The 112868-nt window shown below is 43.6% G+C and overlaps 1 protein-coding gene across 1 annotated transcript; it reads right to left on the bottom strand.

The window, feature by feature from the left end:
* Positions 1-10125: 10125 nt before the first annotated feature.
* Positions 10126-92293, bottom strand: LOC103188183 (zinc finger protein 592). Its single transcript, XM_042345927.1, has 9 exons — positions 92121-92293; positions 42214-44597; positions 31343-31521; positions 28148-28324; positions 23459-23621; positions 22655-22918; positions 16628-16740; positions 11476-11611; positions 10126-11041 (listed from the first exon to the last, which is right to left on the bottom strand). The coding sequence occupies exons 2-9, from the start codon at positions 44575-44577 to the stop codon at positions 10532-10534; spliced, it is 3906 nt and encodes a 1301-aa protein (XP_042201861.1). The 5' UTR covers positions 44578-44597; positions 92121-92293; the 3' UTR covers positions 10126-10531.
* Between the last annotated feature and the right edge of the window lie 20575 nt (positions 92294-112868).

The following is a 112868-nucleotide window of genomic DNA, read 5'->3' as shown; positions in this document are numbered from 1 at the left end:
CTCTCTGCTTTCTGTCTCCCGGCCCGTTCTGGATCCGCTGCCACTGTCCCTTTTATACCATGGGCTTCTATCTTTGTTACAAGTCTTTATCTTTATCCCTTTAAGATTAAGAAATGTGCTATTGAACTCATTAGCCTCCCGTGTTCACATATTTGCACACGTATCCTTTTGGGAGGACTCCTGTCGGTGTCTCTATGTCAATCGGTTAGACAGACACACAGACAGATATTTCGTCTTTATTAGTATAGATATATCTTACTAGAAGGGTCTATGACTTTGTTGCAGAATGCCATGCATACCTTTTTTTAGGGGTTAATTAAGGCATTTTAACATCAACGAAAGGAGATCCCTGAAAAAAATATGCCCATGACACTCCCCCTGCCAGAACTTTCCAATGAGGTATAAATCACGTCTCTACGTCTATTGCTTATTGAGTTCTTGGCGGACAGACACACAGACAGATATTTCATATTTTAGTATAGATTAAGTTACACAATTACACAATTAAGTTACACAGTTACACAATTTAAAACATAGAATTTCTATATTTTAAATATAGGGGGACTGAGGAGGGGCATATGTCAGGTGAAAAGCAGCTTCAGTCAGGGACTAAGTGATGCAGGAAGGAAGGAAGGAAGGAAGGCTGAGGATCAAACTAAACACCAGCACTGGCTTGGTCAGTGAGAAGCGAGAGAGGTTGAGGACGTTGACAGGAGATGAAGATGGCTTCCGTCTTGACCATGTTGAGCTGCAAGAAATTGAGGCTCATCCAGGTCTTTATGTGTGTCAGGCAGGTGGACAGAACATAAGTGGACTTGGAAGCAAGAGTAGAATTGGAGAAGTAAAATTGGGTGACGTCTACTACCCAGGGAGGTACCCTGAGTCACCAAGAGGAAGCATGTAGAGGGGGACACATATCATCACTGGTCGAGCTCCCAGTGTAAGAGACTTACACATTACTACAACAACTCCCAGAGAACACAAAGGCAGTAATCACAGGAGAGGAGTGTGCAGGGGGCAGTAATATGGGACATACACTTGCCGAGTGTGATGATGGACAACTAGCAATGAGACCACCAGGGGGCGTTACCAGCACAAGCACATTGCTGCGAGCACTACCAGTAATTGCCACCAGGAGCACAAGGGGCAGGAATGTTGCTTTAAGCACAACTCTGCTTCTTTGACAATGGGAGGCAAAGAGCCAAGAATATTTCAATAATAAAAATAATCCTTGCATTGATTGATATCTTATCATGTTGTTGAGACGTCTCAAAGCACTTCACAGACTGTTCTATTAAGTTAATTGGCTCTGTAGTTTGTGGGTGAAAAGTGGCAGCCAATTACGATCGTGGATTGAGTGACCAAATTATTATTATTTTTTTAAGGGATTATTACCCCGGAAAGCGATCTGCCAATCGATTAATAACCGGGTTCCTACTTACTGGCTAGATAAACAGAGGCGGGTGGAGTAAGGAAACTTGCCTATGGTTTTGCACTGTTCGGGAATCGAACACAGGTTCTTTCTCTTTCGAGGCGAGTGCTCTAACCACTGAGATACAGGACTCCACTGTGAATTTTGTAGGCAACCCTGTGGTAGATATCCACAGGTTTTCTGTACTCCATCCAGTAGCCCTGGATACCTAGCCTTATCCTTGTACTTGTGAGTTTGGCCATACTTTGGGATTCAAGGTTAACCAGAGAAAAGTGGCACAACAATATTGTTTAGTACATCTAAGATGACCCACGGATGAATAATCCCAATGTCACTGAGTGTTTAGAGGCTGTAGTGTTTTATTTCTATGGTGTATTCATTTCATTATTTAATCTATATAACAGAAGAACAAGCCGAAGCCTAAATTCTCAGAATCCTCAGGGGTGTGATTTACAAATCTTTGATGTATTTGCTCCACCAACAGTCCTTTCTAGAAGAAAGGGATTAATACGGTTTGCCTGATAGGCTCAGACATCCTGACTTTATTTCTGGAAAAAAAGGGTTGCAACTCTTGCTGAAATTGTTTGCCTGTGTCCATTAACAGCTTAGGGATGAGGCTTTTGGTGACTGAGGCACAATACCCTCGTAGAAACCTGTAGCTCAGTGGTTAGAGCACTCGTCTCAAAAGCGAGAGGACCTGGGTTTAATTCCTGGTCAGGGCGAAACGTTAGGCAAGTTTCCTTACTCCACACGCCTCTGTTTACCAGCAGTAAGTGGGAAGCAGGTTGTTAGTCGATTGGCGGATCGCTTTTCTGGGGTAATAATCCCTTCAACAAACATAATAATTTGTTCACTCAATTTATGACTGTTTGTGGACGCTGCTGTGCGCAATTATTATTATTCAAGTGAACAGACGAATGGCAGAGTTAGTTATTTCAGGGGTATCCCAATTGTTGGATAACTACTAAAATAACAAACTCCTCAACCCAGAGGCTAATTATTGGCCGCAGATGGGAATCCTAAACGAATTGGATGATGACATCCTATTGAGATCAGATTGCCACCTGCACAAAAGTCACCTTTCATTTCCCAAAGAGGCTTAGAGGTGGGGAAGAGTTGAACCTGTGATGGCAACTTGGCTCAGTGGGTTCAATGAACAACAAAAATTTGTTCTTAAATAATTATCCTTGTCACATCGAAAAATCACAGTGAAGTGTAAACTGTAGTGACTGAGTATTTGTAAGCAAAGATGGCAGCCACGGCACTTCAGTTTAACATTTCATTCAAAGGACAGCATCTCCGACAATGCAGTGCTTTCCCCAGCACTGCACTGGAGCATCAGCTTAAATGTGATGTGAACTTGAACACATAACTAACTTCCTGATTCCAAGGCAAGTTTGCCACCAGTTGAGCCAGGCCGACACTCCCAACAGGATTTTGCATAGATTGGTTTTTTCTAGAACCAGAATAAATTGGCTAATTTGAAAAACATAACTTGGAACTCAATTCAAATATTCAACAAGAAATCCCATTAAATAAAAGTGTAATTAAAGCAAAGGATCTTTGCTTATAATACAATAATAATCCTTGCATTTACATATAGCGCTTATCACGTCATTGAGGCGTCCCAAAGCTCTTCATAGAATATAGTCTGACTTGAAGAGCAACACTTGCAGATTGTTAACAATCTGATGAAGGTGGAACATTCCTCAGATCAGGATTCACGGACCAGGAGCACTGTATAATAGGAGTCTGTGGTCCATTACATTTACATGTTTGGATCAGAAATTCGTTGATCTGGAGTTGAGCGTATTGAAAAGGACAGGAGTGCAGTTCCACTGAGAAGCCACCGGAAAGGACGCAGAAAGAGCAACACAGTGGATGGAATCACTGGGGACAGGAGGGGTTGTTGTTGAAAGCAAACCTGCTCTGAAATCCTCTTCACTATAAAACCCCTCGGTCTTAAGCCGTTGATTGGCCGTCAACATCGGAGACCTGGACTGGATCTGGACCCAGAGTCCCAGAGCGAAAGGGAAAAACACACACAAGCCAACAGACACAAAGCTAACCTAAACAAGGTTCTTTATACACAGCTTCAGTGTAAAGCTAAACATTGCAGCTACAGATAGTGAGTGGCTGGACCCGGAACTGAACTGCTGTCATTATTACATTGAGGTGCATCTCCATGTGTGTGGGACTCTGCTGTGCGCAATTGGCTACCGAGTTTCACCTGCAAATTACTGTGCACTTTGTGGGTGAAACACAGCAACCAATTACGCACAGAGATAAGGCACGATATCAAGTGCAAGGATTATTATTATTACATGAATCCAGTCGGCTGCAGTGTTTTTTCAGGTTGTTTACCTGCAGGATGGCAAGCACCTGGATAACAACTTGCGTGAAAATTGGGGCCTTGAAGTGTATTGGAGTGCTTTATAAAGGCGGGATTGGGTGCAGAGCAAGGGGGAGGGGGCCACAGGCGTGGAAGATAAGGTAGGTTCTCAGACATAACTTCCAAGTCAGAAAGAGAGGGGGTGAGACGGAGTGGGTGGGGGAGGACGGAGGGCGCCCCAGAAGATCGGGGCAGAGCAACTGGAGATGACTCAAGACAGGTTGGAGTGCGTAGAGAAGGGATTACACACGTCATTAATTATATCATTATCAACCAACGATAATAGTACTCTCTCTCTCTTTCTCTCTGAACCCTTCAAGGCTCTTGACCATCACCCAGAACCAGTGCAGCCTCTGATTCTCCCTACAGCTGCTTCCAAGTTTATTTTTACCCAACAGCAATCGTTACAAGCAGTGAAAGAGTTAACAGATCAGAAGGCAGCAGTGGCCAACCTTTATGGTCAGCCAATAAAATAAATGTTCTTGATTTAATATTATGAGAATTTATGACTTACCAAGACTCGTGCGAATGTTCACAGCCCCATGAGCCACAGGCTGGTCACCACTACCACCACCAACAACAACAAATGACATGTACGATGCCTTTCAGATCAGGAGGAGGTCCCAAGGCACTGGACAGTCAAGGATGTGGACACGAGCTGGGGGTTGGGATCAGGAGGGTGCAGGACAGGGACGGTAGGGGTAGGAGGATGACTGAAGGCGCGGTCGAAGAGGAGGGTCTTGAGACGTGTTTTGAGGAGCCAAGGGAGGGAGCAAGAAGGAGCGACTGTGGGGATGGAGTTCCAAAGGTTGGGGGGGCAGTATTATTTGAGTTGCTGAAAAGCTGTACCTGTTGCTTCCCTGAAGCCCTGGTTTCCCGGTTGGGAAAGTGACAGCTCCTACTGCTGGAAGATGACAACTTAAATGAAGGATTAAAACTGTCAGAACATCACCGTAAGATAACCAGAACCGGGTCTGTAGTGGCCTCAGAACTACAAAATGGCTAATATTCCCATCCTCACTCAGATATACCCACATCAAATTAATTGGCAGCTCACTTCAATACAACCTCATGTCAGGATTCCCAAATCGCTTCATAGAATATGCTGTAAAGTGTAGTGACTGTGTATTTTGACTGTGGATGGCCATTGTTGATTATCTGCTGTGTTTGCCTGTGTAACAGCATCCATTATTAATTCTAATCAATTATGTTGTGTAAAGCACACTGGGACATTTATTATAATAATAATCCTTTGAGCCACAAACAGTCCTGGATTGAGTGAGCACATTTTTTTTTCAGGAATTATTATCCCCGGAAAGCGATCCGCCAATCAACTAACAACTGGGTTCCTACTTACGGCTGGGTAAACAGAAGTGTGTGCAATAAGGAATCTTGGCTGAAGTTTTGCCCCGTCTGGGTATCGAACCCGGGCCCTCTCGCTTCCAAGGTGAGTGCGCTATGGGATCTCAATTTATCTTACATGAAAGGCACAATATAAACACAACTTATTATTATTAAAATATATTTTTGTATTATTAACGAGGAGGCAGTGTAGCGGAGAATGTGACTGAGTGTAACAAACAGGTACAAGAGACTGATAAAAAATCCACTTTCTGTTGCTTTATTTGAAATATTTTAAAGTAAACATATAAGAAGGCACAAAGGCCGATGCAGATTAAATAGAGGTGATGGCTTGTGTGTGTGGGGAGGGGGAGAATCCCTGATAACATGTAGATCTACTCTGAGCAAACTACACCTGTTACCTTGCAAAACGTCTGTCTCTAACGCTACTTACTGTACACAGTTATCAAAAAGTACAAATGTCTGTATATATTGTTGTATCAAAAAAAATCGGAATAAAGAGGTGAACAGAGCTGAATTCCGTAAGATAAATAGTTTTAAATTATTTTAACGGTTTATCAGTAAATAATAAGAGCGAAATTCTGGCTCAAAAGAATCAAAACATTTAAAGGGTCAACTCCAGGCTCCAAACCAAACAACATGTACAGTATCTGATACACAGAACTCACTCCCATTCATCCAGCTCCCATCTTCCAACTCAATTTTCATAACTTCACCTTAACATTAAACGTACAAACATTTCAAAGCAGGTAATGCAGGCTGGAGAGCGATAGATACCAAGTGTCACTGAGGGAGTGTTGTGTGTGTCTGTGTGCTGCCTCAGGTTTGAAGTGAAGAGGTTCACCTTTAAGTATAATATAACACCGATCACGTGAACGCAACTGCATAAGGTAGTATAGCACTTAAATAGAGAGTTCACGGGAATATTTTAGTCAATATGACTACAATTAAATATAAATCTCCAAAGTAATTTATAAAATTGAGTAATATGGGAGATACATTTTTTTCTTAAAAGGAAATCAATCTTATAAAATTTAAGTAAGATACAGTACAGTGGTCATTTAAGTAGGGAAAATACACCAGTTCTGTCGTTTCATATCTTTTATCAAACACTTCCGTTTGGTCCTCCTGTGAATTACTTGAGTGCCATCCAACTGGCAGCAGAGTGAAGTGCGAGTTTGCCCCAGTTCATGGCCAGCGTTAGCTGCCCATAAGCCTTGGGAACAATGGCACGGGCTTGGGTTCACTTAGAGAATACATTCTACACTGTCTGCTTAATGGGAGCAAATGAAGATAAGGAAACATGACGGGTAATAATAATAAAAATCCTTGCATTTGATATAGCGCCTTATCGCATCTTCGAGATGTCTAAAAAGCGCTTCACAGGATACACTGTAAAGTGAATTGACTCTATATTTGTGGGCGAAACATGGCAGCCAATTGCAGCGTCCCACACCCACAAACAGTCGTGGCCTAGGTGACCAAATTATTATTATTATTGTTTTTTGAAGGGATTATTACCCCCGGAAAAGCGATCCGCAGGTAGAGGGAAAGCAACAGAGGTTCCTAATAAGAGACTGTGGCTTTGTTCTAAAGTAACTGACAGCAGGGTAGGGTGCCCATTGCCCTTTGTAACCAACTCTTTTTTTACACACCCGGAAATTAAAATGGAAACAAAGCGACTCCAAAGGACAAACCAATGCACATCTTTTAGCAGGTGAACAAGTGAGCTAATACCACACTGGACTTCCCCGGCTGTTTGACTGCTGGGCGATCACAACTGATCACATCCTCACTCAATGCATGGTAAGAGACCTGCCTTACATGCTCTGCTACCCACGCGCTGCATTCAGTAGCCAGCTTCACTGCTTTTCTAGCTCAGCTCCACACCTCTATCTCTAATGGACACAAAAACCTTGCACAGATCAAACAGACATCTCACAATCTTTAATTCAGCTCATACCACAAAAATGATACCATCCTAATAAAACCCTTTGCTTGAGAGGCAGGGGTAGAAATTGTGCATGACTCCTTTTTTTAAAAAAAAACGGTCATTTGGGCAACATTATTTGGCTACCACGCGTAATTTTTGGTAGCCTTGGCCATAGGTAGTACCTTGATTATGGTTTGCTAATGTTAAAAAATACTAGACAGCAGTCATTTCTAGATCTGTGCTTCTAAATATCTATCAATTTAATTCTACTCTTCCATGATTTCAGTGTTTTTCCTTGCGTTTTGGTGATTAATGCAAATGAGATATGGTGCCCCAGTCAGTAGTCTATGTAATAATTAATTTCTGTCAGTCATGACTGAACGCTTGTAGATGGTTTGTTTATAATAATCCTTGCATTTGATGTAGCACCTTATCACAACTTTGAGATATCTCAAAACGCTTCACAGAATATACTATAAAGTGAATTGACTGTATACTTTGTGGGCGAAACGCAGCAGCCAATTGGGCACAGCAGCGTCCCACAAACAGTGGTGGATTTAAGTGACTAAATTATTATTATTTTTTAAAATGTATTTATTGGTTTGAAGGGATTATTTCCCCTGGAAAAGGATCCGCCAATCAGGTTCCTACTTACTGCTGGTAATCAGAGGCGTGTGGAGTGAGGAAACTTGCCCAAGGTTTTGTCTTTCCCGGGAATCAGACCCCGATCCTCTCGCTTGCGAGGCGAGTGCTCTAACCACTGAGCTACAGGACTCCACTGTCTTGGTGTATCGTGTGGGGAGTGGAGGGGGCAGGAGCGGTAGCTGTGCTGAACTACATCATGCAGCATCAGCTCCTGACAACGGATTCCCTGGTGATAAAATCAATCACCTTTAAGATCCATGGAGTTGGCAGTGATGGAGGGGGCAGGGGGAGTGAGGAGAAACAAAGGGGGAACTCATGGGAAGGTGCCCAGGTTTGTCCTCCTCTGTGATTCCGATCGCAGCCAAATACCTCTCCAGTCACCAGCAAGGTTTGCACATGTGTAGTGACCGGTCTGGCAGGTACACATTGCAACCCACCCTGTGGAACCACATCCAGACAGAAGGAGAAAAAAGCAAATGGATTTCAGAGTGGGAGACAGTACTTACGGCCAAGGGTTAAAATAATAATAATCGTTGCAATTGATATACCGCCTTATCACGTCTTCGAGACGTCTCAAAGCGCTTCACAGAATATACTGTATAGTGAATTGACATATTTTGTGGGTGAAACATGGCAGCCAATTGCACACAGCAGTAAAGTATTAATTAGGGGTCCTGGTCTCATCGACACTCAGTTCTCTATGTAGTAGTTCACACGAGGGCATCAGGGTGTGGATGGGAAATGGTCCCATGCAGTCAAACAGTCCGCCCACGCTCACTCGGATGGTGTCTCGAAGGGCTCACACACCAGTGGAAGGTAAAAAAGGAGAGTCAATTGTTTTCAGGACATGACTTGTAAAGGAGAAGTGCATTATAGCTGCACTTCTGTGTATGACTTTATCACATACATGTAACTGATGCAATTTATAGTCAGGAATTTATAGTGCTGGAATTCCACAAATGTGACACAAAAAGGGGAATAAATTATCACCTCGGTTTGACAGTAATTGACGGGAGTTTGCTTGTCCCTAGACTAGTGATCTAGTTCTGTGTAAAATGGAGAGAGCCAAGGTCAGGAAGCAGAGATAGACCAGAGATCACGGCTGCCTTGTCACCAGGGCAGATGAGGGAGAGAAAGAGAGAGAGAGAGACAGGGAGAGGAAAGGAAAATTTACAACCAAAGGTGACAATAAGAGGAGGAAATGGTGAACCTCCAAAGGCTGTTTGAGCCAGCCATTGCGAAAGCAATGTCACGAACAGGGAAGGTGTAGATCTCACACACAGGGGGTCTTTACAGTATATTCTGTGAAGAACTTTTGAGCTGTCTTGACGACGTGATAAGGCGCTATATCAAATATCAAGCAAGCAAGGACAGCGAGGATCGTAGAGCAAGCTGCGAGCTGCTTCCCCCAACACACAGGCACACATGCATTCTCTCTCTGTCTCTCTCTTATGCTCTAAATGAACAAAATAATAATAATAATCCTTGCCTCACGATGTCTCAAAGCGCTTCACAGAATACTGGGAGGGGAAGGAATTCTTTACTGTACATTAAGCAAATAACTGATGAAAATACTGTTGATCATGAAAGGTTCATTTTCTGATCATCAAATGGATCATTCTGGTTCATTTCATTTTTTTGTGCTATTAGCATTGCCCTGAAATTAATCTGAATGGGAATTTCAGTTGCTGTTTGCTCTGTTTTACCCACTGGGGGTCTTTGTGAAACTACTCGCAATGTCGGGGCAGCATGATTTTTCAAAATTGACAACAACTTACAGACTCTTATTGTGCCAATGGCAAAACCTCACTAAATGTTCAACTTGATAAAAGCATATGGAGGCAGACAATAACTTTCAATAATTTAATGTGCTGAAAAGACATGACTCTCAAACTCCAAATCCCTAACTCTGATCTAGTGAGGCCCAGGGAGCAGGTTTCTATCTCTGAGCGAGAATAATAATCCTTGCATTTGATATAGCGCCTTATCATGTCTTTGAGACTTTTCAAAACGCTTCACAGAATATACTGTAAAGTGGATTGACTGCAATTTTGTGGGCGAAACGCGGCAGCCAATTGTGCCCAGCAGCGTCCCACAAACAGTCGTGGATTGAGTGACCACATTATTTTTTATTTATTTTGAAGGGATTATTATCCCTGGAAAAGCGATACACCAATCGACTAACAACCAGGTCACTACTTATTGATAGGTAAACAGTGGGGTGTGGAGTAAGGAAATTTGTCTTACCCAGGAATCAAACCCAGTTCCTCTCAGTTTGTGAGGCGAGTGCTCTAAACACTGAGCTACAGGACTCCACAAAAGCCCTCAAGTTAAACGTGTGGCTGAGGGGACCTGGAAGCCGGTTGGCGAGCTCACAGTGAGAGACTGTGGGTCACTGGGACCTCAGAGTAACTCATTACAAACCTTGTTCAGACGGGAAGACCCAGGAAGTGTCGCCTGGTTTGCTTTCCCTGTGCATTGGGTTGTCCCAAACCAATACTTAACAGCTTTGACACAAGGACAGTTCCTTTCGTTTAACAAAACATACAGGAGGGTTTGATCCTGCACTGGCTTTGCTCTGGTGGTGATTCGAGGGCTGGGAGAGTGAGTGCCTCGGCCACTGATTTTCAACGAGTACCACTTGTTGCTTAAAAATAAAGTTACCGTCTTATGACTCCATGAAGGCCGGCAGCCTCCCGGGGCTCCGCGCAGCCACTCGGGGATGAAGGAGGATTAAAAAGATTCTCTTCTACTCCGCGTGCTGCAGTCATTGCTCCGCTCCTCCGTTCTGCTGGGACATTATAAACCGCATCCCGTGAGTCCGCACGTGAGCGCTCAATGCTGTCTCAGTGTCAAATTCTCCTTTGCAGACTCGACACTGCAGCCCAGAGCCCACCTCCTCCTCCTCCTTGTCGTCCTCCTCTGTAGTGTTGGGCTGCCCATTGTGTTCTTCCTGCCCGTTTTCATTCACCAAATCGGGTTCCGGCTTCTCCTCCGTCTCCTTGATTTTGTGGACGATATATAGATGCCTGTTGAGGGAGAGGGCCGAGGTGTAGCACAGGCCGCACTGCGGACACTGAAAGGTGCTGCCGTCTGTCTTGTGCTGAGCTATGTGCCCCAGGAAGGTTGCGTTGTCCTCGGTTTCGTAGCCACATTTGGAGCATCTGTGCTGCTTAGACACAGCGACCTTCAGCTTCTTGGGAGTCGTGGCCTCACAGTCAGAGCTGGCTGGCTCGTCCCCCTCAGACTCGATTGGCACCCGTTTGACGGTTAAACTCTGCAGGCAAGAAAGAGAAGGCAATCAGCTGCCGGAATCACTCAAATAAGGTCATCGAGAAAATAAAGGTAAATAATTAGCAGAATTGTTTTGTTAAACACGGTGGGTGTAAAGGCATGAAACACTACACCAAACCCTGCTGGTAAAAGCAGAAGCCAAAACATTTCAAAGGCACCTGAAACACTAAAACAGGCCATTCAGCCTCTCGAGTCTATTCCGCCATTCTATAAGATCATGGCTGCTCTGTACCTCAACTCCAATTACCCACCTTTTCCCCATATAATTTGATACCCTGATCTAACAAAAAAAAGAGGATGTTCCAAGGTGCTGGGCAGTCAAAGTTTTGCAGCTGAGCTAGGAATCAAGAGGTGGGAGCTAAGGCGGATTGTTGAGGAATGATGACGGAAGACCCAGTCAAAGAGGAAGGTGCTTACCTCTGTTGAGTCTCCGCCTATGGCAACAGCTTTGGGCATCTGGCTGAAGTCTGGGTTCCTGATGCCGTGCATTAAGTTGATGTGTTTCTCCAGCAGGAAACGCTTGGCGAAAAAGTGCTTTTCATCCGTGCAGTACCTGAAAATAATCCCAGAAAAGTCAGTGCCACTAATCATAGAATATTACCGCAAAGAAGGAGGCCATTCGGCCCATCGTGCCTGTACCGGCTCTTTGGAAGAGCGACCCAATCAGTCCCACTCCTCCGCTCTTTCCCCAAATCCTTGCAATTTTTTCCTTTTCAAGTTCCTATCCAATTCCATTTTGAAAGCTGGTATTGAATCTGTCTCCACCCTTTCAGGCAGCGCATTCCAGATAGTGACCATTCTCTGAGTAAAAAATGTTTTCCTTCCCTCGCCTCTGGTTCTTTTTCCAATTATCTTGAATCTATGTCCCCGGTTACTGACCCACCGGCCAGAGGAAACAGTTTCCCCCGATCTACTCTATCAAAACGCTTGAACTGTGTAATTTCTGTAAAGAGCCCCTGTGACATAAACTCAATTATCTGCTGGAAGTTAATTCCCTCCCTCCCACACCCCCACAGGTCACTCCAACTCACACATGGCAGCTTCACTCAGATGCACAAATAATCCTGTCATTTAATACAGACTGGTCTAACCTCAGAACATCACAGGCGTTTCACAGCAAATTGTTATCAAGTGCAGTGACTGTGTATTTGTAGGCAAAAGTGGCAGCCAATTGGTGCACAGCAGTATCCCACAGACAGCCATGAAGTTATTAAGACAAATTTAGCTGGAGGGTTGCTGGTCAGGAAGCTGGGAGAAACTCCCTTCTCTTTTCACTTCGTGTCACAGGACCTTTAACGACCATCTGAACAGGCAGATGTCCCACCTGAAGATGGCGCCTCTCACCACTGTAGTGTCAGCCTGGGCTGTGAGCTCAAAGTACTAATTAATGTACGGCTTGAACCCAAACCTTCTGACCCAGAGGCAAGAGTGCTACCGACTGAGCCAGGCTAACCTACAGAAGATCAATTTCCCGCAGGAACCAACTGATACTATGGTTGCTTCTTCCAGGCAGGAGAATGTTCAAGAGATAATAATAAAATAATGATCCTTGCATTTACAGTCAATTCACTTTACAGTGTGTTCTGTGAAGCGCTTTGGGACGTCCTCCCGACCTGAAAAGCGCTATATCAAATGCAAGGATTATTATTATTATTATTATTATTAGATATAGCACCTTTTCACGCCTTCGAGGTTTCTCAAGGCGCTTCTCAAGATACATAGTGAACTGACTGCATATTTTGTGGGCGAAACACGGCAGCCATTTGCGCACTGCAGTGTCCCACAACAGTTGTAGATTGAGTGACCATTTTTTACATTTTTGTTTTAAGGGATTATTACCCCCGGAAAATTAACAACTAACAACCGCGTTCCTACTTACAGCTGGTAAACAGGGCTTCTGGAGTAAGAAAACTTGCCTAAGGTTTCGTCCTGTCCAGGAATTGAACCCGGGATGGTGTGAATGAGATGAATGAGGTGAATGAGAAAGGATTGTGTGGGCACATTATTATACAGAGGTCATATATATAGTGCTACCAACTGAGCCAGGCTGATATCAGGTTCAGCAGCTGTGGATTACCAGGAAAAGCCTCCACATCTATAAGTACGCACGTCTGAGGTCCCTCAAACCAACACAGTCTAAAACAAATAAATAATGAACACACCACCCACGCACAGACTGCCTGCAGACCAGATGGAGCTCACGCTATGTGGAGCATTACCCAATGCACTGAAAAAACATGCACTCAAACTGTGTAAAAAAAGATATGTGGCTTTCAGTTTACTTTCAATAAATGGGCAGAGCTGAGTTTTAAGGCTGATTTCTACCGCACCTGTTGCCGGAACCATTAAACTGCCCCAGTTCCCCTCTCCCCAGGGAGAAGGACTAGCGATCTACTCTCTCCCCCACCCCCTCCCCCCACCCCCAACACAGCCCAGGCATGTACAATCCAGCCAACACACTGAGTGCACATATGTGAGATGTCAACGCATGACGTACCATGTGCAAAAATGCAAACTGGTTGAACCCAGGGCTTGTACATGTGTTATTTTTGTGAATCTTTGCAAATTCTGTTTTATTTGGCACTGACTAACGGAATACCATGGAAGCACCCCTGCTGGTATCAGCGAGCACAGGCCATTTCACACCCAGCACAACCCGGCTCTGCGATTTCCTGCAGAACTCTTTTATCATATAACTTTACTTTATACATATTTATTTGTTATATAATTTTTAATATAAATTTACTTTACAGTATATTCTGTGAAGCTCTTCGTGGCGTCTAGAAGATGTGATAAAGCACTATATCAAATGAAGGATTATTATTATTATAACATTTTAGGAAACTGTCGAAAAACAAATGAACATTAAAATAAGCCATCTCACAGAGTAAAATGTTCACTTTTCGTAATGTTGACTTTCCTAACACTTTCCATAACACCCCCTCAATAGACATTTCAGGCCACTGGGTAAACAGCTGCTTGCACCTGGTTCCAATGCAGAATGTTCCAAGTTTAATAAGAATCATCTTCCTGAATTGCAAGTTGTAATGTATAGTTCGCACTCCAAAATTCTGTGGGTTGCACTAAAATGCAGGCTCCAGTGAACATTTTACCAAGGGCTCTGGTCAATATTCATCAGCGTATTTCATAGAATAGAATGATAGAACCTTACAGCACAGAAGGAGGCCATTTGGCCCATCGTGCCTTTGCCGGCTCTTTGGAAGAGCTACCAACTAGTCTCACTCCCCCCTCGCTCTTACCCCGTAGTCCTGCACACTTTTCCTTTTTAATCCAATTCCCTTTTGAAAGTGATTATCGAATCTGCTTCCAACACCATTTCAGACATGAAAAGCGCTATATCAAATGAACATAAGAACATAAGAATTAGGAGCAAGAGTAGACCATTCGGCCCCTCGAGCTGGCCCGCCATTCAATAAGATAATGGCTGATTTTCAGACCTAACTCTAATGGGGATATCCCCATATCCCCCAATATTTTAAAAAATCTATCAGTCTCAGCCTTGAAGACTGAGCATCTACAGCCTTCTGGGGGAGTGAATTCACTCACTACCCTCTGAGTGAAGAAATGTTTCCTCAACTCTGTCCTAAAAGGCTGACCCTTAATTTTAAGACTGTGACCCCTGGTTATGGATTCTCATACCGGGGGAAAAAGACCCTCAGTGACTACTTTATCAGCCCTTTAAGAATCTTATATGTTTCAATAAAATCCCCTCTAATTCTTCTGTACTCTAGAGAATACAGCCCTGGTTTATTCAGCCTATCCTCATAGGTCAGTCCCCTCATCCCAGGAACTAACCGAGTGAATCTACGCTGCACCCCCTCGAGGGCAAATATGTCCTTTTTTAAATAAGGACCAAAACTGCACACAATACTCTCGGTGCGGTCTCACCAAAGCCCTATACAGTTGCAGCAAGACTTCCCTACTCTTATATTCTAAACCTTTTGCAATGAACGCTAACATGCCGGTCGCCTTCTTAGTTGCTGCTGCACCTGCAAACTAACCTTTTGAGACTGGTGTACAAGGACACCCAAACCCTCTGAACACTAACAAATCTTTCCCCCTCTAGAAAATAATCTGTTTTTCTATTTTTTCTACCTCGGTGAATAACTTCACACATTAAATTCCATCTGCCACCTTCTCGCCCACTCCCCTCGCCATCTATATCCCGTTGCAATTTTTTTGCATCATCCTCAGAGCTTACTCTCCCACGTAGTTTAGTGTCATCCGCGAATTTAGATATGTTACATTCAATGTCCTCGGCGGGATCATTGATGTAAATAGCTGAGGCCCAGCACTGATCCTTGTGGCACTCCACTAGTCACATCTCCTGCCAATTCGAGAATGACCCATTTATCCCTATTCTCTGTTTTCTACCCGTTGGCCACTCTTCAATCCGTGCTAATATGTTCCCATTAATCCTGTGGGCCTTAACCTTGTGCAATAGCCTTTTGTGTGGCACTTTGTCAAATGCCTTCTTAAAATCTAAATATACTACATCTACTGGTTCCCCCCTCTCTAACCTGCAGATACATCTTCAAAAAACTCTAAAAGATTAGTGAAGCATGACTTCCCTTTTGTAAAGCCATGTTGACTGCCTAATCTTGTTATGGTCTTCCAGGAATCCCATAACGACATCTTTAATTAAGGACTCAATAATTTTCCCTACTACTGATGTCAGACTAACTGGTCTATAGTTCCCCATCTTTTCTCTCCCACCCTTCTTAAATGGTGGTGTTACGTTTGCGATCTTCCAATCAATGGGAACCGTTCCAGAATCCAGAGAATTTTGGAAGATCAAAGACAAGCCATCCACTATCTCAGTAGCCACCTCTTTTAAAAAATGCAAGGATTATTATTATTATTATAGCGCTTTTTACTTCTTTAATATCCACCTGAGTTGGCAGGTAGGATCTCAGTTTAATGTCTCATCTGAAGGACGGCGCCTCTGACAATGCAGCGCTATCCCCAGCACTGCACTGAAGTGTTAGCTTAAACTTTGTGACTTTGTGAGTTTCCCTTCGCCTCGCTTCCTCCCTTGCCTCCTTCAAGGCCGGTCTCAAGACCCTCCTCTTTGATCGTACCTTCAGTCGCCCACCAACCTCTCTGCCTTCCCTCACACCTACCCTCCCCCATGCTCAGGTCCTGACCCCTGACTGTCCAGCGCCTTGGGTCGTCCTCCCGATGTGAAAGGCGCTCTATAAATGTAATTTTGTTGTTGTTGTTGAGTTCAAAATCCCATTGTGAGGCTTGAACCCACAACCTTCTGTCTCAGAAATGAGAGTGCTACTAACTGAGCCAGGCTGACACACAATATAAACAATAGTTGAGTAATTCAAACTAAGCATTACACCTACGTATGACCCAAGCATCAACAGGTAACTAAGAAAATATCCACCTCCAGGTCACACAACCAGATGTTTTTTAATTCAATTGTGCAACTTGTCAAAATTACTTTGATTTAAGATGGGGGGGGGGGAGGTGGTCGAAGGGTTTCTTGTGTTTGGCTCCCAATGGCTTTCTCATCGAATGGGCCAGTCTCAATGCTTACCAGCAGGTGTAGGTTCTCTTAAAGCTGTTATGGTTGGTACGGATGTGTCGTCGAAGGCTGTGGGAGGTGTTGAACGAACGATCACACTGCCGGCAGGGATATCTCTTCATTGACTGGAGAGAGAGAGAGAATAAAATAATTATTGTCTGATCTGGTGGTGGAAACAGATTCCTCTAACCACTGCCTCCAGAAAAGGAGAGAACAAAAAAAATTTGGGAAAGATAAATACAATGTTATAATTGTTATATCTTTGCATTTGATATAGTGCCTTATCATGTCTTATCACATCTTTGAGACGTCTCAAAGTACTTCACAGAATATACTGTAAAGTGAATTGACTGTATATTTTGGGGTGAAACACAGCAGCCAATTGCACACAGCAGCGTCCCACAAACAGTTGTGGATTGAGTGACCATATTAATATTATTATTTTTTTTGGAGGGATTATTATCCCTGGTTATTATCTACTAATCAATTAACAACCGGGTTCCTATTTAACTACTAGGTAAACAGAGGCATGCAAAGAAACCTGCCAAACATTTCGCCCTGAGCTGGGAATCGAACCCAGGTCCTCTCACTTGTGATGCGAGTGCTGTAACCATTGAGCTACAGGACTCCAGCCCAGGTTCCAACTAATTGAAACATTTATGTTTCAACTGGTTGAAATTGCCATCTTATGCAACTAACTTAAACCAAATAAATAAACCTGTGCGATAAAAATTCGCTTTGATACATTCTTGTGTGGCCAAGGAAACTATTTGAATTCAGATCAAATGTTTGAGCGGCAGCGTTGAGTGGAGAGTGGCCGGAGCTGATATCTGTGCAAATCCATCACGGCTGCCAGCGATGAAGACAATGGAGTGACACCACAGGCTAGAGGTTAATTGAATATCTCTTTGAATATCTCTGGATTCCCAGAACCTCACCAATGCCAAGCTCCTGGTTGGATTTGCATTGCGTTGAGATGAGCTTTACATCTGAGCGGCTCAACACCACTCCCCAGGGATTGCTGAGGCGATCCCACCACGAGGCAGCCCCATGTTATACAGTAACTGTCACCACCGGGAGCCAAGTCACCACAACAGTGGAGTCCCGTAGCTCAGTGGTTAGAGCATTCGCTTTGCAAGTGAGAGACCTGAGTTCAATTCCAGGCAGAGGGCGAAACCTTGGGCAAGTTTCCTTACTCCACACAGAGCCTAATAATAATCCCTCCAAAACCCAAAACAATAATAAATTGGTCATTTTCAATCTCGACTGTTTGTGGGACACTGCTGTGCGCAATTGGCTGCCGCGTTCGCCCACAAATATACAGTCAATTCACTTTACAGTGTGTTCTGTGAAGCGCTTTGGGACGTCCTCCCGACGTGAAAAGCGCTATATCAAATGCAAGGATTATTATTATTATTATCCGCTAAGGCTGAGGCCACTGAGGCAGAACCGCGAGGACTGACTCACAGACCGAAGCCAGAAAGCCCAGCAGTTCTTAAAGCGAGAGAAACTGCTGCCAACTATGGAGCAATCATCAATCAAACAATTCACTGGGAGACAGCGAGGCCCTACCCTCAACCAGCAAAGCTTTCATCTTCAACTTATTCTTTACAACTTTTCAAACAGGACCTTCGGGCAGATTGTAAAGCACCGACACATTCCCTTCTGAGAAGCTACAGTTAGTTATTTTGTCCGGGGCCAGGGCAGTTGGGGGCGGTTGGGGGGGTGGATGGTGAATTGGGAGCCTGAGAAAAGCGGAAATGTTGTGCTGTGCTTCAGGCTCCAGTTCCAGCTGCTGAGAACTCACAGACACAGTGTTTCTGTTCACTCGCTCTGCAGTGCACAATTTCCTTGGGGGAGGGGGGGGGGGGGGGGGAGTGAGTGGGAGGCGAGCGAGAGAGAGGGGGAGGGGGAGAGAGAGAGAGGAACAACCAGCCTGATTGGAGACTTGGGAGAAGAAGGCAGATGTCAAAACATTAGGGACTCCCAAAGTGCTGGTAAATTTAACCGGTTAAGAGGCATCAATAAGCTGCTATTTATCCAGTGAGGACCCCTTACTCATTAGGGTTTTGTCTTGCACAGGGAACGCTCGAACAAAACGGTGAGGATTTGCAGTGTGTGGCTATAGAATAAAAAGAATTAGGATTTACCACCAAACACTATAATTGAGGTGTAAACTGGAAGAACAGGATTTCTGAGCCTTGAGAAGAAACTGTAAGGCTGAACTCACACCCTGGAACCATCCTTATCTGTGTGTGTGTGTGTGTGTGGAGGGGAGTGGGGTGTGTGTGTGTGTGGTGTGTGTGTGTATGTGGGTGTGGTGTGTGTGTGTAAAAGCACATTAGGTGGCAGTCGGTGCCTTACTATGAAAAGTTGTTGTTGACTCTTATTTGAACCACATGTTAATTAGCTTAACTTGAGTGGGAAGACTAGTCTCTTGACGACGTGTTTACTCCTCCACATCCCACTGATGAGCCAGACAAGCTGCTTAATCAGCAGTGGCCTGCAGTACAGCGGAGCTGCCTGGCTCAGGGACTGGCTCACTGAGCCCACCTCAGACAAGTGACTCAGCCCCACTTACCCCTTTGCCAGTGTTACCGAGCCAGCTCAGCTCCAGACACCTCACTCTCTCCCCTCCCCGCCCCAGCAAGGTTAGATAAGGTTAATTAACATGTGGTTCTAATAATAAAAATCAACAAAAGGCAGCCTATGAGAGAAGTAAATCAATCTGAAGTTGGCTTTCCATACATAGGAGTCCTGTATCCAATGTAACTCCATGCTCTTTTCATAGTAAGGCACTGAATCTTATCTGGAGTCGGTAACCCAAGGACACAGATTTAAAATAGTTGTTAAAAGAAACAGAAAAGAGGTGAGAAATATTTTTACACAGCGAGTTGTTGGGATTCGGAATGCACTGCCTGAAAGGGTGGGGGAGGCCGATTCGATAACAGCTTTTAAGAGAGAAATAGCTAATTATTTGGGAAGGACAAGTTTGCAGGGTTATGGGGAGAGCGCGGGGGAGTGGGATTGATTTGGAAGCTCTTTTCAAAGAGCCGGCACAGACACGATGGGCTGAATGGCCTCCTTCGATGCTGTACAATTCTATGATCTATGATCTATGTAAGGATTGAGTCAAATGAGTGAGATTAAAGCTCTAGTCTCTAGAAACCCTGTTTTTCCAGTTTCACAATCACTTGAGCTCCTCAATTGGATTGTAGTGTTCAGTTTAAATCCTAATACTCAGTATTCCACAGCCACACAATGCAAATCCTCACCATTTCATTCGAGCAAACAAGACTGCAATCAGTCACTGTGCTATTGACAGTTGTTCAGAATAATTGAAGCACACAAGGGGTTAATGCAATTTCACTAGTCGTTGAGTCCCACTGATTCCCAATTTGCTTGAGCCTTGTATCTCACTCTAGTGAATACCTCAAAGAAACAGAAGCACTGTAACCAAACCAGTCATATAAATAATAATCCTTGCATTTAACATAGCGTTTAATCACATCTTTGAGACGTCTCTTCGAGAAGTGCTTCACAGAATATGCTATAAAGCGAATTGACTGTATTTTGTGGGCGAAATGTGGCAGCCAATTGAGCACAGGAGTGTCCCACAAACAGTCGTGGATTGAGTGACCCCATTTTTTTTAAGGGATTATTATCACAGGAAAAGTGATCCACCAATTGACTAACGACTGGGTTCCTACTTACTGCTAGGTAAACAGAGGCGTGTGGAATAAAGAAACTTTCCTAATGTTCTGCCCTCCCGGGAATCAAACCCAGGTCTTTTCGCTTGCGAAGCGAGTGCTCTAACCACTGAGCTACAGGACTCCACATGTTGGTACAGCACGTGGCATTGCCCTTCAGTGTCTTTGATCGTTGTGCCTCTCCCTGTGTAACTGGCATTTTTCCCCTTTTCCACTTCCCCGCATATTCTTGGTCAGTGGCTTGCAGACTGGTTCTGGGATAGAATTCCCCTGGTTGGGAACACTTACCGAACATGCAACAAGCCTGTTGCAGCACATTAAGCGGGTGTTTCACAGATGCCTCTGTGCGCTGATATTTAGTGCCTCTGATTTGCATTTGGCCTGCATTGTACACGGCTGAAATAAGGCTAACAGAGTGAGGATACCGATCCCTATTAACCCACAAATTAAGCGAGGATAAGCAGAACTCTCAGGGATCTACAAAGCAATAATCCTATCAAGGGTTGCACAGTGCGTCTCATACCAAAAGAATGAAGAGTTAGTACTTAATAATTACCCCTTTCACCCCATATTAGACTAATATATTAAAATGGAATACATCGTGGAATAAATGTCACTTCAAGTTATGGGTTTAAGATTATTCTTTTTTTAAAAACTGTTATTATGGTTTGAATGGGGCCTGGAAGACCTTTGGTTTGAAAAAAATCCTTGCATTTGGTCTAGCAGCTTTCACGTCGGAAGGCGGTCTCAAAGAGCTTCACAGTTTTTGAATATGATCAGATATGAAGATTGACAAGTAATAATAATAATAATCCTTGCATTTGGTATAGCGCCTTATCCCCCACGTCTTTGAGACGTCTCAAAGAGCTTCACAGAAAATACTGTAAAATGAATTGACTGTATATTTTATGTAAGTAAGCATTGACAAAGGACACACGGTAGGGTATATGGTGTGTTTGTTGAACCTTTGTCTTCACCAACATGAGGGAGATCTGCGAAAGTGTTAGAGAACAGAACATTTATCACCATGTATCCATGGGCCAGACATTGTACAGGTTAGAGGCAGGGTAACTGGAATAATACAGTTCTGAGAGGCTTGAGAGTTAGAGACAGAATGTTCTAGGTTTGAATTCCAATAGATCCATCCTTTTCCTTTTGTCAAAACAAGTCCCATGCCAAAAAAATTCTCCACGGGAGATAGGAATGTGGAGGGTCCAAGGCGATTAACCAGGAATGGGGAGACACCTGGCTTGTACACAATAATTCAAGAGGAACTTGTGGTATAGACATGTACCGAGTGAGGGACAGGCCAGTGCAAGATTGATAAATGCCATTGATCCAGAATACAACGTAAGAAATCTTCAGAGCAGGAAATTTGATTCAATAAGCCAGTCCCTTTCCATTCTCAACTCCACCTACTTGTCTTCTCATCAACATCCTTCAATCCTTCCTTTGCAAAACACATTAAGTTGGCTCTCAAACTATATACTCAAAATCTAAAGTGGAGAGTTGGGTGGGGGGAGAGGGTGGAAGAGGAGAAAAGCTGTTTGCAATCAATGGATCTTCACAATTAGGTTTTTAAAAGCTATAGTGCTGCTGCGACTCCGTCTTTAACAACAAAAGCAAAATGTATAAACATTGGGATTTTAGCAAAAAAAAGATTATTATTGAGGATTATAGGATCATGTGGGTGGGGCTTGCAGGACAATGTGCCGAGAGCATATTCATTGTGTTTTTTAAAGTAATCTCTGAAATGCTCTCCCCTAAATAGGAGGTAGAGTCTGAAATGAAGCCAGTGTAGGACTGGAAGGATTAAGTCTTGTTAAACCACAGGAATCTCTTTGTAAATTCAAGGCATTTTAGACGCACTGTATGTGTGCCCAATAATTCTTGTGAAACTACCTGTGATTTGCAGGGCTGGCAGGCAAGGAGGAAGAGTGTTTTAAAACAAGAGGGGATTGTAATGGGATTGTAGGAGGCTTGGCTGCTGGCTGTGTCTAGTTATTCTAACAGGGCAGTAAAAGATCTGAAGAAGAATTGCAGGTTCTTAACCCTGCAGAGGCTGAAGGGGGTAAATTCAGAACAAATATGTGCTTGAGTGAGCGAGTAGGAAACTTATGGAACAGGCTCCCTAGGGAGATAGACGGTGGAAGCAGAAAATGTTGTTTGTTTCAAGAACAAATGAGATCGATTTCTGCTTGAAAATAATATCTGGGGATACAGTGTACAGTTTGGGACATGACATGTCAGTGACTGCCAGGATGATGGAGGGGAACTAGATGGACCTTGGTCTTCTTTCTGTTCTTAATCACAGAGAGGCAGTAATTACCTTGCCATGGGTTCTCTTCATGTGAGAGACGTAGAGTTCTCGATCCGGAAGCCACTGTAAGCACTCTCCACATGTCCAGCCGGGATTCTTGCCCCTCACTCTGGGCTCAGAGCTGCAGAGGCTGGTGCTCGGGGTGTTGGAGGCGACACCGTTGGAGGTGCTGTAGGTGGAGGATGGTTTGGGGACTCGACTGCTGGAAGCCTCCCTGGACGGAAGCCAGAAGTTTGGCAAATCTTCCATGTTCTGCCCAACACCGTGGACGTCCTGTTCACAACACAAAGGGTGACATTTGTAAGAAGCAATGACCAATAATAATAATAATCCTTGCATTTGATATAGCGCTTAATCACATCCTTGAGACGTGTCAAAGCGCTTCACAGGATTTACCGTAAAGTGAATTGACTGTATTTTGTGGGCGAAACACGGCACAGCAGCGTCCCACAAACAGTCATGTATTGAGTGACTAAATTATTTTGTAGGAATAAGTAGGAACCCATTTGTTAGTCGAAAGGCGGATCGATTTCTGGATGTAATAATCCCTTTAAAAAAATAAATATTCTTGTCACTCAATCCATGACTGTTTGTAATATCTGGGGATGCAGTATATAGTTTGGGACACTGAAACACATTGAAACACTGCTGTCATTTCTCCCACAAATACACAGTCAATCCACTTTACAGTATATCCTGTGAAGCTTTTTGAGACGTCTCACCGACGTGATAAGCTGCTATATCAAACACAATTATTATTAATAATAAATGAAAACTGTGATGGCAAGATTGCTGTCGATGCATTGAGCCTACCTTGAAGTGCTCCATCATCAGCTGTTTGTGCAAGTACAGGGATTGGCATACAGGACACTTGTACACACACACAATCAGCTTGTTTTTGTGCTGGTCGAAGTGCTTGTGTAGCATCGCTCGCTGGTTGAAGACGGTTTCACACATAGAGCACTTGAAGATGACTCTGTAATGGAAGAAGCAGCTTGTGTTGGCATTGCAGCCCACTGGCACTTAATCAGCTCATGTAACAGGGCATGTCTCGTCACTCTCACATTGTACAGGGTGTCCACAAAGTCCTGTTACCCCATGTGTTTTTTTTTCCTACAGAATTGGCCAACAATTTTCAAACATGTGTAAGAATGATGATAACTGTATTTAGAAGTTACTTCATTCTATTCAGTACAAATGTTTAACTGTATTTAGCCGTCCAGAGGATGTGTGTGTGTGCGTGAGTGTGTGAGCGCCAGCATTTTCATAGCAGATAATCATCCGTTGCCATGTTCAGTGCCACATCTTCTGCAACATGGAGTCAGTGAGGAGAAGAAATGTATCTCTGACAGCTAGCTTCAGCTCCATAGTCTTCATACCACTATTTGGTATGTAACAGGGGGTAACAGGACTTTGTGGACACCCTGTAGAGCATGTTAAATATAAATTGGCTAGCAAGAGTATTTAAAGGGCAGACAGAAAAGGAGTAAATAGGATTAAAAGATCTAACAAACTGGCGGGCTTGGTGGAACAAGTATCCTGTTCCCAATTAAAGAAACATTAAAGATAAAGCTGCTAAATGCCTGCCTGCCAGCCAGCATTTGTCAGAAGTATACAGTACATACCCCCATACCAACTAAACACACAAGCAATCAAAGGTAGGCAAGTACATGGGAAAGTGACAAGACAGTAAGCTTTCCCATCCTGACTTCAAGAAAATGTGAGTCATTTCACCTTTCGTCCAACTCTTGGTGATTTATTATTCACCTTATAACAAAATCAGGATGTGTGTGTGTATTTCTGACAAGCAACACTCCAGAATAAAAGCACTGCAGGCGTGCACTGACTGACTGACACATTCACTGACTGACTGAATCACTCACTCCCTGAGCACGCTTGCCAAAATCCATCTGACATTATCTGTGTTTTTCCAATGAAAAGCAACACTTGGAAGGGGTGAAGATCTGTTGAATGAATTGAGTGACACTTGTAGTGAGCAGCCAGCACCGCAAAAGGTGACTTATTATTATTAGTAATAATAATAATCTTTAACGTTTGATACAGCGCCTTCTGAGACGTCTCAAAATGCTTCACAGCTAACTATAAAGTGAATTGACTGTATATCCTGTGGACTAAATGTGGCAGCCAACTGCACACAGCAGTGCCCCACAAACAGTTGTGCATTGAGTGACCAAATTATTATTATTATTATTATTCTTTGGAGGGATTATTACCCCCGGAAAGCAATCTGCCAATCGACTAACAACCGGGTTCCTACTTTACTGATGGATAAACAGAGGCGTGTGGAGTAAGGAAACTTGCCTAAGGTATCGCCCTGCCCGTCCTCATCTCCCTGGAACTGATGACAGATGCCAAAGCCAAACATGAATATTCTAGCAAATAGTTTTCTGATAAATCATTGTGGAGTCAGTGCTGAGATAGAGGCACAACTGGTCGCAGAGCCCAGCTAAGCAGACAAAAANTAACTTAGCCAGGGCTCTCGATGATTATTATTCAGCGTGAGTCTTGTTGGAAAAGGCCCTTATGAGCAGTGGAGAGCAGGACATAATTGGACTTCTCTGTTGGCCAAGATTTAGGATGTGTGTCTCCCCCCCCACTCCACACGTTCACATTAAATGGCAGAGCTCACAGTCTGAGCTCATGCAAGATTAGCAGGAGGTAGTGAATGGTGCCAGATACCCCACTGAATGTAACTTTGCAATCCTGTAGCTCAGTGGTTAGAACACTCGCCTCGCAAGTGAGAGACCTGGGTTCGATTCCCAGCAGGGTGAAATGTTGGGCAAGTTTCCTTACTCCACATATCTCTGTTTACCTAGCAGTAAGTAGGAACACGGTTGTTAGTCGATTGGTGGATCACTTTTCCAGGGATAATAATTCTTTCAAACATAATAATGTTTATAAGTGATAATAATAATGGTCACTCATTCTATGGGTTTGTGGGACACTGCTGTGCGCAATTAGCTGCTGCTTTTCGCACACAATAGAATCACTACAATTTATTATGTGAAGCGCTTTGAGACGGGTCAAAGATGTGATAAGGCGCTATATCAAATGAAAGGATTATTATTTAACTAGAAAGGAAGGGGAGCAAATGGTGACAATATTGACTGCACAGGACACAGATTTTGTAGGCTTAACCTCTTTGAAGAGAACACAGGGGTAAACGGTAAATAAGAACGAAATTGGCACAAGAAGGAAGCTATTGTGTGAATGGAAAATTCAAAAGTGATTTGATTTCCTTTTAAAAATAATAGTTTAGCACTGCTGAAACCTGCAAACCAGGCTAGATGCGAGCATCAAGAGGGGCTTGCCACGCGCAGGTAATGAAACGCCATCATTTTCCATAGAAACGCCCGTTTGTGTTTAATACAAGAAGATTAAAGGCAGGGAGAGAGTTACACAGTAAGAGATCCCGTTACTGATTTCTTTTCCTGGCTGGATAGCACGTCAAATGTAATCTGAAGATTTTCCAACTCCCAAACGGCTCTTTACTTGTACACAACCTAAAGTACTGTATTAAGAGGCTGGACGGATAGACTGGCAATCATTTTAATGATCTGGATGACATTTCTATCAAACTAATCCTGCTTCTCAAGGTCCTAGTTTGCATTATTTTCCAACATGAGGTTTAACGTGAGGACAGAGCACAAAACACACACTCATTTTATTCGCATCACTCTGTGTGGATACGAACTACAAGACAAATGGACATTATTCCATCTTTGACAGGCTCCGGCCTTCTGCATGTCCCTCGTGCCCTCTGTTCTACCATTGGTGGCCACGCTTTCAGACACTACACTCCGAAACTCTAGAACGCTCTTCCTCTATCCCTCTGCCTTGCCCCTTCCTTCTCCATCTTCATGTTGTTTCTGAAGGTCAACCCTCCCCCTCCCCCCAGCTCAGCGTCGTACTCCACCACTGTCAAGCACTCTGAGATGCTACCCTCCGTGAGGGGCGCTGTGTAAATGCAAGTTGTTGTTATTGATCTCCAAAGTTTGCCCTCCCGGACCACACCAACAGCTCCTAATGGCATCACATCTTGAGGCTTCAGACCTTTGTGTGGATCTTGCTTTAACTGCAGGTTTGATGGTGGATTGAAACTGAGAATATGAACCAAGAAGCCAGAATGCCTAATTACAATGATTCCAATTAGTGTCCCTACCACACAGGCCATCAGGTTAGGTCAGTTAGTCAGCACCAGTTCCAATGAATGGTTGAGACTGTATTGAAGTGAACATTCTTTTTTTGTTGTACAAAAATCGAATGACAAAAAGCTTTGATTTTGCTGAATAAACAGCGATTAAGCAACAAGAACAACTTGGGTTTATATAGCACCCTTCACCCAGGGTAGCGTCTCAGAGCACAGTGTCCACTTTGTCTGTGCTCCTCACAACAACCCCGTGTAAATGGGAGTTCCTTCCATTCCCTCCTCCCCGATCGGCTGCTCTGTGTCAGGCAACAACCATCCAGCGATAGAATAATAACCGAACAAGCCTTGAGGGACAACCATAGAAATGGTCTCAGGCACTGTACTTTAGAAGATCGTTTTCTTTAATTGTTAAAAAACAGATTCAGATTTAAGACTGAATTTAAGAATTTTCCACAATTCTACACAATCTTTTCAATATTAAACCAAAACTTATAATAATAATCCTTGCATTTGATACAGTGCCTTATCACGTCGATGAGACGTCTCAAAGCGCTTCACAGAATATACTGTAAAGTGGTTTGAATGTGTATTTTGTGGGCGAAATGCAGCAGCCAATTGCGCACAGCAGCTTCCCACAAACAATTGGGGAATGAGGGACCAAATATTTTTTGGGGGAGGGATTATTACTCCAGGAAAGCAATCTGCCAATCCAGTAACAACTGGGTTCCCACAAAAACAAGGAGGCCATTCAGCCCCTTGAGCCTGTTCCACCATTCTATAATTCATAGCTGATCTGTACCTCAACTCTAATTACCCGCCCTTGCCCCATATCCCTTGATACCCTGACCTAACAAATATCTATCCACCTCAGTCATGACAATGTGAATGGATCCAGCCATAATCCACAGCATTTTGGGGGAGAGAGTTCAAGATTTCCATAGCCCTTTAAGACCCAGATCCCTATCGATTACCATTGGGAGCTCACAACAGACAACAGACCACAGGTAATGACAATTATACATTGTCAATTCAATACTTTTTCATGTGTGTTTCATAGTGTTTAATCAACCAGTTGTGTAAGTCAGACATGTGAAAGCAGCAGGGTAAAAGTAGCATATTACACTTCATGAAGCAAATGACTAAAGCACACTAGTGCAATCAACACCAACTGGTTCTGTTCCTTGGCCAGTTGATGGTCTGCCCAAGATGACAGATCATTTCCACAATGTCACGGCACTTGTTTCCATCCCAAAGCTGTAAAGGAGCAGCGGATGTTTAGAGATTCAGCTGTTTTTGACATAAACACACACATGAGGAGGTGATGGACTTACTGTGCTGCGCGGTTTCTAACCAAAGGATGCTGGTTGGCGTAATGTGAGTTGGCGCTTTGAGGTGTCTTGAAGGCCATAGGACACACTGTGCACTTATGGAAATATTCGCAATGGCTGACTTGGATGTGAGTCTTGAGCGTGCTCAGGTCGTTAAAGATGACCCGACAGTAGATACACCTGCGTCAGGAGAGAAACAAAAACAGCTGTGTCAAGCGTTCAAACATTTCACTGCCCTCGTTTGTGTGAGCCTATATTTTGGTTTGAAAATTGACCCAGATTTCCTTCTGTAGCTTGGGACAACAACATTCCTCAATACACTCGCCTCGTATGTAGATTTGTGCTTATAGAATAGAATCATAGAATATTACAGCACAGAAGGAGGCCATTCAGCCCATCGTGCCTTTGTCGGCTCTTTGGAAGACCTACCCAATCAGTACCACTCCCCCTCTTTCTTCATATCCTTGCAAATTTTTCCTCCAATTCCCTTTCGAAAGTTGTTATTGAATCTGTTTCCACCCTTTCAGGCAGTGCATTCCAGACCGCAACTTGTGGGACGACCTGACAAGGTGAATTGCCAATCTCAGCTATGTTGTGAGGAGGCAGTGTCAAGCACAATGAAGTGCCAGATTGGCTCAGTTAGTAGGACTCTCGCCTCCAGGTCACAAGATGTGTATCTAAGCCATTGGGACTTGAGCTAAGACTGACACTCGAGTGCAGCACTGAGTTGTCAATCTTTAGCTAGATGTTAAACCGGGTCATCTCCTCCTGATCTGGGGGGCATTGAAGATTCCATGGCATTACCAAAAAGAAAGGAAAGGCATTTCTCTAGTCCTGGCCAACAATCGTTCAAGTTAATTGGTTGTTTGTTTTGTGTCCGCTTGTGGGAGCTTACTGGCACAGATGAAAAGTTGGCTTGTTTGCTTTCAAAAACTAAACTATCAAGTCACTACACTATAGTAAGTTTTGAGAGCTTTCAATTTGATAAAAATGCAGGGACTTTCAGTTGGGGTGAGGGGAGTTTAAAATGAACTGTAGCAAAGATTGAGTTTTCACACTCAGCTCACAGCGCTCCGTATTCAAAGAAGGTCATTAGCATTATGTGACCAGACCCCAGTTCATCGTTTGACTATTTCCCCAGGTGTAAAGATACAATCACTACAATACTTTACATGCCTGATATCCACATCCTTGAAGAGACAAGAGATTTGGATCCTGCTCAACAGGTGGAAACCTTGTATGTACCATTTAAACTGTAAAAGCAGAAAAACTGCAAAAAAGACATTTCATGGGATAATATTCTCTATCTGCTTAACATTTTTTGCAACCCAGAATTAATTAATCAGCATACTCTTCAAATGCGACAACACAGCCTCGATTTATACTAAGCTTGGAATGATGCCCGTTTATCCAGTTTCTAATGACATACATGAATTTTACCAAACTTCAAGCACTGGCACTAAAAATATATTTTATATCACACATGCTTTGAACTTTCGTTCAGGTAAAATCGTTTTATCTGAGAAACAATCTGACAGGCAGCGATAGAGAGAGAGAGAGAGACAGATAGATAGACATGTTAAAGAGTGTGAGCAACGTTTAACAGAAAAAACACAAAAGCGGTTTCAAAAACACAAATAGACAGGCAGCAACTGGAGTGAGGAGAATGAGATCAAAAGGAGCAAGATCAAGATGATAGGTAAAGACAGAAAGCGCTCAAGACAAAGCGATACAGAGATTAAGTACCCGCCTGAGATTCAGAGAAAGTGCTTGTGAAAGAGTGTAAAGATGCAAAACGAGAAGGTTTTCAGAAACTCAGAATTTCTGAACAAAGGTACAGTAGTGCATTTGCAAACCAGAGCGGCAGTAAAATGTACTTCCTGGGATAGAATCTGAATCATATTGAAATAGGATAGGCGTGTGCGATTTTTAAAAACATAATAAAGGTCTGCGTTTTCTAAAAGCAAACATGCAAACTGCTGCAGCTCCCGCAGAATGTGCCATGGGCGTTCTCATTCAATTTCCCACCTTATGCAACCTGCACTTCATAAGCAGTTTGCTCACTATCGCACCTCTTTCACTGTCCGCTCCCTCCGTTCAGCAGGCTCTGGCCTGCTCCACATCCCCCATCTGACCTGCCCCACCATCGGTGCTGGGGCCTTCAGCCTTTCTGCCCCCGCCCTCTGGAGCTCCATCCCACAGTCCCTTCGCCTCGCTTCTTCCCTCGTCCCTTCAAGGTACACCTCAAGACCCTCCTCTTTGACCATCCTACCCTCCACCATCCCTTAATCCCTCCACCCCGCCCGGGTCCAAATCCTTGACTGTCCAGCAACTTGGGACGTCCTCCCAATGTGAAAAGCGCTGTGTAAATGTAATTCTGTATTCTTGTATTGCATGTGACCTGGGGGAACAGCACTGAAAGACTGCAGAAAAGCGACATCCTCTCCAAATAGAAGGAAAAGTTCAAAAAAAGAGTCATTCTGAAATAATATCCTGAGCGCCCTGAAACCATCAATTCTACCTGGTCTCAGGCACTGTACTTTAGAAGATCGTTTTCTTTAATTGTTAAAAAACAGATTCAGATTTAAGACTGAATTTAAGAATTTTCTACAATTCTACACAATCTTTTCAATATTAAACCAAAACTTATAATAATAATCCTTGCAATTGATACAGTGCCTTATCACGTCGATGAGACGTCTCAAAGCGCTTCACAGAATATACTGTAAAGTGGTTTGAATGTGTATTTTGTGGGCGAAACGCAGCAGCCAATTGCGCACAGCAGCTTCCCACAAACAATTGGGGAATGAGGGACCAAATATTTTTGGGGGGAGGGATTATTACTCCAGGAAAGCAATCTGCCAATCCAGTAACAACTGGGTTCCCACAAAATACACAGTCACTCCACTTTACAGTATATTCTATGAAACTCTTTGAGATGTCTCATCACCGTGCTAAGGCGCTATATCAAATGCAAGGATTATTATTATTATTGCTAGGTAAACAGAGGCGTGTGCGTGGAATAAGGAAACGTGCCTAAGTTTTCGCCCTGGAATTGAACCCGGGTCCTATTGCTTATAGGCTAAGAGCAGGTGGAATTTGGGTCTCTGATGGGCTAGTACGTAAAGACATAACGTTTCACAAGCTTATAAGTTACCCCATTATGGATGAGATCCAGGAGGCCCCTTTCATACCAACCTATAGGCTACTGTCCGTGCATAGTGCAAGCAGTTATTCTTCACGTGGGTTTGGAAGTAAGCTGAGCGGCACACTGACCCACACTCCGGACAGCAGTAAGGGGACTTGTGAGTATGGATTCGCAGATGAGCAGTGTAACTGCATTTATTGGGCAGCATCATCTGGCAGATCCGACAAGTCTTTGAAAGAAAAAAGAAAAAAAGTTTAATTCAAATATTTTTCCCACGAATATATGACGCTTTTACAGACTGCCTCATTCCATCCCCAAACTAAACGGCTCATTTGAAGTCTTGTTTCCTTAAACGTTCACTGCTTTAAGTTGTTAAGCTTCCAACACATATGTTCAGGAAGTACGGAAGAACCCAAGCTAAACATGGTTTACTTTAATGTGGATCTGCTTATTGGGGTTGGCTGTGTGACCCTGACATTTACTTACCCATCAGTACTTCAATACCACCACCAATAATTTGCTTTTATACAAAACAAAATTATATTTCTAAAGCGCTTTTCGCATCGGGAGGACGTCAAAGGCGTTGGACAGTCAGGGATTTGGAACTGAGTTAAGGGAAGGAATAGTCCAGAAAATTCTTTACAAGATCTTCAGGAATCCTCATCGATCACAGAAGGAAAGTGTATTTAAAAACATGTGCCTGGTCTGTATGGTTCTTTGATGAATGATTCAGCAAATTTTGGGGGATTAGGGCACTGAGCTAATTGTAATATTAAAACAAAAATTGCTGGGAAACACTCAGCAGGTCACAACTGGTTGCCGTATTTCGCCCACAAAATATACAGTCAATTCACTTTACAGTGTATTCTATGAAGCGCTTTGAGATGTCTGAAAGAATCAATAAGGCGCTATATCAAATGCAAGGATTATTATTATTATTTATATTGGGGAGCGATTGATATGTACTCTGGAGAATGTGAAATTAATGTTAAAACAATTGTGAAATACAATCAGTGTAACATTTAGTCCCCTCACCTCCCCATAAAAATAGATAATTAGAAGTTAAAATAAAAGCAACTGAATGTTGTAGACAATTTGATTGCAGGCATCACAATATAACAGAGCTGTTCCTCATGTTCTTCTCCTTTTGCGAACAAGAACATGAATAGACTGCTATTTTTAGCAACTAGTGCTGGAGATCTGAGCAAGCAGTGGAAGTAATTTAACAGACAGACACATACAGATAGTGGGCACTGGTTACAGGCTCCATATTCCATCGAATATCACCTGGGAAGTCCTCTGGTCTTCAAACTGACATTGGGGCAGAATTGGGGAGAATCCTTCAACTCAGTCTCAATTTGGAAGCTAATTTTTTTTTTGCAGTTTTTAAAAAAGGGACTATAATAATATTATTGCGTGAGGGGCACTATATAAATGCAACTTGTTGTTGTAGACAAATACCTTGAAAAAGAGGTGTGGGGAAAGGGCAGGTAAATGGGACTGAAAGCATTGTTCTTTAGGGAGCCAACACAGACACGTAAGCATTCTTCTTGCTGTACATTTCTATGGTTTACTGAACAAAAGGGAAATGGAAGTTTTATTCCAAGTGGGGGGAACGGGACAAACAGTCCTTTTTACTTCAAATCCAGCACAATTTGTTAAAGTGAACGCAACCTTGTTGACAGATGTGAGGGTTCAATCTGAAACTCTGCAGCTCGTGTACTGTCCTGCACCAGGCTTCGTGACCACATCACTCCCACCCTCGCTCGCCTCCACTGGCTCCCCATCCCTCAGAGGATTGATTTCAAGATCCTCATCCACACCTACAAGGTCATTCATGGCCTCGCTCCCCCCTACCTCTCCGACCTACTATCCCCCTACTTACCTGCCCATACCCTCCGTTCCTCTGGCTCCGGTCTGCTCCACATCCCCCGCCCTAACCGCCCTACCATCGGTGGCCTTCAGCCTCTCAGCCCCGAGGCTCTGGAACTCCATCCCCCAGTGCCTTCACCGCTTCCTCCCTTTCCTCCTTCAAGGCCGGTCTCAAGACCATTCTCTTTGACCGTGCCTTCAGCTCCCCTCTCGACTCTCTACCCCCTCCTCGCCCCCTCCCTTCCATCCCCTCACCCTGACCGTCCTGACCCAACTGTTCAGCGCCTTGGGACGTGCTCCCGACGTGAAAGGCGCTCTATAAATGGAATCTTGTTGTTGTTGTTGAAGTGAATTTGCGATGAATTAAATGGAGTACATATAGCCTGCCACTCATTGGCAGGATTACTGAGGGAGTTGCGGACTTATCCTGGAAATGAAAGTGCCATCTATATCAGTGCAATATGGACCAATTTGGGATTAAGCTTGGTGTTAATATAATAAAAACATAGAAATCTATAGTGCAGCCTGTCGGGTCTACACTGAGCCACAGAGCAAGAGATCAATTCAATCCCCCCTCTGCCTAATCCCCACACCCTTCAAGCCCCCTCTCCTTCACATGCCTATCCGCTTCCCTTTTGAAAGCTACAATGGATTCCATCTCCCCCACCCTAATCAGCAGGGTGTTCCACATCCTAACTATTCTCTGGGTGAAATCATTCTAACTTCTCCTTTCGCTGCTCTTGTGGCTATCTTTAACTAAGCCCCTAAGTCACCGACTTCCCTAGCAATGGAAATAACTTCCCTCTATTTACTCCATTAAACCCCTCATAATTGTGTCTACCTCAATCAAGTCCCCCTCAGCTTTCTCTGCTTCTTATGAAACAAGTCCAGATTCTCCAATCTCTCCTCAAAATTGTAGCCCTTCATCCTCGCAATCATTCTCGTAAACCTCCTCCTCACTCCCTCTAAAGCCTTAACATCTTTCCTGAAGAGAGCTGCTGAAAACTAGATGCAGTACACCAGTTACAGCTGAACCAATTATTTGTACAAACTTAGCACTATTGCTGTATTTTTTCTAGTCTATTCCATGTATAAAACCCAGCATTTTATTAACTTATTTTCCAGCTGTTGCGACTTGGATGCCACTTTTAATGACTAATGTTACCTGTGTTCCCAAATCCCTTTGCTCCTGGCCAGTAGGCTCCCTTCCCTCGTTTTTTTCTACCAATATGAATCACCTCAAATAAGAGAATTTTAGCCTCAATCTATCCTGACCTTAGATTGTGCTCAGTGCTGTATATGAACAAGCACATACACATGTCTGTTCTCTCTCTCTCAAGCTTGTGTGTACACGTCTGTCTTTTAGAAAAGATGTTAAACCAGGTCTCTTCAAATGGGTATTAAAGCTTTCATGACACTATTCAAAAAGAAAACGGCATTTTTCATGGTGTTCTCATCAAGTTTACACTGGACTTCTTATGAATAGCTCAAACATCGTGATACCCAATTGGTCATTCACTTCATAGTTGTTTTACGGACATTATAGTGTGCAAATCTGGGTGTTTCGTTTGCCAACAAATATACAGTCACCAAATGAGACAGCAGTCATATATGAAGCGCTTTGCATGATGTTTATATAGACATTATATCAAATGCAAGGATTATCATCTGTCACTGATGTGTGATTGTTCACTCAAAGAACCTTTGCTCATTGAATGTGTATACTGTACCAGCACACAACGCACAGTGTATGGGTTAAAGGAGCTGCTAACAACTGAATGAGCAGCTATTGATTCTAGCAGTAGGAAGAGCTACATCATCAGTAAGATGAAATCATTAACCCAGGGCTACATTGACGATGCTTGCATTTGATAAAACAACTTATCTAAAAAAAAATTTCAAAGAGCTTCACATAGTTTTCTGTAAAGTGTAATGACTTGGATTTAACAACAATAATAATCATCCTTGCATATGACATAGCGCTTTATAGAGACGTTATCGTGGGGTACTTAGAAAATCATTACAAGAGTCAACATGGCTTTACGAAAGGGACATCATGTTTAACAAATCTTATAGAGTTTTTTGAGGATGTAACTAGCAGGTTAGATAGGGGTAACCAGTAGTTGTGGTTATTTGGATTTCCAGAAGGTATTCGACAAAGTGCCACATAAAAGGCTATTGCATAAAATTAGAGCCCATGGAATTAAAGGTAATATATTAGCATGGATTGGAGAGTGGCGAACAGGAAGAAAATAGAGAGTAGGGATAAACGGGTCCTTCTCAAGATGTGATTAGTGGAGTGCCACAAGGATCAGTGCTTGGGCCTCAATTATTTACAGTCTATATCAATGATTTAGGTGAGGAAATAGAACTTAACATATCTAAATTCGCAGACGATACGAAGATAGGTGGGGGAGTAAGCTGTGAGGACGACACACAAAGAATGCAAAGGGAAATAGACAGGCTAGGTGAGTGGGCAAGAAGGTGGCAGATGGAGTATACTGTGGGGAAGTGTGAAGTTATTCACCTAGGTAGTAAAAATAGAAACGCAGATTATTTTCTAGAGGGGGAGACCAGGTTGTGTTAGTGTTCAGAGAGATTTAGGTGTCCTTGTAAACCAGTCACAAAAAGTTACTATGCAGGTACAGCAAGTAACTAGGAAAGCTAATGCCATGTTGGCGTTTGTTGCAAAAGGGCTAGAGTACAAGAGTAGGGAAGTCTTGCTGCAGTTGTATAAGGCCTTGGTGAGACCGCACCATGAATATTGTGTTTGGTCTCCTTATTTAAGAAAGGACATACTCGCCTTAGAGGGAGTGCAGCGTAGATTCACTAGGTTGGTTCCTGGGATAATGGGGTTTCGCCTTTGAGGATAGGTTGAGTATTAAGCTAGGCCTATATTCTCTAGAATATAGAAGAATTAGAGGTGATTTTATAGAAACAAATGAGATTCTTAAGGGTCTTGACATGGTACATGCCATGAGACTGTTTCCCCGTTGGAGAATCTAAAACTAGGGGTCATTGTCTCAAGATTAAGGGTCAGCCTTTTCGAACTTAAGTTGAGAAAACATTTCTTCACTCTGAGGGGAGTTTTTTTTAGAATTCTCTACCCCAGAGGCTGTGGATGTTCAGTTCTTGAACATATTCAAGACTGAGGTTGATAGATTTCTAAAGGATAGAGGGATTAAGGGATATGGGGATAGGGCGGGTAAATGGAATTGGTTAGAAGATCAGCCATGATCCTATTAAATGGTGGGGCAGGCTCGAGGGGCCAAATGGCCTACTCCTGCTCCCATATCTTATGGTCTTTATCATGTTGTTGAAACGTCTCAAAGTGTTTTACAGCATATATTGTAAAGAAAGTGGACCAACTGCCTATTTTGTAGTGAAACGCAGCAGCCAATTTGTGGAATGTTGAACAACCTGGCGGATTGCGGAACAATGGGAGAAACGCTTTGAAACAGCGTCAGGGGATCTTTAACATAATAATAATCTTTGCATTTGATATTGCGCTTCTCACGTTTTCTAGATGTCTGAAAGTGCTTCACAGAATAGACTGTAAGGTGAATTGACTGTGTATTTGTGGGCAAAACGCGGCAGCCAATTGCGCACAGCAGTGTCCCACAAACAGTTGTGGAATGAAGCGACCAATTTATTATTGTTTTTTTTTCTTGAGGGATTATTATCAGGCGGGTGGAGTAAGGAAACTTGCCCAAGGTTTCGGCCTGCTGGGAATCGAACTTAGGTCTCTCGCTTGAGAGGTGAGTTCTCTAACCACTGAGCTACAGGACTTTACTGATTTGGAGTATCTGCCAAAGTCCCTAACACGGGTTCTGAGCCCACATCCTTCTGCTCCAGAGGTCAGAGTGCTACCAACAAAGCCAGGCTGACACACCCACAAAAAAAATCTCTTGTTAATATAAACTGGTACAGCAAGCGTTTCAATCTAATATTCAATCCTACTGAAGCGAAGTCTCCTCATCAGTCTGAGCTGTGATTATAATAATGATAAAAGGCTCAATGGCTATGATTTTTATTTCTGGAGATTTACACTGAGCTGCTTATGAACAGCTCGAACACTTGACACCAGACTTAGGGTTGTTTCCTCAACAGTAGTAATAATCTGCCAGCACGCAATTAACAGTCATCTTCAATATCAGTCAAGCTTTTTTTGTGAGGGGCACCCCACAACTTCTTAGACCATCTGGGGCAGAACAGGGTTAGATTCCTGATACAGCAAGATGGACTGATTCCTGTTACTGATTAAGAGTCCCCCCAAAGAACTCCTTCAGAGACCAGTCATTCAGATCGCAACAAAACACAATTGTTTTGTGCATTTATTTAGCACCATTCACACAGGGAGAATGTCTCAAAGTACTTGACAGCACTTTAAGACATTCTCCCTACATTAAAGGCATTTAATACGGAGTGTTGGCCTAACAGTCTGGGAGGGAGATATTGGCTGGTAGTCAAAGGTGTAGTCGCAGAGAAAAGTCCTTAGCCGAGTTTGCAAAGCAGAGAGGGAGTAAGGTGGAAGGTTTCTGGAAGACAGTTCCAAGGACAGGGGGGAAGTGGCTAAAAAGCTGGCCTATTGATTGTGGGGCAAAATGGATGATGGTGGGGTTGGGGGGTGCGGTGGGGAGATGCAGCAGGCCAGAGTTTGCAACAGGGAGAGAGGAGGTCGCAGAGGTAGGCAGATTGAGCCTGTGAAGATTGAGGCTTTGGTAGTTTCAGCTCACTGTCTAGGCTGACACTCAGCTGACCACAAGTCCTGTTAACCCCATTTTTTTTACTACAGTGCACTGACCAACAACTGAAACGTGTGAAAGAATGATGATAATTATATTTAGAAGTACTTAATTGTTACAAGTGTTCAATTATATTTAGAAGTCCAGAGGATGTGTGTGTGAGAGTGTGAGTGAGTGCCACCATTTTCATGGTAGATAATAATCCGTCTCCATGTTTGGTGAAAGATCTTACCTAACATGGGATGGAGTAAGGAGGCCAACTGCTTCTCTGACAGCTTGTTTCAGCTCCTCTGTAGTCTCATATCGCTGTTTTATAACTGGGGGCGGGGAACAGGACTTTGTGGACGCCCTGTACAACGCAGTACTGGGGGAGCGGAGTTTGGCTGCTGCATTGCTATTTTCTTCCAATGTCCTGGTCAACAATTCTCCAAATAAATTAATTGTTCACCTCCTATCTGTTTGTGGGACACTGCTGTGCACAAATTGACTGCTTCATTTGTCTATAAATACAGGCACTACACTTAAAAGAAATTCCTGTGAAACCCTTTGAGACGTTTCGAAGTGATAGGCACTATATCACAGGCAAGGATTATTAGATCCGATGGCACTGTTTGAAAAGAGGAGAAGGGAGTTTCTCCCAGTTTCCTGGCCAACAATCCTCAAATTGGTCATTTGCTTTTATTGCTGTTGTTAAGACACTGCTGTGGGCCGTTTAGCTGCTGCTTTGAGATGATTCAACTTGAAGGACAGTATATAAACGCAAGCTGTTGTGTTTGCCTACAAAATATATTTGACAGAAAAAATGGAGGTCAGTGATGTTGATGGGGAGACTGTCTGGCAGCGGTGGCTGAGGAGATAAAATGACAACCTGTGGCTTTTACTGGACCCTGAAAGCTTCGAATCCCTCATCAACCACGTCCCCAGCTGCAGAACCCACTCCCCCTCCCTGCCCGAGAATTCCTCCAAATCAGGTGGTCTCTTAGTAAACAGTCAGTTGCTGTCTGACTCCAGTAGTCAGACATAAAACAGATGGGCGGGCGAGAGAGAGACAGAGGGGTGTCCTTAGAGCTAAGCTGGCTCCAAGGTAACATAATAATAATCCTTGCATTTCATAAGAAGTTATCACCTCGTTGACTCACTTCACAGGATATACTGTAAAGTGGATTGCCTGTGTATTTGTGGGCGAAATGTGGCAGCCAGTTGCACACAGCAGCGTCTTACGAACAAGCATGGATTGAGTGACCAAATTTATTATTATTTTTTTGGAAAAATTATTAACCCCAAAAAGCCATCCACCTATCGACTAGCAACCGGGTTTCTATTTACTGCTAGGTAAACAGAGGCATGTGGTAAGTAAGGAAACTTGTCTAAGGTTTCGCCTTGCCCGGAAATCAACCCGGGTCCGCTACGCCATGGGACGCCATGCTCGGCAACAGAATATTGGAATTCAGTCAATCCTCTGTGACAGTCTCGGTAGTGCAGATACAGAAAGAGGGAGGACTCTGCAGTACTACAAGGCACTGCTGAGGAGACCAGCCAGTGTAGCCGATGGGCAGGACTTTCAGGGGCAGGAATTCTTCTCTCTCAGCTACTGTTAACCCTAGGAGATGAAACCCTTAAGTTTTTGGGGTCAGCTGGGTGGCTAGGACTTTTACTTAAGTTCATTGCATCTCAGCTACACGTGGAAATTCCTGAGTACTTGGGACGTCCTCCTGTCATGGAAAGCGCTATTCAAATATAATTTGTTGCTTGTACTGGAATGGAATGCACACTCTCTCCCCGGAGGGATATATCTTCTCTTACCTAATTCCAGAGCGTTATTAGACTTAGACTAGCAAGAGCCAAAGCTTGCAGAACCCCGGGAAAAAGGAGAAATTAGGAGAATTGTTTGCGTTCTAAAGGATATACGATCCTTCAAGTCTCTAACTTTCATATACCTGTCTACGCCCGTCTTGAAACCCACAATGGATCAGCCTCTACCACCCTACTTGACAGCTCATTCCTCTGAGAGAGAAAAAAAATTCTCCTAAATTCTCCTTTTGGTCTTCTTGGGACTATCTTATATCCACATCCAACTGGTTATATAGTCACTCCACTTTACAGTATATTCTGTGAAGCGCTTTGAGAAGTTTCAAAGACGTGATAAGGCGCTATACCAAATGCAAGGATTAGTATTTTTACCCACGTGAACGTTTCATCTGGAGCAGATGGATAGCAATGAGAAGTGAGAAACATATTTGTCTGCAGTCCTTTCCTAACTCAGAGACAGTGAAATCAATTCAAGAGCTGTACTAAGGTTACAAAACAGACCAGGAATAGAACAATTCAAGGGTTGAGGGCAGGAAAGAAGAGAAATAGATTGAAGAGCCAGAGACTGACAGAAGGGGACAGGTTAGCGTTGGCTACGTTTTTTTTACTTCTATCTGTACAATGTCTAAACCCTCTAAACCCCACCCTCCCTGTCTATCCCCTGCCCCAAAGGCACCCGTGTCCAGCCTGACCCATCCTGTTAGCACATTTGCCTCACAAGCAAGGAGACCTGAGGTTGAATCCCAAACGCAACAAAACCGGAGGCAAATTTCCTTACTCCACACGCCTCTGTTTACCTAACAGTTAGTCGTAACCCGGTTGTTAATTCGATTGGTGGATCGCTTTCTGTGGGTAATAATCCCCCCAAAATAATAAGTTGATCACTCAATCCACGACTGTTTGTGGGACACTGCTGTGCGTTTCACCCATAAAATACACTCTACAGTGAATCCTGTAAAGCACTTTGAAACCTCTTGACAATGTGATAAGGCACCATATCAAATGCAAAGAATATTATAATCAATATTATTTAGTTGAACTACTATGTAATCACACTGAGGCATCCAGTTTTATACATGAATCCATTGTTAAAAAGATTCTGAAGGGATCACAAAGATGGTTGATTAGAGTGAAAGGCTGCTAGACCGGTTACAGATCTTATACAATTTGCAAGGACAGGGCATGAAAAATATTCCTTGCATTTGATACAGCGTCTTATCACTTCATTGGCGGTCGGGCCTTCAGCCTTTCTGCCTCCATCCTTTGTAACTCCATCCCAGAGCCCCTTCCCCTCGCTCCCTCTCTTGCGTCCTTCATGACATGTCACAGCGACAGAAGGTTGAAGTCTCGGTTTCCTCTTCGACCGCGACTTCAACCTTCTGCCTCAGTGCTGTGCTACCAACTGAACCAGGCTGACACCCAAGACACCCTCCCCTCACCCTGACCATTTCCCCCCTGCTCGGGTCCTGACCCAACTGTACAGCGCCTTGGGATGTCCTCCCGACGTGAAAGGCGCTCTATAAATGGAATCTTGTTGTTGTTGTTGTAAAACAAATATGGATGGCCATGAGGCATGTTCAAGTCTACGCATGGAATAATACTCCTTACGTGAGATATCACATCTTCATATTGTAAGGCCATCTCAAAGCACTTCACAGGATTCACTGTAAAGTTTAGTGACTGTATTTTGTAGGCAAACATAGCAGTCAATTTGTACACAGCAACGTCCCACACATAATCATGAAGGGAATGACCAATTTGATCTGGGGCTTGTTGGCTAGAACACCAGGAGAAACTCGCTTATCTTTTCGAAAAGTGCCTTTAATATCCACTTGAACAGGCAGACAGGAGGTCTGTTTAACATCTCATCTGATGGACGGCACCTCTAACAATGCAGCACACCCCCAGCACTACACTGGAGTGTCAGCCTACATTGTAACTTCAAAGTCCTGGCGCGGGGTTTGAACCCACAATCTTAAGTCTGTCAACTCTGACCCATGCTCACACATAATCACACTGGCTAGTTACATAAGTTTGCAATTGTAGACAGAGAATCAAGACATGGTTGCAGACCTCCTTGTGGCTAGTAAAGCACGTGTTGTGGTGAGATGAAAAACAGGAAGAACATGTCTGGCCTCCTCCTCGTCCCCCGCTCCACCCACGGCGGCCGTGCCTTCAGCCACTATGCCCCGAGGCTCTGGAAATCCCTTCCTGACTCCCTTCGCCTCGCTCCCTCCCTTCCCATTTTCAGATCTCTACTGAAGACCTTTCTTTTTGACCGCGCCTTTGGTCACCTTCCTGCCCCTCCCCCTGGATCCTCCCCTCCCCCTGGCTTGGCTCCGGGATCCGTTACTGTGAAGCGCTCTGAGACGTTGCCTGGCATGGAGGGCGCTATATAAATCCAAGTTGTTGTTGTTGTAAGCAGTGCCAGTTTGTGAGCAGATGCATGACTTTCCCCATTGTATGTGATGAGCCAATGTTACCAACGTACTTACCAGCAAATCAGTGTCCTCTGGAGCCAGCTGGTAGTGAGCAGCAAGGCCAGCACAATCCTGGAACTGCTCATAGCACTCGAGGCATTTCAGCCCGTGACGGATTAACCTAAGTGGGTCACTCCGCAGAGGCATGGCAGGTTGATTGGCTGCTGAGCTACCGGTTCCGATTACCGTCAAGCTTCCGGGGACATGGGCAGCTGGGGTGGCGGCTGGGACGGGACGGCAGGAGGTCACGGTGGGGGTGGAAGTGGAAAACATTTGGTTGGGGGGAATGGGCTTCATTAACAACTGTGAGCACTGCATGACCACGCCTTTGCTCTTGTGCTCCCGCGCGTGTGTCAGCAAACTGCACTTGTTGAAGAAAACCAGCTGCTTGGAGCAATGGCTGCACATGACCTCGATGTGGACGCTTCGCCTGTCATGGTGCAGAGCCAAGCTCTTCTCCAGAGCGAAAGCGTCTCCACATTCCAGACATCGATAGCCGCGGGCAGGCAAGGACAAACTGCTGTCCGGAGGCGGCTTAAGGTTCGGTGTGTAGGTTGGCACGGGGTTGGTGCTGTTTAACAGTTTGTTAAACGCCTCCACCACGATGCTCTGGTCTGCAGTAGGAGACTCACTGGGCAGCGAGACGGGCTTCTTCACTTGCTGAACCAGCGGGACGGTGAGCACTTGGGTGACCATCTTCGGGCGCGAGTTACTGGACCTGGCGGTGGCATTGGCGGCCACACTATGAGGGACCAGGTTGAGGCTGGCCAGGTGGACGGCCTTAGGGAGGAGGCTGCTGCTGGACACGTTCGGCATCTGCTTCACCCCCGCTTGCTTCTGAACCTCACTGGCAGCCTTCCTGATGGCACTGCTGGCCTGGTCCGCGGGAGCTTCATATACAGTCATGGCTTTTAGATTCCTACTGCCTTCCAGCTTCTCAGCAAACAGCTGGGAGCCACTCACCTTGACAGGTATGTTGGACAGGGAGCTAACGGCAGCCGCTAAGCTTTTGGCGCACAGCTGCCTCTTTCCATTTTCTGCAGAGTTGTGGGTCTGCATTGAGGCCAGGGTCCCAGGGCTCGCTTTCAAGCCCAATTCTTCGGCGAGGCTCATTTCAGCCATTGACTGCTCGGGTGAGCTTCTTGTCTCACTCTGCTCAGAATCAGGCATTATCCTGGTCACAGTCCTGGTGATTTCGCCAGACGAGGTTTTGATAGTTTTGATCCGGACCCTCGGGATGGCTGGGGGCGAACTGCCCGCCACAGACGGCGATCCTTTGCTGCTGTAGTCACTGGAGACACTCCTGGGGCTGTCGGGTGGTTTGCTCAGCAGTTTCCTCACTGCCTCCATCGGACTTCTGGGACTCTTTGGCGACTTTGGCATCTTGGGGCTGCCCTTTAACCCGTCCTTCAAAAGCAGTGAAGATTCCTTTGAGTTACAGTTCGAGGTTTGTTCCTCCTTTGAAATCTCCACCACTCTTTTGGAGTTTAAAGCAACCAGCGCAGCTAAGCAAGAGGAGAACTTGGAATGCGCTGACTTCAGTCGTTGCCGAGGTGGAACAGACGAGCACGTGCTCAGCTCCGCATCGCTGCTATTCTTTGGCTCGCCTAAGCCGCTGTTGTGTAAGTCACCCGGGGAACTCAAGCCGTCAAAGAAACGGTTGCTTTTAACAAAGCATTCGCCATCTTGCTCAGCTTTCCCAGGCATGCTTGCTGAGTTCACCCGGTGTCCCAATTGACTCTCTGTGGCCTTACAGTTCTGAGTTTCATTGGCCTTCTCCCGTTTTTTAGAGTACTCGTCAAACATGCTGAGCTCTGTCACCGCTTGCTCAGGCAGCTTCCTCGTGGTGTCCAACACAGAACTCAGGCCTGCAGATACAAGGTAAGGTCTATCATCGTGTTTCATTTTATCCACCGCCCCACCACAATGTAAGCCATCCTCCGGTTCGGGGCTAGAGATGGGGCTGAACTGGCTGAACGTTGGCAGGTTCGTTCCCCGTTGCAGGTCAAACTTATCAGAAAAGCTTCTTGCGTTGTCTCCGTTGATGAAGGCTGTGACCAGTTTGTTGTAGTTGTGTCCGAGGCTGTGAGGATCCGGGGTAACATCGGAATTCCGAAACCCATTCTGCAGCTGGCACTCCTTCTCGGTGGTGGAATCGAAGGATTCCTGACGACTGGTGTTCTTGACGATGACACTCACTACGGGTACATCAGAGGCAGGTATGGGCTGGTGCAGAGACAACTCGTCTATACCCATCCCTGCTTGCTTCAGGTGTCCTTCCGCCTCCTCATGGCTGGCTTCCTTGCCATCAAGGTCTGGATCAGGAATGTCAAAAGCAGCCAGGAGATCATCGAAATCTGGGGTCTTCATGTCACCCATGATTGGAAACTTAGAAAAACCTTCAAAGGAAGAAGAAAAAGAACACTACGTTAGTTACTCTTTTGATTCTGTCAGTTGTTCCTCAAGGTTCTCCCCTCCCCGGTGAGACAGAGTCAAAGGCCCAATAAGCAGCAGACATGCCACAGGAAGGACAAGTAGGAAACAGAGGTTTCCTTCAACACAACAGTCGCTTGTGGAAGTGTTATAAAGCATAGGGCCTGGTGTAACTGATTTGCTAGCAAGCTATACTGATGGGAGTAATGATAAATCCATGAGCACGCTCAAGCCTTGGTCTCCAGCATACCTAATCATTGCAAAACACACTTTCAACTTTAGTGATTTTTTTAAAAATCATCTTCCGGGGAAAGAAACATTGCTGAAACGTTATTCACATGGTTATGTTGGATTGTTCTGATTTGCAACGGTTACACTAAATTTCCTTCAGGGTTCATAGGTTTCCCGAATTCAACTCTGCAGGAAAGGCAAGGCCACGTGACAGACAAAAAGGCGTTTGGTGGTGTCTTTTCTTGACTCGACTAACTGCTCACACTGAAGCAATCTGTGATTACAGGAATAGACGCACGGTGTGGCTGCTTCTGCTGGTGGGAGTGACGATTTCCAGGAATCAATGCCATTGTTGCTGCCCTCTCCCCCAGAATGGTGGTGATGTGATGTGAACAGCCGGTAGACAGGTCTTTCACAACAAGCTCTGCTATTATTTACTGCTATTACTGTCGGGTTTCGCCCACAAAATACACAGTCACTATACAATATACTGTATTTACAATATACTGTATTCAGTGATAAGGCGCTTTATCAAATGCAAGGGTTATTGTTATTATATTATAATTAGTATTTCTAGTGTGTAACCTAATTAATTTGTATACAATAATAGTGTTAAATAAATTCTAATAATAATTTGTTCACTCAATCCCGACTGTTTGTGGGACTCTGCTATGCGCAATTGGCTACCTCGTTTCGCCCACAAAATACAGTCATTACACTTACAGTGTATCCTGTGTCTTGAGACATCTCAACAATGTGATAAGGCCCTATATCAAATGCAAAGGTTATTATTATTATTACTTCTGGGGCAAAGAACAGGAAGGGCAACCAACCCTGCCCTCCCCCACACAACCTTTTTTATGCATACTTGCCTGGAATTGCAGTCTACATTGAACAAACATTAACTGCTGTGAGTCATGGAGTCACGTTAACAGTGTACGATACATGATCCTCAGCCTCAACCACTGGGGAGCAGTTAACAAACTCACTCAGCAAAAGTCGAGCGAGGCCACACCACTAATAACAATAATATTCCCTGCATTTGATTTTCTTGGTTCATTCCCTCTCCCCACGTACTACCGACATTATAAATCAGACAAGAGATAAACAATCCTTTTGAAAAATATAATAATTTGGTCACTCGATCCACAACTGTTTGTGGGACGCTGCTGTGCGCAATTGGCTGTCGAATTTCGACCACACATTACAAAATCAATCCACTTTACAATATATTCTATGAATGGCTTTAAAGCGTCTCAATGGCAGTATAAGGCAAGGATTATAATAATCTTGCTCGAGATCACACAAACAATCTTCTGGAGAGAAACCCTCCCCCACACACACACACATACCCTGGGGAGATTTCCTCTGCTCCACTGGATAATTTGAACCAGCCAATGTAACAGGCCGTGTGGTCCAATTCCACAGCCTCCTCTACCAGCCCATTTCCAATGATAACACTCTTTCAAAAAATGATACCAAGTGTTAAATCCATGAACTGCTAAAACATTAGGTTTCAGGACGCTACACTGTGTATTATTTATAAATGAATGCAAATGTTGTTGTTGTATTACAGGTTAACAAACCCACCCAATAGATGAGCAAATGATTCTGCTCAGATTATCTGCTAATACTTTGTCCCTTCAAACGGCTTCTCCTCCCACCCCTACACAGTCCACGTGCCGCATTCGGCAGGGCTCCATCCTCTCCTCTTCACTAACTGCATGCTCCCATTTGGCAACGTCATCCGCAGTCGTGGATTGAGTGACCAAATTATTCTTTTTTCAAAAAACATTTTGGATTATTACAGGATTATTACCTCCAGAAAAGTGATCCGCTAATTGGCTAACAATCGGGTTCCTATTTACTGCTAGGTAAACAGAGGCGTGTGAAGTAAGGAAACTTGCCTAAGGTTTCATCCTGCCCGGGAATCGAAGCCGGGTCCTCTCTCGGGAGGCGAGTGCTCTAACCAATACGCTACAGGACTCCACATGTATGCGGATGACACCCAACTCTATCTCTCTGCCACCACCCTGGACACCAGGACCACTGCTATTCTGACTGATTACCTGTCAGACATCAAGTCCTGGATGAGCTTTAACTTTCTTCAGTTCAATGTCCGCGAGACAGAGGCTCTTCTGCTTGGCTTCTGTCAACATCTTGTCACTTCAGGCGCTGACAGCATCATGCTGGATGGATGCACACTCCACCCCACGTAGCCAATGCGGATCCCCACATCTGTGTTCTTATCCGTTTAGCTTTCCTTCTCCTCCAAAACAAAACCCATCTCTGCCACTGCCTTTCCCTCGAACTTTCACCCCTGCATGTCCAAGGCTTGACTACAACAACTCTCTGCTAGCCAACTTTCCAACGCTTCCCTGCACAAGCTACAGCCACTCTGTAGTCCATATCCTTTCTACCACAGGCTCCGCAAGCATAATCCCCATCCTGATATATCATCACTCGATGGGAAAAGAGCTCAGTGACTATATAATATCATATCTATCATATCGTGCTGGAATATGCAGGCACGAGTGCTCCAGAGCACTTTAGGATGAAAAATAACGTCACAAAATAAAAACCCTTCAATACCAGGTAAAGAAATGAATAATAATATTCATTATACTTGCATTTGATATAGCGCCTTAGCAAGTCATTGAGTTATTTATTATTATGTCTCAAAGTGCTTCACAGAATATATTGTGAAGTGGATTGATTGTGTAATTTGTGGACGAAATGCGGCAGTCAATTGTGCACAGCAGTGTCCCACAAACAATTGTGGATTGAGTGACCAATTTTTTTTAGGGGTTTATTACCACCTGTACAGAGTATATCTCCTTAAACTTACAAAGATTTACAAAGAATATAAAAATAATAATAATCCTTGCATTTGATATAGCGCCTTATCACATCTTCGAGACGTCTGAACGCTTCACGGGATATACTGTAAAGTGAATTGACTGTATATTTTGTGGGTGAAACTCGCACAATATATATATACAGCAGGGTAACAGGCTACTCAGCCCGTACTGGTGTTTATATTTCACACAAGTCTTCACACTTCTTTCCCACCCACACCCTTCTATTGCCCTCTCCCTCATATTTAAAACTTTCAGCTATAAACAGACTAGCTAATGTAATCATGGGCCGTGGTAAACGAAAGCAGCCAGACCACAGGTAAAGAAATAACACAAGGCAAAGACGATTGGGCAATCTAAACACAGCCATATCTCAAACACAAGACAGGCTAATAAACAAGATGACACATTGCAATTCTATTCAGTCAATGAGGTACTGTATAAGGAAACCAATAATAATCCTTGCATTTGATACAGCGCCTTATGTCGTTGAGATGTCTCAAAACGCTACAGTTCAAGATCCTGGACCTCACCTTCAGAGCCCCCCCATGGCCTTGCTTCCCCCTACCTCTGCAACCTCTTGAACCCCCTACCAACCTGTCCGCTCAGCGGGCTCCTGCCAGCTCCACGTCCCCCGCCTGGCCCGCCCCACAATTGACAGGCAGCCTTCTACCACTCTGCCCCATCCTCTGGAACTTCACTCCACAGTCACCCCGCCTTGCCCCCTCTCCTGCCTCCTTCAAGTCCCGTCTCAAGACCCTCCTCTTCGATCGTGCCATCAGTCACCCTCCTTCCCTCCCTGCCCAAAACCCTCCCCAATCCTGACTTCAGCTTGGGTCCAAAACACTGATTGTCCAGGGCCTTGGGACGTCCTCCCGACGAGGAAGGTGCTGTTCAAATGTAATATTGTTGTTGTTAACAGAGTATGCTTTAAAGTGAATTGACTGTATATTTTGTGGGCAAAATTCTCAATAAGTAGACTGCAGTCCTCCTCTTCAACTGTGCTTTTGGCACCCCATACCCCCACCGCGGGTCAAAATCCCTGACTAGTCCATTGCCTTGGGACATCCTCCCGCAGCGAAAGGCGTTGCGTACATGTAATTTTGCATTGTATTGTACACACTTACACAACATCCACCAATGTGAAGGAGCCCCTCATTGTCAAGGTTTGCTGGCACATCTGTGGTGAATCCTTTGGTGAATTACACAGATGAGTATGTGGAGGATAGTCAGAAGATTACATTCTTTATCTTACCAAAGGGAGCACATTATATCTGATCCTTAATGTACTACTAACTGAATCAAATGCTTTCCCTTGTGAATTAATTTAGTTGAAAGACCACGGAAACCAAAAATTTCCCTTCACCCGTTGAGTTTTTCAGTGTCACATCAACATGCAGGAGTCAGTCAGCTTTTCAGTTAATGAGGGCTGGGGCAGATAACAGCAAACCACTGATATTCAAATAGTAAAACCACAGGGAATTCACACTGAACTCATTTCAAGCGAGAGGACCTGGGTTCAATTCCCGGGCGGGACAAAACCTTAGGCAAATTTCCTCACTCCACATGCCTCTGTTTACCTACAGTAAGTAGGAACCCAGTTGTTAGTTGATTGGGGGTGCGGATCGCTTTTCCAGGAGGAATAATCCCTTCAAATAAAAATAATAATAATTTAGTGACTCAATCCATGACTGTTTGTGGGACACTGCTCTATGCAATTGGTTGCTGTGTTTTGCTCACAAAATACAGTCACTACACTTTACATTATATTCTGTGAAGCGCTTTGAGACATCTTGAAGATGTGATAAGGCGCTATATGAAATGCAAGGATTATTATTTTTATTATTTCAACCCGAGAAAACCCCTCGGCCACTTCAAGTAGGCCCCGACTTTCACACTGCTGTTTCAGGAATGATTTACAAGGCTGTTTGTTGGCTCTTTATCCAGGAAAATTTGAAGCTGCACGATTTTCGAAAGCAGACACCCGCAGCTTCACGTCAGCTGCGTTGTGTACAGCAGTGAACTTGTTCAACTTAGCAACGGTTTGGGCAAAATTGCAGAATCATGCAGCCTTTCTACAAACACTGTAAGCTTTTGCTGCTGTGTGCTTCACAAGGTCACTGGAGGCCAGGTCAGCATCTTGACTCCCGTTTTATGGACTGACCATTTTTTCTAACGTCTATAGTTGTGTTCTTCTCAGAAACTCCTCCGTGGGGTCCTATAACTCAGCGATTAGAGCACTCGCCTCGCAAGCGAGAGGATCTGGGTTTGATTCCCGGGCCGGGAGAAACCTAAGGCAAGTTTCCTTATGCCTCTGTTTGACTAGCAGTAAGTAAGAACCCAGTTGTTAGTCGATTGGAGAATTGCTTTCTGGGAGTAATAATCTCTCCAAAAATAGATTTGTTCATTCAATCCCTGACTGTTTGGGGGGTCACTGCTGTGTGGGTTTAGGCCACAAAATATAAAGTCAATTCACTTCACAGTACATTCTGTGAAGCACTTTGAGATATCCCAACAATGTGATAAGGGACATAACAAATGCAAGGATTGTGAGTATTATTATTAGACACTGGGAAAGGTTTTATAAGCACACTGTCCTTTGTAGCTATTAAATACAAAATGCAGTCCCATAGTCAATATATAATAATAATCCTTGCATTTGGTATAGTGTTTTAACACATCTTCGAGACATCCCAAAGCACTTCTCAGAATAGAACAACAAGATTGCATTTATAGAGCGCCTTTCACGTCGGGAGGACGTCCCAAGGTGCTGGACAGTTGGGTTGGGACCTGAGCAGGGGGGAAATGGTCAGAGGGAAGGGAGGGAGCGAGGAGGGGGGAAATGGTCAGGGTGAGGGGAGGGAAGGGAGGAAGCGAGGAGGGGGGAAATGGTCAGGGGGAGGGAAGGGAGGGAGCGAGGAGGGGGTAGAGAGTCGAGGGGGGAGCTGAAGGCACGGTTGAAGAGAAAGGTCTTGAGACCGACCTTGAAGGAGGAAAGGGAGGAAGCGGCGAAGGCACTGGGGGATAGAGCCTCGGGGCTGAGAGGCTGAAGGACCGGCCACCGATGGTAGGGCGGTTGGGGCGATGGATGTGGAGCAGACCAGAGCCAGAGGAACGGAGGATAAGGGCAGGTAAGTAGGAGGATAGTAGGTCGGAGAGGTAGGAGGGAGCGAGGCCGTGAATGGCCGTGTAGGTGAGGATGAGGATCTTGAATTTGATCCTCTGGGGGATGGGGAGCCAGTAGAGGCGAGCGAGGGTGGGAGTGATGTGGGCGCGGTGTCTGGTGCGGGACAGTACACGAGCTGCAGAATTCTGAATGACCTGCAGTGTGGAGGGAGGGCCGGGAAGGCCGACGAGGAGAGAGTTCCCATAGTCCAGCCTTGAGGTGATAAAGGTGTGGACCAGAGTTTCAGCCGCGTGAGGGGTGAGGTAGTGCCGTAGTCTGGCGATGTTCCGGAGGTGGTCGAAGGCAGTGCCAGTTGTGGCGCGGATGTGGGGAAGAAAGGACAGCTCAGGGTCGAACAGAACCCCGAGGTTAGGGTATAGAATATAGAATATAGGATACAGAATATACTGTAAAGTAAATTGACTTGTATATTTTGTGGGCAAAACACAGCAGCACACAGTAGCGTCCCTCAAACAGTCAGTGACCAATTTTTAAAATAATTTATAAATGGCCAATAGCGTTTCCATTTCAATAAAATGCGAAAAAGGGAACAATGCAAAATTAGGGGTCTCATTGGCAATTTAAAGGTTTACATTGGAAATGTTAGGATTTACATAAGCTTTGAGACAAAGAGCAATGCAATAATACCTCTCATTCTGTGTCTTCATTCCTTGGACTCGCACAGCACAGTTTTCAAACCATCTCATGTTTGATTTATTTCCTTTTTCTGGCTCCCGGCCAATTCCACTCCAGTATCAAGTTTCTAGAAACCTTGCAGAAGTGGCCGAGGGGCAGTAAAGGGGGCAAAAGTACCCTTTAATTCTTCCTTTCTTTCTGTAAGTTCCAAAAGCCTTTTCTTGGCAACTCCTCAAGTCCACAGATCCACAGGCCTGTATTTACTTACAACCTCTGATACTTACTATCAGTCATACCAGAGACAAAAATTTACCTACTGAAGTGTCAGCCTGGCTCAGTGGTAACTCTCTCGTATTTTGAGTCAGAAAGAAGGTTGTGGGTTCAAGCGCCATGTCGGGACTTGAACTCAAATAGTCTAAGATGACACTCAGGAGTGGGGGGAAGAGTGTTGCAATGTCGGAGGTGCTGTCCTTCGGATGAGATGTTAAACCGAGGTCCCGCCTACCTGTTAAAGATCCCGCGGCACTATTCGAAAAGAGAAGGGAGTTTCTCTCTCCTGGTGTCCTGGCCAACACTCTACCAAATAAAATTGGTCACTAACTCCACGGCTGTTTGCTGTACAAAATTGCTGTACACAATTGTGTTGCCCTGTTTGCCTACAAAAACAGTCACTTCATTTCACAGCAAATCCTGTGAACATTTTGAGATGTCCTTCCAACATGATAAGGTACTCTCCCAAATGCAAGGATTATTATTAATACCATTCTGTACAAAACATTGGGAGCACTGACAGGCCTAATAAAATAATAATAATTCTTGCATTTGATACTGCGCCTTATTACGTTTTAAGAGACGTCTCAAAGTGCTTCACAGAATATACTGTAAAGTGAATTGATTATGTATTTTGGGGGCGGAACACGGCAGCCAATTGTGCACAGCAGCGTCCCACACAGAATTGTGGTTTGAGTGACCAAATGATTAGTTTTTAATAAAGATTTACGTTGCTCTCTGAAAAAATATTTGAAGTTTTACAAGTTTATGCAAACGTAAATAATTTATCATCTATTGCCTTGATACTGTCTCGTAAATGTGTAACTTGCCAAGTTATTGTGTATCATTTGTTACATTGTGCAATATACCAGCATGCAATCCAACACACAACCTCAAGCCTAAAAAATTCAAGAGTTACAGTGGTCAAATTGCACGTAAAGCACAAGTACAGCAGATGTGATAGATGGAAGGAACGCTGTACTTTCCAGCCCAGTAAAGCACTGCCCACAAAATAAAAAAGCACAGTGTGTACTGAGTAAAAGTTGACAATTCTCCCATGTCTGGCTCTGCACAAATTATGTACGCCTCATTGCCAACTGCTGCATATTTACAGAACACATCGAGGCAAAGCAAGCCATTGACTCCCACCCAACTTGCATTGGGTTCCTGCACTGTTCACGTGTGCTTGGGCACACCGCATGCCCACCACTGTACGGAGCCCATAAAAAACAACTTGCATTGATATAGCGCCCCTCATGCCGAACTGAGCCTCAGAACACATTCATTTAAGAACAGCAGCAACTGCCTGCACTGGTGCCACAAAACCGGAGTCCTGCAGCTTAGTGGTTAGAGTACTTGCTTTGCAAGCGAGAGGACCTGGGTTGAATTACCGGGCGGGATGAAACCTTAGCCAAGTTTCCTTACTCCACATTTTACTTAGCAGTAAGTAGCAACCTGGTTGTTAGTCAATTGGTGGAGCTCTTTTCCAGGGGTAATAATTCCTCAAAAAAATAAATGAATTTTAAAAAATTTGGTCACTCAATCTATGACTGTTTGTGGGACGCTGCTGTGCACAATTGGCTGCTGTGTTTCACCCACAAAATAAACAGTCAATTCACTTTACAGTATATTCTATGAAACGTTTTGAGAAGTCTCAAATATGTGATAAGCCGCAATATCAAATGCAAGGATTATTATTATTTTTGTGTGTCTAATACCTCAGATGGGTATTCCATCTCTATTAATATCGCAAGAGGATCCTGTACAAAATGGCACATAGCTTTCGTTGTATGCATATGAGAGATATGATATTGATATTGTGTCAGAGTTGTTCAGGACAACTAAAGCTTTTATACATAGGAATCCTATAATAATAATCCTTGCATTTGATATAGCACCTTATCATCTTTGAGACGTCTCAAAGCGCTTCACAGAATATACTGTAAAGTGAAGTGACTGTGTTTTGTGGGAGAAATACAACAGCGATTTATTATAATATTCTTTGCATTTGACATCTTCAAGACGTCTCAAAGCGCTTTGCAGAATATACTGTAAAGTGATATGTCAATGTAAATATGCAGGGTATATAGTCAGAACACCAAATGATTCTGTATAAAATGACTAATAAGGCAATGCACCAGCACCCACCCACCCACCCACCCGTTTTGATATTGTGGACCAGATGTACCCATTGATGAGCCAGACAATGATCAAAAAAACAATTCCCCCCCTAGATAAAATGCTAATTATAAATAACTGGATATTCCGCGAACACAATTTCCACTCTGGTTGCCACATTCATTCTAATTATCACCCTGTCCAACTACTACCGAGCCTCACTGTGCCTCTGATCTCTGTACTCTCATTACAGAGATACACAAAGGAGGCCAGGGAGTCTGGGGATTTACTCCTTAAGGCAGAGAAGCTAAAAAGGATGAACTGATTGAGGTATTTAACATAATGGAAGGAATTGACAGGTTAGATAGTTGTCTGCTTTTCCTTCTGATAAAGAGATGCATTAGCAGAGGATATAGCCATAAAATCAGCAATAAGGTAATAAGAACCGAGTTCAGGAAACACTCCATCACACAGAGGCTTGTGAAGTCATGGACTGACCCAGAAAGCTGTGAAGGCAGAATCAACAGCGATGTTTAAAAGAGAGATGAATGGATAATAATAATAATCCTTGCATTTGATACAGTGCTTTTCACTTCTTCTAGACATCTCAAAGTGCTTCACAGAATAGACTGTAAAGTGAATTGACTTTATATTTGTGGGCGAAATGCAGCAGCCAATGTTCGCACAGCGCACAGCAGTGTTCCAATTTTTGAAGCGACCAATTTATTATTTTGTTGAGGGATTATTATCCTTGGGTAGAAGAGGTATTATCGGGTGTGGCGAAAAGCTGGGGTATTCAACAACAACAACAGATTACCTTTATATACAATACAAAATTACATTTATATTGCGCCTTTAATGTCAGAAAGACGTCTCAAGGCGCTATTCAGATGAAAAGGTTTGCAAAGATCTAATAGATTGGTGGGAAAGGCTGGATGGGTTGAACGACCTTTCCTGTTCCTATTTCTATATACTGTATAGCAATGACAAGACAATAAATCCAACTACTCCCATAGTTTGTCATTTATAATAATAATTTGGTCACTCAATCCACAACTGTTCGTGGGACTTCTGTGTGCAATTGTCTGTTGCATTTCATTCAGACAAATAGTCAATTCACTTCACAGTATATTCTGTGAAGTGCTTTGAGACGCCTTGAAGACGTGATAATAACAAGATTACATTTTCAAAGCGCACTTCACGTCGGGAGGACATTCCAAGGTGCTGGACAGTGTACAGCATTTCAGACCGGAGCTGGGGTTGGGGGGGGTAAGGGAGGGGAGGGGAAGGGGGGTGACCGATGGCATGGTCGAAAAGGAGGGTTTTGCGTCGGGACTTGAAGGAGGCTAAGGAGGGGGCGAGGCGGAGTGATTGGAGGGTGTAGTTTCAGAGTTTGGGGGCAGAGTGGCTGAAGGCTCTCCCGCCAATGGTGGGGCGGATGGGTTGGGGGACGTGGAGTAGGCCAGAACCGGCTGAGCGGAGGGAGCGGGCGGGTTGGTAGGGGGTTAGGAGGTCACAGAGGTAGGGTGGGGCGAGGCCATGGAGGGCTTTGTAGGTGAGGACCAGGATCTTGAACCGGATCCTCTGAAGGATAGGGAGCCAATGGAGTCGGGCGAGAGTGGGGGTGATGGGGTCACAGAGTTTGGTGCGGGAGAGGACACGGGCTGCAGAGTTCTGGATTATCTGCAGCTGTGGAGGAAGGAGTTGGGAAGGCCGACAAACAGGGAGTTTGCATAGTCGAGCCTGGAGGTGATGAAGGCATGAACAAGAGTTTCAGCGCCTGAGGGGTGAGGTGGTGGCAGAGTCGGGTGACTCCGACAGCGCTATATCAAATGCAAGGATTATTATTGTTATAACTGCAAGAATACATTTTTGGCTTGGCTCCTACCAACATCTCCTCTCCGAGCTAGAGTTCCAGACAGCGGGGAACTGATACCTTTGACCTCCTTAACCTCTTTCACCTCTCTCACAAACTCACTGAACCAGTGTGCAACTTTGGCGTTTGGTTCGATCCTCAGCTTATTTTCTTCTTTACCTTCAGTCCCTGACCAATGCTGCTTTTTTTCCCCATTGCCATATTGCCCTCCACTCCACTCCTATCTCAAACAAAATATCCTCATTCACCCTTTACTGTCTGAATCGACTTCTCTATTGGAGCCCTCGCCCAGAACCCCTAGTCACACCATCCCCAGTCTCCAACTCATTCAAAATTCAGCCGCCCACATCCTCACCCCAAACTCTGCATGCTCACCACCCTAATCTTCTCCAGGGTCCACTGGCTCAGTCTCGTAACAGATCGATTACCTTCACCCATAAATCCCTTCACACCCTAGCACTTCCCTAGCTGTGTACTCTCCTACCTCACTCTTGTGTCCATCTTCCAATCAGCAAACTCAAGCTTTCCGCACCACACCCCTCCACCCCCCACTTGTTTTTGCCCCCACCAACTGTGGCCGAGCCTACAATGTCTGTGCCCCAAAGGTTGGAACTCCCTCTCTACCCCATCTCACCCTCTCTCTAGCTCACAGTGACCTGTTTCATGTCCCCTGCCTGATCCATCAATCATTGGTGGGCTAATTTTCAGCTATTCTGCTCCCGCTGTCTGCAACTCTAGCCTGGAGTTCCTCTGCCTTCCTGCCTCTCCAATTTTAAAGCCTGCCTTGAGATTCAACCCGTTGACCATGTTTTCAATCAACTTTCTCTTTGTCCTTTGAAGCTCTTTGAGATGTTTGAGGACGTGATAAGGTGCTATATCAAACCCAATGATTAATATAATTCTCCTTATAATTGGTGTCTTAAATGGGTTCAAAATATGATGGAATGGTTCAATAATGCAGCAAAAACTTCCAGCAACCACATGACCCACAACTTTAGAGCAAAAGGATTTGGTCACTTACCTAGTGATAAACAAGACTCATATCAAAAGTACAAGACACAGATGGATAAGTCTGAACTGCATGGTGTCTGATGTCAACAAAGAACAACTTGAACCAATTTGAAGGAAATGTGAGATTATTTCTACAAACAGCAATCAGCTGGAAACAGAGTATGGGAATACCAGAGTCACCGTGTTGTAATAAAAATAATTATCCTTGCATTTGATACAGCGCCTTAACATGTCATCGAGATGCCTCAAAGTGTTTCACATTTTAGAAAAAAAACAGTAAAAAAATAGTTTTAATGGCAAACTATGCAGGTTTAGCTATTTAAACTCCAGCAGTACCTGGGTTTCCCAGAGTGTTGGTTCTTGCCAACCTGCACCGTATACTCTGGAATTAGGTGAGCAGGGATGTCCCACCGGAGAGAGAGTGCACATTCCACATTCAGGTGGTAGGAACTCTAGTTGGTTTGGATACTGTTAAGTGTAGCGATGGGTTTCCTCATATGTCACATACTCAGATGCCCCCAAAAATAAGTTGAGAGATGCAAAAACTAATTATAGCTTTCTCACTTCTGATCATAAGCAATTTTCATCTACATTATATTATACTCAGGGTGTATGTTTGAGGAGATAGGAAGAGAAATGGAGAATAATTTCAGGCAAAAAATCAAATATTGTATAATTAATATCTGCAAATACAAAGAAGGCTTTACAAAGTTACTAGATTTTTAAGCTCAAACACATTTCAAAAAAACATCAATAAAGATCGGTTATACAGGGTGACCAAAAAGTCATGATAACATTACAATGTCCAATAAAGTCTTAAAGAAATTATGATTTTTTTTAGATAACAGGGTAGTTACCACGAATTTTTGGTCACCCTGTATATGTGCATATATCATATAAATACTGATTGTGGGACACTGCTGAGCGCAATTGGCTGCCACGTTTCTCCCACAAATACACAGTCAATTCACTTCATAGTATATTCTGTGAGGCACTTTGAGACTTCTCGAAGATGTGTTAAGGCGCTATATCAAATGCAAGGATTGTTATTATTATTGAGCTGTGGGCAGTACAGATCTAAGAGGCAAACTGCATAACCCTAATACTATAGGGGAGGTAGATAGGGCTTTAAACTATTAAGGGGGGGGGAGTAAAATCAGTCACATGTAATCCGTCACAATTAAAATTAGGACCGATGAAAGTGGGAGAGCAGATTAACGAAGGAGATGAGCAAAGTGTGTCAAGCGGGGAAAGGAAGCCCAGGGATAGGGTACTGGTGAATAGGACTAATAGCCTAAAGTCAGAATTAAAGGTGCTATATCTGAACGTGCGAAGCATTCGAAACAAGATAGATGAACTAAATGCACAAATAGAAACAAACAGGTATGATCTGGTAGCCATCACCGAGACATGGTTACAGGGAGATCAATATAATAATAATAATAATAATCCTTGCATTTGATATAGCGCTTTTCACGTCGGGAGGACGTCCCAAAGCGCTTCACAGAACACACTGTAAAGTGAATTGACTGTATATTTGTGGGCGAACGCGGCAGCCAATTGCGCACAGCAATGTCCCACAAACAGTCGTAGATTGAAAATGACCAATTTAATTATTGTTTTTTTTAGTTTTGGAGGGATTATTATTAGGCGTGTGGAGTAAGGAAACTTGCCCAAGGTTTCGCCCTCTGCCTGGAATTGAACTCAGGTCTCTCACTTGCAAAGCGGGTGCTCTAACCACTGAGCTACAGGACTCCACAAGGGTGGGAGTTAAATATTCCAGGGTACGTGGTGTATAGAAAAGATAGGCAATTTGGTAAACGAGGTGGGGGGTTAGCCCTGCTAATAAAGGATGGGATAAAACAGGAGAGAGGAAAGATTTTAAATCAGAAAAGCAGGAAGTAGAGTCAGTATGGGTAGAAGTACGTAACAAAAAGGGGCAGAGACCCCCGAACAGCAGTCACCGTATCTCTCAAGGTATAAATCAGGAAATTAGCGGAGCATTTAGCAAAGGAAAAACATTAATTGTGGGTGATTTTAATCTGCATATAGACTGGGACAACCAAATTGGGAAAAGTAAGATAGAGGAAAAGTTTACAGAATGTACTAGGGATAATTATCTAGATCAGTGTGCCGAGGAGCCAACCAGGGAACAGGCCATATTAGACCTTGTTTTGTGTAATGAAGCAGAGCTGATCAGCTAAGTGGAACTTAAGGCTCCTCTCGGGCAAAGTGATCATAATATGATGGAAGTTAGAGAGAGAAGTAGTTAAGTCTGAAGCAAAGGTCTTAAATTTAAGTAGAGCCAACTTTGCTGGTATGAGGGAGGATTCGGCTTAAATAAACTGGGAAATTAGACTTATGGATTTGACAGTAGACCAGCAATTGCAGACGTTTAAGGAGATAGTGCAAAATTCCCAGCGAACGTATTCCTTTGAGGAATAAGAATGCCACGGGAAAGGTGGCCCAACCGCGGCTAACTAGAGCAGTTAGGGACAGTATAAAGTTAAAGGAAGAAGCCTATAAAACAGCTAAGATGAGTAGTAAACCCGAGGATTGGGAGAACTTTAGGGATCAACAAAGGAGAACCAAAAAAGTGATTAAGAGGGAAAAAATGGAATATGAGGGTAAACTAGCGAGGAACATAAAGACAGACTGCAAGAGTTTTTACAAATATATGAAGAGGAAGAGGCAAAGGTAAATGTGGGTCCGTTAATAGGCAGAGACGGAGGGAATTATAGTAGGGGACAAAGACATGGCAGAGTCATTAGACAAGTACTTTGCTACTGTCTTCACCTTAGAAGACACTGAAACCTACCAAGAATAGAGGGGAACCAAGAAGACAATGTTAGCGAGCAACTTGGGGAAATTAATATTAGTAAAGAAATGTTTTTTTTCAAACTGATAAATCCCCTGGACCTGATGGGCTACAACCTAGGGTTTTAAAAGAGGTGGCTACTGATAGTGAAGTCTTTGATCTTCCAAAATTCTGTGGATTCTGGAACGGTTCCCATTGATTGGAAGATTGCAAATGTAACACCACCATTTAAGAAGGGTGGGAGAGAAAAGATGGGGAACTATAGACCAGTTAGTCTGACATCAGTGGGAGGGAAAATTCTTGAGTCCTTAATTAAGGATGTCATTATGGGATTCCTGGAAGACCATAACAAGATTAGGCAGTCAACATGGCTTTACAAAAGGGAAGTCATGCTTCACTAATCTTTTAGAGTTTTTTGAAGATGTATCTGCAGGTTAGAGAGGGGGGAACCAGTAGATGTAGTATATTTAGATTTTAAGAAGGCATTTACAAAGTGCCAACAAAAGGCTATTGCACAAGGTTAAGGCCCACGGATTAATGGGAACATATTAGCACGGATTGAAGAGTGGCTAACGGGTAGAAAACAGAGAATAGGGATAAATGGGTCATTCTCGAATTGGCAGTATGTGACTAGTGGAGTGCCACAAGGATCAGTGTTGGGCCTCAGCTATTTACAATTTACATCAATGATCTAGACGAGGACATTGAATATAACGTATTAAATTCGTGGATGACACTAAACTCGGTGGGAGAGTAAGCTCTGAGGATGATGCAAAAAGATTGCAACGGGATATAGGCAGGCGAGGGGAGTGGGCAAGTAGGTGGCAGATGGAATTTAATGTGTGAAGTTATTCACCGAGGTAGAAAAAATAGAAAAACAGATTATTTTCTAGAGGGGGAGAGATTAGATAGTGTTAGTGTTCAGAGGGATTTGGGTGTCCTTGTACACCAGTCTCAAAAAGTTAGTTTGCAGGTGCAGCAGCAACTAAGAAGGCGAACGGCAGTTAGCGTTCATTGCGAAAGGTTTAGAGTACAGCAGTAGGGAAGTCTTGCTGCAACTGTATAGGGCTTTGGTGAGACCGCATCGAGAGTATTGTGCGCAGTTTTGGTCTCCTATTTAAAAAAGAACATACTTACCTCGAGGGGGTGCAGCGTAGATTCACTCGGTTAGTTCCTGGGATGAGGGGACTGACCTATGAGGATAGGCTGAACAAACTAGGGCTGTATTCTCCAGAGTACAGAAGAATTAGGGGAGATCTTATTGAAACATATAAGATTCTTAAAGGGCTGATAAAGTAGACACAGAGGAATCTTTTCCCCAGTGGGAGAATCTATAACCAGAGGTCACAGTCTTAAAATTAAGGGTCAGCCTTTTATAACAGAGTTGAGGAAACATTTCTTCACTCAGAGGGTAGTGAATGTATGGATTCACTCCCCAGGAAAGGCTGTAGATGTCAGTCCTTGAACATCTTCAAGGCTGAGACTGATAGATTTTTAAAAAACAGAGGGATTGGGGGATATGGGATAGGGCAGGTAATTAGAGTTAGGTCTGAAGATCAGCCATGACCTTATCGAATGGTGGGGCAGCTCGAGGGGCCGAATGGTCTACTCCTGCTCCTAATTCTTATGTTCTTATGTTTTAACCCTAATAATCCCTCCATTTTGACCTAGCTCCCCTCCTCCTCCTTGGTCCCTCCCTCCGGCCAATTTTGAATCCAGAACACTGAAAGTAAAGGGACGTTACAGGAAACTTAATTTGATATTCTAAGTTTAGTCAATATTTTATTCCAACCATTAAAGAGAAGTGGGCCACAAGTGATTTGTTTAATTTGACCCTTTGAGAGCACTTTCTTTGTGGGTCTTCTTATTTTGAAACGGAGTTACCTAAAAATTCCATCATATATTTGCACAAAAACTCTTGGTACTGAGAGCAGTTTGGGTGGAAATTTAACCATTGTACCTTGTTGGACTTTAATTCAGTGATGTAAAGTTCCCCAAGTTATTAGACTGACTTGTTATGTTGATCAGGAACTCGCAGTCTCTGACGAGTCTCCAAAGGTCAGGTCCGCAGTGCAGCAACGCTTCCCAACCACAACAGCTTGCATTTACACAGCGCTCCTCGTGCAGGGCGGCGTCTCAGGGTGGCGTGACATAACGCCGAGCCAGGGGGAGGGGGAGGTGACCGTAGGACCGTTGAAAAGGAAGGTCTTCAAGGCGTGTCCTGAATGTGGGGAGGGAGGGGGCAAGGCGGAGAGATAGAGAGAGAGTGTTCCAGAGTTTTGGTGCGTAGTGGCTGAAAGCGAGGCCGCTAATGGTGGAACGGAGGGCACAAGGGACAAGCAGGAGACTTGCCATTCGAGCGGAGGCAGTGAGTTGTGGATTGGTTGGGTGGGGGGGGGGTAAGCAGGTCAAAGAGGTAGGGAGGTGCCAGGGGATTACAGGATTTGAAAACGAGTGTGAGGATCTCAAAATCGATCCATTTGGCGATAGGGAGCCAGTGGAGCCCGGTTAGAACTGGGACTGTGTGCAGGGGAAAGAGATAAGCACGCCAATGCAGGAAGTTACATTCAGTCCCATTTGCTAATGGTTTGCTGTCCCATCAGAAAAGTAAAGCTTCCCAAACTGAGTTTATTGGAGATTTCCAGCTAAGTTTTCACCCTGATGCAGCAATGAGTTTATAAACAGTATGGAACATTACAACAGCAACTTGTCTGTACTACACAAGTCGATAGCCTCAAATTTCTCCACGGGGAACATTTCAGATTGTATTACTGAAGTTCAACGTCTGTTTGGCTGCAAAAGTGATATTTAAGTACACTGTACACAAATGACTTGAATGGAAACATAGTGCCAGCAACAACATTTCTCAGGAAGTGAGTAAAAAAATTCACATTAAATAGACACCCACACAAAATAAACCACCGTCTCCATCAACACAGTTTAGATTCTCAGAATATTGGGGTGATTTATCAGAGAGACGTCTCATCCGGCTGTTTACGACTGCCGTCACTCTGGGACCAGTGAGTGAAAGTGAGGCCCTATGCCATTCAATGTTATAACTGGTGGGTTTCATTTGCTGTTTTAAAAAAAATCCACAGGCTCCAGTTACAACCTAATTCTAATTCTCTTCTTTCTTCGTCAGATCAAAAGGAAACAAACTATGCTTTGACCTGCAATTTTAGTTCCGGTTAAAATATTTAGACCATTTAGACTGTTGCTTTTGATATGACATGCACTAAAACTTCCCCCTCCCCTCCTCCAGCAGACACACAGTGAGGCCCAACTAATTGAGCCCAGCTCTTAGCTTTCCAGAATCAAAACAGCAGTTAACATCATGGTCTGCAGTTTTAGTCAAGATTCCTTTCTCAATTCCCATTAATAATACTAATCATAATCGTTGCATTTGATATAGCACCTTATCATGACTTCGAAACGTCTCAAAGCACTGCACAGAATATCCTGTAAAGTGAACTGACTGTATATTTCATGAGTGAAACACGGCAGCCGATTGCACACAGCAGTGAGTGTCCCACAAACTTGTGCTTGTAAAACGCAAGCACAAGAGCTATTCAGGAACTTTAAACTTGGATAAAACAAGCCGTCCTTTTTTTTATAGTCATGAAACTTTGCTCCTGAGAAACTCTCGGCGGTGAATCTGTAAGAATTCAACTATTAAAACAAACTCCCTCAGCTACTGTACAGACAGACAACGAACCTTTAAAAGAGTTTCTTCCCCAGGGCACTATTATCCCGGTGATGTAGTATGTGCTTTCACAAGCAAAACAAGTTTGCACACCTCAGTAAGCCACTAACCTTGGACATGCCCTTTGAGTAAAGCTGCTTGAGGCCTTAGCTGAACAAGTACAACTGGAAGAATTCAGTGTGTAACAACCTTCACTGCCCAAACCATTGACATTTCACTGCAACCATTCATCAACGACAAGTTGCATGTACATTGTGCCCTTCACGCTGGGCAGTGTCTCGGAGCGCTTAACAGTGGCGGCGCCTAATGCTGAGCCGGGGGGAGGGAGGAGGTGACCGTAAGCATGCTCGAAAAGAGAAGGTCTTCAGTGAACTAAAAGAAGGGAAGGAAACACCTGGATAATAGTCAAACGGTAGGAGACCTTGGAAGTATGGGAGATTCACGACCATTATAACTGCACGTACAGAGACTAATTGCATAGCTACTTAGTATAAAATTTCAGGCTTCAAATTAGGGGAATAAAAGATTACATGACTTAGCATCGCCAACATTATAAAAAATACACTTGTGTGTCAACACGCCATCTAGTTATTACAGTAATAATTTCTTAATAATGTATACCAGCTGCTATATCAACTGAGGCATTCATTTTCCCACAGAAACTGTAGCAAACCTGAGTGTCACAATCAAGCTGAGTCCACATTCAAAACAAAAACAGATTCACTGGCCATTTCAACAATCTCTCAATCTCATTTCTTGCTATTTACAACAACAACAGCAAAATTACATTTGAATGGTGCCTTTCATGTTGGGAGGATGTCCCAAGGGGCTGGACAGACAGAGTTACGGACCCAAGCTGAGGGGCGGGGTGAGGGGGGGGGGGGGGCGGGGTGAGGGGGGGGCGGGGTGAGGGAGGGCGGGGTGAGGGAGGGCGGGAGGGAACAGGGAAATCGAAAGCATGGTCGAAGAGGAGCGTCTTCAGGTGGGTCTGGAAGGTGGCAAGGGAGGGGGGCGAGACGGAGGGGTGGAGTTCCAGAGGGTGGGTGCAGAGTGGCGGAAGGTCCACCCGCCAATAGTGGGGCGAACAAGGCGGGGGACGTGAAGCAGGCTGGAGCTCGCTGAGCGGAGGGAGCGAACAGGGTGGTAGGGTGTTAGGAGGTCGCAGAGGTAGGGTGGAACAAGACTATGGAGAGCTTTGAAGGTGAGGACCAGGATCTTGAACTGTATCCTCTGTGTGATGGGAAACCAGTGGAGTTGGGCGAGGATAGGGTGATGGGGGTGATAGGGTCGCAGAGCCTGGTGCGGGAGAGGACACGAGCTGCAGAGTTCTGGATGATGTGCAGCCTGTGGAGGGAGGAGTTGGGGAGACCAACAAGCAGTGAGTTTGCATAGTTAAGCCTCGATGTAATGAAGGCATGTATGAGGGTTTTGGCGGCCTGTGGTGTGAGACAATGTTGGAGCGGGCAAAGTTGCAAAGGTGGGGGAAGGCAGAGCGGGTCATGGCACAGATGTGGGTAGAAAGGATAGTTGAGGGTAAAACAAGACACCAAGGTTCCCGACTAATTTACAAGGTAAACAAATCAGACAAGTTCAACACGGGATACCTGGATGGAATACCTGATTGCGCAAGAAACGCTAAATCGGATTGGTTTGATTACAGCCATAATGGAAGTCTCACTGATAAACTGTCTTGCGTCAATGGTTCACATATTGAATCACTCAAACAGGTTTGGTGATGTACGGCCATATCTCTGAAGAGTTTGGATGCATCTTCCTGATAAAATGATGTTGAAAAAAATAATAATTATCCTTTTATTTAGCTTTTTTTTTTGCATCAAGAGGACCTCTCACCAAAGTGCTTCACAGGATGTCATGTGAAGTGTATTTGTAGGCAACCAATTTGGACATAGCATACTCCACAAGCATCCATGTAATGAATGCCGAATTTTACTTGGGGGATTGTTGGACAGGACATGAGAGAGAGAAACTCAATAGTGCTGTGGGATCTTTAACATCCACCTGAACAGGCAGATGGGACCTCGGTTTAACATCTCATCCGAAGGACAGCACCTCAAGACATCGAAGCACACCCCCAGCACTATATTGGAGTGTTAGCCTAGAATGTGTCCTGATGATGACCCATAACTTTCTGATTCAGAGGTGAGAGTGAGCCAGGCTGAGACCCATCCTATCTGTTTGAATAAAAAGGATTAACTGTTGGAGGGGGGTGAGATGGATGTGGCTGTGAAGAAAGAAAAAATTGTGGAAAATTGTGGGAAAAATGTAAATAGCCCTCCATCAATTAGGATTAACAGATAAATTCCATGAACCAAGCACACAGTAATTTAGTGGATGATAATAATATTTTGATTTTGCACCTTTCACGTTGTTGAGACATTTCAAAGCGCTTCACAGGATACACCGTAAAGTGCAGTGACTGTATATTTTGTGGGCAAAATGGGGGGAGCCAGTTATCACAGCAATGTGCCACAAACAGCCATGGAGTGAGTGACCAATTTTATTTCAGGGATTGTCGGCCAGGACACCGGGAGAGAGAAACTCCCTTCTCTTTTCGAATAGCGCCGCAGGACCTTTAACATCCATCTGAACAGGCAGACGGGACCTCAGTGTAACGTCTCATCTAAAGGATATTATGCAAAGCATAGCTTTGCAAAGCAAAGCATGGATTAGTATAAGTAGTCCCCGATAAAAAAATATATTTTTTAAGTGTTCCTGGTTATTTTGCCATTTTTGCTAAAAATGTTTAAATAATCCCATTGAATATGTGGACTTCAGCCAGATTTCCTTCAGATATTGCTTCATAGAGCTTCAATCTTGGAAGGACAAAATGTGAAAAATACTCAAGAACAGTAAAGCACTGTAAAGAGAAAAACATCCATTAAAAATTATCAGATCTACAGAATAATTTGACAGAGATGCCAGCATATTTCTGGGGTTATTTTTAGTGAAAGCCAGGGAACAGGAATATAAATAGTAACTTTGTAAAATGAAGCAATCTAAACTATAATTCCAACTACAATCTCCCACCTCCCCTCCTCTCCCAGTCAGATATACGCTGTCTTTACAGTATATTCTGTGAAGCATATTGAGACGTCTCGAAGAAATGATAAGGCGCTGTATCAAATGCAAGGATTATTCTTCTTATATTATTGTTATACCCTCCCTGATGGCTGAGTATCACATCAGGAAGAAAAGGAAGGGTGCGAGGAACAAGCAGAAGCCGGTGCCAGTAGAGTGGCGGTGGATTGGGGAGGTGGTGGGATTGGGGAGTGAGGAGGTTGGAGAGGTAGGGGGGCACCAGGGAGTGAATGCACAATCAAGCAGTGTTGATTTGGATAAGTTGCAGTTTATTCTCATGGAGCTCGGGAGACCAAAAGGAGTGCATTAGAAGAATATCTTGAGGAGAGGAACTTTGTTTTAGGCATTATGTGGACTTCAAAATGGAAGGGTTGAGTGAACTCAATAAATACACTTTAAGCCAACATAATTTTTTATGTGTAGGTGGGATGCATGGAATTCTCAGCTTGGTTTGGCTACTCTTAAGCACAGTGATGGGTTTCGGCACGTGTCAGACTCCCGGCTGAGCAAAAAACAAAAGCCAACATAAGAAAAGACTCCCACACACAATAGGAAAACAAAAGTAAAGCTATGTGTTACAATTGCTGTGCTCACTCCTAGTCACCAACAATTGGGGTTCCAGATAGTAATTCTGGGTACATTTCTCTGCACACTCAGACATAATACCCAAATAAGGTTGTGCAGTAATATGGTGAGCATTATTACAATATCACAGCACGGAAGGAGGCCATTTGGCCCATCGTGCCTGTGTCAGCTCTTTGGAAGAGCTACCCAATCAGTCCCACTCCCCTGCTCTCTCCCCAAATCCTTGCAAGTTTTTCCTTTTCAAGTACCTATCCACTTCCCTTTTGAAAGTTGTTATTGAATCTGTTTCCACCCTTTTCAGGCAACGCATTCCAGACAGTGACAACTCTGTGGTTACATCCGCAATAGAACCAAATTCTCCTTCTCAATTTGCAGTATAATCATTGTGAATGACTCCAGATCTGAGGCACCAGGAACAAAACAAACAAATGACTGTTTTCTCTTTTTGGCCCGACTCGCTTAACCTTGAACTCGGTTGCATTGTAAGTGCAAACTGTCCTGTGCTGGACAGTGCTCCATGCGACCCGACCCACTATATATCACGTGCTTCTGCTGCAATTAGAAGTATTCTGCATATTAGAAGATAATCAATGTTTTCATGACTGCATTCACACTGAGAGGTGAGAGGGAAGTGTAATAACATGCAAGGTCGGAATCAGTTTGTTTCACTAAATTTGGTAGATGATTTTCCAGGTTGGGTTTCGTCAGGGGTAGGAGAATGCCGTAGTACTGAGAGCGAACTTTGCAACCACACATGTTGTGAAAGGTCGGGAAGCAAGGTGAAGGCTTTGTACAATGATTTGATTAGTATTCCAACCTCCACACACCTCTGTTGACCTAGCAGTAAGTAGGAACCCGGTTGTTAGTCAATCGGTGGATCACTTTCTGTGGGTATTAACTCCTTCAAACAAATAAATAAAAATAATAATTTTGTCACTCAATCCACGACTGTTTGTGAGATACTGTTCACAATTGGCTGCTGCGTTTTGCCCACAAAATAAACAGTCAATTCACTTGACAGTATATTCTGTGAAGAGCTTTGAGACGTCTCAAACACGTGATAAGGCGCTATATCAAATGGGAGGATTATTATAACTTGCATTTGGAGTTGGAGCGGAGGATGGACATGGGAAGATGGCCGAAGGAGCTGGTTTGTGGTGGAGACGAGGAGCCTGGAGATGTCCTTGGCCTCCATGATGATCCTGAAGTAGAAAGACGATTTGACTGAAGCAAAGGCGGAACAGTAGGTTTTTGTGTGGTCCAGTCAAATCTGGCGGTGGACAGTTGGGTTGGATTTGAACAAGGTGCATTCTGCGCCACGCACCATGTGGATTTGTGGGAATAGGAGGCAGAGCAGGAGATGAGGGGGCAGGGGAGTCGAGGATATCAATGAAGTGGTTGTGAAGGAGGGTGACCGTGGACATAAGCTTGTTGAGTGAAGAGGGCCAGAGTTAAAGGAGTTCAGATGACTGTGGGGCATTGTTTCCAGGGCACTGAAAGAGGACTGTTTTTAGGGCAGAAGGACCTATTGCAAAGTGTAGTGACTGTGTATTTTGTAGGGGAATAATAATGATACTTTACATTTTGTTACAGAGTGTATTACGTAAGCGAAAAATGTCAAAGCATTTCACAGGATTTACTATACAGTCTAGTTAGCGTGCATTTGTAAGGAAATTTGGCACATGTCCCCTAGACAGCCATGGAGTGAATGACTAATTTTCAATGGTTCAATGTCTTGTCCAAAGGACAATAACAATGCAGTACAGCCCCGCCACTGTACTGGAGTGTCAGCCTGGATTTTGGGACAGTGGTGAGACCAATCAACTGGTATGAGTCGAGACAGGGAGGATGCTACTACCAGATGGGCGGTGACCATTCCGTAGATAGATTGAATGCATTCTTAAAAATACTGTACATAAATTGTTGAGTTTATATTGAGGGATTACCTGAGTTCCTCACCAACAAGAAGTCAATAGTCTTCTGAGAAATGCCCTGAAGCCATTTTATCAAACTGTGATGACACAGTTCATCTTAAACTCATCTCATTGCCAACTCAAAAAAATTATCATGCCAAACATTTTGACTACCAACTCCGCTACCTCCAAAAATAAAAGTATAAATAAAAAGAAAAGTGGCTTGTGCTGATTAGGCCGGATTCTCACATGCACAAAACTCTGTACACCCACCACACCAGTCCTTGCAGGCTCCACTGGCTCCCAATTACTGAACGGATCGATTTCAAGATCCTCTCACTCGTTTCCAAATCCCTTCATGCCCTCACACTTCCCAACCTTTCCAATTTGCTTAACCCCCACTCCACCACCTGCTGCTTCCGGCCTCCTTCACGCCACCATCGGTGGCCGTGGCTTCAGTTACTATGCCCCGAAAATCTGGAATTCTTTCCCTCAATCCCTTTGCCTCCTTCCCCATCTTCAAATCCCGCCTGAAGACCTTCCTTGTTGATCGTGCTTATGGTCACCTCTCCCTCCCTACCTCTCCCCGGCTCATTGTCAGACTCCGCCACTGTCAAGTGCTCCGGGACGCTACCTAGCGTGAAAAGCGCTGTGCAAATCCAAGTTGTTGTTACTCCTCCAGCACTGCACTGGAGTGTCAGCCTAGACTGTGTGCTCAAAGACCCGATGTGAGGCTCAAACCCACAACTCCTGACTCAGAGGCAAGAGTGCCATCACTAACTCAGGCTGACATCTCAGCAGCAATGTGAGTAAAAGATCGTCACATGGGCTGTTAGTTTCTACATTGCTAGAAAAGGGTCCTGATTCAACAGATGAAAGATTCAGCCGAGGTTCCATCTTCCTCTTGAGGTCGACGTTAAAAGATCCCATGGCACTATTTAATAACAACAATAATAATCTTTGCATTTGATGTAGTGCCTTATCACATCTTTGAGACGTCTCAAAGTGCTTCACAGGATATACTATAAAGTGAATTGCCCCCAAAACTAATTGAAAAGAGAAGGGATTTTCTCCCGGGGAACAATCCTCCAGATATCTTCTTCACCTCTTAGCTGTTGTGGGAGAATGCTTTGCGCAAAATTTACCGCAATGCTGGCCTTCAAAATACACAGTCACTACACATGACAGCAATCGCCCATGAAGCATGTTGAGAGTGACATGATAGATCCAATCTTCAATTGGGAAGATTATTAGTGACCAATATTATTGCACTGCCATTTTACTCTGAGATTTTACTCTAAATTAGAAATGTTGAAGCATCACACCCAGACCACTGGAGAACAAGCACCACAAACCTAATGTACATCTGCAGACACAGCACAGCATCAGAACCTAACCTTCCTCTGTGCTTTCCCTTGCTGGGATTCGCCCATTCAACATTTCACACTGGCACTCCAAGAGAATCTTCCTGTTACCAAACCGAGGTTCCTAGGTTACCCTACCTTTCTCCTATACTAGAAGCTTTCCCCCAAGTGATATTAAGCCCTCTCACCCCATTCTATGTACCTTAGTGGTAGAGCACTCGCTTCAGAAGCGAGAGGAGCTGAGATCGATTCCCAGGCAAAGCGAAACGTTGGGCAAGTTTACTCCACATGCCTCCAATTACCTAGCAGCAAGAACCTGGTTGTTAGTTGATTTCTGCTGGCAATATTCCCTTCAAAAATAAATAAATAATAATTTGGTCACTATTTCCACCACTGTTTGTGTGCAATTGTCTGCTGCGTTTCGCTCACAAAATATACAATCAATTCAATTTTACAGTATATTCTGTGAAGCCCTTTGAGATGTCTCGAAGACGTGGTACCGCTCAATATCCAATGCAAGGATAATTATTCATCACTTGCCATTAGCTACACCTACATTCTCCTCTGCTACTTTTGTGCTGGTCAGCAGTCAAAGTAGCAAAGTAGCAAGTACCCAGCTTTCGTTTCTCTCCCCTCCAGTTAATTTCTTTATGAATCATGATTGTACTATACTGAAACGACTGGAGATTTGCACACGTTGTTCTGCCTGATTTGTTCAATTGCCTGGATCATTATATAAAAAGCTATAACAAATATATTTTTATTGCTGGTGTTGTGGGATTCGAAAGAGCAGCAACAGTGCAACTTTGTGCTCATGGGTAATTGTCGCAGCCAAAATTTCCTTGGCAAATATAATTTTTTTCTTGGCAGCTTGACAGTGTATGCCTGGATCCAACATTACACACCTTTCTGCTATTTATTCTAAGCAGAGACAGGGCGGATAGAGAGAGGCAGAGAGACAAGCAGACAGAGAGTGTCTAAAGTGTGCATTCATTCCTGATACTTGCCCACGGTTCCTTGGACTACATGCAGATAACTTGCTGCAGCAGATGGATGTGAGTACCAGGTGCCTCCATGCTGCATGTTCAAGCTCGAAATTCTTGTCAGCCTGCTTTCTGTCTGTCTGTCTGTCTGTCATTAAAACTCCCAGCTTTGAGACATCCTCCTCCCCACCCCCATGTGCATCATGTCAGGTTCCTATCGAGCAGTAGGTGCCTCACTCTGAGCAAGGCACTCTCACCATGAAACTCATTTGCATGAGGATTGCCACCGAGGGACACAAACTGGTAGAGCCTGTTTTATCACCAGCATTTGAGTTTTTTTTACTTAAAACAAAATGTCCAGATTAGTCAGCCTACAGCCCTCAGCAAATACCGAAAGTATAGATGCGAATTAGAAAAAGAAAAAATGAGTCAGTGATTGAGAAAGCAGTGCGGTTTTCCCCAGGCACTAATTCTGCAACAAACGTACTTTGTTTCAGATGTTAACATCTACTCAGGCGTCCTCAGGAAAAAACTTCTACTATAAAGCGTTTGAGCGGAAAAAAGACTGCCTCGTTTGTGGTCATATATCCAGACTGTTCAGTGTAAGATAACGCAGTTATCACCAAAGGCATCTGCAAAAATATTATCACTAAACTTTTAGAGTGAACCCTGTCTGTGAAGTGCTTTAAGACATCCTCCGAATCTGGAAGCTGCTATGTACCAAATACTATAAGGATTATTTTTTCCATTTTACTGCAGCAGTTACTATTGCCACTCTGCCACACACAAAAAAACCTGACCAAAGACAAAACGCTTCTAATTTTTTTTAGAAAACAAGCATTTACTCAACTTGAAATCTTATAGTTGCACAAATATAGAAACAATAAACTCGTGTGAACTTAAAACGGCAATGAGAAATGACTAAGTCCTTTTTTTAATCACTTTTCTCTATCGGCTGTTAGTGGTTTACTTAAAATGTTGTAAATGTGGTTTGGGTTTTAGTTCCAGTGAAAGACGTTCCCCCCCACCCACCTGTGAAATGCAAGTAATTAAGACGCTGTTATAATAACAATAATAATCCTTGCATTTGATATAGCGCTTTTCACGTCTTCTCGACATCTCAAAGCGCTTCACAGAATAGATTGTAAAGTGAATTGACTGTATATTTGTGGGCGAAACGCGGCAGCCAATTGCACACAGCAACGTCCCACAAACAGTCGTGGATTGAAAATGACCAATTTATTATTGTTTTGGAGGGATTATTATTAGGCTCTGTGTGGAGTAAGGAAACTTGCCCAAGGTTTCGCCCTGTCTTGTGTGGTGCTCATCCACAGATATGAAGAGACATCAAGGGTCCATGTTGTAAGGAGGCACATGCCTGCCTTGACGTTACTTCTTGCCCAAGAAATGAAGTTAAGAACAAGCATCTTTACTATGCTCCTACCTTGCAATCCGGTTTACAACTTTAGAACTGCAGATAAGAATTTATATACAGTAGACTTGCTAAAAATAACTAAATTTGCCAAATAGGAAGTTCTGTTCACTTTCTAAATATTCAAACAACTAATAATAATAATAAACCTTGCATTTGATATAGAGCCTTACCACATCTTCGAGACGTTGCAAAGCGCTTCACAAAATATACCGTAAAGTGAATCGGCTTCATATTTTGTGGGCGAAACGTGGCAGCCAATTGTGCACACCAGGGTCCTTGGTTTAACGTCTCATCCAAAGAATGGCACCTCCAGCAACACAGCACTCCCCCCAGCACTGCACTAAAGTGTCAACCTAGACTGTATGTGGGACTCCAACCCATAACTTTTGGCTCAGATTCAAAAGTCGCAATAACTGAAACTCATGCAATAACCGATGACTCAGCAACTGCTGAAAGTGTCCACACATATATAGGGTGTCCACAAAGTCCTGTTACAATTAATTTTTGTTTTGTGTTGCAGATGTCTGATCCCAGTCATTCCCTTCTCACTGACTCCATGTTACGGAAGATGTGGCACTGAACATGGCAACGGATCATTATCTGCCATGAAAATGCTGGCGCTCACACACTCACACACACACCCATCCTCTGGACGGCTAAATACAGTTAAACACTTGTACTGAATACAATGAAGTAACTTCTAAGTACAATTATCATCATTCTTACACGTTTCAGTTGTTGGTCAGTGCTCTGTAGGAAAAAAAACACATAGGGGTAACAGGACTTTGTGGACACCCTCCCTGTAAATGACAAGCAAGGAAAGGGTCAAATTCAGCTCTCATGCTGTTGCAATGAATTTTGGTTTTGTGTTGCAGATGTCTGATCCCAGTCACTCCCTCCTCATTATTATTGAGGAGGGAGTGACTGGGATTTATTATTATTATTATTTGTTTGAATATTTGTTTGAATAGTCGACTAATACGGAATGTTCAAATTCCAACATAAAGATATACCAGAGAATGACCCGGCCACAGCTGTTGGTGAAAACAAGTCTCAACATGATTGTCTACTATTAGGTGAAGAGGTCAAAAAAATATTGACCAGAATGTTAACAGCAACAAAAACATATTTTCTTGTCTCCTAAAGGTCTCAACTCACCCTAGAGTAGGCTTTCATGGGTGCCAGGTAACCTCTGTATACCTTGTTCTTGTCTTCAGCCCCGAACCTACAGGGTGTCCACATAGTCCTGTTAACCCATGTTTTTATCTCAACAACCGCCCACCTCCATCCCACCCATTCAACATTTTTCTCTGATTTCATTTGGTAGTTGCTGGGGAATGGCTGATTTGATAAGGATTTATAATGAGATTATCAAGTGCCCTGTTGGTTGTGTGAATATGTAGATGCCAAAGATAACTGCTCATCATCTCATCCTCATCCATTGTAAACAAGAATTCAGATTTCAACAACAAGATTACATTTGTATAGTGCCTTTCATGTCGGGAGGCGTGCCAAGGTGCTGGATTTCAGGGGCTTACCTGTGATGTAAGCCAGGCACCCAAATAATTGCCCCAAAAAACTGCAACAGTAAGTACTTTACATGAATTTGACACAATTAAAATACAGATCCGATGTTCATTAATAATAATAAATGAGACACAAATGGCCTTGAACTAAATTAACTACAGAAGCAAGACATGAGATCAAATGGGTCGTAGGGTCTTCTTCACCTAAACACAATACAAAATTACATTTGTACAGCGCCTTTCGCATCAGGAGGTCATCCCAAGGCGCTGGACAGTCAGGGATTTGGACCAGATCAGGAGGGTTGGGATTGGGGAGAGTGCAGGGCAGGTGTGCAGCCGAAAGCTCGGTCGAAGAGGAGTGCCTTGAAGGAGACAAGGAGGGAGCGAGGCGAAAGATAACATGACATGCAGGAGTAGGCCATTCGGCCCTTCGGGCCTGCTCACCATTCAATCATGGCTGATCTTCTAATCTAACTCCAGCTAATACCATAACTCTGCCTTATCCCCATATCCCTTTTACAATAAGAAATCTATCTCAGTCTTGAATATGCTCAAGGACTGAGCGTCAACAGCCCTTTGGGGTAGTGAGTTCCATACATTCACTGCCCTTTGAGTGAAGAAGTTCTTCCTCAACTCAGTGCGAAAGGGCTGCCTCGGATTTTAAGGTTGTGACCCCTGGTTTTAGTTTCTCCAACCGGGGAAACAATCTCCCACTATCTACTCTATCATTGCCCTTTGATGATCTTATAGGTTTCTATAAGATCCCCTCTAATTCTTCTATATTCTAGAGAACATAGGCCCAAATTGTTCATCCTATCCTCGTAACTCATCCCCTTCATCCCGGGTACTAACCGAGTAAATCTACGCTGCACCCCCTCCGAGGCAAGTACATCCTTCCTTAAATGAGGAGACCAAAACTGCACACAGTATTCCAGGTGTGGTCTCACCAGGGCCCTATACAGTTGCAGCAAGACTTCCCTACTCTGATACTTTAATCCTTTCATAATGAATGCTAACAAACCGTTCGCCTTCCTAATTGCTGCTGCACCTGCAGACTAACTTTCTGTGATTGGTGTACAAGGACACCCAAGTCCCTCTGGACGCTAACACATTCCAATCTCTCCCCTTCTAAAAAATAACCCGCTCTACTGTTTTTGCTCCCCAGGTGGATGACTTCGCACTTCCCTACATTATACTTCATCTGCCACCTACCTGCCCAACCACCTAACCTATCTATGTCTCGTTGCATTTTTTTACTGTTGTCCTCTGTGTTGATTATTTATGATCTTATAAATCAAATCGCTAGGGACGCTTCAATGAACATAGCAGCTACGAAGTTGTGCAAGGTCTACAAGGAATTTTCATTCCACTGAGAGAATGACTGGGGATTCCTTTGGCAGCAATCTGCGAGGTGTTAACTTGATCTAATTTGAAGCTCATGCCCAAGGGCATCAAAATTCAAAATCCCTTTCTGCAATAGTTTTTTGTGTCAATAACATTTAAAAAGGATTGAATAATAGCTTCAAAAATAAAGTTGTGTCCCACAGAAAGAATTTGCGACCAGCTAATCCCAAACGCTCATAGAAATAAGGCTAATATTTGCTGTCATTTGGACTGCCTACATAATAATAATCCTTGTATTTGATATAGTGCCTTAAACGCTTCACAGAATATACTGTAAAGTGAATTGACTGAATGTCACGAAACGCAGCAGCCAATTGCGCATAGCAGTATCCCACACACAGACGTGGATTGCGTGAGCAAACTATTATGTTTTTTAATTTTTTTTGTTTTTTTGAAGGGATTATTACCCATGGAAAAGCGTTCTACCATTTTCTGCCAATTGGAGAGAAGGTCAGGAATCACAAAGAGGAGACAGAAAAAGGAATGTGCAGACAGAAGTAGATGTTGAACAGATAGGCTGCATAAGGGATTGTGGTGCTTGTGGCCACAGATCAACTGTTCATTTTACTTTTAGGAATTCAAAACAGCATTTTATTCACATATAGAATCGAAACAGACAATCAGCAACTACATAAAAGTCAGCATTGCCCAGAACCTTACAGTGGCTTTTCCTTCCATCTTCAGCGGTTTACCTCCCATCACACACACCCTGCCAAGTCATTCTGAAACTGCCTGCGGCCTTCAATGACCACATTAGACTAGCAATGAGATATTATGGAGTCCTGTAGATTAGTGGTTAGGGCATTTGCCTCGCAAAGTGAGAGGACCTGGGTTCGATTCCCGGGCAGAGCAAAACACTGGGCAAGTTTCCTTACTCCACATGCCTCTGTTTACCTTGTAGTAAATAGACACCTGCTTGGTAGTCGATTAACAGATCGCTTTTCCGGGGGTAATAAACCGTTCAAAAGAATACATACATACACAAACACACATAACTATAATATTATTGCATGCATACATGCATACTAACTAACTAACTAATTTGGTCACTCAATAATAATAAATAGGGAGCTAGAAAGGGCTTTAAACTACTAAGGGGGGGGGGGGGGAGGTAAAAACATAGTAAAATATAATCCACCACAGTTAAATTTGAGATTAACAAAAGCAAGAGAGCAGATTAACAAGGGAGAAGAGCAAAGTGTGTCAAGCCGGGAAAGGAAGTACAGTGATAGAGTGCTGGTGAATAGGGTTAATAGCCGGAAGTCAGAATTAAGGGCACTATATCTGAATGCACGAAGCATTCGTAACAAGATAGATGAATTAGTTGCACAAATAGAGACAAACCGGTATGATCTAGTAGCCATCACCGAGACATGGTTACAGGGTGATCAGGGATGGGAACTGAATATTCCCTGTCTACGTGGTATATAGGAAAGATAGGCGATGTGGTAAACGAGGAGGGGGAGTGGCCCTGCTAATAAAGGATGGGATACAAACAGTAGAGAGGAAAGATTTTAAATCTGAAAAGCAAGATGTAGAGTCAGTATGGGTAGAGATACGTAACTTCAAGGGGCAGAAAACTATAGTGGGAGTAGTTTATAGACCCCCAAACAGTGGTCAAAGTATCGCTCAAGGTATAAATCAAGAGATTAGTGGAGCATGTACAACAACAATAACAACAAGATTCCATTTATTGAGCGCCTTTCACGTCGGGAGGACGTCCCAAGGCGCTGTACAGTTGGGTCAGGACCCGAGCATAGGGGGGAAATGGTCAGGGCGAGGGGAGGGAAGGGAGGGAGCGAGGAGGGGGTAGAGAGTCGAGAGGGGAGCTGAAGGTACGGTCAAAGAGAAAGGTCTTGAGACCGGCCTTGAAGGAGGAAAGGGAGGAAGCGGCGAAGGCACTGGGGGATAGAGTTCCAGAGCCTCGGGGCTGAGAGGCTGAAGGCCCGACCACCGATGGTAGGGCGGTTGGGGCGGGGGATGTGGAGCAGACCGGAGCCAGAGGAACGGAGGGTACGGGCAGGTAGGTAGGGGGATAGTAGGTCGGAGAGGTAGGAGGGAGCGAGGCCGTGAATGGCCTTGTAGGTGAGGATGAGGATCTTGAATTCGATCCTCTGTGGAATGGGGAGCCAGTGGAGGCGGGCGAGGGCGAGGGTGAGGGCGAGGGCGAGGGTGGGAGTGATGAGGGCGCGGTGTCTGGTGCGGGACAGTACACGAGCTGCAGAGTTCTGAATGACCTGCAGTGTGGAGGGAGGGCCGGGAAGGCCGACGAGGAGAGAGTTCCCATAGTCCAGCCTTGAGGTGATAAAGGTGTGGACCAGAGTTTCAGCCGCGTGAGGGGTGAGGTAGTGCCGTAGTCTGGCGATGTTCCGGAGGTGATGGAAGGCGGTGCCAGTTGTGGCGCGGATATGAGGGAGAAAGGACAGCTCAGGGTCAAACAGAACCCCGAGGTTCCTGATGGCTTTGAGAGGTGGAGAGTGCGGAGCTGATGTTGTCAACGCCTGAGGTGCGGAGGCGCTGACGCGAGCCAATCAGGAGGGCCTCAGTTTTGCGCACGTAGCAAAGGAAAGACACTAATTGTGGGTGATTTTAATCTGCACATAGACTGGGACAACCAAATTGGGAAAGGTAACATAGAAGAGGAGTTTATAGAATGTATTAGAGATAATTTCCTAGATCAATATGCTGAGGAGCCGACCAGGGAACAAGCCATATTAGACCTTGTTTTGTGTAATGAAACAGGGCTGATCAGCAAACTGGAACTTAAAGCTCCTCTCGGGCAAAGCGATCATAATATGATGGAATTTAGCGTTAAGTTAGAGAGGGAAGTAGTTAAGTCTGAAGCAAAAGTCTTCAATTTAAATCGAGCCAACTTTGCTGATATGAGAGAGGATTTAGCAGAATAAACTGGGAGACTAAACTTAAAGATTTGACAGTAGACCAGCAATGGCAGACATTCAAGGAGTGCAAAATTCCCAACGAGCACATATTCCTTTGAGGAATAAGAATGCCGTGGGAAAGGTGGTGCAGCCATGGCTAACTAGAGCAGTTAGGGACAGTATCAAATCAAAAGAAAAAGCCTATAAAACAGCGAAGATGAGTAGTAAACCCGAGGATTGGGAGAACTTTAGGGAACAACAGAGGAGGACCAAAAAATTGATCAAGAGGGAGAAAATAGATTACGAGGGCAAACTAGCAAAGAACATAAAAACAGACTCCAAGAGTTTTTACAAATATATAAAGAGGAAAAGGCGAGCGAGGGTGAATGTGGGTCCATTACAGGATGAGACCGGAGGAATTATAATAGGGTACAAAGACATGGCAGAGTCATTAAACAAGTATTTTTCTACAGTCTTCACCGTAGAAGACACTGGAAACATACCAAAAATAGAGGACCAAGAAGACAACGTTAGCGAGCAACTTAGGGAGATTAACAGTAGTAAAGAGATGGTTCTAGATAAATTGTCGGGTCTTAAAACCGATAAATCCCCTGGACCTGATGGCCTGCATCCGAGAGTTTTAAAGGAGGTGGCTACTGAGATAGTGGATGGCATGTCTATAATCTTCCAAAAGTCTGTGGATACTGGAAAAGTTCCCATTGATTGGAAGATTGCAAACGTAACTCCACTATTTAAGAAGGGTGGGAGAGAAAATAGGGAAAACTATAGACCAGTTAGTTTGACGTTAGTTATAGGGAAAATTCTTGAGTCCTTAATAAAAGACGTAGTTATGGGACCTGGAAGACCATAAAAAGATTAGGCGGAGTCAACATGGCTTTACAAAAGGAAAGTCATGCTTGACTAACCTTTTAAAATTTTTTGAGGATGTATCCAGAAGGTTGGATAAGGGGGAACCAGTAGATGTGGTATATTTGGATTTCAGGAAGGCATTTGACAAGGTCCCACACAAAAGGCTCACACTCAAGATCAAGGCCCACGGGATTAATGGGAAAATATTAACATGGATAGAATATTAAATTAAAATATTAACATGGATAGAAGAGTGGCTATCGGGTAGAAAGCAGAGAGTAGTGATAAACGGATCATAGTCGAATTGGCAGGAGATGTGATTAGTGGAGCGCCACCAGGATCAGTGCTTGGGCCTCAGCTATTTACCATTTACATCAATGATCTGGACGAGGACATTGAATGTAATGTGTCTAAATTCGCGGATGACACTAAACTCGGTGGGAGAGTAAGCTCTCAGGATGATACAAAAAGATTGCAACGGGATATAGATAGGCTCGGGGAGTGGGCGAGTAGGTGTCAGATGGAATTCAATGTTAGCAAGTGTGAAATTATTCACCTCGGTAGCAACAATAAAAGAACAGATTATTTTCTGGAAGGGGAGAAGTTAGATAGTGTTAGTGTTCAGAGGGATTTGCGTGTCCTTGTACACCAGTCCCAAAAAGTTAGTTTGCAGGTGCAGCAGCAACTAAGAAGGCGAACGGCAGTTAGCGTTCATTGCAAAAGGTTCACAGTACAGGAGTAGGGAAGTCTTGCTGCAACTGTATAGGGCTTTGGTGAGACCGCACCGAGAGTATTGTGTGCAGTTTTGGTCCTTACTTAAAAAAGGACATACTTGCCTTAGAGGGGGTGCAGCGTAGATTCACTCGGTTAGTTCCTGGGATGAGGGGACTGACCTATGAGGAGAGGCTGAATAAACTCTATAGAGTACAGAAGAATTAGGGGAGATCTTATTGAAACATATAAGATTCTTAAAGGGCTGATAAAGTAGACACTGAGGGTCTGTTTCCCCAGTGGGAGAATCTATAACCAGGGGTCACAGTCTTAAAATTAAGGGTCAGCCTTTTACAACAGAGTTGAGGAAACATTTCTTCACTCAGAGGGAAGTGAACTTATGGAATTCTCTACCCCAGAAGGCTGTAGATGTCAGTCCTTGAACATTTTCAAGGCTGAGACTGATCGATTCTTGAAAAATAGAGGGATTAGGGGATATGGGGATAGGGCAGGTAATCAGAGTTAGGTAAGAAGATCAGCCATGATCTTATTGAATGGCGGGGCAGGCACGAAGGGCCGAATGGCCTACTCCTGCTCCTAATTCTTATGTTCTTATGTTCTAATCCACGGCTGTTTGTGGGACGCTGCTGTGGGCAATTGGCTGCCAAGTTTCACCTACAAAATGTACAATTGCCCACAGCAGCGTCCCACAAACAGCCGTGGATTAGAACTTAAGAACATTTAGGAGAGTTTTTTTTTAAAAATGTTCTATCCTCGTTCTCCCTAGGAATAACTTGGAGAAAGTTTTGTTTTGCCTTCAATCCTCCCTCCTCTCCTAAAGACATACAGACACATCCTTGGGGGAGTGCCAACCCTCCAGTATCTCCCATGTGCTCATTCTTTTCGTGTGAGCCTAGAGTTAGTGCTAGCGGGCTATTCAAACCTAATATCATTGTGACTAAAATAACAGGTAACCAATTCTTAATTTTTCGCTCATAAAATACAGTCAATCCACTTTACAATGTATCCTGTGAAGTGCTTTGAGACGTCTCAATGATGTGATAGGGTGCTATATGAAATGCAAGGATTATTACTATTATCATGAATATTTTCATCTTTTTAAAAATTGTTTGGGAAAATGTTTTCATACTTGCTTTAGATGTTCTTAGGTTTTATCAGTGAAAGGGAAAATCTTTGCGAAATAACACAGGAACATTTAGGCACAAGACAATACTAACACAAAAACACAGAGGGGAGATAAGGAGAATTTTATTTACTCAGTGAGTTGTTAGGGTCTGGAATGGCTACCTGAAAGGGTGAGAACAGATTCAATAACAACTTTCAAAAGTGATTGGATAGGTAGTTGAAAAGGAAAAACTTGCAGGGGAGTGGGACTGATTGGGTATCTCTTCCAAAGGGGCACGGTGGGCTGAATGGCCTCCTTCTGTGCGGTAATATTTTACGATTCGATAATACTAACAGAAAGACTGGGAAGCCTGATACGACAATTTGCTATGCTGACATTTGTAGCCTCCCAGTCTCGCTGGGTGCAAGCTCAGCCCTAGAGATCAGGAGCCAGTGCATTCCATGCTTTTTGGTCTCCCCACAGATGGCATACATCAGCCCTGATGTTATGTCTGCTCCTGCCTATTGCATCACATCATCCGGCCACAGTTGTCTTTGTGGCTACTGGGTCTTGTGCCTTAACTACTCCACACAGCAATAACGCCCAACAACATTCGCCGTTACTCCCAAATAACATGTAGAAACATAGAAACAGGAGGAGGCCATTCAGCCCCTCGAACCTGTTCTGCCATTCTATAAGATCACTGCTGATCTGTACCTCAACTCCAATTACCTGCCCTTGTCCCGTATCCATTAATATACCTCCTCACACTCATCTTCAAATCCCTTCATACCCTGGCACTTCCCTACTTCCTCGACCTGCTTAACCCCCAACCTACAACCCGCAGCCTCCACTTGACTTGCTCCAGCCTTCTGCATGTCCCTCGTGCCCTCCGTTGTACCATTGGTGGCCGCACTGCGCCCCAAAAGTCTGTAACACTCTTACCCCATCCCTCCGCCTCGCCCCTTCCTTTCCCATCTTCGGATTGTGCCTGAAGACCTTCCTCTTCAACCATGCCTATGGTCACCTCCCCCTCCCCCCGGCTCGGAGTCATGGTGAGGGGCGCTATATTAAAAGCAAGTTGTTATTGTCGACAATTCGAAACAATCATTTTCTCATTCCCATCACACTCACAAATTCTCTCTTCTTGTACTGTAGTAATTCAAGGTCCTTCTCACTAATCTCTCTTTTTCACCAACTTCAACATTCAAAGAATTCAACATTCAACAATATTATTCAACAATAATAATCCCTCCAAAAACAAAACAAAAACAATAATAAATTGGTCATTTTCAATCTACTAATGCTTGTGGGATATTTTAGTATCTAAAAGAAGCCGAGGGAGGTGAGAAGAAATTTTTTCACGCAGCGAGTGCCGGCACAGACTCGATGGGCCGAATGGCCTCTTTTTGTGCTGTACAATTCTATGATTCTATGATTCAAGGTCCAAGGTTTATATACAAACAATTGCTCATCACAGTACACTTTCACCAGCTTGATTTTATAGTTGGGCATAAAACATGTTATAAAATGACTCCTGCCTTATCTGAACCTCAGTTTAACTTCTTTATCACCATGATCATAATAACATAGTAATAATCCTTACATCTGCTATAGCGTCTTATCATGTCTTCGAGATGTCTCAAACTACTTCATAGAATATACTGTGAAGTGAATTGATTGTATTTTGTGGGCGAAATGCAGCAGGAAACTGTGTACAGTAGTATCCCACACACAGTCGTGGATTGAGTGACCAAATTATTATTACCATCTGACATTCCCAGACCAACTAAGCAAATGATTTTCTCTACTTTTTCCAATTCGATATTTTCCACTCGAAAAGTTTTTGAAAATAAAATATGATTACAATTAACTTTCCAACCATATTCTGAATTGTCTTTTTATCTTCTCAAATATAATAATAATTCTTGCATTTGATATAGCACCTCATCACATCATGAAGACATCTCAAAGCACTTTCACAGAATATGCTGTAAAGTGAACTGACTGTATTTTGTGCGAAAAGCGGTAGTCAATATCAATCCGTACTACATCATTGATATACCTTTTAGGATTTTTTCTTAACAAGATTACATTTGTACAGTGCCTTTCACGTAGGGAGGACGTCCCAAGGCGCTGGACAGAGTACAGCATTTCAGATCCGAGCTGGGGTTCGGGGGTAAGGGAGGGGAAGGGAAGGAGGGTGGCCGATGGCATGGTCAAAGAGGAGGGTCTTGAGTCGGGACTTGAAGGAGGTGAGGCAGAATGATTGGGGGATGGAATTACAGAGGTTGGGGCCAGAATGGCTGAAGGTTCTCCTGCCAATGGTGGGACGGATGGGTCGGGGGACGTGGAGCAGGCCAGAGCCGGCTGAGTGGAGGGAACGGGTGGGTTGGTAGGGGGTTAGGAGGCCTCAGAGGTAGGGTAGGGCGAGGCCATGGAGGGCTTTGTATGTGAGGACCAGGATCTTGAACTGGATCCTCTGAAAAATAGGGAGTGAATGGGCGAGAGTGGGGGAGATGGGGTCACGGAGTTTGGTGCGGGAGGACACGGGCTGTAGAGTTCTGGATTATCTGGAGGAGTTGGGAAGGCTGACAAGCAGGGCGTTTGCATAGTCGAGCCTAGAGGTGATGAAGGCATGAACAAGAGTTTCTCTTTGCAACTCTGAGGTAGTGGCGGAGTTGGGCGATGTTATGGAGGTAAGGGAAGACAGAGCGGGTCATGGCTTGATTGTGGGGGAGAAAAGACAGTTGAGGGTCGAACAAGACACCTCGGTTCCTGACTGGTTGGTGAGTTGTAGTGTGCAACCATAACGTGGAGTCCTGTAGCTCAGTGGTTAGAGCACTCGCTTTGCAAGTTCAATTCCAGGCAGAGGGCAAAACCTTGGGCAAGTTTCCTTATTCCACACAGAGCCTAAGAATAATCCCTCCAAAACCCAAAACAATAATAAATTGGTCATTTTCAATCTATGACTGTTTGTGGGACATTGCTGTGCGCAATTGCTGCCGCGTTCGCCCACAAATATATACAGCCAATTCACTTTACAGTGTGTTCTGTGAAGCGCTTTGGGATGTGAAAAGCGCGATATCAAATGCAAGGATTATTATTATAAGTAATTTTTAATAGACTGAGAAGGAACACAATGGAAGGGATGGGAGGAAGTTTTGGATAAATTGAATCTGTTTCACTCAGCTAGGTGTCTGATGCAGAAACCCATCACCATGCTTAAGAGTATACAAACCAGACAGAATTCCACTTACACATGCCACCTACACAGGGAAATTTCCTTGCTTCTGAAATGTGATGGATCCTCTCTCCCTGGAGTGACACTCCCTGTTTATCCAACTCTGCAATATTAGGTTTTCAAGAATCAAGACTTGCAGACCCAAAAGTGTGTGTGTGTTCGATACAACAGGAGTTTAACCAGCTAAAGCCGCACAATTTGCTATCGAGAGCACTCCCTTCCATGTGTTCCTTCTTTGTCTATTAAAATTAATTATGGTTGCATGTTTAGCAGGAGGTCCCATCTGCCTGTTCAGGTGAATGTTAAAAGATCCCATGGCACTATTCAAAACCAGAAGGGAGTTTCTCTCTCCTAGTGTCCTGGCCAACAATCCCCCAAATGAAATTGTTCACTCACTCCATGGCTGTTTGTAGGACACTGCTGTGCGTAACTGGCCGTCGTGTTTTTCCCACAACATACACAGTCACTCCACTTTACAGTTTCTTCTGTGAAGCTCTTTGAGACGTCTCAATTACATGATAAGGCGCTATATCAAATGCAAGGATTATTATTATTGAAATTATAAAGTATGATCTCTTTATGCCAGAAAATGTTCTCTTCTCAACTCTTAATGGCAATGCATTATCACACAGAGCAGAACGAAGGTTTTAATTGGAAGCTTATAGCTTTCCGTTCTTCACGCCAGTTACAATAAATGTTAACTATGTTTAATTTAGGTCGTGCAAATGTTAGCCTCCCTGGCTTGGGCTTGATGTGCGCTTGTTGTAATGCTGCAGTTGATTGGAACCACATCTTATTCCGTGCTCTGTGGCTGGGAGTCGTGTTTTCGTCAGCCGTATACACGGCTGCTGTGGACAATCTTTGCCAAAAAACACAGGGAGTGGGAGGGGAGAAAAAGCTTGCTGCCTTCGTGGCTCATTCACTCTGCTTTCCAAAAGCTTTGTTCCAAAAGGACAGACTTTTGCTTCTGTGAAGTGCTTTGAGACGTCTCAACAATGTGTTAAGGAGCTATGTCAAATGCAAGGATTATTACAATTTTGTTGTTTACTTTTAGAAGAGAAACAGATGAGGGAGACTTTCTTTTGAACTGCCTGAAGCTGTAAGATACAACACTGCAAACAGCTTCCAAATACTGTATGTTGCAGCAGTTCCGGTACTGAGGAGGTATAAGAAGTGCTACAGTTAGCCTCCACAGCCTGGGTTAAGAGGATAAAATCAGCCTGATCGCTAGCCAGTGCCCTTGTTGGAGGTACAATGCCAGGTGAGGACAGGATTAGTTTTGACCTGATGTACCATATCATATACCAATAATCTACAGTTTAGTTGTAGTGGACTGAAACTGGAAACTGCTTGGATTCACAAAATAATGGGAATCACCCAACGTAGCATAACCAAGATTAATGTTTTAAACTATCCATGCTTACAATTATAACTACAGAATCATACAATCTTACAGCACAGAAGGAAGCCATTTAGCCCATTGTGCCTGTGCCGGCTCTTTGGAAGAGAGAGCTACCTTATCAGTCCCACTCCCCACTCTCACCCCATAACCCTGCATATTTTTCCTTTTTAAGTTAATTCCCTTTTGAAAGCTATTATCGAATCTGCTTCCACCACACTTTCAGGCAATGACAGTCACAATTGTTTATGCTTTACCATTTCTTGTGAAGATGATTTGAAAAAACAGGTGAAAAAGCTGGCAATGTACAATGTGCACACACACCTGTAATCCACCCCTTCCCAATCACAGTCATGGCATGATAGCAACATAGCAAGTCTTATCAGTTTTCCCATCGTAGCACATTTCCTTCTCTGCAGCCCTCGCAACCCCCCACCACACAAATTGATGCCTATACTTGTTTAGACCCCGAACTGTCCTTTCTCCCCCACATACGCAACATTGCCAGACTCCGCCACTGCCTCACCCCTCAGGCTGCTGAAACCCTCACCCACGCATTCGGCACATCAAGGCTCGATTACATGAACTCCCTCCTCACCGGCCTTCCCATTACAAGCTGCAGATCATCCAAAACTCTGCAGCTCGTGTACACTTGTGCACCAGGCTCCGTGACCCCATCACTCCCACCCTCGCCCGACTCTACTGGCTCCCCATCTCCCAGAGAATCGAGTTCAAGATCTTCGTTCTCACCTTTAAGGCCTTGCCTCCTCCTATCTCTCTGACCTGCCGACTCCCTACCAACGTGCCCACTCCCTCCGTTCATTGGGCTCCGGGCTGCTCCATGTCTCCCGCCCGACCTGCCCTACCATAGGTGGCCAGGCTTTCAGCCTCTCTGCCCCCACACTTTGGAACTCCATCCCACGGTCCCTTCACCTCACTTCCTCCCTCGCCTCCTTCAAGGCCAATCTGAAGACTCTTTGATTGTGCCTTCAGTCGCCCTCTCATCTCTCTGCCATGGGGTTAACTCCCACATTTATGCGGATGACACCCAACTCTACCTTTCCTCCTCTACCCTCAACTCCACGACCCCCGATGTCCTGACAGCTGTCTGTCCGACATAGAGTCCTGGACGAGAGATAACTTTCTTCAGCTCAGCGTACTCAGGCGCTGACAGCATCAGCATCCAAGGCCGCACTCTCCACCTCTCAAAGCCATCAGGAACCTCGGGGTTCTGTTCGACCCTGAGTTGTCCTTTCTTCCCCACATCTGCGCCACAACTGGCGCTGCTTTCCACCACCTCCGGAACATCGCCAGACTATGGCACTACCTCACCCCTCACGCGGCTGAAACTCTGATCCACGCCTTTATCACCTCAAGGCTGGACTATGGGAACTCTCTCCTCGTCGGCCTTCCCGGCCCTCCCTCCACACTGCAGGTCATTCAGAACTCTGCAGCTCGTGTACTGTCCCCCACCAGACACCGCGACCACATCACTCCCACCCTCGCCCTCGCTCGCCTCCACTGGCTCCCCATCCCCCAGAGGATCGATTTCAAGATCCTCATCCTCACCTACACGGCCATTCACGGCCTCGCTCCCTCCTACCTCTCCGACCTACTATCCCCCTACCTACCTGCCCGTACCCTCCGTTCCTCTGGCTCCGGTCTGCTCCACATCCCCTGCCCCAACCGCCCTACCATCGGTGGTCAGGCCTTCAACCTCTCAGCCCCCAGGCTCTGGAACTCCATCCCCCAGTGCCTTTGCCGCTTCCTCCCTTTCCTCCTTCAAGGCCGGTCTCAAGACCTTTCTCTTTGACCTTCAGCCTTCAGCTCCACTCTCGACTCTCTGCTCCCTCCCTTCCCTCCCCTCACCCTGACCATTTCCCCCTTGCTTGGGTCCTGACCCAACTGTACAGCGCCTTGGGACGTCCTCCCGACGTGAAAGGCGCTCTATAAATGGAATCTTGTTGTTGTTGTTGCCTTCCCTCACCCCTCCCCCATGCTCGGGTCCTGACCCGACTGTCCAGTGCCTTGGGACGTCCTTCCTGGGTTCCAAAGGGTGTGCATTGGTTGCAATTACATTTAAAGCCCTGAACTTTCTGGCATGTAACAAATCTACAAAACTGGGGCCATAATGCTGGTTGAAATCCAACAACCACCTTGGGAGAACTGGTCAAAAATGTGAACACTTATAGACTACACCCAATCATCAACATAGGAACAATAGGAGTGGGTAGTTCTATTTTAAATAAATCAGAAATGGTATTAAAAAAGGTCCTAATGGTTGGGAGGTGAATAAATGTAATTTTGTTTTTGTTGTATTAATATAATACAGTATTATTTTAATCTTTAGAAAAAATGAACTCAAAATCAGTTGGTTGCAAGTATTTATACTACATGCAAAGGCAACTGCTCTTTTGTGGTGAAACTGGCACATATATTCCCTGCAAAATAAAATCCCTTAAGACATTCAGCGGTTACCCGAAAAATAAGCCACTGAGTCAGTCACTCAACCTAAGTAACAAAAACCACCACAACTTACATTTACACAGCGCCCCTCACACAGGGTAGTGTCCCAGAGCGCTTAATAATAATCCCTCCAAAAACAAAAAACAATAATAAATTGGTCATTTTCAATCCACGACTGTTTGTGGGACGCTGCTGTGCGCAATTGCCCGCCGCGTTTCGCCCACAAATATACAGTCAATTCACTTTACAGTCTATTCTGTGAAGCGCTTTGAGACGTCGAGAAGACGTGAAAAACGCTATATCAAATGCAAGGATTATTATTATTAACAATAGAGGAGCTCGACGCCGAGCCGGGGGGAGATGACCGTAGGCATGGTCGAAGAGGAAGATCTTCATATGCGACCTGAAGATGGGGAAGGAGGGGACAGGGCAGAGGGATAGAGCACCTCTCATCCTGGGGACAATCAGGGGTAAAACTGCTGTCAGTCAGCAATATTTGTTTCAGTTAGCCACTCTGGCTGCTTCATTCACCCACAAAACACTCATGCAGTACATTTTGTATTTCACCAAGAAAATATACAAATCTCTTCTCGACGTCTCAAAGCGCTTCACAGAATAGACTGTAAAGTGAATTGACTGTATATTTGTGGGCAAAACGCAGCAGCCAATTACACACAGAGGTATCCAACAAACAGTGGTGGATTGAGTGTCTGCATGTTTTGGGGAAGGATTATAAACCCCAGAAAGTGATCTGCAAATCGACAAAATACGGGTTCCTTCTTACTGCTAGGTAAACAGAGACATATGGAGAAAGAAAACTTGTCTCCAGTTTAGCCCTGCACGGGAATTAAACTCAGGTCCTCTCGCTTGTGAGGTGAATGCTCTAACCACTACACTACCACTCCACTATTCCAGATATTTAGGCGGACTGACAGTAGTACACTTACAAATCGCTGTTGCTTAGAAATACTTGCGATCACAGGAGTTATTACACACACTACAGCCTCTTCTCCAGAGAAGTTTCCTGGTGTGCTTGGAGTAGATAACTAATGCTTTAGTGCTGGTAACACTTTGATCTTTGTTCCTGTACCTAAACACATATGGAACCTCCCCGCAAATAATCGTAAAGGACATGAATGTGAAAGAACCTTTCAATGTGATGTGCTCTGCAGTGCAAAAAGCCTAATTGTACCTAATTGTGGTTCAGGGCAGGTCACTCCCTCAATTTAGTTTTCAAATTGCAGAGCATCATAAACCTATAACCTTTTAAAAATCGTGTACTACTTTGATAAGATGGTACAAGTTGGACATAACAATTATTTCCTTCGACAAAATAGCTCGGATGAAAATCTACTTGCACAAATAACCATTTTTAAACTTTTAGAACCTTTCTGCTTCTCCTAAGAATTTTTGGCATTGATTTTTTCCTCCACCATCAGTACAAGGTTAATTTGACCTCCTATTGAAAGAGGATTCAAGTGCCATTTGTAAAAGTCGTGTCACAGTGTCTAGCAATAATCTTATTACTTAAAAATGGCAAGATCTGTACCAATTATTGAAAACTGAGTCAATGCACATCTGTTCAAAATAATAATTTATGTTCCCACAAATTACCTTTGAACCATTAACCTTTAGCTTGTTAAATACATGAAAACCCATTTGAACACAGTAGACATATTTATGTAACAGACAGGAGGTTAATAAGGAATCTGATACCTCAGAGATGATGTAAGTAAATCAGCTTTGTAACCGGGCTATCACGGAAACTCCAAAGGTCAAGCCTCACTGAAATTCGATGGTAAAGGTTTAGCTTCCAAGCTCTTAATCTAGCCTATTGACTCAGCCCACTCCCCTGAGGCAGCTCCTCAGCTTCAACCCCGGCCCCCCCCATCCATCCCCATCACTCAAATTGTGCTCCAATATCCCTAATTAAGAAAATTAGCCATCAGCAAAAATTAAATGGCAAACCTCAGGGCCAAAGCTCTATGTAGATAGGTATACATAGAGGTATGTACACACTGTTTTCGCAACTGGTGAAAAAAAATTTGCTTCATGTTAACAACAACTTGCTTCTTTGCATTTGTATAGCAACTGCGTTCACAGTGAAAATGTCTCTGAGTGCTTAACAGTGGCGGAGCTCGACAACCACCCAGGGAGAGGGGGGAAGTGACCGTAGGCACGGTTAAAGAAAAAGGTCTTCAGCTGTGATATGAAGACGGAAAATGAGGGGGCAAGGAAGACGGATTGAGACTGGGGTCTAGAATCTTGGGGTGTAGTAGCCATTGATGCTGGAGCCGAGGGGATGAGGGACAGTACAGGAGGCCGGAGCGAAGGGGGCGGGTACAGGACTGGGGTGTAAGCAGGTCGGAGAGATAACGGAGATACCACGACTGTCACACAAAAACAACAGGGCAGATCGTTTTTGCAGTATGGGGTTTTGGCACGATGTGAGTCTGATGTTCCCCTAGAAATATTAAAATCATGGAATGGGAAAAGATCATTCAACCCAACAAGTCTAGCTCTTCTACAGCCCACTAACAGCTACTGTACCTCATTATCAACTCCTCACATTTGATGTAAAAGTGGCAGGTTCCATATGTTCCTTACTCAAACTCTCCCAAGTGGAAGTTAAATCAAGTGGAGTTTTAGAATATCCTTTCAACTTCCACACCTCAACTATTACCCTGCAACTACCTTCCATTAATTATCAGCAGCATGGACCACCATGTCTATTGTGTCCATTAGAAACAGGATTAGGCCATTCAGCCCCTCAAGCCCGTTCGGCCATTCTATAAGATCATGGCTGATCTGATCAAGTCCAATTACCTGCCCTTGCCCCGGATCCCTTATTACCCTGACCTAACAAATACCTATCCACCTCAGTCTTGAAGTGTATAGGTATTTATTAGGTCATTGTCCATGGCTATCTGTGTCCATTGCCCATTTCTTTTTGTAAAGATGCTGGCACAACTCAGCATTGATTCAGAACTTAACCAGGAAACTACAGCTCATGCTCACTGCCCTGTGGGAAAAATCCTTCCAGTCTCCCTGGAGGCTTAACATTTTGTATTTGATCAAATAAATTTGGAAGATATTAGCTCAGTAATTTCACCCGAGATTGATGTTTACCCAACCTTCGGGGAAATGCTGGCCAATCTTTCCATGCTGCATCTGAAACTCCTTGTTCGCAAAAGGAACAACGCTGATTGTTTTGCAATGTAGAAATTCATACAAAGTTTAAAACAGTATTACAGCCAGCGACAAGGTACCTGCATTTGTGTGTGTGTGTCTCTTTCTGTCTGCGTGTGTCTCGATATCTCTCTCTGTCTGTCTATGTATGTCTCTGTATGTCTGTCTGCGTGATTATCGCTATCTGTGTCTGTGTCTCTGTATTTGTCTGTCTGAGTGTGTGTATCTCTATCTGTGTCTGTCTCTCTCTCTCTCTATCTCTCTCCAAATACCGGTTTGAAAGTGATTGACAGGTCCCGCTACTGTCCGGCGGTGCCTTGCACCTGTTTCCTGGCCGGTTCGGACTAATCCTGGGCTCCTAACACATATGATCACTGGGGACGTAAAGCAGGCTGGAGCCTGCTGAGCGGAGGAAGCCAGGTTAGTAGGGATTCAGGAGGACGAAGAGGTAGGGGGGTACTTGCAACATGCCCACTTCCGGTTCATGGGCCGATGAAATCATTCGCTAGGCTGGATGTGGCCAGACAGTTGGAGCACGTGGATTTAGGCCATCAATATCCAGTAACAGAACAATTTACTGCACATCGGAAGCAGAAATGAGATACTTACCTTCAGATATTCATGCCAGGGATGGGATTCAACTTTGAGTTTCTTTAGTAACCTTCATCTGTAGAATCGTGTAACCATCCATTCCACTGGGAGGAGGCGGACATGCTGAAATACCATCAGGCAGGAAGGGACCTTTTACTATATCCACTCCACAGAATGAGAATCTCTCTTTGCTGGTCTGGAGGAAAAGCACAGGGACATGTTATTTTAGGGTATCCTTCCCTCAAATGTTAATAATAATCCTTGCATTTCATACAGCGCCTTATCATGTTGTTGAGATGTTTCAAAGTGCTTCACAGAATATGCTGTAAAGTGAATTGACTGTGTAATTTGTGGGAGAAACTTTATGCTATCTAATAAATATTAACTAATAATCACAGCAATACTTTGAAGACCTTAACACAATTTAATGGCTTGTTGTCTCCTTTCTTCCCAGTATCAATCCAACAACAACAACAACAAAATCAATTTGTATAGCGTCTTTCATGTCGGGAGAATGTCCCAAGGCGCCGGACTACCAGCGTTTTTGACCTGAGCTGGGGGTTGGGATTGGGGAGGTCAGGGGGAAACACAGTTGATGAGGAGGGTCATGAGAAGAGTCTTGAAGGAGGCAAGGGAGAGGGCGAGGCAGAGAGACTGCGGGATGGAGTTCCAGAAGATGCAGGCAGAGTGGTTGAAGGCCCGCCCGCCAATGGTGGGGCAGGTGAGGCAGGGGACGTGAAGCAGCCTGGAGCCTGCTGAGCTGAGGGAGTGGGCAGGTTCGTAGGGGTTTAGGAGGTCATAGAGGTACGGGGGTGCTTGCAACATACCCACTGCCGGCTTGATGTGCATTCTCAAGAGTTAAACGCGACTTCTCAAAACATTTACAGGAAGAAAACGTTGTTCCATTTTAGCGTGTGAGATATAAACTTGTGCCAGGCAGTTCAGGGGACAAGATATCCTACAGCCTGCTGCATGGAACAAACTGAGACCGAACAACAGAAATCTAAGTTGAATTGAAAAATATAAAAGAGACATCACGAACAAAGGCTTGAAACACAGGACAGGTCCAAACCAGTCACTCTGTTCCACTTCCAACCTTCTTGAACAGAATGCTGACTCACCAACTGCAAGTGTTGTTTTTAATTGTACCACATAATGAAGGAACAGAAACCTCAACACAGAACAGAGCCATCATGTCCACTAACAGGGTAGAGGCTGCCTAGTGCTACATTCACTCTTAGTCCACAGACTCTTATGAGATATTGGCACGTTAAAAACTCCAGCCGGACTCTAATGCACATTCTGAGGTCCCGAAGCCTTGGCTCTCCCCAAACTACACCTAATATTACCCCAAATAAGGTGAGCAGGGTGACCCCCCCCCCCCACCGGAGGGAGAGAGTGGGTATTCCATTACTACACAGAGACATTTCCAGGTGTAAGTGACATACATTTGTGTCATTCTCAGCTTAGTTTGGATACTCTTAATGATAGGTTTCCGCGTGTGTCAGACACCCTGTTGGGCAAAACACAATGTGCATTGGCGGTGGTGGGGGCAGCCCTGACTTCTCCAGAAATCACGGTTCATCTCAAAAGCATCCTTTCACAGTAAAATAGCGGTCAGATTGTGCAAGCCTGGCTGACTAGTTGTCAGAGAGACAGACAGGCAGTAACTTTTTGTAACTTTCTCACCCACTGTTTGCCAACAAATGTGAAAGCAGCAAATGTCGATTTCTGAGGTTTAAAAAACAGTTTAAAAGAAAACTTTTCACGGATTGTTACATTTCATGGTGGTTTAACTCGATTATGATGTCACCAGTGTAACGGTCAAAACAAATTGAAAAATAATAATAATCCTGGCCTTTGATATAGCGCCTTATTACGTCTGCAAGATGTCTCACTGCGCTTCACGGAACACACTGTAAAGTGAATTGACTGTATATTTGTGGGCGAACGCGGCAGCCAATTGCGCACAGCAATGTCCCACAAACAGTCGTGGATTGAAGTGACCAATTTATTATTTTTTTCTTGAGGGATTATTATCAGGCGTGTGGAGTAAGGAAACATGCCCAAGGTTTCACCCTCTGCAGGGAATCGAACCCAGGTCTCTTCGCTTGCAAAGTGAGTACTCTAACCACTGAGCTGCAGGACTCCACTTTGTACACAGCAACGTCTGACAAACAGTTATGGATTGAGTGACCAAATTATTATTTGGTCAAAACAAGTCCTGTAGCTTAGGTGTCCTGTATATTTGTCCACAAATATACAGTCGATTCACTTTACAGTCTATTCTGTGAAGCGCTTTGAGACATCTAGAAGACGTGGAAAGCACTGTATCAAATGCAAGGATTATTATTATTTTTTTGAAGGAATTATTACCTCCGGAAAAGAGATCCGCGAATCGACTAACAACTGGATTCCTACTTACTGCTAGGTAAACAGAGCGCGTGAAGTAAGGAAACTTGCCGAACATTTTACCCTGATGGTAGGATCGGGACGCAATCTGTCGAGCCACACAGAATGTCTGTCTGTGATATCATCAAACAGAAATCCTAAACTACGGACTACATAGTACTAATGGTACATCAAATAGCAAATATTCAGGCCCCAGGGAAAAATGCTGTTTGGACCAACTAGTCTGGTTTATTATAATAATCATTGTACTTGAAACAGCACAGAAGGATGTCTCAAAGCACTAATGGGATTTACTGTAAAATATGATGACTGTATATTTTGTAGGTGAACATGGCAGCTAATTTGTATACAGCAATGTCCCACAAACATCTGTGAAGTGAACTGACCATTTTGTTTTAATGGGAGATGTTAGATCCCTTGTCTTTTTAAATAATGTCATTCTCTGAATTCAGCATTAACTGTGCAATTTTGAAAGAGTCATTTAATTTTGTCAAATCTGGATTCCCTTCATAATAATAATCCTTGTATTTGATATAGTAACTTTCACTTCTTCTAGACGTCTCAAAGGGCTTCACAGAATAAACTGTAAAGTGAATTGACTGTATATATTTGTGGGCGAAACGCGGCAGCCAATTGCCCACATCAGTGAGGATTGAAGTGACCAATTTATTATTGTTTTTTTTTCTTGAGGGATTATTATCAGGCATATGGAGTAAGGAAACTTGCCCAAGGTTTCACCCTTGTATCGAGTATCGAGCCCAAGTCTCTCGCTTGCGAGGCGAGCGCTCTAATCACTGAGCTACAGGATATCCTTGCGTTATGTCACGCTGCCTATGCAAATTGTAGGGATCATTCTTTTTAAATCTTTGTGGGCATCTTTCTGCTATTCAATCCAACCAGGTCAGTATCCAACATCTCTATATTTTCACTTCTACTCCAATTTAAATGTCTCCTCGTTGCTTCAGCCATTTGCAGCAGCAGAAGTTGTTCTTGGCAGTAATCGTACTCAAAACAACAGCTCACAAGAATGTCAATCTGCCTGAGGCATCAAAACAGTTTATCAACACAAGCACACATAGATGGATGATAAAATAACCGACTTTATGATTGCTCCTAAAAAAATGACTTTGATAGTGTAGCATTAGAGATGAAGATGGGTAAACAGCCATAATTACACTATGCATCTCAAATGCCCAGTCTCACACCTGAAGAAATGGACAAGGGCAAGTATCCAGAGAACTGCTAATGGAAACATACCTCAGCATTGCCTCAGGGGAGAAAGAAAGCACAGAATGATTGTTCCAGTTTACCTGCAGAGTAGTTAGAAGCAACAGATGGAGACTGAGAGTCGATTGCTACTGCTGCTATATCACAAACTGTCCCAAGTTTGCAAGAATACTACGTGGACTTATTCCCTCTTTAAATGTACAGCCTACAAAGCGAGTATTTTTTATCTCCACCTGAAATAAACTGAGAAACAGAAAGAAAAACACTGTACATATAATTAAGGGCGAAGGAATAATAATCCTTGCATTTGATATCGCGCCTTTTCATGTCATTGAGATGTCTCAAAACGCTTCTCAATATACTGTAAAGTGGAATGACTGTGTATGTTTTGGAGGCGAAACGCAGCAGCAAGTTGGTACAGCAACGACCCACAAACAGCCATGTAGTGAGCGACCAATATTATTTGGGGTATTGTCAGCCAGGACATCGGGAGAGAGAAACTCTCCTCTTTTCAAATAGTGCCATGGGATCTTTAACATCCACCTGAACAGACTTAACGGGATCTCAGTTTAATGTCTCTTCCAAAGGATGCAGTGACAGCTTAGACTCAGAGTGAAATTAAATCACTCTTTCAAGTCACACAATTGGGATACAAACGACAGTGGCGTCCCCCAGGGATCGGTATTAGGACCACTGCTCTTCTTAATATACATAAATGATCTGGACTTGGGTATAACAAGTACCATTTCCAAGTTTGCGGATGACATAAAGTTAGGTAGGGTGGTAAACAGTGAGAAGGATAGTAGCCAACTGCAGGAAGAAAGACAGAATGGTAAAATGGGCGATACATGGCAGATGCCATGAATATTCCCCATTGGAAATAACTTTGAGCTCATCGTCGAGGCTGCACTCCAATGCATTACTAGGAAGATTCTGCATTGTTGTAGGTGCCGTCCTTTGAAAGAGACCTTAAACCAAGATCCATTCTGCTTGTTCAGGTCGACATAAAGATCTCGTCACTATTTTAAAAGATCATGTCACTATTCGTTGAGACGTCTCAAAGCGCTTCACACAATATACTGTAAAGTGTAGTGATTTGTCTATTTTGTGGACGAAACCCAGCAGCCAATTGTGCACAGCAGTGAGTTCACCTCACCAGGTGGGGATGGGGGTCGAACTCACAACCTTTTGACTCAAGAGGCCAGAGTACGACTAACTGAGCCGAGCGGATACAAGAGACTTGAATAAAAGAGCAGTCGATGAAATGGGTGGAGTGAGCCTTGTGCCTACATCGTACATCTGGGTGACAAATACTAAGAATGCCTCAGAAGTTAACACTTACCGAGATTCCATTATTGCCTTATATAACACTTAAAGATAACACAAAAAACGTAAAACTTGGTTTTCTTTGGAGGTTTTTCTTGTTATGTTTTTATTTTTCACAAAAACACAAAGGTAGCAGTATGTTTTGCCCACAAACTTTAGTCAATTCACTTTCACTCCCGACGTGAAAGGCGCTATACAAATGTAATCTTGTTGTTTATAGGATATTCTGTGAATCATTTTAATTGAGACATCTCAAGACATGATAAGACGCTCTATCAAATGCAAGCATTATTATTAATATTATGAATAGGAAGAAGCAGTATTGCTAACACATATTTGAAAGCCAAACTAAAGAGTTATGCTCTTGTGATCTCAACTGGAATTTTATCTTGCTATATTTGCTGTTTGTTTTGAATTTCATAAATTTAGACTACAGCACCATAAAAGATTACACTAGCAACAAAAGTATTGTTAGAGTAATATTTGTAGTACTGTACTCTAAATTTATACTCATTCTTTTATAATCCAGCAATGTGCCAACAATTTTCTCTTCATTATTATTACTACCATTAGAAAACATCTTGCCATACTAAAGCACTTGTTTTTTAAAAAAACAGAGTTTCCCCACCCACAACTTGTACCGTTGCCAAGGAGGGATAATAATACAATGAATTTCAGATTTTTTGTAAAATGGTCTTGAACTGTGTGACTCTAACTTTAATATTTCCTCCACTTTTTCTCCCCCCACCCAAGCCAACGTGAAGCTCCCATCAATACAAATTATCTAACTAAAGCAATTTTATTTTGGGCTCAATCATCTCAGATTCTTCAAGCGCCTGAAAAAAAAGGCATACACAGTCCAAAATAGGCCCTCGCTGGCCAAAACAAGACTTTATACTAGTTATGCAACAGTAAGAGGAAGAGGTTGTCTTGATGTGGTAAGACCATACTAAGCACAACAGAATCATAAACAGTTCCAGATGAAAGAGGAAGCATTTGAAATCAGCAGCCCAATGGACGATAGGCAGGCTGCACTTTTGTTCTTACTTAAAACCCAACATCTGAAAACTCTTGTGCAGTAGAACTCAAAGAGATGCCCACTGTATTGTGTGAGGGGGTGTTTTCTCAGGACTTGTAAAATACCATTAAAACTCTGTTCAAACTTCCTAGTGGAGGGAGGGGCTGCAGATACCGAGATGCAAAGCTAAACGGAAGGAATGGTGTGAAACCACGAGGTAACACAATGTCGTTAGTTTCTTCAAATCTTTGTCAAGTTTTGCTATTTTAAACGCAGCATTGTCCCCAGTGAATTCTCTGTGCTGCTGCCGTTTTCGTTCCAGCAGCATTATTGCTGCTTGGAGTCTTGTAGCTAAGCGTGAGGACCTGGGTTCAATTCCCGGGCAGGGTGAAACGCTGGGCAAAGTTTCCTTACTCCACAGTAAGTAGTTACTAGTCGTTTGGCGAATCGTTTTTCCGGGGGTAATAATCCATTCAAAAAAAATAGAAAAAAATAATTTTGGTCACTCAATCCACAACTGTTTGTGGGACACTGCTGTGCGCAATTAGTTGCTGCATTTCGCCCATAAAATAGTCAATTCACATTACAGTATATTGTGTAAAGCATTTTGAGACATCTCAAAGATGTGATAAGGCACTATATCAAATGCAAGGAATATTATTATACAATGCATTATTTTCCAACACTGTTGAGAACAAGGGAATTAATTGGGAGATATAAAACAACTAACCATGAGCGTAAAGAACAATAATAATTCTTGCATTTGATATAATGCCTTATTATGTCAGAGACAATTAAAATTGCTTCACAGTATGAACTGTAAAGTGGTGTGTCTGTTTGTAAAGGATTAGGTTTCTCAGTTTAGTTTGGATACCCTTTTAAGCATGGTGATGAGTTTCTGCATCCGTCACACCCGGCTGACCAAAACAAAATCAGGGAAAATAACTACGGGTTCAGATTTTATTATAATAATCCTTTCATTTGATATAGAACCTTATCACGCCTCTGAGACATCTCAAAGCACTTCACAGAATATACTGTGACTCTATATTTTGTGGGTGAACCACGGCAGCCAATTGTGCACAGCAGCGCCCCACAACAGTTGTGGATTGAGTGATCAAATTATTATCTAAAATAATTTAAAAAATGTTGAAGGGATTATTACCCTGGAAAAGCAATCTGTCAATCGACCAACAACCAAATTCCTATTTACTGCTAGGTAACCAGAGGTATGTGTGTGGAGTAAGGAAACTTGCCCAATATTTCACCCTGCTTAGGAATCGAACCCAGGTCCTCTCGCTTGTGAGGCGAGTGCTCTAACCACTACGCTACAGGACACCACGGTCTCCAAGAGGCAGCAGATCACATGAAGGCAGCCAGCAAACTACAGGTTGTCCACAAAGTCCTGTTATCCCATGTTTTCCCCCGTACAGTTCACTGACTAACAACTAAAATACGTGGAAGAATGATTATAATTGTATTAAGAAGTTACTTAACCGTATTCAGTACAAATGTTTAACTGTATTTAGACGGCCAGAGAACAGATTGGTTTGTGTGTGGTGTGTGTGTGTGTGTGTGTGTGAGTGCCATCATTTTCACGCCAGATAATGATCTGTCGACATGTTTGGTGTTTCATTAAAAGCTAAGTTCTCTTCCAACCTTCAACTTTAAATTACAGAAAGGGGATTCCTTATCCAAAAATTAGTACTTGTTGGAATTTACCAACTTCAAATTGTCCAATACACAGCAGTAAAAAAATCTTTTATTAGGTCCATTAAATATAATCCTTGGTCAAATTTAAGCAAGTTTGTTCCTGCCCCTCTATCCAGCATTAGTGCCCGAGCCTCCAGCCACTAAGCCCCCAATCTCTGAAATGCTGGCCTAAAATTCCTCCTCTCCCAGACTTAAAAATCAACTTTTGACTGTCTTTGGTCAAGGCTTCAAACTCCCTCCTCCTTCCCCCACCCTCTAGATCATCTCTGTAAAAGTGCTTCAAAAACACACTTAATCCAATGTGAAAGGTACCATATAAATTCAAGCCATCATTGCTGATGAGGTAAATGGACATCAATTCTGCTCTGCTCATTTTTTTGATCAACTGGGTGTCCAAATTTGCTGTTCAATATTGAAGAATCTGGAAACAGACCCTCACCAATGTCTCCTTTGATACATTCCCACAGCATTACAACTATACCTTGTGAGGTTGAAATAGAACATTGTACTTTTTACAACTGTAGTGTTTTAATTAAATTAATCTTTACATTTGATTTAGCCCCTTTCACGTCAGGAGGATGTCCCAAAGTGGTAAATTGACTAATTCCTATGTGTTAATTTCCAAAACAGCAATTTTAATTTAGTCATTTTAATTCACACACTTTATTAGAATACTGCTGACAATTTTTTATTCTTGGTGGTTCTGCAGGATATTCTAGCTTGAAAGCTAGTTTAAAACTGGCTCCTGTTCAAGGGCATCTGACATACAGACAGAAAACACAGCAGAGCAGACCAAATACGACTGATCAATACAATGCAACAAGCGATATTAAGATATCTTGCGAGTTCTGTTTAGTGACCATCAAAATTCACTTTGTGCATTCATGCTCACACACCTCTGCACTGCGTGCTCTATGTCAAACATAATCCTGTAAACTAACCACTACGGCTGTGGTATGCAAACGTATAAAACATTCAGAGCACTTGGCTGGGCAGAGCGAAAAATTTAAAAAGATCTGCAAATTTGTACGAAATTCTAAAATCCTTGTATTTGATATAGTGCCTTATTACGCCTTCGAGACTTCTCAAAGCGCTTCACAAAATATATTGTATAGTAAATTGACTGTATATTTTGTGGGCAAAATGCGGCATGGATTGAGTGACCAAATTATTGTTATTTTTTAAATAGCCGGAAAAGTGATTCGCCAATCAACTAACAACCCGTTAGGTAAACAGAGGTAAGAAACTTGCCCGCTTCGCTCTGCTGGGAATCAAACCCAGGTCTTTCGCTTGCGAGGCGAGTACTCTAACCACTGAGCTAACGGACTCCACGTTTATCATGTATTTTATCATGCTCTAATAAATATTATGCATTAATAATTGTGTGTGAATGTACTTCAAACCCCCAGATAAAATCAGTCAGTCACTTCACTATGCTCTATTGTATGCAAATTGGCTGTGGCATTCACTTCCAAACAGTCAGTCATTCCATCCCACATTAAACCCTGTGAAGCTCGTTAGATACTGACAGTAGGTACTGCATGTAAATTGAGCTTGCTACCTGCCGGCAAGTTACTGTGAGATTATTTGGGCCTTAAAGCTCAGGGCCAGCCCGAGCAAGCAAAACAACTTTCTGCCCAGGAAAATGCAGCTTTAAATCAGCTATTCAGGCTGATCCTGAAATAAATCTGTGGTCACTCAATCCACAACTGTTTGTGGGACACTGCAGGGTGCAATTGGCTCTGCGTTTCACCCACAAAATATACAGTCAATCAATCCACTTTACAATATATTCTGTGAAGTGCTTTGAGACGTCAAATGGAAGGATTATTATTATTATCCTGTGCTTTGCTAGCTCCCCAAGGAGTTACCTTGCCTACTGAAGGTGTCTCCCTCCCACTTTTTTGCTCCAAAATTTAAAGATATAGTTGGGGGGAATCCCATTGGATGAAGACCCTGAGCACTAAATGCAAAATTGAGGTCGAGTCAAGAGGCCCGAGTTTATGATGTTTAAAACCATTTAAAATGAGTTTGGGGGAGAAATCACTGAAATCGTAAACGACAGCAATTCTGGTAACCAGTTAATTAATCATCCAGGCAGTTCCTGACCCTGGTGCCGGCTTGTAAAGAAATCTGCTGAAAGATCCTCTGCTGAAGACATTCTGGCTCCATCCTAATCACAAAACTGTAAACTTCAAAGCTCAAATGTTTCACAGTGGCTACAGCTTGTCTCTTCTGCTCCTGAATTACAGCCTAGTAAGACTGTACGCTATAGACCCTTTCCTCCCTCAACACGGATTTGAAACAGTAAGCAACATATATTGTAAGATCACTGCTATCAGCTCCATCATGAATTGAGAGCAGAGGCCACAATTATATAAGAATAATCCTTGCATTTGATATAGCAACTTATCATGCAGTTGAGGCATCTCAAAAGCTTCACAGAATATACTGTAATGTGAATTGACTGTATAATCTGTGGCAGAATAAAAATAAAAATAAACTATCACCCATTTGATTTAACTCCACTTGGAAGGTTTAATACTTATAAATATATCACTCAATTTCATTGAAAAAGATTAATAAGAGTTTTTCTTAAGATCAAGAATGACAACTTGTCCAAACACAAATCTTGCCCCTGGCCTCAGTCATAGATCCATATGATGTAACGCAGAAAAAGATAAAACTTTTTTCTGTGATTTCGGGGTGAGTGTCGAGGCTTTTTTTTCAGATATCCTGTTTTCCTACACTAGGATTTTGGTAACAGGAGAAGTTTTTCTCATTTCTATATTTTGTGGAGTTGTGGATTAAGTAGTCTCAATCCACAACTGTTTGCGGACACTGCTGTGCGCAATTGGCTGCTATGTTTCGCCCACAATATACACAGTCAATCCACTTCACAATATACTTTGTGAAGCACTTTGAGACGCCTCAACGATGCAATAAAGTGCTATATCAAATGCAAGGATTATTATTATTTTAACTCCTCACAGCTTTAATTTTGTTTGTTAATCTTAAATTATGATTTACAATAATTCTTAGAATATAAAATGTGTTTTAGCTTCTGTCTATGAATCCACTGATTCATGAGACCACAGGGTACTTTCTGTTGATTTTGAGAAGAAAATAATAATAATCATATTCCTTGGGTTTGGTGTTTTGCCTTTTACTTTGGGAGGACCTCTCAATCATATTCTGTATAATGCAGCGACTATGTATTTGTAAACAAAATGGTTACAGACTGGGGCAATAGAAAAGTGTGGGCAAAATCTTTCCGCGGAATCCGCTATAAACAGCGACCTCCGCTATAAAATTACTTTTCTGGCGCCCGTGTCCCGTGCAAGCGAGACACCTGGGTTCAATTCCAGGCAGGGTGAAACCTTGGGCAAGTTTCCTTACTCCACACGACTAATAATAATCCCTCCAAAACAAAACAATAATAAATTGGTCATTTTCAATCCACGACTGTTTGTGGGACAGACTCTGCTGTTCATTACAACTTACTTCTTATTGGGAACACTGAGACTGATTGCACTGGGGCACCAGCAGAATGCAACTCCAACCTTGATTCAGAAAATTATGCTTAACCACATTTTCACTTCTACAAAAGGTTGGAATTCTACAGGTAAAAGTAATTGATTGGCGGATCGCTTTCCGGAAGTAATAATCTCTTTAAAAAATTAATAATAATTTTGTCACTCAATCCACAACTGTTTGTGGGACATTGCAGTGCACAACTGGCTGCCGCGTTTCGCCCATATTAAATGCAAGGATTATTAGTATTATTATAAAGAGCTCAACTGGTCAAGTCACAGCAAATCCAAAGTCAAGTACTAGAAGAGGGCATATCAAAGTGCTGTAGTAACCCAATCCTCAATATAAGATCATGCAAAGGAAAGCAAGACATCACCTTCAAAAACTTAGCTCTCTCCCGAATTCTCTTCCAGCCGCCTACGTACTGTAGGTTCTGTTTTTCACCTGCTTACCGATGAAAATAACATGATCACACATTTCAACTATCCTTATCAACAGGTGGCGGCCAAACCGACCGCACCAGTTTTGGTCCTTATTTAAAAAAGGACATACTTGCCTGAGAGGGGGTGCAGCATAGATTCACTCGGTTAGTTCCTGGGATGAGGGGACTGACCTATGAGGATAGACTGAATAAACTAGGGCTGTATTCTCTAGAGTACAGAAGAATTCGGGGAGATCTTATTGAAACATATAAGACTCTTAAAGGGCTGAGGGACTGTTTCGCCTGGTGGGAGAATCTATAACCAGGGGTCACAGTCTGAAAATTAAAGGTCAGCCTTTTAGTGGAGTCCTGTAGCTCAGTGGTTAGACCACTCGCTTTGCAAGCGAGAGACCTGAGTTCAATTCCAGGCAGAGGGTGAAACCTCGGGCAAGTTTCCTTACTCCACACACCTAATAATAATCCCTCCAAAACCCAAAACAATAATAAATTGGTCATTTTCAATCTACGACTGTTTGTGGGACATTGCTGTGCGCAATTGGCTGCCGCGTTCGCCCACAAATATACAGTCAATTCACTTTACAGTGTGTTCTGTGAAGCGCTTTGGGACGTCCTCCCGACGTGAAAAGCGCTATATCAAATGCAAGGATTATTATTATTATTATAGAACAGAATTGAGGAAACATTTCTTCACTCAGAGGTTAGTGATTTTATGGAATTCACTCCCCCAGAAGGCTGTAGATGTCAGTCCTTGAACATCTTCAAGGCTGAGACTGATAGATTTTTAAAAAACAGAGGGATTAGGGGATATAGGGATAGGGCAGGTAATTAGAGTTAGGTCTGAAGATCAGCCATGATCTTATCGAATGGTGGGGCAGCTCGAGGGGCCGAATGGCCTACTCCTGCTCCTAATTCTTATGTTCTTTTAACTATAGGCCAGTATCCACTGGAAAAGACATTGAAAAGATACTAAAGCTGCCTCAAATTCTCAATAACACACTATCCTTTTGTCGAAAGTAGATTTGAAAGCAAATCAGCTGATGTGCACTCAATCTCACAGCCCATGGAGTAATTTTTTTCCATGCGCACAACTGTATCAAGTGAGAGCAATAGCCCTTGCCATCTGGGGGCTTTTAAAGAGGACTCTTTGGACTCTTGATGTCTTGGGGTACTGAACTAGAAACATAATTTCTTTGGAGGACGCCAACACTAGGTCAAAATATATGGACATCTGTCTTTGCATTGTATCATTGATGAATGACAGATTGATAAGACTATATTATTGCCCCTAATCCTGCTCTTGAGAGTTGATCCTTGGATCAACAGTCAGCTCCCTGAGTCTGATGATATACTGTTCAAAGGGAGAAAACAATAGTAGCTTAAAGCATCTTGAAGAAAACCTACAACCCTCAACAACTTCATTGTTTTGCAGACTCCCTCTGTACACACCCTCTCTTCTTTCAAAACCCTTCTTAAGAACTTACATATTTGATTATGTCTTTGGTCATTTCCCTCTTACTTACCCCCCCCTCTACAAATTGCCTATCTTGCTTGGGCTCCTATTCGAGTCTTTGTAGCCAAGATGAAAGGGGCTATACAAGTGCAAGTTGGTGAGTTAAAATTTACCCAGTCAAATTTAAGATCTTCACACTTGTTTTCAAAGCCCTTCATGCCCTGGCACCTCGCTGCCTCTCTGATGTACTTACTCCCCAACCCACTCGCACTACTCGCCACTCGACTGGTTCCAGCCTCCTGCATGTCCCTCATGCCCTCCATTCCACCATCGATTGCTGAACTTTCAGCCACTACGTCCTGAAACTCTGGAACACTCTCCCTCTATCCCTCCGCCTTGCTCCTTCCTTCCCCATCTTCAGATCGCGCCTGAATACCTTCTTCTTCAACCATGCCTACGGTCACCTCTACCCAGCTCGGCATCGTGCTCCACCACTGTCAATGGCTCTGGGACGTTACCCTGTTTGAGGGGTGCTGTGTATATGCAAGTTGTTGTTGTTGTCAGCCTAGCCTTATTCCAAAATCTATTTAAAAGTTGCATTTAACCTTTGACTTAATAAGGTTGATGTCAATATTCAATAACGTGTCACAAAAGCTCTACTGGCCAAACCTGCGTTTGTGAGAAGCAATGTCAGACTGTAAACTACTGAACTCAATGGGTTCAAGGAATAATTATAAACTGATTAAGCTTTGCTCTTGTGAGTCTATAAACTATATGAATCCCTGATAAGGTCAATCTTCAAACTTTATTCTTGCATCCAGAGTGCAGTACATGTATTGTTTTTTTTAAAAAATCCAATTCATTGCTTCGCTCTTCACTGCTTCAGTGTGGTGCAATAGGACTATCGTGGTAAGTTACTACATACTGACATCAACCATATTAATTGACATGTTACATATAAAACTATGAAACAGACTTTAAAATCACAGTCTAGAGTGACACTCCAGTGCAGTGACGGGGGAGCACTGATTGTCGGACTTGCTGCCCTTCGGATGAAACATTAAACCAAGGTCCCAGCTGCCAGTTCAAGTGAATGTTAAATGATTCCAAGGCACTGTTCGAAAAGAGAAGGGAGTTTCTCTTTCACAATGTGCTGGCCAACAATCAGATAAAATTAGTGATTAATTTTCTTGTCGTTTATGGAGCGTTGCTGTGTGCAAATTGGCTTCCAGGTTCACCTACAAAATAGGATCACTACACTGTATAGTGAAGATGTGATAAGGTCTTCACTATCATCTCCTTCAATCTCCTGATTGGCTCCCGTCGGCGCTTTCACACCTCAGGCACTGACAGCATAACCATCCATTGTAGCACTCTCCACTCTGCCCCCACCCTCTGAAACTCCATCTCGTAGTCCCTCCGCCTCGGCCCCTCCCTTGCATCCTTCAAGACCCATCTCAAGACCCTCCTCTTCGAACGTGCTTTCGATCTCCCTGCTTACCCCCCTGCCCTCCACCCTCCCCGATCCCTAGCTCTGGTCGAAACTCTGATTGTCCAGCGCCTTGGGACATCCTCTCAACGTGAAATGAGCTATACACACTTATTTTTGTTGTTGTTGATGATGATAAGTCTCTATATCAAATGAAAGGATTATTAATCCAGGTTATGGATTCAGGCCGATCACAAGACATGCATAATTTTTGTGATGTTAATTCATAGTTGAAAACACAAAACCATTCACAATCAAATGTCAATGAAAGAATGACTAATTTATACAGGCTTGTATTTTTATAAATGTGCCAATTTTTTACATTCCTCATGACAACTGATTTGTGAAACCACTTCCCAGTTGCCATCAATGCTATTGCTTTCTTGACTTTACAGGAGGACAGTACTAAAGTAACTCTCTCCTAGTCTTTCCCCTTCCCCCATCAATGACCAGTAAAACCCTCCCCCCACCCCCAACAAACCTGTTCCTACTAAGTGAAAAGGTCAGTCAAAACTTGGATTCAAAGTCAGCTCTGCGAGCCAAGAACTTAACATTTAGCTAGTTGATCTGTATCATTATGACTACTGTAACCATTGCTCCTCTTACCTTTCCTGTTTTCTCTCCCCTCACCAAATATGCCAACTGCTGCACTCTTCCTCCCTGCCTTCTTACAATGTTGTAACCAAACACATCCTTCTCCAAAACTTCAAAACTCTCCATGAGTTCCACAATTTTGAGGTTTGTCTTTGTCTTTCCTTTCCCATTCAATCCATAGACCTTTAAAGCCCAAACGTGTTGTCACTCAATCGCGGTGATGTACCACACTCAGGGCCTTTCTGTACATTCAAATTTCAAATTAACGTAACGTTATACTGTAAAGTTATGATCACAAAACACAATTCACCTTATAGTATATAAATGCCCTCTTTTGTTCAATATTTCTACAAATGATCTGGAACTAGGACTCACAAGCACAGTGGCTAAGTTTGCAGGTGACACCAAGCTAATGAAGATGGTAGATTGCAAAGCTGAACAAGATAGGTTACAGGAGGATTTGAACATACTTGGGAATTGCGCAGATCAGTGGCAGATGAAATTCAATGTGGAGAAATGTAAAGTACTTCACATGGGGATAAAAAAAAATCCTGGAAGGAACTATTATTTGAACGGAAGAAAAATAATATGTATGGAAAATGAAAAGGATCTGGAGCTTCTGATTGACAATAAATTGAAGCTCTCCCAACAATGCTCTGTGGCAGTGAGTAAAGCAAACCAGATGTTGAGATGTATCAAAAGATCAATAGCAGCCCAAATAGTGGGGTAATCCTGCCACTGTATAAATCATTGGTGAGACCATATTACGAGTACTGTGTACAGTTCTGGTCATCACAGTACAAAAAGGATTTTGAAGAAATTGAGAAGATACAGAGGAGGGCAACCAGAATGATTGAGGGAATGGAAGGACTGGACTATGAGGAGTGACTAAGTAAACTGGGCATATTCACGCTGGAAAAGAGAAGATTGAGAGGCGACATGATTGCTGTATGGAAGATTATAAAGGGGCCAAACAATATAGATCATGACAGGCTGTTTCAACTTGTCCAGAATAGTAAAACCAGAGGACACGGCCTGCAATTGAAGGGGTCAAATTCAGAACAAATCTACACAAACACTATTTCGGTGAACAAATAGTGAACCTGAGGAACAAACTCCCTAGGGTCACGGTTGAAGCAGGATGTGTTGATTCTTTCAAACACAGATTAGTTATCCTTTAGGAAATAACATTATGTGATATAATATATAGGTAGTTTGGAAAATATGTGCAGGTGACCAGGTGGAAGGCGAACCAGATGGACCTTGGTCTTATCTGTCTAGCATTTCTTATGTTCCTATATTCTGTGAAGCGCTTCGAGACGTGTCGAGACGTTTCTCTCCCTGCCCCCCCCCACCACCCCCATGTCTCTCTCGCTCTCTCTCCCCCTATCCCCCCATTTTTCTCTCTGGAATCTCTCTAACTTTAAATCAATTTCTATCTTTCTCTACACTGTATAAAAGCACCACAGGGTGTAAATATTCAAAAATTACCTCCAGTACAACAAAAATCAAGTTGCAAATACAAAGTTGCAGGTGTGAAATTAACAGAAACAATTCATATAATAATCCTTGTATTTGATATAGCGCTTTTCAAGCTTTTACAGACGTCGCATATGCACATAACTGGATTTAGTTTTCCCAGGAACTGGCTTTGGGCCACCTCCAGCTTGGGGGGGGGGGGGGGGAAGAGGGCATGTGCTTGTTCTATGTCCTGAAGCAGTGTTGTCAAACCATAGAACCACATGAAGGGTCTCGTATGACTCAGCAGAAAATATGCGTCTCAGAACATTCCTGCTGACAATTTGTCCATAGAGAAATGTGTATGGCTATTTCAAATCGTTATACAGGGTGACCAAAAAGTCGATAACTTCTTAGAGTAGCGATAACTACTCTATTATCTTAAAAAAATCATTGTTTCTTTAAGACTTATTATACATTGTAACGGTATCACAACTTTTTGGTCATCCTGTATATATTTATATATATGGTAAAAATGTCTCGAGTCAGACTTTGTAACTATTCAATTGAATTAGTCATCGAAAATAATATTGGTCTGAATAATTGAACAAAAAGAGTATTCTCAATTGATATGTTTTTTGAGTGACAATATGTGGTCGACTTGTATATTAAACACACAATTCACACAAACTATTTTCCTTGTTTTTAAGTAAATATTCAGCCACCTTCCCATCCCACCCCCCTCCGCCCTCCACCCCTCCTGATCCAACTTCCTGCTCGGGTGCCAAGCCCCAGGTTGTCCAGTGCCATGGGACGTCTTTCCGACGTGAAAGGCACTCTACTTGTTGCTGTTGTTGTATAGCTCGCACCTCATGATGTCTCTACTCTCTTTGTATGTAAATATGTCTGTTAAATACTAGCACCTGCAACTGTACCAGCGTCAATGGGTTGTTTACAAAGTTACATTTGAAAACGAACAAATGATTGCCCTCTTGGACTCTGCCCAGCGTGAAGGGGGTGATGTAATTACAAGTGTTGTTATTGTATTGCATTAATTGTTGCAGTGAGGATTATTCAAAAACACCCAGCGTTTTCGACCTAGGTATGTGCACCTACACAATGTCTTTGTTGTAGTGATTGCACTCCTGACTACACTGTTTCTGTGCATGTCTTCGATTCATGTTGTATGTAGTTGGATACTCACCATGTCTCTAGTGTAACTCACACCGTTGTTCATGAACCACACATGTGGCTCAGTGCAAATTTGGCGTTGACAACACTGTACTCAGCTGTCTTTCCTTCAACTCTGCCTGGCATCACCCCTCCCCCCAACAAAGTCACACATTGGTTCCCCTGAGCAAAATCAGGCAAATACATCACAGTGCATTGCAATAAAGCCTTCAAACATTTACTAAGAAATTACTCAATACATGAGAGAGAAATAAAACCATAACAACAAGATTACATTTGTATAGCACCTTTCACGTCGGGAGAACGTCCCAAGGCACTGGACAGTGTATAGCATTTCTGATCTGAGCTGGGGTCAGGGAGGGAGAAGGAAGGGGAAGCGGGATGACCGATGGCATGGCCGAAGAGGAGGGTCTTGAGGCGGGACTTGAAGGAGGTTAAGGAGGGGACGAGGCGCAATGAGTGGGGGATGGAATTCCAGAGGTTGGGGGCAGAGTGGCTGAAGGCTCTCCCGACAATGGTGGAGCGGGTGGGTCGGAGGACGTGGAGCAGGCTGGAGCCGGATGAGCGGGCGGGTTGGTAGGGGGTTAGGAGGTCGCAGAGGTAGGGTGGAGTGAGGCCATGAAGGGCTTTGTAGATGAGGACCAGGATCTTGAACTGGATCCTCTGAAAGATAGGGAGCCAATGGAGTCGGGCGAGCGTGGGGGAGATGGGGTCACGGAAAATGGTGCATTTAACGTAGTAAATAGGACACGTAAATGAACACTTAAAATGAACAAAGTCTAGGAAACACAATAAAAGACGGGGGAATATTCAGCGACTGCCTCTTGACATGATCACACACTTAGCTTTAGTTAGGCATGTAAAGTAGCTTACAAAACACTCAAAATATTTTTACTCCAAACACAGTACATAGGAACCCGTTTCTTCGTTGATTGGTGGATTACTTTTCTGGAGGTAATAATCGCCCAAAAGTTTTTTAAAAAACAAACCATTCAAAAAACTCAAAACATGAAAAAGCTTGCGTGCACCTACATTTTCCTTCTGGAACACACCATGTAAGCTCTCAGAATCCATCCCTTACTGTTTGTTTACTCCTTCTGGAAAAATAAGGTAAGCATCTGACAAGGTCTCCTCCTTGTGCAGTCATTGGATTAGACTAATTAAACCAGACTGGCTACATCTCCAGCAAAGCAAACAGCCAGCATCCACATCCCTCAGCACACTCCTACCGCATGCCAAAAAAATGACGGCCAAAGAAAGGTGTGCTCACACCCGAGATCTTCCAGCGGGTTCAACATAAAGATTGTGGCTGTGGGTCAGAAAGTGTCAGACGTCTCTTCTTTCAACTTACCCTCTGTACACTCATAACACTACCATTCAACAATGGACAGGGAGCCTCCTCTCTCTCTCTCTCTTCTTGCCTCCCCTCTGGCTGAAACCTACAAAGGGAATGCATCCCTAATTACTGTCCATAATCTGCATAATGAATCGAAAAATTCAGACCACATATGTGAATCCCTTACAAATGCAAAACTAGTGATGAAACACTAAGTACCTCATGCTACTTCCTGAAAAACAGGTCATTGGAAAGAGATGCAGGTAGATTGATGACATCTATAACAGTTTTTGATATCAAACCACAGGGACACAGGAATCCTTTGATTTGCCACATCAGTTTGGTCTATTTACTTTTGCACATGTGTAGCATCAAATATTACCAATTTTTTTTATGGGGGACATTGTTGTGTAAATTGGCTACTTTGTTCACCCACAAACACACAGTGATTCCAGTATATCCTGTGAAGCGTTTTGAGGCATCCTCTTGAAAGTCACTGTACCAAATGCAAGTATTATTACCACCAGAAAAGTACAACTGAACAGATTTGCAAATTTTTTTAGAAGAAAGCATAACAGAGCCAATCATACGAAAATGACGCTTCTAACAATAATAATCCTTGCATTTGATATAGAGCCTTATCACGTATTTGAGATGTCTCAAATCATTTCACAAGAATATACTGTAAAGTGAATTGATTGTATATTTGTGGGCGAAATACTGCAACCAATTATGCACAGCGGTGTCTCACAAACAATCGTGGGTTAAGTAACCAAATTATCATTATTTTTATAAGAGATTATTACCCCGGAAAGCGATCTGCCAATTGACTAATAAACGAGTTTCTACTTACTGCTAGGTAAACAGAGGCGTGGGATTAAGGTTTCGCCCCGCCTGGGAATCGAACCCGGGTCCTCACCCTTGCGAGGCACGTGCTCTAACCACTATGCTACCGGCTTTCACTTCTTGTAATTAATTTTGAGTCACCTCAGTCAACACACTCTCAAGTAACAACGTTGCAGGTCCTAGAAACAAAATAATTTGCACCTTCTGGATGTTTTGGGTAGGCCGGGTGTTTGATGTGCAGAAATCCAACGGGAAAGTTTAAGAGTATCAAAACCAGTCTGACAGAATTCAACACATGTATGCCACCTACACATGGAAACATGGAAATTATCCTGTCAGGAATCGAGTGTGCAACCTCTTGCCAAACAGATTCACCCAGCCTATTTCCAGCAAGTATTACGATTTATTTAGCATTATTCATGTAGGGCAATGTCGGGAGTGCTGTACAGGGACAGGGATGGGCACGGAGCCAAGGAGATGGGGAAGAAGCCTGTAAGCCTGAGGATGTCTTCCCGATGTGCAAGGCGCTAAATAAATGCAATTTGTTGTTGTTGGAGGTGAGTTCAAAGAGGTAGGGTTTGAGGTGGGATTTAATGACAGAAAGAGAGATGCAGTAACGGATTGGTAGAGGGAGGGAGTTCCATAAATAGGGACGTAGGAAGTTAAGAACCTGGGTTGCAAGAGGTAAAGGAAAGGGTATGGGGATAGGGCAGGCAGTGGGTGTGAAAGA

Source organism: Callorhinchus milii, unplaced genomic scaffold (assembly GCF_018977255.1).
Source record: "Callorhinchus milii isolate IMCB2004 unplaced genomic scaffold, IMCB_Cmil_1.0 Scaffold161, whole genome shotgun sequence".
NCBI classification, from domain to species: Eukaryota; Metazoa; Chordata; class Chondrichthyes; order Chimaeriformes; family Callorhinchidae; genus Callorhinchus; species Callorhinchus milii.
This window is presented reverse-complemented; position numbering and strand designations above follow the sequence as displayed.

Excerpts from the sequence above, each read along its gene's own strand:
- LOC103188183 (XM_042345927.1), bottom strand. The coding sequence starts at position 44,577 with ATGGGTGACATGAAGACCCCAGATTTCGATGATCTCCTGGCTGCTTTT. Across the intron at positions 31,522-42,213 it reads CAGAGGACACTGATTTGCTG|ACTTGTCGGATCTGCCAGAT; the intron begins GTAAGTACGTTG and ends TTTCTTTCAAAG. Across the intron at positions 11,612-16,627 it reads AAGAGAACCTACACCTGCTG|GTACTGCACGGATGAAAAGC; the intron begins GTAAGCATTGAG and ends GATTATTTTCAG.